Below are 144,179 nucleotides of genomic sequence, written 5' to 3'. Positions count from 1 at the left end.
TATAGCAACGTCAAACCGACCCCGCCTGCGAGCCCGTGCCTTGCGCTCCACTCTGAGATGTCCCGTCCTCAGGACAAGCCAGCGAGTCACCCTCACAGCCAGGAATCCGTCTCACATTCCCCCACCTGGGGCAGGTGCCTCGCCTACGTTTCCCATATTTCCCTGTGAATGTTTCCATCACTATCCCAGCAACTGTTATATGAGTCTTGCTTTTCTATCCAACGTGACACATTTTGCTTATTAATTGAGACGTTTAAAGCCTACTTATAATTAATATTACTAATAAGATTCGGCTTAAATTGATTACTTTGCTATTTTGTAAGTGTTTTGGTGAACACAATAGCAATCACTGCCTGAGTATACACTTTTTAAAAAAGTTTTTAAATGCTTATTTTTGCTTTTATCTACTTGAAAGACACACAGACAGAGGGGGAGGGGAAAAGAGAGGGGAGAGATTTTCCATCTGCCGGTTCACTCCCCAAATGCCCAAACTGCCAGAAATGGCCAGGTTGAAGCTAGGAGCCAGGAACTGCTGTGTGGGTGGCAGGGACCCCGGTGACTGAGCCGTATCATTAGCAGGAAGCTAGACTGGAAGGAGAAGCAGGCTTGGTTCCACGTGTTCCAGTGGGGACCCGAGCTGCACCACCACAGCTGCCTCTGCTCTTAGCTTTCTACTCGCCCCACCTGCTCTCTGCTTTTCTCTGCTTATTTTTCTACCTTCTTCTCATTTTTAAAATTTATTTTGATTTGAGAGAGAGAGAGAGACAGGAAGAGAGAGACAAGGAAAACTCCCCTCTGCCGGTTCATTCCCTAAATGCCCACAACAGAGAGGACTGGGCAGAGCAGAGGCCAAGAATTCCATCCCGGGGTCCCCTGTGGGTGGCAGGGACCTAACTTCTGAGCCATCACTACTGACACCCAGGATCTCATTAGCAGGAGGCCGGAGTCAGGAGCCGGAAGCAGCCATCAAACCCAGGCCCTCCAAAGTGTGATGCAGACATAACTGGCACCTAATTGCTAAGCCAAATGCCTGCCCAGCTTACTTCAAACTCAAATATTCTTATGATCCCATTTTCATAATGTCACTAGATTGTGAGTTTCTTGAAGTCAGTCTTTGTATCCCGTGTCTGTCAAGGAGTATATTTCAGAGCTCAGTAGATGCTTTTCTTAGTTCTGAGATGGCTCATCAAGACTACTCCAGGGCCGGCACCGTGGCTCACTAGGCTAATCCTCCGCCTTGCGGTGCTAGCACACCAGGTTCTAGTCCCGGTCGGGATGCTGGATTCTGTCCCGGTTGCCCCTCTTCCAGGCCAGCTCTCTGCTCTGGCCAGGGAGTGCAGTGCAGGATGGCCCAAGTGCTTGGGCCCTGCACCCCATGGGAGACCAGGAGAAGCACCTGGCTCCTGGCTTCAGATCAGTGCGATGCGCCGGCCATAGCACGCCGGCCATGGCAGCCATTGGAGAGTGAACCAACGGCAAAAAGGAAGACCTTTCTCTCTTTCTCTCTCTCTCTCACTGTCCACTCTGCCTGTCAAAAAAAAAAAAAAAAAAAAAAAAAAAAAGACTACACCAGGGCTAACAGAGGGTAGCATCTAACCAAAATATTAGATGCCACAAAATGATCTCTTCACCCACATGTCACACACACACACACACACACACTCACACACACACACCAAAGCATAAGAACAATCTATCCTGGTTCCGGAGCAGGCTAGGCTATCACCTAAAGGCCGTGTTTGAAAAGTCACTCTGTCATTCCTCTGTGTCCAGGATCCCTTATCCATCCAGCTGCATACTGCTAGAAAGACCACCCCAAGTGCACATCTACGAACGGGGCCTCTTTAAGCTTAGGAGTAGTGAGACTGAATGAGCTCAAGATCCCCTTAGCCTGTCTTCCCCCCACATCCCTCATCCCCCCACCAAACCCTTCCATGCCAGAGAGCCAGGAGCACCGAGGCTCACAACCTGAGAGGACGGGAGGCAGCGAGGAGGAGTGGGAAGCCTCTGTTTTGCAGGCTGGAGCAGGGTCACGTGGACACGAAAGCTATGCATGGGGGCCGACGCTGTGGCACAGTGGGTTAATGCCCTGGCCTGAAGCGCCAGCATCCCATATGGTAGCCGTTTCCAGTCCCGGCTGCTCCTCTTCCGAACCAGCTCTCTGCTATGGCCTGGGAAAGCAGTAGAAGATGGCCTAGGTCCTTGGGCCCCTGCACCCATGTGGGAGACCCGGAAAAAGCTCCTGGCTTTGGATCGGTGAAGATCCGGCCATTGCAGCCATCTGGGAAGTGAACCATCAGATGGAAGACCTCTCTCTCTCTGTCTCTACCTCTCTCTGTAACTCTGTCTTTAAAATAAATAAAAATAAATCTTAAAAAAAAAAAGAAAGAAAGCTATGCATGGCCCATGTGCATGCTGTGGAATTGGCCCATCTGCTTTAAGTTCTGTGACCTTTAATCTCTGTGACGCTGGACCGGTTATTTCACCTAAGTCTTGTTTTCAAGAGACCACATTCTGCTGGTGTAGCCTGGGGAGAAATGATGCAATATCCACTGAGCTCTCCAAAGCAGGTAGGAGGTAGCCAGCAAACAGTCGCTATCACCTACAGGACCGTAACAGGCCGATCAAAAGCAATGGCTGTGGGCAAAAGAGAAAGCCAGAAACCCACCTCTTTCATAACTGTGCCTGGAGCCTGCGTGCTGGGACGCTGGCTCAGCATTTCCGCACAGACAACCAGTTTCCCATCTCCTCCAGGGCTAGCACCAGGCCTGCCTTACACAAGGGACCGACCTCCTTCTCTGAACTTCGCTTAACTTTCTCTGCGTTTGCACCTACTCTCCAAGTAGCACCATCACATTGTTCCTTCTACAAAGGTGAAAAAGAGGGGCAAGGCCCTCACACTTTTGCTTTAGCATATTTATATACCCTCTGTGTCACATATGGTCATATACCCAGCACCTGGAATGCTTTCCCCAAACTCTTGTGAATAAGGAAAACTCGAACGGTGGAAACGCCCCTTCTGTACCTCTAGCAGGGCTGGGGAACCTATTTTCTGCCAAGGCCATTTGGATCTTTACAACATCATTCGTAGGCCATATAAAATTTTCAACTTAAAAATGAGCCTGCTATAGATGTATTGAATTTCGAGTCCCACCCGCGGTTGCCGGGGAAGGGCCAGACCAAATGATTGAGCCTTATATGGCCCACAGGCCAGCCATCCCCACCCCTGCGAGTTGCTATACGGCTCACGTGGTGGTGGTTGGAGGAGGTGAGCAAACTGATGACCTACTTTTCAATTCTGTATCAGGGGTTTTCAGACCGGTCCATGTGACAGAGCCTCCCGGACAACTTGCTGGCATCCTAGCAAGAGCTTCTGGTTCGCTCATTTCATGGAGTCTGAGAATTCGCATTTCTACCAAGTTCCCCGGTAGTACGCCTGCCGCTTTCTTTGAGAAGCACTGTTCTAAACACTACATGATGCAGCTTAAAGCAACTCAATCTCAGTTTTGATTTCAGGGAAAGAGAGGCCTGGAAAATACAATGTATACGATCTTTGAGTATTTCCCTGACGTAATTAATTCTTTTTCACAAATGAGATATATACCAGCCAAAAGCAAACAAAAAAATCTCTTTAATAACTAAGTATGGTGCCGGTGCTGTGGTATAATGGGTAAAGCCGCCACCTGCAGTACCGGCATCCCATATGGGCGCTGGTTCGAGTCCCAGCTGCTCCACTTCTGATCCAGCTCTCAGAAAGCAATAGAAGATGGCCCAAGTGCTTGGGCCCCTGCACCCATGTGGAAGACCTGGAAGAAGCTCCTGGCTCCTGGCTTTGGGTTGGGGCAGCTCCGGCTGTTGCAGCCATCTGGGGAATGAACCAGCAAATGGATGGAAGACCTCTCTCTCTCTCCTCTCTGCCTGCCTCTCTATAACTCTATAACCAGCAGATGGAAGGCCTTTCTCTCTCTCTGCCTCTGCTTCTCTGTAGCTATGCCTTTGAAATAAATTTAAAAAAAAAAGTAGTTCCAGTGAAGTTTCTCAACCTTAACTACATACTACTGTTTGGTTGTTTTTTTGTTTTTTTGTTTTTTTTGTTTTAATCAGGTACAGAGTGGTGGCATAGCACTGAAGTCAGAGCACTGATTCAAGTCCTGGCTGCTCGACTTCTTTTTTTTAATTTTAATTTATTTATTTGACAGAGTTATAGACAGTGAGAGAGAGAGAGAAAGAGAGAGAGAGAGAGAGAAAGGTCTTCCTTCTGTTGGTTCACTCCCCAAATAGCCGCTACGGCTGGTGCTGCACTGATCCAAAGCCAGGAGCCAGGTGCTTCCTCCTGGTCTCCCATGTGGGTGCAGGGCCCAGCACCTGGGACATCCTCCACTGCACTCCCGGGCCACAGCAGAGAGCTGGACTGGAAGAGGAACAACCGGGACAGAATCCGGTGCCCATGTGGGATGCCAGCGCCGCAGGCAGAGGATTAACCAAGTGAGCCATGGAGTCTGTCCCACTGGCTGCTCCACTTCTGTTCCAAATCTCTGCTAACACATTTGGGAGAGCAGTGGAAGATGGGCCCTGTACTTGGGCCCTTGCCATCCTATTGGGAGACCTGGTTAGAGTTCCAGACTCCTGGCTTTGGCCTGGTTCAGTCTTGGTCATTGTGGCCATTTGGGGAGTGAGTGGAAACTCGCTCACTCTCTAAGCCTGCCTTTCAAATAAATAAATCTATGATAGTCATTGTTGAGCAAAGAATAAAACTATAGTTGTGAATAAATTTTAAACACACAGCAATAAGTAGTGTAGGAGCAGTGGCTATGGTTCAGTTCTTACTATATGGCTAGTACCATACAAATACCGGATGTGGGTTATCTTTATAATCCTCTTGTCACTTATGAGATGGCGCAGCGATCTTCAGCTGAGGAAACTGGCCCACGCGGCATTCACATCCACGCTGCCGTCAGCTTAGTGCCTTAGATGTTTTGGGTCCCTTCTTCCTTTCCATTCGCCTCAATGCAAAATAGCAGAGGACAGAGCTATGAACGCACAGAGACTCCTCCAGGCCTTGCCGCTGTTCCCAAGGGTTTGCACCCCGCAGGGCTACGCCCACAAGCAAATGCAGGTCTTCTCCGCGGGCCCCATGCCTGTGACACCCCGTTCTTCTGTGGTATGCCTTGCTCCCGGGTCTGAGATGCGAATGACACTGGAGGGACAATGACACTGCTGGCAGAGAAGGAAGTGGACCTTTTCCTCTTTGTTCTTGAAGCCTCGCGAACCCAAACCACTGCAGAAAAAGCCAATCAGGGCCGTGAAAAGATCTCCAGATTAAAATAATGCCACTGTGTTACGCACGGAGGAACTTGAAATACACTCTGTATGGGTACTAAGCCACAGCTGACGGCAGAACTGACAGGACGTCTTATGACAATGCTCTGATAAGAACCACTGTAACAGCTCTTTCTAAAACTGCACACAGCTTTTTCTCTTTTAAGTTTTATTTTATTTTTAGCAGATAATAATTGTGCATATCTGTGGGGTACAATGTAAGGCTTAGTACCTGTTTACATGTGTAAAGATCACCAAGGTAATTAGCATACAAATCCCCTCAAACATGTATCATTTCTTTGTGGTGAGAACATCTAAAATCCTCTTTTCTGGCTATTTTGACGTATGCCTACTTGTTGTTATCTGTGTTTGTCCTACTATGTAGAACAGCAGAGTTTGCTCCTCCTGTCTAATTATGTCGTGGTATCTGTCGACCAACTTTTCCCAATCCTACCCCTCACCTTCTCAGCCACACGTAACCACTCTCAAGGATCAACTTCTTTAGACTCCACCTATGAGTGAGATCACATCCAGCAATCCTGCTATTAGGTATATATCCAGAGGAAGTGACATCAGCATGTCAAAGAGGTAGCCGCACACCCATGTTTATTGCAGCACAATCCACAACAGCCAAGATACAGAATTACCTATGAGTCCATCAACAGATGAAGGAATAAAGGAGATACAGTGTATAGTTGCAATGCAATGCTATCTAACCATTTATAAAGGGTAACATCCTGTCATTTATGACAACATGGGCGAAGGTGTAGGACTTTGAGTGGAATAAGCCAAGCACAGAAAGACAAACACTAATAGCTTTCCTTAAGGCAATGGTTTCCCTGTCACTGCCCTTGACTCTCAACACAGGAACCAAAGCGATTCTTTCTAAAAGACAGTTCATGTCTCTGCTCATAACCATCCAGCGGCTTCCATCTCTGTCTAAACAAAAGCCAAAGTTTTTTTTCATGGTCTCAGGGCCATTTAAGACAGGAGTCTCTGGGGCCAGCACTGTGGTGTAGCAAGTAAATCTTCCACCTGTAGTGCCAGTCTCCCGTGTGGGTGACTGAGAGGAAGCTCCTGGCTCCTGACTTCAGATCAGCACAGCTCCGACCATTGCAGCCATCTGGGGAGTGAACCAGCGGATGGAAGACTCTCTCTCCCTCTCTCTCTCTCTCTCTCTGCCTCTCCTTCTCTCTCTGTGTAACTCTGACTTTCAAATAAATAAATTAAAAAAAAAAAAAAAAGACTGGAGTCTCTGGGCTGGGGCTTGGGCTTGCATCCTTACCAGCTCCACAGGTAACCAGCAGATACGTGAACGTGCACACCGTCCTGCCTTATCTGACCCCGTTTCCATGGTTCCCGCCATCCAGCCCTCCCCTCTCCGTGGCACTTGCTGGCAGGAGCTGGTGCCAAGTGTCCACCTCATTGCTGTGGCCTTCATGAGACCTTGGCTCAGTCTAACTCCCGCGGGCCTTTGTTCAGTGTCACCCTTCCCAGCACCCCTACCTAACGACCTTGCATATTCTTCACCCCTCGTATTCCCTATTTTCCCTACTTTCTTTATTTTCTCCATGACAGCTATTACCATCCAATATATTTACTCATTTTGAATTGTGTTTCCAGGCCCGCACAGCTCGACTAGCAGGTTAACTGCCCCCAGGGGCAGGAATCCTTGTCCGTTTTGCTTTCTTATAGATTCCAAGAGCCTAGAAGAGTATGTCATACTTAGTAGGTGTTAAATAACTAAAAGTTGGATGAATGAATGAATGAATTTAAATGTCCTCACTTCATTTATACTAACAATTGACTAGGGAAACCCCATTTTTATGGTTAAAACAAAGGAAATCTGTCAGACCATTTGCCACCAGTTTGAAATAATGGCATCTACACTGAAAATGTTTCTTTTGGGGGGGATTTTATGCCATTTTGTTACCATCAAGCATGACCCTGCGGTTTCTACTTGCTGCAGAGGACCACACAGTAAATTGCTGTTCTTCAGAATGATCAGGGTTACCAAACTCTGGGTCTGAAAGTGATAACACACTTGCCATTCAAGGATGGCCAGATTTCACAAAATTACAATATAGCATGTAAAGTATCTCTGATTATTCAGAAAACATCAGAATTTACTGTAACCGGATCTCGTCATTAGGAGTGTTAGTCTGGCTTTCTCAGTGAGTTGCTGGTCGGATGAACGAGAAAAGACTTGGTGCTTGCCTCAAGGGTTGAGAGCTGAGTGTCTAACTGCAAAGACAAATTGCAGGAACTAAATAATTTTAAACACTTGATGAAGCAATGTATCAATGGATGTCTTTAAAATTAGTCACACTCAGACATAAGTAAGGAATGCCAGTGAGTAATCGTAGAAGTCTTCTGGAAGGAAGTGGCTGGAGACGGGACCTGGCTGAATATAGCAGTAGGAGTGTTAAGCAGATTAACTCACTAGACGGAGACACGATCTTCTGATTCCTACAACGCTCTGGGAGGGGTGAAAACTCCAGTAGATGCTTCACCTGATTGATCTAATTTTCCAGTGCCTTGGATACCATAGCTTCAACTCTGCAAGTTTTAGCCTCAGGAAACTGTCTCATAACCAGGAGTCCACGTGACCTGAACACGTCATGATTAACAGCACAATTTTGTTGTCATTGAATGCTCGATTCAATTAATGTTATAGGTGAGAAAGGGAATGGCTACAAAGTGGCAAATTTAACCACTGAGCTTATGCCAGGAACATTTCTAGAGTTTTTCCTTACTTTGAAAGAGAGACTAAAATAAAATAAATAAAAAATTTTTAATAGATGAAGTACAGCCATTAAATTATTTATGAAATACTACTAAATGGTGTTGTTCACTGTATTTCACTGGGTAAATTAATAAGATTAAAAATTATGCATGAAGAAATCCAGGGTATTTTTTATTTAGAACAAAAACATTTCCAAAGTTTCTACAAATCCATATACCTTAATTAAGCAACAATGAGCTTATTCAAAAGAGTTTTTTCATAGCCAACTATTGGCCCATTTCCTTAACATTCTTAATATTAATAAATTTCTTTGTTTTTCTTGAATACAAATATATAACCCAAGCTAATGATGACAGTTCTCGGTGGTGGGCAGGCATCTGGCACAGCCGTTAAGATGCCAGCTGGGATTCCCACATCCCCTGTCTCAGTGCCTGGGTTTGAGTCCTGGCTCTGCTCCCAGTTCCAGCTTCCTGCTAGTGAACCTCCTGGGAAGCAGGTGATGGTCTCTGCCGTCCACATGCAAGAGCTGGACTGAGTTCCTGGCTCCTGGCTTTGGTCCTGGCAGTTGTGGGCATTTGGGGAGGGAATCAGCAGATACATGATCTCTCTCTGTCAGTCCATCTCTGGCTCTGTCTCTCTGCCTTTCAAATAAATAAAAATATATAACCTTAAAAAGTTTTAACTTTTCATTGTTACTCAGTAGATGAGGAGTTAATTAAACTCATTTGGCCAGTTGAATAAATTACTTTTTCAGGTACGTTTCTTCACTACTTTCCCTGGTTGACATGTTGGCAAGTTGGGTTTCCAGCTGAGCTGTGCTTCCCATGAAAACAACCATGTGAACCCCAGGCACTGCCTACTCAGGCCAGGCCCCATGGCTGCAGGCCTTAGGTTAAAGGTCCCAATAATGACAACACAACACTGAAAACGTTGGCTTCTTCCTTTTAGTTCAGAATTAGAGTGGGAGAAGGAGAAAGCGTTGGGGTGAAATGTAAATGGAATTGTCTTTAGAAAGGCCATCGAGTATAAAATATTCTGGAAACTTTTGTTATAGGTAAGACAGTATAAATTTGTTACATGTTACTCTACCACTTCACTCAGGGTAACCAGTAATCCTCCTCCCTTAATCCTAGAGAAAAGACTGGAAGCTACAATTGAAATGTTTGTTTTGGATTCATCTCTAGTAAGCTATCATTAATTCACTTCTTTGGTGTGTTACTATTGCTTGTTTAGATGGGTTTTCTGATTTCAGTGACTCAGATTTCTGGACTCAGATGCAACCATCCTGGGTTATTGCTTGAATCTTCACACATTCCAGTAGCATTTTCCTCTGGAATACTGAGTTCAATGAATGAAAGACCAGATGTTCCAGGTATACTCAGCCTTGGTAGAAAAGGGAGTGGCTGACAGGCCCCCAGTGCCTTTTCAAATAGTAAATAAATTTGTATTTATTTCAACTCTTCAACATTATCACTGCCTACCAATAACTTTAGCATGTTCTATTAAAGAGAAGCGAGTGATCACTTTCAAAATGCTGTTGGGGCCAGCACTGTGGCACAGCGGGTCAACGCCCTGGCCTGAAGCGCTGGCATCCCATATGGGTGCCGGTTCTAGTCCTGGCTGCTCCACTTCTGATGCAGCTCTCTGCTATGGCCTGGGAAAGCAGTGGAAGATGGCCCAAGTCCTTGGGCCCCTGCACCCATGTGGGAGACCCAGAAGAAGCATCTGGCTCCTAGCTTCAGATAGGCGCAGCTCCGGCCGTTGGGGCCAATTGGGGAGTGAACCAGCAGATGGAAGATCTCTCTCTCTCTCTCTCTCTCTCTCTCTCTGCCTCTCCTCTCTCTGTGTAACTCTGACTTTCAAATAAATAAATAAATCTTAAAAAAGTATATCAATAATTTTTTAAAAATCGCTATTAGATCACTTCATAGACAATATGATGACTCCTATGACTTACTTCCATTGTCTGCTCATATAAAAAGTGATGATAGATGTGATTATTTTGCTGTAACATAATTATATAACCTTACTATATAAGATCTCAGTTAGTTCAATGCAGTATTTTAAAAAATTGTTTCAGTGGTAACAGGGCAAATAGATACTAGAGAGTTTCAAATTCTGAATAGTAAAGTTATTTTTTCTGAAAAAAAATTAGTAAAACAATTTAAATTTATAAATGAAGGGTTAAAAAACCCAAGTGTTTCTCTTTTTTTTTTAAGATGTATTTATTTATTTGAAGGTCAAAGTTACAGAGAGAGAGAAAGAGAGGCAGAGAGAGAGAGAGAGAGAGAGAGAGTCTTCCATCAGCCGGTTCACTCCCCAGTTGGCTGCAATGGCCGGAGCTGCGACGATCCAAAGCCAAGAACCAGGAGCTCCTTCCAGGTCTCCCAAGTGGGTGCAGGGGCACAAGGACTTGAGCCATTTCTACTGCTTTCTCAGGCCGTAGCAGTGAGCTGGATTGGAAGCGGAGCAGCCGGGACTTGAACCAGCGCCCATATGGGATGCCCACATGGGCACTGCAGGCAGCAGCTTTACCTACTACACCACAGCGCTGGTCCCAACCCAAGAATGTCAATATGATCCAATATCTGGTTTTTATTCAAGAGTAACGTTCCTTCTTCTCTTCTAGCTGTAATAATTTGCAAGAGCTTCCGTAGCCGTACCAGAGACTGGGGTCGCTTAACCATGTTTTCCGATATTCCTGGAGGTTGGAAGTCTGAGGCCAAGGTAGAATTTGTTTGTTCGAGGGCTGTGAAGGAGGGATCTGTTCCAGGTCTCTGTCCTGGGCTTGGAGATAGCTGCTTTCTCCCTATGTCTCCACATGGTTTTCCCTGTGCACATGCCTGTGTCTAAATTTCCCCTCCTGATAAGGACACTAGCCACACTGTAGTAGAGCCCATTCTTAGAGAGTCCCTCTCTTTAAAATTCCTTCTCCAAATAAATTCACACTCTGAGGTACTGGAGATTAAGACTTCAATTGTGGGGCCGGCACTGCGTCTTAGTGGGCTAAGCCTCTGCCTATGGCACCAACATCCCATATGGGCACCAGTTCGAGTCCTGGCTGCTCCACTTTGGATCCAGCTCTCTGCTATGGCCTGGGAAAGCAGTGGAATTTGGTCCAAGTCCTTGGCCCCCTGCACCCAAGTGGGAGACCTGGAAGAAGCTCCTGGTTCTTCGCTTTGGATTGGCCCAGCACAGCCATTGCAGCCACGTGGGGGAGTGAACCAGCAGATGGGAGTCCTTTCTGTCTCTCCCTCCCTATATCTGTAACTCTACCTCTTAAATAGATAAATAAAATATTTTTAAAAAATTAAGAAATACTCCAATTGTGAATTTGGGGGAAACACAATTCCGCATGTAACATTAGCAATATCAAGGGTTTCTAACTTTGCTTTTGATAAAGCAGTTGCATTGATTAAGGTATACCTTACTTAATTCCTAGTTTATGTATTGACTGGCATCACTTTGTAACCAATAACACATGGCATTACATTATGTTCCCAAATAAATGGATTATTTTGTGGGTGATTGTCAGTAAAACGGATGCCACAGAAAAGTATCTACGGGGCCAGGCATGGCGCCTCTTTGTGGAGATGCCAGTAGGGGCATTTGTATCCTACACTGGAGTGCCTGGATTCAGTGCCTGGTTATGGCTCCTGACTCTGGCTTCCTGCTGGTGCCGACCCCTGTAGACAGTACTGGTAACTCAAGCCAATCGGACCCTGCGAGCCACTTGAGACACCTGGACCAAGTTCTCAGCTCCCAGCTTCAGCTCAGTCCAGTCCCAGCTGTTGCACACATTTGGAGAATGGGAGGATTCTTCTCTCTTTCTTGCTCTCAAATTTTAAAAAAGAAAATTACCTCCAAACTGGAAAGGCCCTTGAAGAGTTCTGGTGCAAGTTTTGCTGATGACCAGTTTGTGACTCAACTTCTCTGAATCTTAATTTCCTCCCAGAATTGTGATGATCAAACGAGATCTTTATGGTAAGAGTGCATTGAAAATCATCAAGTGGTGTGTGCATTTGACCAGCAGTTAAGACACCATCTGGGAGCCGCACATCCTGCACTGGGGTGCCCGGGTTTCATTCTCAGCTCCACTCCAGATTTCAGCTTCCTGCTGTGAGCACCCTGGAAGACAGCGGGTGGTGACTCAAGTACTGGGGTGCCTGTCACCTCTACGGGAGACCTAGATTGACTTGGCCTGGCCCAGGTGTTGCAGGCATCTGGGATGTGAGCCAGTAGACGGGAGAGCTACCTCTCTCTCTCTCTCTCTCTCTCTCTCTCTCTCTCTGTCTCTCCCTCTCTCTCTTTCTCTTTCTTTTCAAATAAACAAATGAATTTTTAAATAGGAAAAAACAAATATGCAAATATAAGGGTGTTTAAATCTTTATAGTTTGAAAAAAAACACAGCTACAGAGAAGTACATAATCTTATTATGTAAATTAGTTTTGTTTTTCCTTTCCACATGATACTTCTGTTTTCCCTGTCATTTTACTGTAGTGTCAAAGTCTCCAGTACAAAGTGGATTTGATCATCCATCATGAGTGGATGTTATCAGGGCTCTTAAAATAGCCCCCAAGATTCTCTGGAAGAATTTGTGAAAGATCTGAATTCTTTTTGCATGAATGCTTGGAAGAGTTGCCCGTGAAGCTATGTAGACTTTTAGCTAGCTCCTTTGAAGATAATCCTTTCTTTTTTTTTTTTACTCCACATGCTTTTAAAAAATATTTATTTATTTATTATTTGAAAAGGAGAGAGAGAAAGAGAGAGAATCTTCCATCAAATAGTTCACTCCCCAAATGCCTAAAACATCCAGAGCTGAGCCAATTCAAAACTTGGAGCCTGCAACTTAATAGGAGTCTCTCACATGGGTGGCAGAGACCACTAGCAGCTGCCTCCCATTACATTAGGAGGAAGCTAGAACTGGGAATGGAGCCTGAACTTGAACCCAGGCCCTCCGATCCGGGATGTGGTCAGCCCAGGCAGCGTCTGAACCTCAGTGCCGGATGTCCACCACCCTGCACTTTCTTTGAACACTTTGTTTTTGTCATTGGTCCTCTGCTGTTCTACTATAGTGGGTCTAAGTGAGGATTTTAATAAAACTTTGCCTGTCTTGATATTTGAGGAAAGATCTGTAAACTCTGGATTGTTACCTTTCATCAGTTTAGAAAATTTTCCATCATTATGTCTTCAAATATTTTTACCCCTTTTCTCTGTTCTCTCCTCCTGGAACTCCAGTTAAACAAGGGTTGGGTCTTCCTGAAGTACCCTCTATGTTTCTAATCCTCTTTCTTCCTATTTCTTATGTTGTTCATAAGATAATATCTTCTGATCTATTTTATAGTTCACCAATTCCATCTTTAGTTGTTTCTAACCCAGTGTTAAAACTATCCACTGGGGCCCATGCTGTGGCATAGCAGGTAAAGCCGCTGCCTGCAGCGCCGGCATCCCATATCGGCTCCAGTTCTAGTCCCAGCTGCTCCACTCCTGATCCAGCTCTCTGCTATGGCCTGGTAAAGCAGAAGATGGCCCAAGTCCTTGGGCCCCTGCACCCACATGGGAGACCCAGAAGAAACTCTTGGCTCCTGGCTTCAGATCAGCCCAGCTCCGGCCATTTCAGCCATCTGGGGAGTGAACCAGCAGATGGAAGACTCTCTCTCCCTCTCTCTCTTTCTCTCTCTCTCTCACTCTCTGTCTCTATCTCTCATCTCTCTCTCTCTGCCTGCCTCTCTATAACTCTGCCCTTCAAATAAATTTTAAAAAGAACTACCCACTAAGATAAAAAAAATTTTCTTTTATATATTACTTATTTTTTTTAAAATTTATGTATTTATTTGAAAGTCTGTTACAGAGAGAAATCGAGAGACAAAAAGAGAGATCTTTCAACTGCTGTTCACCTCTAAGTTAGTTGTAATGTGGAGCACTGGCAAGCCAAGACGACCGTACCCAAGACTCAAGGCCTGAGGTTCCTAAGGAGCCATGGTTCTTCAAGCTGACTAGGGGATCTGAAAAGAGCTAAGGGTCCAGCTCATGGCTGACCACCAAGCTGACCTACTGGAATTTGCCTTTGGCCCTCTGCGTCCTCAAACCTGTCCAGATGAAGTGTTCTAACTTTCCAGGATCATAAAATGATCTCAAGGCCAGCGTGCTTTCTTGTCTTGCTTTCCTCTCGGGATTCTCATTTTTCTTCTGTGTTTTGCCAGAAAAATTCTTTATTGTCTTGTCATCTCTTCAATATTTCAAGAGACTTACAAAATATGACACATAGCCTTTGCAGTTGTTTTCAGCTGGGAGAGGGGTTGATTTGAGTACTGGAGCTCACCAGTTTTGTAAACAGGAAATTCTCACACATTATTAGTCTAGAAAATGGGTGTGTGTTTAGCAGGAAGGAGAATCAGTATGTGTTGAGCATGTGGTGTTGAGAATATTGTAGGTCCATTCTTCTCTCACATAACCCCTGTGAGAAAGCTTCGAGATAGACAGTATCTTCACTTTGAGGAGGTAAAACTGAGTCTGGTAAGGTTAAGTTGCTAGGCCATGGTCACCTGACTATGAAGTCATTGGTAGAAGTTAAAGGCCATGCACCAATGACCATTTTCACCACAGCTAGCTGTTATGTGGTATTCTATTTTTTCCTCTTTATTCTTTTTGTCTTGAAAATTTGCAAACTATCCAAAAGTTTGCAAGAATAATAGGATAAACACCCAGCTGAACTCGCTTTGATTTACCAACTGGTATAATTTCTACTCTTGCTTTCTCTGTTATTCATATTCTCTCTCTTCCTCCTTCTCCTCCTCTCCCTCCCATCTCTCCCCCTCTTGATTCTTCCTTTCCTCTACCATTTGAAGATTAGGTGCAAACATCCTGACAATTCACCCCTATTCACTTCATCATATACCTCCTAAAAATTAGGATATTCTTCAACCTCAATACAACTACCACTCTGAAGAAAGTAACTATTGATAGCATCCCATTGTCAACTCTAGAATCAAATTTTAATTCCTAATTGTCCCAACAACAACCTTTATAGCTGTTTTTTTAAATCCACAATCCAATCATAGATTTTGCAATTTATTTAATTATTATGTTTTAACTTATATTTAAAAACAAACAGTTAAGAAATTTGAAAAGATACATACAAGTAAGGATCTGGTTGAAAAGAGAAACAAGCTTCCTCATTCATGCTGAACATTTTGATTAGTGGTGCATTAAGCCTGTGATTATAAAATAAATTGAAAATATATCTCTGCAAAAAATAAATAAAAAGGTGCTGGTGCTGTGGCATAGCCAATAAAGCTGCCGCCTGCAGTGCCAGCATCCTATATGGGCGCCAGTTCGAGTCCCAGCTACTCCTCTTTCAATTCAACTCTCTGTTATGGCCTGGGAAAGCAGTAGAAGATGGTCCAAGTACTTGATCCCCTGCACCCTCATGGGAGACGTGGAAGAAGCTCCTGGCTCCAGTCTTTGGATTGGCATGGCTCCGGCCATTGCTGCAGCCCTCTGGGGAGTGAACCAGCAGATGGAAGATCTCTCTCTCTGTCCCTGCCTCTGCCTCTCTGTAACTCTGACTTTCAAATAAATAAATCTTAAAAAAAAGTGGGGGGAGGAGAAAGAGAGAGGATTGGAGGTAGAAGGGAAGAAAGTATGGTTATCTTCTTAGAAATGTATCTGTGAAATACATGAAATTTGTTCCTTTTATATTAATAAAAAATTTTAAGAACAAATGATTGAAAAAAGATTTGACAATATATATTCAGACAAATAAGGATTTGAGTGAGAAGAGAAACAATCTTTTTCATTTATGCTACATTGTTTTAATTTTTTTCAGTGAGCAAGTACAATTTATATAATTTTTAAACCATTAATAATAAAGGACCACATTTTAAAATAATTTGTGGTGTTCATGAAACAGTGATTTCTATTTTGTATTTTTCTCAGTATACTTCAGGTTCTCTATTTTTTTTAAAAAAATAGTTTTATGTGACAATGCACTGGACATAAAAATTCTGAAAAAATTATTATATTTTTCACAATATAATTATCAATTTACTCTGTTTTGTCAAAAGTCAGGGACACAAACACAAAACACCCAAAGAAGCTATTGATAGCAACACAATTAATTGAAAGAAAAAAATACAGCAATTTTAAGGAGTTACACTGATAGCAGCTCTAATGTTTTATGATAAAGTGGTTACTGTTCTAGGTATATCTGAAGATACGCATACTATTCCCTGGACAAGCATTTTCTGGGGGAAAGACATGCAGTTTTAAAATCAGGAGACATCATTTCAAATCAAGACTTCGCTGCTTTCTACACATGAAGCCCCGAGCAGTCACTTAAGCTCTTTGAGCTTCGGCTTTCAGTTCTGGGGGACTGAGTATTCACTATTTGAGGTTATTCTAAGGAAGGATATTTTACAAAGTCTAGGATACAAGAAACACAAAGACATGCTAATTTTTCTTATTTCAGATGCAAATTCCATAAAATGGTACTATATTCTCCTTCCTTACAGAACCTGAACCTGCTGGAGAATTTTGAAGACGATCTCCACGGTGGGATTAATTCCGTAACTGACTAAGAGCATGCCTTCTGCTCATGTCATGTTTGAATTCTTTTTTTTTAATTTCTATCTCTACTATCACCTTCACTTTTCACTGGGGATTTGCTTGAAGGATCTTTTTCAGGCTAAATGAATATAGGATATATTTTTATTCCTTGAATATAAAGCTATCTATTAACATATGCATATAACAGAATGCTGACAAGTACTACAGTGGAGGAGAAAAACAATGTTAAGAATCTGTCTGATTTCAGTGGAAATGTTTCAACTGTGGGTATTACATTGTTTTAAAATATTTAATTATGATTAAGACACTCCACTATACTAATTTCATTAACTTCTATTGGCCAGTTGGTCTTATCAGCTTCCATTGTAACCACAGAAAGTTAATAAACCTGATAGTGTGGTACAAACTAAGGCAAGCCTATCTTACACCAGGTTTTTCTTAGATAAGTATGAAGCTGAATAAAGCTACTTAGATTGGGTTAAGTTTCTGCTAGAAACAGATGACATCTGGATGAAGACAGAAAGCTTTTTTTTTTCTTACCACTTCTGAAGAATTTTTGCTAGAGTCTAGATATGGTTTCAGTACTCCATCCCCGAAGAGTTCATGGTAAGAAGGTGGAAACTTCATCAGATTATGAGTTTTGGAAGAAGGGCCTTTGGGAAGTGAATAGAATTAGATAAGGTCCCAGGGCCTTTGTAAGGGGGAGAGACCAGAATACCCCCCCCACACACATGCACATACACACACGTGCACACATGTATGTCCTCCTGGTCTCTCGCCATGTGATGCCCTGTATCACTCTGAGACTCTGCCAGCCTGGAGCCTTTGATCTTGGACCAGAACCGTGAGCCAAAATAAACGTCTTTTTAACTTATCCAGTCTTTGGTACTGTGTTGTTGGCAACAGAAAAAGGACTAATGCACCAAGCATTCCCACTATATAAACAGCATCTTGTATGGGACCAGGAAGACGGTAAACTGAGGACAGACTATAATCCTGGGCACTCCAGCTATGGAGATCCATTCTAAATCGTCTGTACCAGGCTAACAGTTACTCTAAGGAAAATATTTTAAAGCCTTTATTTGTATGTTTGATTCTAAAGGCCTAAAAGTTCCTATTTCCCTCCCATAAAAAGAAGAATCAAGCAGAATGATGTTTATCAACAGATACATTTTCTGAATTGGGGTGCATGGTTGACTGGACTCACACGATCGTGATTAAAGAACTCACTCTGCCCATAACTCTGTCCTTGAGCATTATTTCCTACACTGGTAAAACAAGGACAAAATAGTCCTTTTTTTAGAGATTTATTTATTTATTTGAAAGTGAGTTACACAGAGAGAAGAGAGGCAGAGAGAGAGAGAGAGAAGTGTCTTCCATCTGCTGGTTCACTCCCCAACTGTCCACAACGGCCAGAGCTGTGCTGATCTGAAGCCGGGAGCCAGAAGCTTCTTCTGGGTTTCCCACGTGGGTGCAGGGGCCCAAGCACTTGAACATCTTCTATTGCTTTCCCGGGCAATAGCAGAGAGCTGGATCGGAAGTGGAGCAGCTGGGACACAAACTGGCGCACATATGGGATGCCAGCACTGCAGGTGACGGCTTTACCCTCTATGCCACAGCACCGGCCCTGACAAAATAGTCTTTAAAAATCCCTTGTACTTTTAAAATTCTGCAGCTCTATGGGCTATTTTTAAATTCAGTGTAGGACTGAACTGACTCTTCAGGATCATTCTCTTTCTACCAATAAATTGATCTCTAAATGCAAGAAGAAATTTATTTCAACATATAAAAGACTTGAAGTTAAGCCGGTGCCGTGGCTCAATAGGCTAATCCTCCACCTTGCGGCGCCGGCACACCGGGTTCTAGTCCCAGTTGGGGCGCCGGATTCTGTCCCGGTTGCCCCTCTTCCAGGCCAGCTCTCTGCTGTGGCCAGGGAGTGCAGTGGAGGATGGCCCAGGTGCTTGGGCCCTGCACCCCATGGGAGACCAGGAAAAGCACCTGGATCCTGGCTCCTGCCATCGGATCACCGCGGTGCGCCAGCTGCAGCGGCGGCCATTGGAGGGTGAACCAACGGCAAAGGAAGACCTTTCTCTCTCTGTCTCTCTCTCTCACTGTCCACTACTCTGCCTGTCAAAAAAAAAAAAAAAAAAAAAAAAAGACTTGAAGTTATATATATATTGAAAAATCTCTCATGAACTTATACTCTGTTATGTTCCAAAAATATGCCTAAAATAGGGTTAAGAGCCAATAACTAACATTTTCCAAATGTTAGAAAATTATGATCCTATATAGGTGTGTGTAGATATACATATACCCACAAATACATAACCACATGGATTATACATATATATATATACACCTTTTAATCTGAAAAGGTATACACTAAAATGTTAACAGTGAGAAATCCTAGACCTAGAAATATCGGTGAGTTTTATCTTCATTTAGTTTATATTCCAGTTTTTCTAAAATGATATGCAATACTTGTGAAACAGAAATATTTGCTAAAACACTATGTATTTCTGTCTTGGTCCATTCTTGCTGCTAACAGAAATATCTTAGACTAAACAATTCATTTATAGATCCAGGTGCCAGCAGATTTGGGGCCTACTTTGAAGATGGTGCCTTCTTGCTGCACCCTCATTTGGCGAAGGGCATCCAGGAACAGACACCGAGTCCTCACATGGCAGAGCAGGTGGAAGGGTGAGGCAGCTCCCTGAAGCTTCTTCTGTACAGGCATTAATCCCAACCGTGGACACAGCTCGCAGGAATTAATCAGCTCTCCAAAGGCCCTAGCTGTTAATGTCACTGCAACAGGAATTAAGCTTCAATATGACCTACAGAAACCTTCTATGTCCTACAAAGACCTTCAAAATAAAAGATGGCTACTTGGTAGCACACGGGCAACTCCAGGGAGTGTAATTGACCAAGGACTTCAGTTGCAGGTCTCTGAAAATCCATCACTGTGTGCATGCCAAGGCGCAGCTCTCTAAGGGCTCTGCCCAGCTAATGGTTGAGTCTGATAGAGTTACTACAGCAGGCCCCTACCTAGGAGCTGTGAACCCTGAACTTTAACACAAGCACTGATGCTGTGGTCAAGTGGGTTAAGCCGCCACCTGCAGTGCTGGCATCTCCTGTGGGCCCCAGTTGGACTTCCAGCTGCTCCACTTCCAATGCAGGTCCCTGGTAATGTACCTGGGAAAGCAATGGAAGATGACCCAAAGTCCCTGCCCCCTGGCGCTCACATGAGAGACCCGGATGAAGCTTCTGGTTCCTGGCTTCAGCCTGGCCCACTCCTGGCCATTTCAGCCATTTGGGGAATAAACCAGAGCATGGAAGACATCTCTTTCTGTCTGTCTGTCTGTCTGTCTCTCTCTCTCTTCCTCTGCCTTTCAAATAAAGAAATAAATCTTTTTTAAAAATAAATAAATACCTCAGGCACTCCCCACCACTGAAAGCAGGCCACATGACTGTGCAAGGACTTCCAGTTCCACGGATGATGGCTCTCCCAGCTTCTCCCATTTCCTCTCTCGGGTGTCTTCCCAGTGAAATCCGTGCACGGTTAGTACTGTTTTCATGTCTGCTTCTCACAGAAACCGAAATAACACAGCCACCAAGCAGTATTGCAGTTATTAGATTTAGGTTGGACTGTATAATATTCATAAACAAATACATATTTTGTATGTATATATATATGTTGTACAAATAACAGAAAATACAGAATGGCTCTCTGGATAGAGTGATTATAAGTGATCTTTGGCTTGCCTGCATTTTCTTAAATTTTTATAATACACATGTACTATTATGTAATAAGAAAAAAATAGTGCATTTTTGCATATTACTAATTGAGTTCAGTCCATGAAAGATTTATTTGTATCTAACTTTACATTTTACTGAATTGTTTAAAGAATCACCATTCAAGCCGGCGCCGTGGCTCACTAGGCTAATCCTCTGCCTAGCGGCGCCGGCACACCGGGTTCTAGTCCCAGTTGGGGCGCCGGATTCTGTCCCGGTTGCCCCTCTTCCAGGCCAGCTCTCTGCTGTGGCCAGGGAGTGCAGTAGAGGATGGCCCAGGTGCTTGGGCCCTGCACCCCATGGGAGACCAGGAAAAGCACCTGGCTCCTGGCTCCTGCCATCGGATCAGCGCGGTGCGCCGGCCGCAGCGCGCCGGCCGCGGCGGCCATTGGAGGGTGAACCAACGGCAAAGGAAGACCTTTCTCTCTGTCTCTCTGTCTCACTGTCCACTCTGCCTGTCAAAAAAAAAAAAAAAAAGGTAAAAAGAATCACCATTCATTCATTTCTTCAAGGAAACATTTGTTACACCTATCATAGGCAGGTGCAAAGGTCAAGTTGAATCTGTTCAGTCAAGGATAATGGGCTGTCAGGGCTGAGACTCTGGACTGTGGCAAGAGCACGTGACGCCTGTTAGGAAGTGCAGGGGGGTTTGTGACAGAGCGTTTACCTCCCTCCCGTGACCAGCACAGGTAGCACTGCTCAAGGCACTTCCCACGCCAACGTTCCCATCCACCGACTGTCTCCAAATGACCCCTGAGCCAAACCAGCCCTGAACTTGAATCAGGGAGTCATTACCTAAGGTTACCTTACTTGGGGTGATGCTACCTAGTGTGGTTTCCACAAATTCTCCTCCAGGCAAAAGGAGCTCTCATTATTTTTAGAGATGCTTCTTGTTTTTGTAGTGAGCCCATTTCCCTTTTCACTGGTGGTGCAAAGTCTTGCCGACCGGTCCAGTTCCTTCTGGCTCTTTCTATGCTATCAGGAATAGATCTCTGTGAATTCGATCTGCAAGAGTCTGTTCCAGGGCGATCAACTCTTCCTGCAGCTTCAGCAGTCACCAGAGGAAGACAACAGGTCACATTCTGATGGGCAAAGCTAGTAGACACGGCAGGCAAGAGAGCAAAGTGCTTGGCCCTGATACTCCTCTTCCATTCACAAAGCAACTGACCTTACAAATAGGTAAGCCACAGCGGACTGCTCTGTGGGAGACAGCTCAGGTGTACCACGATCCGGAGCACACAGCAGCCCCCGTGATTTGGCCTAAAAGACCAGACTCGAAATGGGACTTAAAAGACTACAGCCTTTTCAAGTTTGGAAACATCACTTAAAAAAACAAAAAAAAAAAGTTGAGAACCATTTTGTCATTTTGTCTTTCTTCCTGTTCAAAGATCTTCCTGAAAGGTTAAATTATTAGCATAAGGAGGGCTGAGCTGGGGTGGGAGGGTGCATGACTAACAAAGCCCAATGTCAACTTCTGCTACATGAACCCCTAATGCTACTTGGCTCACTACACACTTAAAATGCAAATGCTGCAATAGCTTGTCATGTCAAACACAGTTCCTTTTTTCCCTGGGCAGGGTCTAAATCTCACAGGACTGGTCAGATTCAGGAACCATTAAGTACCTCCTAATCATTTCCTTATCTCCAATGTGCTGCCCGTTCTTTGCTGTTAGTAGATGAGTTGTTAGGAACTAAAAATCAGGACATTATCATGTGGAAAGAACTGAAGCTAGAAAGGGGAAAAAAATAATAGAACACGAAGTTCTTCAGTGAAATGCTGACTTTGAGTGTAATGCAGACAAAGCAGTTATTCATAAATCTGAGGTAACATTCTTTTAAATTTTATTTAAAGAAATGCTATAGTAGCTGAAACTGGAGTCCACAAGTGTTTCCATAACATGTCATTTTTTCCTCCAATCCAGATGATAGGCTTATTATTATAAAGTCCTTTAGAATCCATAAGGTTTTCCGTTTTACAATAACCAGCGCTTCAACATGTATTTTGGAAAAAAAAATGTTGAGAAAATATGAGTTTTTCTAGTAAGAAAACTGATAATTAGGTGGAGAAACATCACGCTTGTCCAATGCCTCCCCTTACCCTCACCTCCGACACAATAATCCAAGTCTGTTTTCATATTTGGAAATTTTGCTCTCAGAGAAGGAAGAGGCAGAGGGAAGGAGCTATGTTACAGATCTGTACTGAACCATCTCACTGAAAACTTACTGCCAGCCTCCTGTTGGGTTCAACTGGGCAAGAAAGTGGGGGTGAGGGTGGCGAGAAGAAACTGCAGACCCAGGGATAGGAAGGCACGGAAGCTCACACCAAGTTTATTGTCCCCATTTTGTGGTTTGCAAGTTCTTTGAGAATAAGAACTCCTTCTTCAGCTAACTGTTTGAAAATGTGGGTCTCCGCACAGCAGTAATTACATTTTTGCCTGTTTGGTTTCCAGACTCTCCTTGGGACCTGAATGAACTCACAGATTCCTTACAATAACCCCGTCGTCCTCTGAGTCTGCTCCCTCGTCTGGCCCCAAGAGCTGAGGCCGAGACACAGTTATTTTCTGTTCACGGATGGGTAGCATTGTGAGTCACTGAGCCATTCTGCTGCAAATACGATAAGCAGTAGGCCCCTGCGCAAAGATGGGGTTGAGCTGGGGGCAGTTTAGCCACCTCAGCACAGTAATGGTCGCAGAGCCAAGAGAACTTGGTATTCACATAGGCTGAGGTTCAATCAGGATGGGAGGAGAATGATAGGGATGAGGGATTCGCTCTCTGGCCTGCCATGTGTGGAAATGAGGGACGTTTCAGACACGGTTAAGGCAATGGCAACCCCAGGAAGAGGAGGAGGAAGAGGTCCCCCCTTTCTTCTGTTCTATGACACCCCCACCCCTGCAAGGAACCTGCCTCAAAGCGGCCCTCCCGGCTCTGCGTTTTTTGTGTGTCTTCTTTTTCTCCAATTCTTTGAACCATCGTGGAAATGAGGTCAGTACTCTGTGACTGTCATTTTGTTCCAAATTCTTGAAATATTTTATTATTTACAAAGGTTTCCTTACTAACTTAGGACGGGGAAAAATATGAATGCATAAAACCTGAGAATCCTAATGAGAAAAATTTCAGTTACCATGGCTGTGGTTAAACAAAGGTTATTCCCAAAGGAATTTTTTTGGGGAAAAAAAAAGTATTTATGAACCAACTTTTGAATAGCTTTATTTCATTTTTTGATCTATAAGTAATATATTCATTGCTAAAAATTCAGAAAATAGGCCGGCGCTGCGGCTCAATAGGCTAATCCTATGCCCGCAGCGCCGGCACCCCGGGTTCTAGTCCCAGTCGGGGCACCGGATTCTGTCCCAGTTGCTCCTCTTCCAGTCAAGCCCTCTGCTGTGGCCCGGGAAGGCAGTGGAGGATGGCCCAAGTCCTTGGGCCCTGCACCTGCGTGGGAGACCAGGAGGAAGCACCTGGCTCCTGGCTTCGGATCAGTGCGGTGTGCCGGCCACAGTGGCCATTGTGGGGTGAACCAATGGAAAAGGAAGACCTTTCTCTCTCTCTCTCTCTCTCTCTCTCTCTCTCTCTCACTGTCCACTCTGGCTGTCAAAAAAAAAAATTCCAGAAAATACCACCAAAAAAAGGTAAAAAGCAGAAAATAAAGATCATACCTAATGTCACCAGCCAGAGATAATCTGTGTTATGATTTTTAACCCCACTCTCCAAGTTTTTATCTATATCTACATTTTAAAATGGGATCAGAGTGGCTGTTGCTGTAGCATAGTAAGAGCTAAGCTTCCCTCTGCAGCACCAGCATCCTATACGGGCACCAGTTCGTGTCCCAGCTGCTCCACTTCTGATCCAGCTCTCTGCTATTGCCCGGGAAAGCAGTGGAAAATGCTCCAAGTGCTTGGGCCCCCGCACCCACGTGGGAGACCAGGAAGAAGCTTCTGGCTCCTGGCTTCGGATCAGTACAGCTCTGGCTGTTGCGGCCATTTGGGAAGTGAACCAGAGGATGGAAGACCTTTCTCTCTGTCTCTCCCCCTCTCTGTAACTCTAACTCTCAATTAAATAATAAAATCTTTTTTTAAAAAAATGGGATTAGAGGTTTTTTTAATACTGTCATAAAATCCACATAACTTCTTCACTTAATATAATTTTGTGACATCCAGAGCTCCACTATCTTTTCAAGCATTGCCTCATAGGCCATATTCGACATATTCTATTGTAAGTGGACTGTATAATTTAATTCACGATCTGTCAAGATGAATTATGTTTGTTCCTCTTTTAAACTATTATAAGGAATGTTGATGTAAACATCCTTGGTTTTGCGTCTTCAAATATATGTCCAATTATTTCTTCCTAGGGATGGACTCACTAGGTCAAACAGTTTGCATATTTAAAATTCCAACACAAGTTGTTAAGCAGCCTCGCAGGAAGCTTATCCCAATTATACTCCCACTCCCAGGATATGAGAATGCTTCTGTCTCCGCTATGCCAACAGCGGGGCTTGTCTTTACCAAACAAACAAATATATAAATGAATCTTTTAATTTTGTTCAAGTGAAATTTGATTATGGAGACTGAATTTGTTTTCCTATGTTTTTGATCAATAACAACATTTTTTTTCCCTTTTGCCCATCTCCTGTTGGCCTGTTGGGTTATTTTCTTCCTTCTGATTTTTTAAAACTTTTCCTATGTTAGTGTGTTAACTCTTAACCACTCAGGACTGTAGATTCCATAAGAGCCAGAACCATCTTCTTCCTTACGCTGCAACCAGACTATGATGCAATGACCATCTCAGGGCAGATACTCAAAAGATACCTGTGGAATAACTGAGTTCCTCATCCTATTTGTTGTAGCTAACATTTCCCACTTTATTGCGAGTCTTTTCATATTTTTAAAATTTTTTCCCATTCAAAAGTTTTTAAACTTCATGTTGTCAAAAAATCTATCAGTATATTCTTTTTTTAAAAAAATTATTTATTTATTTGAAAGGCAGGGGCCGGCGCTGTGGCACAGCAGGTTAACACCCTGGCCTGAAGCACCCTGGCATCCCATATGGCTGCCGGTTCGAGACCCGACTGCTCCACTTCCAATCCAGTTCTCTGCTGTGGCCTGGGAAAGCAGCAGAAGATAGTCCAAGTCCTTGGGCCCCTGCACGCATATGGGAGACCCAGAGGAAGCTCCTGGCTCCTGGCTTCAGATCAGCACAGCTCCAGCCAATGCAGCCATCTGGGGAGTGAACGAGCAGATGAAAGACCCCCCTCTCTCTCTGCCTCTCCTCTCTCTGTGTAACTCTTTCAAATAAATGAATAAATCTTAAAAAGGAAGGAAGGAAGGAAGGAAGGAAGGAAGAAAGGAAGGAAGGAAGGAAGGAAGGAAGGAAGGAAGGAAGGAAGGAAGGAAGGAAGGAAGGAAGGAAGGAAGGAAGAAAGAAAAGAAAGGCAGAGTTACAGAGAGAGAGAAAGTATTCCACCCACTAGTGGTTCACTCCCCCAGATGGCCGCAACAGCCGGAGCTGAGTCGATCCAAAACCAGGAGCCTTGAGCTTCCTCAGGGTCCCCCACAAGGGTGCAGGGGCCAAAGGGCTCGGGCCATCTTCTGCTCTCCCAGGCCATAGCAGAGAGTTGGATCAGAAGTGGAGCAGCCAGGACTCGAACGGGCACCCATGTGAGATGCCGGCACTGCAGGCAGCAGCTTTACCCACTACACCACAGTGCCAGCCCCCAAGTGTATTCTTTATGATAGATTACATTTTAACCACACGGTTCTCACATCAAGATTATAAAATAATTTTCAAATATTTTGTAACAGTTGTGTGCCAAGAACTGTTGTGAACACTTTTTCATTTAACCCTCGTAACAGGCATTTGTTCTAGTAGAATATGTCATAGCTATCTCACCCAATTATTATTAACCTTTGATTATCCCTCCCTTAAAAAAAACTGTTCTATTTATTCCTCTCAATTGATTTCATTAATTTTAATATAAAATGTGTCCACATTTTTAAAATCAGAAAGAGAACAGTGGACAAAACAATATCTTTTTCTTCCTTTTATCTCAGTTGCCACATTTTTCCTACTGTGTGTGTGTCGGTGTGTGTGTGTGATTTCTCCTTTCTTCACACAAATCCTCACACATCTTATACACACTTGTTTTGCAAATTGCTTATTTTGTTTCACTTAGTAAAATATCCAGATACACTTTAAACTCACTTTGTCAACTTTTGATTGTGATAGAGTTAAATTTACAAGCTTGAGGGCAGTTTTCATCTTCAAAATATTGAATCTTCCCACCCAAGTATTCATTAATTCTCTATTTTCTCCAGCTTTCTTTATGCCCTTCAGTCAAGTTTTAAGATTTCTTCTTATAAATTCTGTATTATTTTAAGATGTAATTTTTTTGACAGGCAGAGTGGACAGTGAGAGAAAGACAGAGAGAAAGGTCTTCCTTCCGTTGCTTCATCCCCCAAATGGCCAATACAGCCGGCGCATCGTGCTGATCCGAAGCCAGGAGCCAGGTGTTTCTCCTGGTCTCCCATGCGGGCGCAGGGCCCAAGCACTTGGGCCATCCTCCACTGCCTTTCCGGGCCACAGCAGAGAGCTTGACTGGAAGAGGAGCAACCGGGACAGAATCCGGTGCCCTGACCAGCACTAGAACCCAGTGTGCCGGCACCGCAGGCAGAGGATTAGGCTATTGAGCCGCGGTGCTGGCCAAGATGTAATTTTTTAAAAGCCAGAGTTACAGATGGAGAGAGAGAGAGAGAGCGAGCGAAAGAGAGAGCGAGCGAGAGATCTTCTATCTGTTGGTTCACTCCCCAGATAGCTGCAATGGCCAGGGCTGGGCCAGGCCAAAGCCAGGAGCCAGAAACCTCATCTGGGTCTCCTATGTGGGTAGAAGGGTCCCAGAAACCTGAGCCATCTTCCACTGTTTTTCCTAGACCATTATCAGGGATGCCAGTATCACAGGTGGTGGCTTTACATGCTACACCACAATGCCAGCCCCCAAATCCTATATTTTTCTTAAGTTTATTTCTAAACAGTTTCTCTTTTCAATCCTTACATGATAAGCTGGAAAAATGATATCTCCTTTTTTTTGCTGTTAAATTTGCTTTTACTTTATTGCCAGTGAAACTGAAAATTTAAAGATTTATTTATTTATTTATTTGAAAGGTAGAGTTACACAAAGAGAGGAGAGGCAGAGAGAGACAGAGGTCTTCCATCTGCTGGTTCACTCCCCAGTTGGTCACAATGGCTGGAGCTGTGCTGATCTGAAGCCAGGAGCCAGGAGCTTCTTCCAGGTCTCTCACGCAGGTGCAGGGGCCCAAGGACTTGGGCCATCTTCTACTGCTTTCCCAGGCCATAGCAGAGAGCTGGATTGGAAGCAGAACAGCCGGGGCTTAAACCAGTACCCATATGGGATCCTGGTACTGCAGGCAGTGGCTTTACCCACTATGCCACAGTGCTGGCCCTGGGAATGAAATATTTTTATACATTCCTTGACCGTTTATGTTCCCTCTTAGTTTTTGTTTTGTTTTGTTTTTTTGCTTTTGATAGGCAGAGTGGACAGTGAGAGAGAGAGAGACAGAGAGAAATGTCTTCCTTTTGCCGTTGGTTCACCCTCCAATGGCCGCCGCGGCCGGCGCACCGCGCTGATCCGAAGGCAGGAGCCAGGTGCTTCTCCTGGTCTCCCATGGGGTGCAGGGCCCAAGCACTTGGGCCATCCTCCACTGCACTCCCTGGCCATAGCAGAGAGCTGGCCTGGAAGAGGGGCAACCGGGACAGAATCCGGTGCCCCGACCGGGACTAGAACCTGGAGTGCTGGTGCTGCAAGGCAGAGGATTAGCCTAGTGAGCCGCGGCACCAGCCTCCCTCTTAGTTTTGACCTCTCCTCCTTATACATCTGAATGACAGCAGAAGTCTTGAGAGGTTTCCCAGGACAACTAAATAATTGCTTAACAAATGAAAAATCTAAGCCTCATTCCCATCAACAGCAGTTTCTCTGTGTAACTTCATGGTTTCTGTCAACAGGATGACAATTCGCCAACATCTAGGCTCAAGGCCACATCATCTTTGATGCTTTTTCGCCTTCACCTTCCCTCTAGTTTCTTTCATGGGCTTAAGGCGACAGAAAGGAAAATACTCTATCACAGAAAATACTCATGCTTCCGACTCTTCCTTTTCATCGGCACGAGTTTGTTCAGGTTCTCTATACTTCCGTGCAGTGACAATTGTTATGGTCTGCCCACCTCTCTCCCTTAGATAAATGAGGTAGGGATCCAGTTACATCCTGTTGCTCATAAAACTTGAATGGTATTCCACTAGCCTCCAAAATCACTTCATGTTGCTCCCTTTTTTTGTGTTGCCTCCTGCCACTATGCAACGTTTTTCCTAGAATTCAGGAATAACCAAGCTACTCAAAGGGCCCCAGACACACTCTGCTTTTCTGACTCTATGCTGTTGCTCCTGAGGTCACATACGGCTGGAACGCCCTCTGCTCTTCTCTGTCTTTTGAAATCTCATCCCTTCCTCAGGTTCAGCTGAACAGCATCTCCAAGACACCTGTTGCATGATCGCCTCCTCTCCTGGGCCCCCAGCTCTCCTGAGCTCCTCTCCTGAACTCTGTGTCTCTTCAGCTGCTCAGTTACGTTGTTATTGCCAGTAACAGTAGTTTGCGATGCTGGTTTCCACATCTCTGAAAAGTGAGAAGCCCCATGATCTCTCTACTATCCCTCTTTTCCTTAGCTTAAATTTCTGTATGTGACCACCCATCCTTACCCCTTCTTTGGTTTGCTTTTACATTTTTGTCAAAGTACAAAGTACATTTAGTAAAATGCCATAAATCACACCTGAAGTTAGTGTATGGTTCAATAAAATTTTGAGTGTATAAATCCAAACCATCATTCAGATAGAGAAGTGGAACATTTCTAGAACCCCAGTTGGGACCCTCATGACCCCTTCCAGCCAATACACCTCATCCTGTACCACTACAAAGGTAGTCAGTTTTCTGATTTCTGTATTGAAATTGATATGTACAGAATCATACCATACATATGTTTTTGTGTCTGGACTTTTTTTTCTTCCCTCAGTATGTCTAAAACATTCATCTTTTTTTTTTACTATGTTAGTAATTAATTCTTTATAAATACGTCATTCACATACCCTAAAATTCCTCATGTTTAAAACAAAATTCATATTAATATTCTATATGTGTATGATTTATCAGGAAGAATTGGTTCACACAGTTATGGAGGCTGGTAAATCCAAAATCTGCACAGTGGACTGGGAAGCAAGAGAGCCATGCTATGCAGTTCCAGCCAAAAAGCCGTTGAGCAACACCGCTTAGGATGCCCGCACCGCGTACCAGAGTGCTTGGGTCTGAGTCCCATCTCCGCTCCTGATTCCACCTTCCTGCTAATATGCACCCTCAGAGGCACCAGGTGATGGCTCAAGTGCTTGGGTCCCTGTTCCCCATGTGGGATCCTGGATTGGGTTCCTGGCTCCTGGCTGCAGGAGCTAGGGGATGGGAAATCTCTGTTTGCCCTCCCCCCCCCCCCCGTGTGTGTGTGTGTGTGTGTGTGTGTGTTTGCTCTCTCTTCTCTACTTTTCAAATAACATAAAATAAACTAATAAATTAAAATTCTAATAAAAAAAGAAAAGGAAGAAAAAGAAAGGAAGGGAGGGAGGGAGGAGGGGAGGAAGGGAGGGAGGGAGGGAGGGAAAGAAAAAAAGAAAAAGAGAGAAAGAGAGAGAGAGAAGGGAGGGAAGGAAGGAAGGAAGGAAGGAAGGACGAACCAGTGGATGGAAGACCTCTCTCTCTCTCTCTCTCTCTCTCTCTCTGCCTCTCCTCTCTCTGTGTAACTCTGACTTTCAAATAAATAAATAAATCTTTTTATATAAAAAAGAAAGGAAAAGCTACATGAAAAAGGATGTTAATAGTAACATTTATAAGACTAAAATATTTATAAGACTAAAATTATAAAATATTTGTAAGACTGAAAAAGCAAGTGCCACTTCTGAATGTATTATTGTTTTAAAAACTAGGGTACATGTCGTCTACTGAATGTAATACAGTCATTAAAAATAATTAAGATGGGGAAATCTGTACGTATAAAGATATTATGAGGAAATATATAAAATTATAATTGTCTTTGAGTGGTTGGGCAATGGGCCGTTTTTTAAATTTTCTGATTTTGTATGATAGGAATTTTATAATTAACATACATGTGATTGTGTTAGGTGGCAAAGTTAGAGGATGGTTTATGCAAGGTAACTAAGTTTGAAAAATACTCTATTTTGTTTGTTTGGCTCAGGCAGAAAATAAACAATTGGCCATGTGTGTAGGCCAAGGAGTAACTCAACAAAGAGTGAAAGATTGAAGAAACAAGAATGAGATTTACAGATACAAAATTAGTGTTAGACGGGAGGAGAAAGTTTGAGAGCCCTGATAGGCAACATGGTGAATGTAGTTAATAAGAATATATTGCGTAATAATGAAAGATAGAATCAAAAGGGAGAGAATGATCCTGCGGGGGAAGCAGAACACACAGCAGACTCATAGAATGGCAAATGCCCAAAACAGCACTCCTGCCTCAGAATCAACCCTTGGGACATTCGGATCTGACTAAAAGGTCCATGAGAGTCTCACAGGCATGGAAAGCCATGACACGGTGGCAAAAAACAATCTAAATGAAGGATCCTGGTGAACAACACCCCAGCAGAAGGATCAGGCCATCAAGGAGAGAGGTGCCTTTCTCTGAAGGGAGGAAGGAACCTCCACTGTGATATGGCCTTGACTAAACAAATTCAGAGTTGCTGAACTCAAGGGGCTTCCATAGCCTAGACAGCTCATAGCAAGAGTCTCGGGTGATTGCTGACATCATAAATAAGAGTGCCAATTGTTAAATCAACAACGGGAGTCACTGGGTACATGCTCCCCACGCAGGATCTCTGTCCTTAATATGTTTAACTATGAAACTCAAAAACAACACTACTAGTCGAACAATACCCTATACCTGGTTCGGTTGTGTGAGTGCAACCTGTTGAAATCCCTGCTTAGTACATACTAAGTTTGATCTTCAATATATGAAGGTAATTGAAAATGAAACGTGATGAAGGGCGGGATGGGAGAGGGAGTGGGTGAGGGGAGGGCCACGGGAGGGAGGGAGGTCGGGGTGGGGGAGACACAACAATACAAAAGATGCATTTTATATTCTACTTAAAACTATTGGTTGAACTCTGTAATTAATACACAATTACTTTTAGGTGTTTAATTAATGCTATAACTAGTACTCAAATAGTATTTTACACTTTGTGTTTCTGTGTGGGAGCAAAATGTGGAAATCTTTACTTAACATATGCTAAATTGATCTTCGGTATATAAAGATAATTGAAAATTAATCATGATGTGAAGGGGAAGGGGAGAGGGAGTGGGAGAGGGGAGCGTTGTGGGTGGGAGGGAAGATACGGGGGGGAGGAGGCTATTGTGGTCCATAAGCTGTACTTTGGGAATTTATGCTCATAAAAAAAAAAAAAGAATATATTGCATTCTTGAAAATGACACAGATTTTAAGTGTTCCCCTACCAAGAAAGAAGGTAAGTAGGTGAGATGATGGCTATGCTAACTAACTCAGTTAGCCACTCCACAATGTGTATATATTTTACAAAGCATATACATGATAACTCTAAGTAATTTTTATCTGTCAGTTAATAAATAGAAAAAGACAATGAGATGATGATTCTTGGATGTCCAAGATTAGCGTGTGAGAATAACATTGAGGGCACAAAAAGAGTTCAACTTTTTGGGAGAAGTGACATTTTCTGAGACAAAAATAAATAATGAAGACAAATTCTGTGTGTGTGTGTGTGTGTGTGTGTGTGTGTACAAACTGAAAGCTGCTTGTAAGACGGAAATGCAAGGGCCTGGACTAACCAAGACAACTATAAAGAAGAACAAAGTTGAAAGACTTAGCCTACCCAATTTCAAAACGTATTGTAAAGCTCAGTAATTAAGACAGTGTGGCATTGGCACCAAAGAAACATAATAGAGAATTCAGAAATAGAACTTGATTTACGACAAAGTCACTGCTGCAGTTCAGTGAGGAAAGGATAATATTTTGAACAAATGGTGCAATTGGCTACTCATATGGAAAAAAGACACTCCTACCTCGCTCCATATACAATAATTAATTCAATATGCATCATAGACTTAAATGGGAAAAAAGTTTTAAAGAGCTGATACTAATTAAAAGATATTATCAGGAAAGTAGATAGGGAAGAGAGAATTTATTTCAATACTCATACCTGGTAATGGATTCATATCCAGAATTGTAAAAAAATTTCCATAAGTCAATAAAAATCAAACAATTTCATTTTTAAAATGGCAAATAATTTTGAACAGGTACTCTACAAAGAAAATTTCCAACCGGCCAATAAATACATGGAAAACATGTTCAGCACAACTTCTTAACCAGAAAATGAAAATTAAAGTCAAAATGACACATCATATAAACACAACTAAATGGCTAAAAAGACTGATATTGCTAAGAGTCCACAAAGACAGACACAGAGCAACCTGAGCTCTCAGAGCTGTGCAGATGGCGGCCTCAATGGTTGGATCACCTTGGAAAACTCTTTGGCAATACCTACTCTATGGCCCAGCTCTCCTTGGCTGCTCACAGTGCCTGGTGGTCCAACGTGGTTCTGAAGCTTCTGTGAGGGTGTTTTCAGATGAGATTAACATTTGAAGTGATGGAACTGGAATCAAGCGGGTGGCTCTCCATAATGTGCATGGGTCTCACCTAGTCAGTTGAAGACCTAAAAAGAACAGAGACCAACCCTTCCCAAACAGGAGGAATTCTCCAGCAAATGACTTTAACTCTACCTGGTTTCTTCCTTCCGTACTTTCTTTCTAAAATATTTTATTTATTTGAGAGGTAGAGTTACAGACAGTGAGAGGGAAAGACAGGGAGAAAGGCCTTCCTTCCATTTGTTCACTCCTCAGATGGTCACAATGGCCGGAGCTGCGCCGAGCTGAAGCCAGGAGCTTCTTCCTGGTCTCCCACGTGGGTGCAAGGGCCCAAGGACTTGGGGCATCTTGTACTGCTCTCCCAGGCCACAGCAGAGAGCTGGATCAGAAGAGGAGCATCCAGGACTCAAACTGGCGCCCATATGGGATGCCAGCACCGCAGGCAGCGGCTTTATCCGCTATGCCACAGCACTGGCCACAGCTTTTCCTTTCATGACTACAGAACTTTTTGAAAGCATAGTCTCTATTTCACATGAGGTGACTTCAAAAAGTTTGTGGTGTTTTGATGCAAAAAATTAATGTGAAATCCATGCATACAAAGGAGCTACAAAAACTTCATGAAAAGCTATATATTAATAAAAGAAACTGTGAACAGATTTAAAACAATTTTTATGCCAAAATAAACTTATCTTTTAATTTCATGTTTCCATGAATTTCTTGAAGTATTCTCTTATTTCTACCTACTTATCTGCTCACTTCTTAACTAATGAAATGTGTATGTTCCTACTTGGCTAAAGCAATAATTCTCTTCAAGGTCACAGTGACCTTCCAGTTATTAATCCAATGTTTCTGTATCATCCTGAATCTCTCCATAACAAAACACTCTTAGCCTTCTTAATTTTTTTAAAAAGATTTATTTGAAAGGAGAATCAGAGAGAGGGGAAGAGAGAGAGAGAGAGAGAGAGAGAATGAATCAGAAATGTAGTATCCAGGACTCAAATCAGCACTCTAAGGTCACAGCAGCAGTGTAACCCACTGTGCCCCAATGCCAGCCCCACTGTTAACCTTCTTGAAACTCCATCTCTTGCCCTTGATTTCTGCAATGGTACATCACACAGGTTTACTTTCCTGTCTGATTATGCATTCCCTGTTCCCACCCACCTCTTCTTCCAGGCAGACCCTCACTCACCTCTCCTCTCCTTTGCCAATCTTGGGGTTTCACTTACTATGTTTCCGCAGATGACTTCCAATGTGTATCCCCAACTTCCATCTTCATTCTGAGCCCCAGCCTGTTTTCTCCTGCTGGCCATCTCCGGCTGGACATCTCTGCAGTTTCTCAAATTAAGAAGGACCACTACAACAATCATCTGCCCGCTCACAAGTTCTCTTCATACGTTCCTTAGTCATCCGGCTCAAACCCTCAGCGTCAACTTTGACTCTAGCTCTTGTTCCACCCTGTGGACCAAGAACAGACATGGGATTCATCCGTGGCCAAGGAGATCAAAAGGGAAGCCAGTCCAGGCTTAGAGGGAGCAGCTCTGGGAAACATTAGCCCTCTCTGAAGACAATCACTCTTCTTCCTCTGGATATTATGGTCTGGATTCCTACAACTACCATTCCCACCTTGCTGTTAGCCACTGAATGATGCCAACAACCATAGTAGTAGAACAGAAATGCCAAGAACCTGGTCCTTGAGGCTATTATTGAGCTTCTGAATCTTTCAAACCTAAAGTTTATTCTGCTTTGGAATTTCTGGGTTTGTAGATAGATAAAAGCCATTTAGAGTTTGTATCATGACATTGAAAACACCCTTATTGACAGACCACCTTACATCAACTCCTTCTCTCTAATTTGGGCTATTGCTACGTTATCTGGTTGTGACACCTTCACATCTGATCCATTTCATAATCTGCTGCCAGATTATCCTTTTTTAAAAACTACTTGGTTGGGGCCGGCGCTGTGGCGCAGTGGGTTGGGGCCCTGGCCTGAATCACCGGCATTCCATATGGGTGCTGGTTCTAGTCCCGGCAGCTCCTCTTCCAATCCAGCTCTCTGCTATGGCCTGGGAAAGCAGTAGAAGATGGCCCGGGTCGTTGGGCCCCTGTGCCCACATGGGAGACCCGGAGGAAGCTCCTGGCTCCTGGCTTCAGATCGGCGCAGTTCCGGCAGTTGTGGCCATCTGGGGGTGAACCAACAGATGGAAGACCTCTCTCTCTCTCTGCCTCTCCTCTCTCTGTGTAACTCTGAGTTTCAAATAAATAAAATAAATCTTAAATAAAAAAACTACTTGATTTTGTCCTAATTCCTAGAGACCAATCTAGGTTTAGCAGCTCAGCCTTTGCGATTTCATAGGTTCTCACCCTTCCCTACATGTCTTGTGTTATAGCTACACAGAGTAGAATTAAGTACTGACTCTTGCAAATGCCTCTCTCCCTTGCCTGCTTTTGTTTTCCATCTGGAATCCTCTTGCTTCATCACCACCCACCTATATCCAATCTTCTTGAAACTTTCCCTGCTATTTCCCTGGCTTCCAACCCAGGCAAAGTAACCTTTCCTCTCCTAAGTTTCTATGGCATTTACCAGTCTACCTTGCATTGATGTTATTTACATAGCATCTTCTCTACTACTGGCACAATTCCATAGAACTTTCTGGAGTTTCTTGAGCAGCTGAAATGTGAATGCCACATTCAGTGCATCTGAGGCCTGCATTTTAATTTTAACTTTAAATAGTCAGGGGTAGCTGTGGCTGCTGTATCAGCACAGTAGTAGAGGAAAAGGCTCTTGAATACAGTTGAGAGATCTTATCTTCTCCCCTCCCCCCTGTAACCACCTGCAAGGTCCAGTTTGTTTTATTCTTGTTTTCCCCACAGTCTTGTGGGTAACAGACACTGAATACTTACTGACTCAACAGAGAAATCATTTCCCAAATACATAAGTAAAGAATCCTGGCTGTGTCTGCACCCAATTCAAATAGATGAAATAAGGAAGAAATAGCTAAGTGACCAAAACTCCAATCGGTTACTGAGGAACCGATGGCAGGTTCCATGGTAAAAGGGGTCAGCTATCTATTTATCTCTCTATTCCATCACATTCCTCCTCTTAGTGAGATAAAGGAACTCCCTAAATTTTAAAGCTCTGTTTTTTTTAAACTGTTTATGAGGCCAAATTTGTGGTTCAGCTGGTTAAACCACCCCTGGGGCTCCCGCATCCCATATGAGCACAGGCCAAGTCCCCACTGCTCCACTTCTATCCCGCTCCCTGCTAACACACCTGAGAAAGCTGCGGAAGATGGCCCAAGTACATGGACTCCGGACACCCCTGTGGCAAACACAGATGGACTTCCTGCCTTTGGCCTGGTCCAGCCCCAGCCATTGCGGCCATTTGGGGAATGAAGCTGCAGACGGAAGATCTCTCTCTTTCCCCCTTGCTCTCTCTAACTCTTTCAAACAAATAAAAAATAATTATTTTGCAGTAACTTCAAACTTACCAAAAAAATTAAAAGAACTCTACAGAAAGTAAAGATTCACCAAATTAAGAACATATTTTGTAAAAAAAAAAAAAAAACAACCTCTGATTCACCTGGTTTTAAATTTTACCAATCTCCCTCTCTCTCTGTATATGTTAGACAGATGTGAGAGATGTGTATATGAGTATGCATTTAAAATATATTTTTTTCTTAACTATTTGGGAGAAAATCACACATTATGTCTGTTTACACCTTAATAATACTGTGTTTCTTAAGAACAAGGATATTCCCATACATAACATATTCTGGTAACTTGACATTGATATAATATTTTACCTAATCTATAGCGCATATTCAATTTGATCAAATATCTCAATAATGTTCTTTGCAACATTTCGCTCTTTCAGTAAGGGGTCCAGTTGAAGTTCACACACTGTATTTAGTTGTCATGTCTCTTTAATTTCCTTGACTCTTCAGTCTTCTTAGTGACATTGACTACAAGAATACAGACTACAATTTCCCTGTACTCAGGTTTGCCTGATGCTTTCTCTTGATTAGACCTAGGTGGTCCATGTGGGTGTAAGAATGCAAGATAACACATCTGTCCCCTGCTGGCTCTTAGACTCAACCTATCCACACCTCTCATATTCACAGGTATATAAAGCACCATATTTCTGTTAAAGTAAGCTTATTTCATAGTTTTCTGGGAGACAACGATTCTGCACAAAATACAGAATTCTACCGTTTCAGGGACCTGGATTGCAGCAGGGCAGGTTAAGCTGCAGCCTGCAGCAGGGCATTCCTTATGGGTGTGGCTTCCAGTCCCTGCTAATCTCTCTGGGAAAAGAGAAGAAGATGGCCTAGTCCTTGGGCCCCTGAACTCATAAAAGACCCAGTTGAAACTCCTGGCTTTGGCCTAGTGCAGCCCTGGCCATTGCAGCCATTTGGGGAGTGAAACATTAGATGAAAGATTTCTTTGTCTCTCTCTGTGTGCAACTACCTTTCAAATAAATAAGCAAATTAAAAAAAAAAAAAGAATTGTACCATTTCAAAAGCAACTTGTGCTTTAGTGGTTTCAAAGACAAGAGAAATTTACAGTAACAGATTTAATTTACCAAATATCATGTTATCGATTATTTTACCATTGAGTATGGAAATAATTCCTGAGAGAGAACTGCTGAAACGCATTGTGGTTCTGTGAATACATTAAACCTTGGGAATCTTTCTATTTTTAAAGTGCTAATTTACTTTTTCTGTGCATGATATTGCCAATGGGGAGAAATACAGAAATTCTAATATTATAAATCATAAGCATTTTTGGCTCTTAAAAGTGGTACAAGTTTTGAATTGATGTAATATTTCAGGATTTCAGGTATTTTCATAGGACAAGTAAGGAAAAAAAGTGGGGAAAGTACCTTCACTGTAGCAAAGATTTTAATTCTGAAAAGATATTAAAAAAAAAAAAAAACTACCTCGCCTCACTGTAACTTACAGCGCTCATACTGGAAGGAGAAGAATAAAAATGGTCCTTGAGAACTTTTCTCAGAGTAAGAATAGTTGCAAGGAAGAAACTGGCAGCGATATGAGCATTTTGGACAGGGACAGAAAAATGAAGTACGTTGGACACCACGAACGCACTAGAATTTTTAAGTAAGTCTTTCAGATTGTGAGAAATAACTGAGTATTCACACGCTCCCCGCCCTGCCTCCCCGCCCCAGAGGACACTTAAATACTTCTTTAAGAAGATAGAAACTGAAGTCTCATCCTCTCCCCTCAAAGCGGAATCGTCTTTGGCTCCGCTTCCAGGACTTCTAGGAAACGTGCAATTAAACTACGACCGAAACAACAAAACCCTCGCAGCCTTTCGCTCTTCTCTCCCGCATCCCCGACCACTCCGGGAGAGGCAGCGCCCGAGCGCGCGGCGCGCGTCCCGCGGCTCCCAGGACGCCTCCCGCACACCCGGGCCGGGCACGGCCGCGGCGTCCGCGCGGGTCCCTCCGGCGAGCGGGCGGCCTCCGCGCGGCCGGGCTCCCAGGGGGTGTGTCCGGCCGCAGCGCCCGGCGCCCGCCGCGGCCCGAGCCCACCTGCTCCCCGCCGCCGCCGCGGGGCCGCCCGCGCCCGCCGCCCCGCACGTCCCGCCACCCGCTTCCCGAGCGGCGAGCCGCGGCGGAGCCCCGGGCTCCAGCTCCTGTCTTCCTTCAGCCCCGAGTGCCGTCGGCTCCCCGGGGCTGGGGGGGAGCCGCACGTAGAAGCCCCTTGTTCCCCGCCCCCGGGATGAGCGGCCGGCCGGAAAAGGTGGCCCCGCTGGCCGCTTGGGCCCCGGCGTCCCCTCACGCTGCCGCGGGGCCGCCGTCCCCAGTGCAGCTCCCGCAAGCCCCGCGGGCGGAGTGCGGGCGTCGGAGAGGGGTGCGGGGCGGAGGAAGAGCATCCCCGCGCCGCCGCCGCCGCCGTCGCCGCCGCCCGGCTGAGGGAAGCCTCGTCACAGCCGCCGCCTCAGCAGGGCCGCAGATCTCGCGGTGTTTGCCGGCCGCCGCGCCGCCATATTGTGTGACAGTATTTTGATTTGGACTGGGCTGGCGGAGCCGCGGCCAGAGCGAGCGAGAGCTGGGGGGGTGGGGGGAGGGCAGCGAGCGCGAGGGGGTGGGGGCAGAGGGAGGTAGGGAGGCCGAGCGAGCCGGAGCCCGGGATCGGGGAGCGGCGACGCCGCCCAGCCGTGGTTTTTGATCTGCAGCAGCCGCCGGCGGGGCGACCCAGCCCGACCCCCTCCCCTCCCCTCCCCCTCAGCCACGAGCGGCGGCGGCGGCGGCGGCGGCGGCGGCCGGAGGGAGTTGGCGGCGGCGGCCGATCGGAGGGGGCTGAGCGGGGAGGGAGGGAGGGCTGAGGTGTCCCCCCTGCCGGGTGGAATCGGAGGCGGCGGCGGCGCTGGCGGCGGCCGGGGTGGCGGAGAAGGCAGCGGCGACGGTGGAGACGGCTGCCCTAGTGGGAGAGGCGGCGGCGGCGGCGGCGGCCGAGGAGGAGGAGGGGGAAGCGGCGGCGACGAAGGGTAAGCGGACAGCGCTGCCGGGCCTCGGCGGGATCCCCGGCTCGGCGCTCCCCTCCTTGCCCCGCACCCCCGCTGCGGCTGGAAGGGGCTCTGCCGACGCGGGAGGCCCTCGGGGGCGTCCGCGTCTCCCTCGCTCTCGCCCTGCCTCCGCCTCTGTCCTCTCCGCAGTGGCCAGGCGGGGAGGGAGGCCCCCCAAGTCCTCCAGACCGAGTGGGGGTGGGGAGCATCGGGCCGGCCGGGGCTGCGGGGCGTCCGTGGGGAGGGGGAGGGGGAGGGTCACTGGAGTCGCTGGGCGGGGAGCGCCCCCCTGGGGGGTACCTGGGGTGGGAAGGGCCCCTGCCTGCAGCCGTGCTCCCGGCCCGCCCCCGGGCATGTGTGAGTCGTGGGGCGGGGGGGGGGGAGCAGGCAGAACTCCTTTGGGGGAGTCGATGTGTGGATTAGGGGTGACTTAGGGGCGGGGGCGTTGGGGGGGGAGACAGAGGAGGGTGACTGGGGGCGAGGGGGAGAGCCGGCTTTGCTTTCCGCCGTCTCCTCGGAAGCGGGGAGCGAGCCCCGCTATCAGCCTGCGGCTTCTCGGCGTTCTCTGGAGAACTGTGGGCTTGTGTCCCTTCCACCCCAGATCCCGCGAGGGTGGCGGAGGCGGGGAGGCCGGCGGGGTCTCCCCCGCACGGCGGAGCAGGTGACAGGTGGATCTTCCTGTTGCTGATGCTGTGCGATTGTGGAGGCAGAGCTGTCTGCCAGAGTGTCAGCGACTCTGGGAGTTTGTATTTATGTGTTTGGCCGTGTTTCATTCCATATATAGTCTATTTGAGATGTTACGTGTCCATTCTTCAAGTCCGCTTAATTGTTGCGGAGAAATTCTTCAAATGCTTCTGATAAGCGGGGTTTCCAGGAGAGCTGAGGGGATTTGCAGCCAAACAGGGGATTCTCGGTCGTTCAGGAAATTCAGGTCCCCAGACCTGGGGCTGTTCCGTGCTTTTACTCGTTGGAAAGTTCTTGAACACTAAGGTCGTATTCGAGGCAACGGTCAGGCAGTAGAATTTTGCATCCATTTTGTCTGTTTTAGGTAAGTTTGTAAACTGTCAGATGCTGGGGTCAGGTTGATTCGCTTTTTGTAAAAGGGATTGGCTCTGCTGAAGCACGCTCACAAGAAGGTGTTGCTCATTATGCAGTTTCAGACTTGGCTGGGAATTTTGGTGGGCACGGAGTAGGCTTTTTGCTTTCAGTTTTTACACCACTGCTGCTCACCACAGTAGTAGTGTTGACACCTTTGCTTTACAGTCTTTGTTCACAGTGAAATCGTGATTGATTTTAAACCTTGACAGTTTGAAACTTAAAATTGTGAAACCACTTAGTTTCTAATAAAAGAAAACTTGCCTTTCATCTTCTTGTGTGCTTTGGCTGTGCACTGTAATTAAAAGGAACAGGCAAGACTTCTCAGATAAATGAGTGAGCGATAGACTAAAATAGGGCCCAGTTCAGAGAAGAAGGATCCTATAGCTTTTTAAAAAGCGTGTGTGGAATGAACATGTTGAATGATGATACTACCAATGTGTTAACAGGAAATATAACAAAAATTCCAGTGATTCAGAACTTCTGTTTGGGTTTTTCCCCCCTTAAGTCTAATACAGGGTGCTTAAGTTTTAAATCTTTAAAGAATCAAATGGAATGCTGAACATGTTCTTTAGATGAGCAAGTTATCTACTGAATATACTGTGTTGTTTAATTTTTCTCTTGGTTGCATGGAATAGCTTTTCTCCAAATGTCACTGATAAAATTCTGACAGTCAAATCCTCTTTAGTGAATTGTCTCAAAGAATGTGTGCTTTTGCAGCACTTTCAAAAGTGGGTAAAAATGATCAAGATCTCATCTGCTATGAGGGTCCCAAAGAATATATTTTAATTTAAACCAGTCACATTTGGCAGAAATAACCTCTCTCTGGCCCTCCCCTCCTCACCCCCTACCCCAACCCCCATGGTGGAAAGAAGCCTTGTCTTCAGCTAGGGATATTATAAGATTTGCATACAGTTATTAAATCCAAAGGAGTGAAGAGATTTCCCAACACTGCATAGTTAAGTAGGCACGACCCAGATCCCTAATTATGTCAGCACTGAGTAGTGCGTCTTCAGTTTTGGTAACACGTCACATTTGGGTAAATGTTTTAATGTGATCTTGTGTCTTGACAGAAATAAAAATTTATTCCACTTCTGTAATTTTCCCTGTAAGGAAAATTCTTTTCACAAAGTTTAAAAGGAACTGTAAATATGTATCTACCAACTTACTGCATTTTGAAAAATAGGTATAGTTTATGCTGTTTTGCTCTATGAGTTACATGCTAAAAGTTCTTAAAGAATGTCTGAATTTTCTAAAACAACATGGTTTTTGTGATATAAATAGATCAAAACAAAGGTTTCTTTTTATCAACATACTTTAGAAGACAGCTTTTTACCTTTTTATAAGTGCTTTGAAAAAAGTTGCTGATAATATGTAAAGTATCTGTAGTTCATAAATTAAATTATACTACAAGGTTTTAATTCCATTATATCTCAACCTGGCTGCAACAGTGGGAGTAGCACTTTTCCGTTGTTTCATTTCTGTCGTCTTGATTGGGGTCTAAGATTGGGATGATCTGAAATGGAAAGATTATGAGAAATACCACAGACAAGTGGGGGGGGCAAAACAGTACCCAGGAGGAGGAGCTGGGGCTCCGATGCTGGCAGAGGATTAGATGAGCAGTTTCAGGCAGCTTGGAATATGCAGATGTGGGTAGTGGTGGCTGCCCTGCTCAGCACAGGGACCTGGCCAAACTGCGCAAGGAGATTGGCCTGGAATCTTTTGATAAGCAAGCTCTGGAAATCAAATGTCTGTCACTTTATTTAAATCCCTTTGTATTAAGGTGCTAAGGATTTGGAGACATTGAGATGATATGGAATTTAAATATATGTGACTATCTGCACATTAGTTGTAGCTTGTATTTTGAAAATATTTAAAAGTTCTTTAACATTTTATTTCTTATGATTCTGATCCTGAATAGTCAAGGACCCTTCTTAGTCAGAAAACTAAGGAACCTGAGCAATTACTTTCCCAGAGTTACCAGGTACTGTACTTTTACATCCTCCGTAATCACGAACCTTGCCTGGGATCTGGAAAACTAAGCGGGAAGAGATTGGAGGGCAGGAGCTCTTTTCTTTGTTTTCTACAAAGTATCCCATCCCTTGGAACAGCCTGGCTAGCAGTTAGTGATACTTTACCTGCCTTCTGCGTTCTAGTTTAAAAAAAAATGCTAGAAAGATGATCACAGAACTCCTGCATTGCCCTTGGAGGTTCACTTGAGTTTTTATTAACTCATTTTACAGAATATGCTTAGTTTCTCATTTCCTAATCTTTAGAAAAGGAGTGAGCACAGTGGGAAGTATTAACTGATAACTTGCTGTTTTGGGAGAGCCAAGTCACAATTGTCACAATGTAAAATAGCTGTTGTTAATATCAGTTGAAGATCTCTGAAAATTGATTGAGGCTGTGGCCCTTTAAACTGTGTTCAAAATTTAATTTATGTAGATCCCTTATCTCCTGATAAGCTTAATAAATGAGGCTCTGCTGAATATGACTTTTGGATTTTCCTCATTCATTTTAAAAAGTAATTTACTAAACTGGTTCATGACAGTCTTATGTATTTATTCCCTATTTATTTGAGAGGCAGAGCGAGAGCGAGCAGTTCTCTCCCCCAATGCTGGTAATGGTCCTTTACCGGGGCTGACGCCTCAGTGGACAGCAGGGAACTCAGTCTAAGTCTCCCTGTGAGTGGCAAGAACCCAGCAACCATTGCTGTCTCCCAGCATCTGCAGTTGTGGGAAGCTGGAGTCAGCAGCCAAGCTGGCTGTGCACTCCCCAATCTCTGGGAGACACGGCTTATAGGAAACCCCAGGGTCCTAACTGACCTCCCAACTGCAAGGTCATACTCTGGCCCCTGCCTCATTCATTTTTTTTCCTCTCATTTTTTTTTCAAAGATTTTTTTTTCTTTTTTATTTGAAAGGCAGAGTTACAGAAAGAGAAATCTTCTATTCATTGGTTCGCTTCCCAAATGGCCACAATGGCCAGGGCTGTGCCAAACTGAAGCCAGGAGCCTGGAGTGTCTTCCAGGTCTCCCACTTGGGTGCAGAGGCCCAAGCACTTGGGCCATCTCCCGCTGCTTTGCTAGACACATTAGCAGGGAGCTGGATCTTGAACCAGAGCCTATATGGACTGCTGGCGCTACACCATAACACCGTCTCCCCTCATTCATTTGTTGATGCAGAGCTTCATTAAGAAATTCTGTTAGGTTTTGAATCATGAATTCCAGTTGAGAATTTCTATCAAGGAAGTGATATGCTGTAAAGAGACAGGAACTGTTATTTCTTGAATGCCTGCCATATGCTAACTTTCATTCATCTCCCAGATATTTATTGAGCAATTACTAGGTGCTCGAGATGCAGTAATGAACAATAGAGGAAAATTACTCTTCACATGTAGCTTGCATAGTTTAGACTGGGGGTAGTAGGAGACATAATAAATAAAACGTCTTCTGTTTGTGTGGGAGGAAAACATACTGTGAAGAAAAATCAGAAAACAGAGCAAGGAAATAAACGGTGTTTATTTTGTCTTTTTAAAAACTGCATAATGGATATTTTCATTGATTTTAAAAAATCAAAAACTGTCATACATGAATTTTTTCTTTGATTAAGAATACAGTTCATAACTTTGGAACATGATTATGCTTGTACCTGAGAGTTAAAGAATTTCAATTAATAGCAATTTCCTATTGTTAACACTTCACAGAGCTGCTTGGTGGCTGGATAGAACATTTTGGAATTTACTTTTTGGTTTGAATCCTGGTTTGGCCACTTAACGCTTTGCCACTAGATTTGGGACCAGTTACAATTTCTTTCCTTCTTTGAGCTTGTTTCTTGTGAGTAAAATGAGTTTGTCTGCAAAGTAGTTGTGAAGGTTGAATTAAACATTTTATATAAGTCACCTTATACACACAGGGATGGTAGGGGCTCAGTGAATTGCAACTTTGTTTCCTGTCTCCTTGGAGTTCTGTGAGACAGGACAGATGCTCTCCCAGCCCTGTGGGGACTTTGTTTAAGGCATTTCGTTCGCATAGCTACAGCAGTCCTCTCTGGTGGCGTAGGGTTAGTTAGGATGTAACTGTGGCCTGGTGGTTAGTGCCTGCTGGAGAGCTTGTGCATGTCCCGGAGGCACTCAGTGTGGAGGAGACGAACCTACAGTCTTATTTCCTGAGGAAGGAAGGTTGTGCCTTATCCTGTCCGAGAGCTCTGTAAGCTGGACCACAGCATTTGGGTCGGTCAGCAACAATGTTCTTTAAAGTTCCAGTTCACGTAAATACTTGTAAAATTTTAGCTCAGTGCTTGGCTCCTTCTTGTCATTAATTTTCTTCTTCATTGTGCAGGTGGGTGGTTCAAAGAATTCACAACAGATTCAGCAAAACCGAGCAAATAATGCAAATTGTGAGTTTTCTGAGGGAAGAGTGGAGTAGTCATTTAAATTATAATACTTATTTTCATTTTTGGACTGGAAAACTGGGAGACCACGCCTTGTCCTGTTTTATTCTGAGGCATCCGTAGGAGCTCAAGAAATACTGCGCGTTCACTGTTGAAGGGTTGGAAGTATGGGTTTTCTGTATGTCACAACTCTGGTTGGTAGTAAACTCCTGAGTTTGAAAGGTTAAGGACAACCAAATGAAGTCTTTTAAATGCCATTTTTTAAATCTAGCCAAAAATTTGAAAAGTATCCTAGAAATTGTAAGGAAGAAATTAGTTATTTGCAATTAGATTAATGTTCGTAAACCTGTTATAATGTGGACATTACAGTGAAAAGGTTTTAAAAGCAGAGTAGAAGATATAATTCATGCATCACTATATATGCTCTTAGCTAACTGTTAAAGGTCAAGTTTGTCTTATCTCCTTCAGGCAGTCTCAGTGAAACTGTAGGTTTGCACTGGCTTTGTGAATTAAATGGCCCAGGTGTTTCTCCATCCTTGCGCTGTGAGTTGGCACTGGTGTTTTCTTGGAGAGACCAGCCTGCCACAACTGCTCCCAACCCCCATTCACAGTAACCGTTCCTCAAGTGCTGAAATCTTAGCCCAGGTCAACTCTCTCCCCTTCTCTCTCTCTCTCTCTCTCTCTCTCTCTCTCTCTCTCTTTTTAACTTTTATTTAATGAATATAAATTTCCAAAGTACAGCTTATGGATTACAATGGCTTCCCCCCCCATAACGTCCCTCCCCTTTCCCACTCCCTCTCCCCTTCCATTCACATCAAGATTTTATTTATTTATTTGACAGAGTTACATACAGAGAGAGAGAGAGAAAGGTCCCCCTTTTGTTGATTCACTCCCCCATTGGGCGCAACGGCCAGAGCTGTGCTGATCCGAAGCCAGGAGCTTCTTCCAGGTCTCCCACATGGGTGCAGGGGGCCAAGGACCTGGGCCATCTTCCACTGCTATCCCAGGCCACAGTAGAGAGCTGGACTGGAACCGGTGGCCACATGGGATGCCCTCGCCGCAGGCGGAGTGTTAACCTAGTGTGCCATGGTGCCGGCCCCTCTCCCCTTCTCTTGCAATTGATCTTCTACCTAACAAATCATAGTTTTAGCTTTCCTAAAACTTAAAACTTAGGTTTATAGTCCTTGTCTATACTCCTGCCTTCCTACATGTTGGTTTCTTGTGATGATAAAGTAAATAGTAAGTATGTTATCACAAAAATTAAAAGGAAAAAAAAAGAAAAGGAGGAGAAAGAAAGGGAAGTATTGTTATATTCCTAAAACTGTATCCATGATATACATGAAATCTCTTCCCTTTATATAAATAAAAAAATTTTCAAAAAATTTTGAAATTCTAATACTTTTAGTCATTACAGAGAATATGTCTTGCATTTTTAAAAAATTCCCACAAAGCATGTATAAGGTAATTTATATTCAAATTTGGTATGCCACAATACTCTTTTTGAACTGTGGAGTTTCTGAACACTTTTGTACATTTTTTTTTTTTTTAGATTTTATTTATTTACTTTAGAGGCAGAGTTACAGACAGAGAGAAGGAGAAACAGAGAGAAAGAGAGAAATCTTCCATCTGCTGGTTCATCCCCCAAATGGTCTACTACAGCTGGAGCTGGGCTGATCCGAAGCCAGGAACTAGGACCTGCTTCCAGGTCACCCACAAGGGTGCAGGGGCCCAGGCACTTGGGCCATCCTCCACTTGCTTGAAAGGCCATCAGCAGGGAGCTGGATTGGAAGTGGAACAGCCAGGACTCGAACCGGTGCCCATGTAGGATGCCAGAGCTGCAAGTGGATGCTTAGCCCACTATGCCCCAGTGCCGGCCGCCACAATACTTTTAGAAATGAAATGGAAATATATACAGCTGACTATACGCTGGCGATTTTTTTGTTTGTTTGCTGGCTTTGAACAATATCAGTTCTACCACTGGGAAGAAGCATACTGCATCTGTCAGCTTGGCTGGCTTCAAAAAGGAAGTCTGATGTAGCCACAAACAGGTACAGCAGGCCAGGGCAGTATAAGGATTGGTTACTACCAATTTTTTAACTGCTTTGTTAAGGAAGATGACATTCTTATTTCACTTTAAGAAGAAACAGAAGCAGCCTAGGACCAGCACTCTAAGTATGAGTCATGAGTCACGGCAGCCAGGATAGAGTGGAGGTTGGAAAGACCCTGGAGCCTGTTGATAAGTAAATTCTTATTCCCTGGTTCAGTACTTTCATCTGATTCGTAAGTAATGTTGTTGAGTTTTAGCTTAGAGTTTTACTCTGACACTTATCTATACTAAGGAAAATTTATTTTGATCTTTGGTTTCTTAACATTCCACTTTTCAGCATCAGCCAGGTTGAGTACATCACAAGTTTGTCTCTTGCTTGTTTGTCCACCAGGTAGCCCGCAGATCCTGCTTATTTTCTCTGGTGTAGAGCCAGTGGCAGTTCGTCGAAATGATTTTTCCGTTCCTCATCAATGAGAGAAAATAACTAGTAATACAAATGAAAACCTTGCAGAGCCTTGTTCTCAGGCCAGCAAGTTTTGTTTAGGTAGAGAAATCAGCAGAAGCAGTCATTCTGATATGAACTGGGGAGATGGAGGTAGGAGGGAGTTTACCTAGTTTTAGTTCTCTTAGAAACTGAGGGAAATGGTACTTGAGATTTGGCATTGATCTTTGTGAAATTGTAAAATAAAGTCTATATAGTCTGTAAAATAAAGCCAGAAACCCAATGATGTCATTAATCATTGGGTAAATTAATTTTACTGTGTTGAGCCCCTGAGGTGTAAAAACAAAAGAGCCCCGCTTTGAGGGAGTTCCCTTGCTGCCTCTGGCCATGTGCTCCCAGGGACCATTCAGGGGCTTCAGCCAAGGCCTTTGCTTCAGGGCAGTGCATATGTAGTGACAGTCTTATCTGCATTATCTGTGTGTCTTGTTTGGATCACCTTCTATTTAGCAAATTTTAATTATTATAAACAAGTATTTTTCAAACAGAACAACATGAATTCTTGTTGTAGTTACATTAGGCCTGTAGTTTAAATATGGGAAGTAATTTCACATTTGGAACTTTGCCTTGTTAGGTTTTTCCTTCAGGGTATCTGCTTACTTCATTTTTCCTCAGCAAATGGAATAAAAAATAATTTCTGTACTGTTTAATTTACTGTAACTCTTTAGACCAAGGATAAAATAAAACACATTTTTATCACAAAATAAACATGCAGATTATTAATTCTTTGTATTTCATATCTATTCATGTGAGAAAAACCCACATTTTCCATTTGAAATCAGTCTGCACACCCACAATTTAGTTGTTTTTAAGAAAAGCATTAGAAAATTGGCATGAATCAGATTTTGAAAACACCTCAGATAATGAGGTTAAATATATTACTGTGAAATTTGTGCCACTTTATCTTTATAAATGTTCCTTGTACTACTACCATCTTAAATTACTAGCTAGCTTTTTTCAGATATATCATTAATACTCTTTCTAGTCTGCATTTCACATTTAGAAGGGTATGTGCTTTCTTCTGCTAGGTTTATTATTAGATTAACTATGATTGCTTTTTGCCTTGATTTGATTTTTTTCCTGAATTTTTTTCTTCTTGATCCATTGCATGAACTGGTATGATTGTTTTAGAGTAGTTTACCCTGCTGGTTAGTGTTCAGTGCTGCCTCGTATAAATAATTTTAGCATAATAGCATTTGTTCATTGATCATTTAGTAAACTTTAGAACTTTTCCTGATACTGTAGTAATACAGAACTTATTGCAAAAATGTAAATTTAGTTACTATAGTTTCTGTTGAAATAGTTTAAAAAATCTGATACATCTCCTTAAGAATGTTGAGAACATTCCATAGTGTATTGTGTGAAATCTTTTATCTTAGAAATAATAAATACTCTAACATATGTACAGTTGGTTTTTTTTAAAAGATTTATTTATTTATTTGAAAGGCAAAGTTACAGAGGGAGAGGGAGAAATAGAAGAGGGAGTGAGAGAAAGATCTTTCATCCCCTAGTTCATTCCCCAAATGGCTGCATTGTCCGAGACTGGCCCAGGCTGAAGCCAGACACCAAGAGCTTCATCTGGTCTCTCATATGGGTAGCAGGCTGCTTTCCCAGGCCATTCGAGGGGAGCTGGATTGGAAGTGGAGCAGCCAGGAATCGAACCAGCACCCGTAAGGGATGCTGGCGTGCAGGTAATGGTTTAACCCTTGGGCTGTAGCACATGTGAGTTTTGTGCAGTTTATAAAATGAAGTCTGTGCAGTTTGTAAAATAAAGCCAGAAACAAAAATGATGATGGACCCAGTCATTAATCATTGAGTAAATAATGTGTTGCTGTTGCAGAAAAAATTGTGAGGTACATATTTGTCTTTTTAGTCTTATTTTTACAGCCAGATAGTTTTGCTGTTAGCAAAAGTCAACATGTAGAGTGAAAGATTATTTGTGTGTATGTTCACAAAAGTTTCATTTTTGGTTTATCAAATTCCATTGTTTTTGAAACATAATACATTTTAAGATCCTTTTAGGTGGATCACATAATACCAGTAATTTTTTTAAAAGATTTATTTGTTTATTTGAAAGGCAGAGTTACAGGGAGGCAGAGAGGGTGAGAGGTCTTCTGTCCGCTGGTTCACTCCTCAGATAGCCACAACAGCCGGAGCTGAGCCAATCTGAAGCCAGGAGCCAGGAACTTCTTCCAGGTCTCTCATGCAGGTGTAGGGGCCCAAGGACTTGGGCCATCTCCACTGCTTTCCCAGGCCATAGCAGAGAGCTGGATTGGAAGCAGAGCAGCCAGGACTCAAACTAGTGCCCCTATGGGATGTCAGCGCTGTAGGCAGCGGCTTTAACCGCTACGCCACAGCACAGGCCTCAACACCAGTAATAGTTAGGTCAGCAGGTTAATTTTGCCTTTTTTGCAGTTTATCTTACCTGCAGCAAAGCTATTGAATTGTATTAAAATTTTAATTGAAGAAACATTCCTTGAAATTTAATAGTACTCCTATCAGTGACATAAAGCCCATTATGCAGACTTTTTTTTCCATATTGTTCATAGCCTATGGACTAATTTGTCTTTTTTTAATAATCATACATATTTGTGGGCTATAGTGGAACATTTCCATACATACAGTGTATAATATGTACTGATCAAATCAGGGTAATTTGACTTGTTATGGGCTAATAATCTCTGTAGGCTTTTTTTGGTGCTAAGTCATCAGTAGAAAAATAATTATAGAGAAATAGCAACATAGGCAAGAAGATTGTAGCTTTTTAAAAAAGAATTTTGAATAGATTACTTATTCGATTTTAATCCATTGAGAACAAATTATGATATAATTGGTTAATGTTTTTTAAAGATTTTATTGACTTATTTGAGAGGTAGAGTTACAGACAGTAAGAGAGAGCGAGAGAGAGAGAAAGATCTTCCATCTGCTGGTTCACTCCCCAAATGGACACAACAGCTGGAGCTGCGCTGATTCGAAGCTAGGAGCCAGGAGCTTCTTTCGATCTCCCATGCGGGTGCAGGGGCCCAAGGACTTGGACCATCTTCTACTGCTTTCCAAGGCCATAGCAGAGAGCTGGATTGGAAGAGGAGCAGCTGGGACTGGAACCAGCGCCAGTATGGGATGCCGGCACTGCAGCTGGAGGATTAACCTACTGCGCCACAGTGTCGGCCCCAGTTGGTTAATTTTTAAAAGACAATTTGTGACCTGACAAATATGCATCTACTCTTCAGAACTTAAGCAGATGTGCACAAATATTGCAGTAAAATAGTTGCTAGTATTGAAGAGAAAAATGTGCTCAAGGAAACCTCTGAGGGATCAGTGGTCAATGCAGGTTGCTGGAAATACAGTTGTGGAACACTTGCATTGAGGGGAACTCAGAGTTTACCCCAGGACTTGCATGGACCTGAACTTTATTTGACTAAAGTCCTATTTGCCACTTTATGGTGATTTTTTTTCTAGGAAATGGAAAAACAAACACGTGGAAATGTGGATTTCGATAGAAAATTCCGACTTCCACATGCGGGGATTCTGCCTCTGCATATGAAGGTGCACTGACGCAGCCTGGATGGCCTTGGCCTTGGAGAGGTGACTGGGTGGCCTGAGTGACACATCCTCACTCCCCTCGTGAACCCTGGCATACACTGAGGCTGACTCTCCAGAGGCACTGGAACAAGAAGCATGCGTTGGGGGAGGGTAACTGGCTTGTGGGAAACTGAACTGGTGATCCTCGCCCAGCCGAGCCCTGTCAGTGCTTCAACTTTTCTGAGCATCATGGGATCAAAAGAATGGGAAGAAAGCACGTGCAGTTGGTGTCCTTTTCCTTCTGAGGCACAGCTGTGCAGAGTTGCTGTCTGATGTCCTTGCACTGTGCTTCCTCACCCGGGAGTTCGGAGTTCTGCTGTGTGCCAGGGAAGGGGGTGCACAGAGAGATGAATGAGACACTGTAGTCCCTGTCCTCCAGAGACGGCTATCACGCACTGACAGATGCTGTGACACAGTGCCACACAAAACACCTCAGGGACCTGCGCGAGAGGGCGTGTGATTCCTGAGGGCTGCACAGATATGGCGGGCACATCTGCCCAGAACAGTGACAGTCTGAGTGCCTGTCAGATAGGCGAGACGGAGAGGTACTGTTTGGAGGTAGGTCATTTCAGACAGACAGACAGTGTGTGAAAAGCACAGCCGCAGGAAAGGCCCGTAGCTATGGTAGTTCCACGGTGCGACCATCCATCTGGGAGTTGATAAGGGTCGGAATTAAGACAGTGAGTGACGGGGTCATTAAGGAGGAAAGTGGGTGGTGGATGTGAGAAGGGGGTACTGAGCAGAGCAAAGCTAGGGAAGGCTCACACATGGCCTGGCTGGGCTCCTGGGTGGCAGGTGGTGGCATTCACCAATACAGAAGACATCAGAGGAGTGCCAGGTGAGCGGTTTCTGTTTGTTGGTTCTAAGGTTCCCATCGAGGGACAGAGAGGAAGGAGACATTACTTTATACGAGGGGCAGGAGGAAATGCTTTTGTGATCAGATGAATTCAAGCAGGTGCCTGAATGAAGTAAAGGGAGAGTTTTCCAGATAGGGACAATAGGAAATGCAGATTCACCTAGGTGGGAGCATGCTTGTCATCTTCCGAGGACCGGAAGGCCAGTTTTGATGGAGCTTAGTGGGGGAGGGGAAGATGGGTAGATGAGATCCAAGTGGATGTGTGCTTCTCATGTAGAGTTTTTAGCCTCTGCTAAGGACTTCAGATTTTATTCAGGAAGAGACAGGAAGCCGCTGAAGGGTTTTAAGACACAATGTAACTTGTCTTCCTCCCCTGGCTTCTTGGAATATAACTGAATGGTGTCAGTGTGTGTATAATTCTGTAGCACATATTATGAGTGTAGATTCAGGTAACCATCACCATAGGATATAGAGCTGTTTCATCATCATCAAAAAATTCTTTTGTGCCTTTCTCCAACCTTGACCTTTGCAAGTACTACTCTGCTCTCTAGCTGTGTAGATTTGCCACTTTAAGAATGTTATATAGGCCAGCGCCGCAGCTCACTAGGCTAATCCTCCACCTGTGGCGCCGATACTCCGGGTTCCAGTCCCGGTTGGGGCCGTGGTTCTGTCCCGGTTGCTCCTCTTCCAGTCCAGCTCTCTGCTGTGGCCCAGGAAGGCAGTGGAGGATGGCCCAAGTGCTTGGGCCCTGCACCCACATGGGAGACCAGGAGAAGTACCTGGCTCCTGGCTTCAGATCGGCACAGCGCCGGCCATAGCAGCCATTTGGGGGGTGAACCAACGGAAGGAAGACCTTTCTCTCTGTCTTTCTCTCTCACTGTCTAACTCTGCCTGTCAAGAAAAAAAAAAAAAAAAGAATGTTCTATAAATGAAATCACATTATAGTACCTTTTGAGATTGCCCTTTTTTTTTTAACTTGGCATAATGCCCTTAAGATCCTTCCAAGCTTTTGCGTATATCAACAGTCTTTTTCTTTTTAATGCTAAGAAATACACTGTTGTGTGGATGTGCCACAGTTTTGTTTAACTGCTCACTGATTTGAAGGACTTTAGTGGTTCCAGTTTGGGATTATGAGAACAAATCTTTGAGCAGGTTTATACAGGTTTTTATGTGAAAATGTGTTTTCATCTATGTTTGGTAAACCCTACGTGTTCAGTCGTTGAGTTGGTGAAAACTATGTGCTTAACTTTGTAGAAACTGCCATACTTTCCAAAGCAACTCTCTCATTTTACATTAACCTAGTTTTTCTGCATCTTCTCCAGCACTTGGTATTGTTCATTTTTGGTGTTTTTTTTTTTTTTTTTCATTTCGGCCAGTGTGATAGAAGTTTTTACTAGTTTTCATTTCTATAATGGCTAATGGTGTGCAGAATATTTTCATGTGCTTCTCTGCTGCTTATCCTGTGTGGTGAGTATATACATTGAGGTCTTTTCCCCTTATTCGAATTGGCTTGTTTTCTTATTGAGTTTAGAGAGTTCACATTCTGGATTCCAGTCCTTTGTTAAGTGTTTGATAAACAAATATTTTGTCCTAGTATATGGCTTATCTTTATATCATCTTAACAGGTTCTTTTGTAGAGCAAAATATTTTAATTTTTTAAAATTTGCATTTATTTGAAAGGCAGAGGGGCAGAGACAGGTCAAGATCTTCCATCTACTGGTTTGCTCCCCAAATGCGGACAACTGATTCCCAGCCCCAGATGGCCATGGCTGGGTGTGGCAGAAGCCATGAGCCCAAAACTCAATCCAGGCTTACCACATGGTCCGCAGGAAACAAGCACTTAAGCTATCGCCTAATGCTGGCCAGGGTGTGCATTAGCAGGAAGCTGGAATCAGAAGCAGAACCAGGACTGGCACCCAGGTATCCCAGGTGGTATCTTTGCCACTGTCCCAAATGCCCACCCTGTTTTAATTTTGATGAAGCTCAGTTTATGCATTTTTTCTTTTATAGGTAATGTCTGTCTTGTCAGTTCTTAGAACTCTTCAGTAAACCTTTTGTACTACAGATTATTTCCTGTTCTGAAAGTTTCCTAAAAGCTTTCTATCTTATGAGTATATAAATAGATCTAGGGTCCATTTGGATTTAAATTTGTATAAACTATGAAGTTTAGGTAGAGATTCTTTTTTTGTTGTTCCAGCATCATTTGTTAAAAAACTATCTTTCCTTCATTGCCTTGCTTTTGTACCTTTCTCAAAAATCAGATGACCTGTAATTGGCGCTGTGGCATAGCAGGTAAAGATATTGCTGGTTCGAGTTCCAGCTGCTCCACTTCTGATCCAGCTGTCTGCTATGGCCTGGGAAAGCAGTAGAAGATGGCCCAAGTCTTTGGGCCCCTGCACCCGCATGGGAGACCCAGAAGAAACTCCAGGCTCCTGGCTTTGGATAGGACCAGCTCTGGCCATTGTAGCCATTTGGGAAGTGAACCAGTAGATGGAAGACCTCTCTCTTTCTCCCTCCCTCCCTCCCTCCCTCCCTCCCTCCCTCCCTCCCTCCGCCTTTCAAATAAGTAAATCTTAAAAAAAAAACAAAAAAAAACAAAAAAAAGCCACACACACACACACACAATAAAGCCTGTTTCTGGGGTTCTGATTTCCTGAGGGATGCAAGGATATTAGAAGGAAATCTTCCTAGGAAAAGTGACAGTCTGAGTGTGGTCAGGCCAGGAGGAGAGGGACAGCTTGTTTTATTCATCTTCATGTCTGTCCTTCCACCAATACCACATTCCTTAATTACGGTAACTATTTAAATTTTAAAATCATAGTGATGATTTATTAATTTTATTCTCCTTTTTCAAAATTGTTTCAGCTATTCCATTTCCTTCCCATGTACAATTTAGAACCTTTAAAAATATGCTGCAGGGATTTTGGTAACAAATGCATTAAATCTGAGGCCGGCACTGTGGCACAGGAGGTTAAAGCCCTGTCCTGAAGCACTGGCATCCCATATGGGCGCCAGTTCTAGTCCCTGCTGCTCCTCCTGCTATGGCCTGGGAAAGCAGTAGAAGATGGCTCAAGTCCTTGAGCCCCTGCACCCACGTGAGAGACCCTGAGGGGGCTCCTGGCCACAAATCTGCACAGCTCCGGTGGTTGCAGCCATCTGGGGAGTGAACCAGTGGGTGGAAGACCTCTCTCTGTAACTCTGTCTTTCAAATAAATAAAGTAAATCTTTTTTTAAAAAAATGCATTAAATCTTGATAATTTGGGGAAAATTTTGACATTTTTATTGAGTCTTTCCATCATTAACATGGTATGTCTTTCCACTTAATGTAGTCTTTGAATTTTTTTTTAAATTAGCATGTAGTTTCCTTTTTTTTTTTTTTTAAGATTTATTTATTTATTGGAAAATCAGAGCTACAGGGAAAGAGAGAGGTCGTCCATCTGCTGGTTCACTGCCCAATTGGCCGCAATAGCCAGAGCTGGGCCGGTCCGAAGCCAGGAGCCACTTCTAGGTCTCCCACATGGGTGCAGGGGCTTGGGCCATCTTTCATTGCTTTCCCAGGCCATAGCAGAGAGCTAGATCGGAAGTGGAGCAGCCGGGTCTGAAACCAGCACCCAGATGGAACGCTGGTGCTTCAGGCCAGGGCGTTAAACCGCCAAGGCACAGAACCGGCGCAAGCATGTTGTTTTCAGTATACAAATCCTGTTCATATTTTGTTAGCTTTTTGCCTGGGTATATTTTTGAAGCATTTGTTCTTAGTATTTGATTTGGGTTTCCTGTTATTCATTTTTAGCATACAGCAGTATGGTTGATATCTGTGGGTGAACCTTGTGTCCTTAGACCTTGCTAAATTATTCTGTCAGTTATGGGAGAATTTTTGGTACATTCCGTGGGTTTTCTAATGTGACTGTGACCAGAAACAGTTTCATTACTTCCTTTCCAGTCTGTATGCCTTTTTCCCCCTTTTCTTGCCTTACTGCTGTGGCTTGTACATTCAGTACTGTGTTTAATAAGAATGGTGAGAGCGAATAGGCTTGTCTTGTTTCCTGCTGTTAGGGAGAAAGTGTTTAGTCTTTCATCATGAAATGTGTTCGTTTATAGGTATTGTTTTTCAGATTGGGAAAGTTCTCTTTCTATGCCTAGTTTGTTAAAACAGTTTTTATCATGATTGGATCTGGAATTTTTTCAAATGTGTTTTCTACATTGACTGATAAAATCATAGGGCTTTATTTCTTTAAACTGGTAACTTGGGGCCAGCCTAGTGGAGTAGCAGGTAAAGCTGCTGCCTGCGATGCCGGCATCACATATGGGCACTGATTCTAGTCCTGGCTGCTCTACTTCCGAGCCAACTCCCTGCTAATGGCCTGGGAAAAACAGGGGCCCCTACCATCCACGTGGGAGACCCAAATGAAGCTTCTGGCTCCTGGCTTTGTCCTGTCTCAGCCCTGGCTGTTGTAGCCATTTTGGGTGGTGAGCCAGCAGATGGAAGATTTCTCTCTCTCTCTCTCTCTCTGTTTTGTTTTTTTTTTTTTTTGGTTTTTTTTGTTGTTGTTGTTGTTGTTTTGTTTTTTTTTTTTTTTTTTTTTGACAGGCAGAGTTAGAGAGAGACAGAGAGAAAAGGTCTTCCTTCCATTGGTTCAGCCCCCCAGATGGCTGCTACAGCCTGCGCACTGTGCTGATCCGAAGCCAGGAGCCAGGTGCTTCCTCCTGGTCTCCCATGCGGGTGCAGGGCCCAAGAACTTGGGCCATCCTCCACTGCCCTCCTGGGCCACAACAGAGAGCTGGACTGGAAGAGGAGCAACTGGGACAGAATCCGGCGCCCCAACTGGGACTATAACCCGGGGTGCCAGCGCCGCAGGCGGAGGATTAGCCTAGAGAGCTGCGGCGCCAGCCTCTATCTCTCTCTTTCAATTAAATAGATAAAAAAATTTTTAAACAAAGGAAACTTATGGTAACTTTCCTTTTTCATTATTCTTTCTGACTGTTGTGTGGAATAGGATATGGAAATGGAGCAAAGATGTAAGGAAGACCGTATTGGAAAGTACTGCAGTGATACAGATGAGAAGTGGTAGTGGCTGGGACCAGGTGCTACCAAGAAAAGGTGAGAAGAGGTCAGATTCTGGCTATGTTCCAAACTCTGTATGGGCAGTAATTGCTGATGAATTATATTAAAGTATAAAAGAAACTTCTAGGATGACTCCCAAGATTTTTGGCCCAAACAGTTGGAAGCATGGAGTTGTTGTTGACTGAGTTGGAGAAAGCTGATTAAGGAGCAGGTTTTGACTGGACTGTGGTAACTTTGAAGTGCCTTTTAGACATATAACTGGTGATATCAAGTAGGTGATTCATTAAATATTTGAAATGGAATATAGGCACGAGATTCAAGCTAGAAATATTAATTGGGGCGTCGGCGCCGCTGCTCAACAGGCTGATCCTCCGTCTAGCGGCGCCGGCACACCGGGTTCTAGTCCCGGTCGGGGCGCCGGATTCTGTCCCGGTTGCCCCTCTTCCAGGCCAGCTCTCTGCTGTGGCCAGGGAGTGCAGTGGAGGATGGCCCAAGTGCTTGGGCCCTGCACCCCATGGGAGACCAGGAGAAGCACCTGGCTCCTGCCTTCGGATAGGTGCGGTGCGCCAGCCACAGCGCGCCAGCTGCAGCGGCCATTGGAGGGTGAACCAACGGCAAAGGAAGACCTTTCTCTCTGTCTCTCTCTCACTGTCCACTCTGCCTGTCAAAAAAAAAAAGAAAGAAATATAAATTGGGAAGTCTTGAATTGAGAGATATGTGAGAAAGTATAGTGGTTATTTGTTAAAAATTGCCTGTAACTGCTTTTTTTAATTGCTATTTAAAGATTATTTGTAAAAAGCCAGTTTCTTGTGAATGAAGAACTTTGTGAAAGTTTGTATTCATTTTTTCAACAGACTATTATGTTTCTGACATAAAATGCACCAAAATTATGTGATTGTGTGATCATTTTAAGGATGAGTATTCACTGTAATGTATAGTTAATCATACTCACTTGATAGGCAGATGGCTATAATAATCATCATCTAATTCTGTCTTACTAATTTACAGAGCTTTATCCTAAATCTTTTAAAAATGATGTAGCTTTGAATGTTGTTGAAGAGGCTTTGAGTCTAAGAGGCAGATGGCTTTCTGTGGAAACATTTCTCTTGTAAATGAAAGCAACTAGAGAGATATATGCGAAGCAAAACTTAAAAACAGGACTGCAAAATAGCTAGACCTAGAAATCGGAGAAGGGAGAAAGTGGGCCTGTTACAGAGAATTGGTAAAAAGCTACATCTGAATACCACTCGAATGTTTACTTCACGTTGACACTTTTTTTTTTTTTCCCGACAGGCAGAGTTAGACAGAGAGAGAGAGAGACAGAGAGAAAGGTCTTCCTTCCGTTGGTTCACCCCCTAAATGGCCGCTACGGCCAGTGCGCTGCGCCAATCCGAAGCCAGGAGCCAGGTGCTTCCTCCTGGTCTCCCATGCAGGTGCAGGGCCCAAGCACTTGGGCTATCCTCCACTGCACTCCCAGGCCACAGCAGAGAGCTGGACTGGAAGAGGAGCAACCGGGACAGAACCTGCGCGACAATAGGGACTAGAACTCAGGGTGCCGGCGCCGCAGGCAGAGGATTAGCCTAGTGAGCCGAGGTGCCGGCCAACACATTGACATTTTTAAAACACCAGTTATTTTCTGTTGTTACTGACCATTCGCTCTAATGATATCTTCTTACTGATAATGTGTATCTTTCTAGCACTTTGTTTTGTTTACTCCTGTTAGAGGGTTTACTCTGTTGTATTACACTTCCATTTACTTTTCACTTTCTCTCATTAAATGTAAGTTTTTACAGCATTAGTGCAACATTTGGCTTGAATTCAGTAATTATTTGTGGATGAATGATGATCAAACACAGACCACCAAATTTGAAGCTTAGTATCCTTGCCTGTTTTTTTTTTAAAAATATTTATTTATTTATTTGAAAGTCAGAATCACACAGAGAGGCAGAGGCGGTGGGGGAGGGGTCTTCCATTCGACGGTTTACTCCCCTGTTGGCCACATCGGCCAGAGCTACACTGATTCGAAGCCAGGAGCCAGAAGCTTCCTCCGGGTCTCCCACGTGGATGCAGGGGCCCAAGGACTTGAGCCATCTTCTACTGCTTTCCCAGGCCATAGCAGAGAGCTGGATTGGAAGAGGAGCAGCCGAGTATCGAACTGGCACCCATATGGGATGTCGGCGCTTCAGGCCAGGGTGTTAACCCACTGTGCCACAGCGCAGGCCCCTACTTGCTTGTTTTTTTAAATAGATGAGTTTTGAGTTTGCATAGTACAGGTTCTGGTTGAGTGTCTTTTCCAAATACTAACTTGATGTTTTCAAACAAGCCTTCTGCTCAGGCAAGGCAGCATCACTTACCAAGGTTAGTGAGGCACGTATTTTGCTACTTGCTATTGGTTCTTTTTTCCCTGCTGATAATTTCAGCAAATTTATCTAAATTTTGGCCCAGATATCTTGTATCAGAACGTACACATTTCAAAAAGGGAGACTGGGCCTCGAGTTGGAACATAGCATCATGTCTTATGGGAGATTTCACGTGTTTAAACAAGAATGCTTTCTGTGTAGTCCTCCGCATTTCCAGGCAGTTGGTAGAGATGTAGGACAGGTTCCTCTTCAATACTGGCACCTACTCCAGCATTTTCATGTACTTTTTCTTTGGAGCTTTACAAAAGACACAAATACCCTGAGAGTTACCATTCCGATGTAGATTTAAATACCAGGAAAATAGAGATTTTTTGAAGTCGTAATATTGTTTTATTTTTAGATCTATGTATGTAAGTATGTTTGTTTATAAATGTATACAGATATGCACATATACCATGTTAGTATATGAGAAATTAATACATTTCTCATAGGAAGAATGGTTTTCTCTGGTATTTTTTTTTTTTTTAAGATTCATTTATTTATTTGAAAGGCAGAGTTACAGAGAGGCAGAGGAAGAGACAGAGAGAGAGGTCTTCCATCTGCTGGTTCACTCCCCAGATGACCACAATGGCCGGAACTGTGCTGATCCAAAGCCAGGAGCCAGGAGCTTCTTCCTGGTCTCCTATCCGGGTGCAGGGGCCCAAGGACTTGAGCTATCTTCTGCTTCTTTCCCAAGCCATAGCAGAGAGCTGGATTGGAAGTGGAGCAGCTGGGACTTGAACTGGCACCCATACAGGATGCTGGCACTGCAGGCGGCAGCTTTATCTGCTATGCCACAGCACTGTCCCCCTCTGGTGTTGTTGATAATAACATAGTAAGAATGTTTAGTGCTATGTTGTAATCATCTTGGGGAATAAAAGAGAGAGGCTATATAAAACAACCCTTTCCTTAGTGGGAGAGAGAGATGTAGTCAGCTGAGTCTGATACGGAAATACCTACTTTGCATGATCATTGGGAGCATTGAGTGAGTGAGTGTGTTATAAATCATTTGGCTTAGTGCCTACACTTAATACGTGTAAGCTGTTAATAGAGTGTTCATTTTTATGAAAGTGTTACAAAATAATAAACTTAAAATGTACATAATTTCTGTTATAACTGTTTGGCTGTCTTGTCACCGTGCCTTCCTTCACTTTAACTGACTCCTCTGAGTGTTAGCACTCTTAGTTCTCAAGTCCCTTCGCTCCCCGACCTCTTTTCTGACCTTCTCCAGAATCTCAGTACAGCACACTCTACAGATCTCTTAGGGAGGAAAACGGTGTGATCTAACCTGTATTAGGAAGCTAGCGAGCGTGTTAATACTGTGAAATCTAGCTTGGAAAGTTTAAGAGTATATAGTAAGCTCTCAGGTGAGAGGTGACTGTGTCACTGTCACTAACTGGGTAGCAGATAGATACTGAACAAGAACATTGTAGTGGGAATAGGACGGTTTTGTGGCTGTAATTATGGAGACTTTACCATTGATTCTGTGCAGAGAGAAAAAGAACTGGTGATAACTGTGAGGTTTCTAGCTTCAGAGTCATGCTGTTTGTCATTAACAGAGCGATGCGCTATTGGATTGGAGGCAGTGAGTTGAGTTTTGGACAAGATGACTTTGGGTTGCTAGCATGGAAATTTTCAGGCTATTAGCTTGCTTATTCTGTCTTACCCCTTATCTTCCACTCACTCACTGATTCTACTGCTATTAATTTTAAGAACTTCCCCTTAGGAAAAGTAATTTCTATCTAATTATAATAAGCAGTAGCAATTGAGCTGTTTGGGCAGCAAGTCCTTGTTTCCTATCAGCTTTTTCATTGTTCTCTCTTGGTGCCCTCCCCACAGTGAAATAGAATAGTTTAGCACCATGATTACTTCTGTCCCACCCCACCTCTGGGATACTAGTAGATAAGGTTTTCTACTTTTATGTGAAAATATTGCAACTTGACAGAGCTCTTAGAAGAGAAACAAATTTTTTAAAATATTTATTTTATTTATTTGAAAGAGTGACAGAGAGAGAGAGAGATCTTCCACCCTTTGGTTCACTCCCCAAATGGCCACAACAGCTAAAGCTGAGCTGATCCAAAGCCAGGAGCCAGGAACCAGAAGCTGTTTCTGGATCTCCCAGGAAAGTACAGGGGCCCACGGACCTGGGCCATCGTCTGCTTTCCCAGGCACATCAGCAGGGAGCTGGATCAGAAGTGGAGCAGCCGGGACTCAAACAGGCACCCATATGGGATGCTGGCGCTTCAAGCCAGGGCTTTAACTCGCTGTACCACAGTGCCGGCCCTGAGAAACTAAATTTTGTAAAGTGTTTGCAATTAAAATATTCATTTATCAGTAAGCATAACATCTCGTTCATCTAGTATCATTAGGTAATAATTGCTCTTCATAAGATGATTGAAACTGATCTTAAAATCTATGTGTTTATAAAGTTTATATGAAGATTTAAAAATAATGTAGATATACAGATATTTATAGTTCCAAATCTACTTCTTTGTGATGTTTTATACGCCTTGCTGCCTTTTAAAATAGACTCCTCATCCCCACCTCCACCCCCCATTCTCCAGCACATGCATATTGCATACTAAACCTTTTCTAGAAAAAGGAAAATAGTTTTGTTTTACAGTGAGTCAGGAACCCCAGGTTCTAGACCAAGAACTGGCACTGAGTTGCTATGTGAGGATCGAATCCATGGATTCTAGAACAGTGCCTGGCATTTAGTAGGTACTTAGCATATATTTTTGGAATGAGTCATTGTTTCATGCCTGTTTTAGTACTCCTTCCCTGATTGATTGCTTGGAATTCCCGGCTGCCTGGGAGAGAAGCTTCTGGGTTTCTGATGTGATAGGAGTGTCGAGATTCTGTTGGAGAGGCACTGTAACCTTGATGTAGAATATCTGTTTCAGCTGCTTAGTGAAATTGTTGCCTTTCTCTTGATATATTTGCTGGTATTTGAAATTGCCAAATTATCTTCCAATACTTGATTGATTGGAGATCACTTTATTTATTTATTGAGTATATCCTCCACTTCTGTATATAGAGGAGATGCCCTGTATTTAAGCACATAGCCCATGTCCTCAGGGATCTTACAACTTCAATGAAGAGACAATGATTGGAACTACAAGAAAATAAATGTTGACTCATCTACAGCATTGACCCCCAGGTACATTCATAGTTAGAGGAATAGAGGTCTGTGAGCTAACACAGAAGAAAAAAGATTTGGGAAGGGGATAAAACTGGCTGGTTTTGAAGAAGTAATTATGATTTTGATAAGCATCAAGGTAGAGAAATGACATTGGAAGCAAAGGCAGTAGGGGAGGTAGAACATGTTGGAACACGCCTGACTAGATTCTTAAAAATGTGAGGACTGCTGGGAAATGAAAGTAGGTGAGTTTAGTAGAGGGGTTTAACTGTAGAGTATGTGACCCTGAAGAGATGTGAAGATGGAATTTATAGGGGTCCATGCATGTGGATGGGGGGTATCTTTATATTTTTATTAACTTGTTAAGTGAAATTTCACATTTCCTTCTGTTATGATTATAAGCAACAGACCGTGGTAGTTATTAATAGTGCCTGTGTCTTTATAACTAGTAGAAAATCACAGGTAATTTTCATGTCACTTTGTAACTGTGGGTATCTAGGTATACACACTTGGAATATTGTGTTTACTTAGTCATTGTGTTTCAGTATGATTGATTTCCTTGGTAATCTTTTATGTATTTAAAGTTATATTTTCAAAAATAATATTTCAGTAATATTGGCGTCCATTGTTATCCTAGGTATTATATTTTGTGCATTTAAAAACACCTTGAGAGGGAATGTGTACCTTTCTCAAGACTGCCAAATGAGGGTCTGTGACCCCCTGATGAAACCAAACTAGAGAAAGTATTGAGAACCACACTGAAAGGTTGTAGTTGAAGAGATACGCAGAAAACGAGCCTAGTATGTTATGTTCATTTGTTTTTGCTTCACTTAATAAATATGATTTAAAAAATTAAGGAGCAGGTGTTTGGCCTACCAGTTAAGATACCTGTGTCCGGGGCTAGCACCATGGCAAAGTGGACTGAGCCTCCACCTGTGACCCCGGCATCCATATAGGTGCTGGTTCTAGTCCCAGCTGCTCCTCTTCTAATCCAGCTCTCTGCTATGGCCTGGGAAAGCAGTGGAAGACGGCCAAAGTGCTTGGGCCCCTGCATCTGAGTGGGAGACCTGGAGGAGGCCCAGTTCCAGCCATTGTGGCCATTTGGGGAGTGAACCAGTAGATGGAAGACCTTTCTCTCTGTCTCCCTCTGACTGTCTGTAATTCTACCTCTCAAATAAATAAATAAAATCTTAAAAAAAAAAAAAAAAAAGATGCCTGTGTCCCTCACTGGGGTGCCCAGGTTCCATCCCCAGCTCCTACTCCTGCTTTCTGCTTCCCATCACTGCAGGTCCTAAGGAGAAGCATGCCCAGCTCCTAGTTCCAGCCCTGGCTCAGCCTCAAGCAATGTGGGCAGTTGGGGAGCGAACCAGCAGGTAGAAGCTAGCTCTCTTTTTCTCCTCTCTCTGCCTCTCAAATAAACAAAAAGAATGGGAGCTCTTACCATTCCAGATAAACTTAGCTTTAAAAATGTAATAAAAGCTCATCTGTAATTCTATAATCACTATCCCTTATATGTCTGTTTCAGTTTGAGTTCTTTTGCAACAGAGTGAAATATTTAAAGTGGTTATGTAGGAACATTTCTTAACTGTTGTACTATACCTAATAGGTTAAGTGGGAAGACCTTGGTGACAGGGAGGTAAACCATGAACCTGGTCATTTAGATGTTGGAATAGCATAATAGCAGCAGGAGTATTGTAGAATTCCAAAAGATATATGGAGAGAAAAAAGTTGTAGAACTTGGTAGTGTGAGGACTAAAATGCATGGAGTGGGAAAATGCCTGAAGTAGAGAGTATCAGGAAGAAAGTGAAGAATAGAGCACCCAACTAGGATGCTGGGAATAATGCAGGTCCAGGATGCCATCTCTCAAACCCCAGGACCCAACTACATTTTGGAATACAAAACTTCAGATTTTTGGAAAGGTAACATGTTGTGTATATTGTAAATTATGTAATTCCCCAGCAGGGTGTGAGACATTACTCTAATTAAACCCGAATATTTCTGCACTGGAATATGGAAATAGTCAAATAAGTGGTCTAAATCAAGCCTGTCAATAGCTGGTTCAAGTCAGATTTTTACCATTACCAGATGCATTTCAACATGAAACTTCATGAAAAAAAATCTTAGAACTTTTTAGATTTTAGAACTGCTGAAATACTTATGGACTGTATGGACTATCATGCCCACTTGCAGAGTTTTAGGAGTTATGTTTAGAAAAATTAATTATAGGGGGGCGGTGTTGTGGGCGGGTAAAGCTGCCGCCTGCAGTGCCAGCATCCCATATGGGTACCGGTTCAAGACCCAGCTGGTCCACTTCTGATCCAGCTCTCTGCTATGGCCTGGGAAAGCAGTAGAAGATGGCCCAAGTACTTGTGCCCCTGCACCTGCATGGGAGACCTGGAGGAAGCTCCTGGCTCCTGGCCATTGAGGCCATCTGAGGAGTGAACCAATGGATAGAAGACCTCTCTCTCTCTCTCTCTCTCTCTCTCTCTTTCTTTGCTTCTCCATCTCTCTCTGTGTAACTCTGAATTTCAAGTAAATAAAAATATTTTTAAAAATTAATTATAAAGTGGATGAGACTTGAAGGAATTGGATAGAGGTAAAGAAAAGAGTTAAGTTAACTTCAGTTTTCAGATTAAAAAGAAAATTGCTATTTCTGACAAAAATGGCAAGTTAGGAGAGAAGCTGCTTTGAGAAGGGTTCAAGTTGAAACATGAGCACAATTGAGAAAACAGACATTTTCCTTCACTTAAGATTCCCTTTCGGGGTGGGCGTTGTGGCACAGTGCATTAAGCCGTCTTCTACAACACTGGCATCCCTTGAAACGTCTCTTCCAGGGCAGCTTCCTGCTGATGCACCTGGGAAGGCAGCAGCACATGGCCCAAGTGTCTGAATCGCTGCCACCCATGTAGGAGACCTGAGTGGGTCCTGGCTTCACCCTGGCCCAACCCTGGCTGCTATGGCCAGTTGGGGAGTGAACCAACTCTGCCTTTCAAAATAAAATCTATCCTTTATTTATTATTTATTATTATTATTTATTATTATTTCAAAATTAATCTATCCTTTAAAAATAATGTTTTTTTTTTAAAGATTGCCTTTTATCTTTCACATGTTCTATATCTTAAGTAAATCAACTGAAAAGGTTAGAAGTGCTAACAGTATAAAATTTCCATTGCAAGGAGCTCTTTCTTTTCAGCAATTATGAGTAGCTGACCAAACTCTAGTGTTGAAATCTTCAAGTGTTTCTGGGTTGGGCATGGTTGGAGAGGGGTACCTACTGGAACAAAACCTGGAAAATAGAAGAGTAGAGCAAGGTGTTTGTCCACACCCAGAGGTTTCTTTTCTGTGTGATTGGATCATCGCTGTGGCCATGGTTCTATCATGTGATTGTATCTGAAAGCAGTACTGGTTCAGCTGCAGTGGTAACTGACATGCGCCAGGTACTGGTTAGGTGCTGCAAGCGGTCTGTGCTGTTTCTGCTCTGTGGACTGGATCAGGACACAACTCCAGTAGAAAGCGTTAGCATGGGTGGTAGTGCGATGTTTTTTCCCCAAACTTTGGCCCATAGAAAATTAATGCATGAGTATATAGAATAGATTTTAATTCATTGCTGTTCTGTAAGTTATTTTAATCTACCAATAAATAGATTTATACATTGATACTGTCAGAGAGAGTGAGTATCCCTTTATCTAAACTAAAATCTTTGGGACTTGAAGTGTTCCACATTTTGGATTTTTTTTTTGAATTTGGGAATATTTGCACAGACTTCTTCTTTTTTTTTTTTTTTTTACAGGCAGAGTTAGAGAGAAACAGAGAGAAAGGTCTTCCTTTTTCCGTTGGTTCACCCCCCAAGTGGCCGCTACAGCCGGCGCATTGCAGCTGGCACGCTGCACCGATCTGAAGCCAGGAGCCAGGTATTTCCTCCTGGTCTCCCATGTGGGTGCAGGGCCCAAGGACCTGGGCCATCCTCCACTGCCCTCCTGGGCCACAGCAGAGAGCTGAACTGGAAGAGGAGCAACCGGGACAAAATCCGGCGCCCCAACCGGGACTAGAACCCAGGGTCACTGTTTGAACATTCTTAATCTGAAAATCCAAAATCCAAAACATGTTTAGGGTCTTGTTGGTGCCTAGAAAGTTCTTGATTTCAGGGGCAGACATGTGGCACAGCTAGTTAAGCTGCCACATGGGACACCTCCATCCTGTATTCGAGTCCCACCTCCATGTCCAATCCAGCTTCCTGCTACTGTGGCTGGAAGCAGCATATGATGGTTCAAAGCCTTGGGTTCCTGCCACCCACATGGAAGACCCAGATAGAGTTTGTGATTCCTAGCCTGTCCCAGCCCTGACTGTTGAGCACTGGGGGAGTGAACCAGTAAGTGGGAGATCTCTCTTTCTGTCTCTCCCTCTATCTCTGTCATGTGCTTTCCCAGCATCCCCCCCCCCTCCGAATTAGTTTCAGAAATTCAGAGCATTCATATTTTGAATTTTTGGATTAGGGATGCTAAAATTATATAAGTAGACTCTCTTAGAGATAAATCTTTCTGCTATAAATATAAAGCAAAGCCTAACAAGTATTAAAATTTGTTTAAGTTATGTTCCTTATATATTAATGTATATATTTTATAATCCATAAATAATAAAGCAAATTTTGTCATTATTAGACTTCTATTCAGATTCTAATAACACATGACTAGAATTTTTTTTAAAGATTTATTTATTTATTTGAAAGAGAAGGAGAGACAAAAAAAAAGAGAGATTGTCCATCCACTGATTCACTCCCCAGATGGCCACAAAGACCAGGCTGGGCCAGGCCAAAGCCAGGAGCCAGGATTTCTTACAGGTCTCCCACATGGGTACAGGGCCCAAGCACTTGAACCATCTTCCGCTACTTTCCCAGGTGCATTAGCAGGGAGTGGGATTGGAAGTAGAGCAGCCGGGACACAAACTAGTGTCCATATGGGATGCCCGCACTGCAGGCCACAGCTTAACCTGCTGTGCCTCAACACTAGCCCCCAGAATTTTTCTATTAAATAAGGATATTGGACAAGATCTATAATATTGCTTTCAGCATCAAATTCTGTGATTGTGAATGTTGAAATTTCATCAAGTAGAATAGAAAGCTTAAATTGCAATTTAAAGGAGCTTCTCGTTAGTGAGTATAGAGGACATGCTGTGGAACAAGTGAGAAATTGGATGTCTCAACTTTGTACCTTTGTCCTTTGACAGACATTGAGAGAGACCATGCAAAGAAGGTCCTAGGAATCTAGAGAATACTAGTGTTAGAAAAGTTTTCAAAAAAGAAACTACCAATAATACCATTAGTCCAATAAAGAGAAAGAAACCCTTGACCTGAAGACAAAGGTTAGAAAGCCATGAATATGCATCTAGCCTTCATTTTGCTGCTTTTTAGAATTTTGATACTCAGCAAAAACTAATGATTAAACCTTGTAAAATGAGGGTGGTAACTGTAGCCTTTCTGAGTAGCCGTTCATGAGGATCCATTGATTTGATGAATTAGGAAGTGCCTAGTAAAACTTACCAGTATTAAGTGGACTTAAGTGATTGCAGAAAGGTAGATGAGGGTCCTGAAGAGGTTACTAGATTTGGTTATTTGAATAAAAGTATTATCAGGCAGGCGCCGCGACTCACTAGGCTAATCCTCCACCTTGTGGCGCCAGCACACCGGGTTCTAGTCCCGGTCGGGGCGCCGAATTCTGTCCTGGTTGCCCCTCTTCCAGGCTAGCTCTCTGCTGTGGCCAGGGAGTGCAGTGGAGGATGGCCCAAGTGCTTGGGCCCTGCACCCGCATGGGAGACCAGGAGAAGCACCTGGCTCCTGCCATCGGATCAGCGTGGTGCGCTGGCTGCCGCGCACCGGCCATGGCGGCCATTGGAGGGTGAACCAACGGCAAAAGGAAGACCTTTCTCTCTGTCTGTCTCTCTCACTGTCCACTCTGCCTGTCAAAAAAAAAAAAAAAAGTATTATCAAAGGAGAAATCTTGACGGTAGATGAAAATAAAATAAAGTTGGAGTCATAACTACTCAGTAGAGAAATTTGGTAAGGCATGAATGATTAGAGAGAGATGGCCAGTGTAGCAAATTTGTACATTATATTGCTGCTGTAGCTTCATAGACTACCATGTAAGCATCCCTAATCTGAAAACCCAAAATCCAAAATGCTCCAGAATCTAAAGTGTCACGGTAGCACTAAAAAAAAAATTCAGTTTGAATTTTCAGACTAGACATGCTCAACTTCTGTAAGTAAAATGTCTAAGATATAGGACAAGTCTTCAACAAAACTAAAGCAAGGTCCAGTAATCACTCTTTTTCTTTTTAAAAGATTTATTTATTTGATTTGAAAGGCAGAGTTAGAGAGAGAGAGAGAGAGAGAGAGAGAGAGATGAGACAGAGAAAGAGGTCTTCCATCCGCTGTTTCACTACCTGTGTGGCCGCAACAGCTGGGGCCGGGCTAGGTGGAAGCCAAGAGCCAGAAGCTTTATCCAGGTCTCCCATGTGGGTGCAGGGGCCCAAGCACTTGGGCCATCTTCTGCTTTTCCCAGGCCATTATCAGGGAGCTGGAACAGAAATGGAGCAGCCAGGACATGAATCGGCACCCATATAGGATGCCCAAATAATCACTTATAAAATTTGCTTGTTGGGGTATACATTTAGTCTGTCTGTTATACCTGTTGGGAATACCACATCCTGTATCTGAGTTCCTGGGTTCAAGTCCTGCCTCTGAATCCTGATTCCAGCTTCCTGCTATTGTGGATCCTGGAAGGCAGTGGTGTTAGCTCAAGTAATTGGATTTCTGCCACTGGTGTGGGAGACCTGGATTGAGTTCCTGGCTTTAGCCTTGGCATCAGCTATTACAGGCATTTGAAGTGAACCAGCACGTAGGAGCCCTCTCTCTCTTTCTCTTTGTCTCTCAGCCTGTCAAATATATAATTTTTTTTTTAATTTGCTTGTTGGTGTTTCCCAATTAGATTCGGAGTAGGTCAGGGGCAGGAATTGCAATTCATTCTCTCTGTTTTTTTCAGTACCTCCAGTTAAGTAGCAATCTTAATAACTTGGCGAATAATTCCTTTCTGGGTGATTATGAGACTTAACCAGTAAGGAAAAGCTGTATAGTATGAGAGCGTACATGGATATGGGTTTAAGTTTAGTAGGGCACATGTTCTCACGTGGCTTTCAGAAATCCACATGAAGAAAGGGCAGCCACAGATGAAAGTGGTAGCTGATGACTAAGAGATGGCTCTGTTCGCACCAGACTCAGGAGGTTTTACTGTTGAATTCTTGAAAACTTCGAGCCCCAGTTAACTATTTCAGAACATGGAAACAAAAAAGAGAAACTTCCTAGTTCCTTCACAAAGCCAGCACAGTACAATGACAAAATAGAGTACAAGAAGACTATAGACCAGTCTCACAAAAGTTGGTCCAAAAAATACTCAACAAAATCATCAAATGGAATGTGTCATTACATTAACAGACTAATGCTGTGACTGGGATTCATTCTAGAAATGTACTGATAGGTCGAGTTAATTCGTATTAGTAGGAAGAGGGGTGTTGAATACTTTGAGGGATACAAAAGCAGCAGGAGAGACCAAGAATTCTTGGCAACAGGAGAATAAATGGTAATACCTAAGATTTTATAAATCTCAGACCAGGAGCCACTAGCATTTTGTTATTAGAAATGATAAAATACTGCAATTCTTGTTTTAGTATTTCCCATTAAATTCCCATTAAAAAATCATGAATCAAAAAAGATCTGGCCCACTTCACTGTTACATAATATTGTCACAGGATTGCTGGCCAGTGTAATTAGGCCAAATAACAAAACAGGAGGCATAATTATTGAAAGGGAGGAGACAAATTCATTATTATTTGTAGCTGACATTGCATAGCTGGAAAAGTCAAGAAAATTAACTGAAAGATTACAGTGAGCAATGACATTTCTACATGAGGGCTAGTTATTAAGTAAAAATAGAAAGTAACAGTTTCTCTGTAATTTTTTTTCTTTTTTTTTTTCTTTGTTTGGTCTTTGAACTATCCATATGGGTTAGAAACAGACTGATACGTAATTTTTTTTTTTACTTTTTTTCTCTCTGAGTAATATACCAAGTTAATCTTATCTCTTCATTTTGAATATGACACTTCCATGTCAACTTTTTAAAACTAGTTTGAAATAAAGTTGTGGCAGCAAGTACATTTAGAATGGTTATAAGGAAATCTTTTTTTTTTCTTTTTTTGTTAAATTCCTTGTGGCTTGTGATACTTGCTCTATTACTTGGAAATGTCAGAGAAGGTGTAATCTGATCTTTGAGCCATATTTGGTAAATAATAATTTTGTGTGGAACTTACTGTTCTATCAGTAAGAGGAAAATTATTGCCCATATATATAGCTTTTCTTTGCCCTGAAGGCATTTCCTGACTTGAAGACCAAGTTATATCATGTGTTGATTGTTACTGTTTTTTTAAAAAAGCACTGTAATCCAGATCTATATCCTTTTAGTAAGAGATGTGTTGATAGAAGTGTTTTCTGCTCTAATTGGATGCAGAAGACTTACTTGTCTTTTTGCTTACTGCCAATTCTCTTTGTATCTTAAATGTAAATTGTTACATTTCTATTGTCACTTCTCAGAATTGAGATCTTTAAAGTGTTCACTATGTCACTATTCTGTTGATAAATTGGTCATGTCTCTTAAATGGATGCAGTTGAATTATTTAAACCTAAAGCTTGTGATACAGGTGTTGCTTAGCATTAATGAAAATAAAAACTTGAATATACTGACATGTTTAGAGAAGCAAAATGAAATGGATTTCATTCTTCAGTAATCCAGGAAAACTTGCACACCCAATATATGCAGACTGTTAGGTGCTTTATGGCTTTACCTGATCTCTGACAGTCCATTGAGGTGGGGAGTGGTAAACCCTGAAACAGGAGGGCCCTTCTGTGGAGAGTTTCCCTCAGGGCTGTGTTGAAATAGCTTTGAACCTAGGTTTCTCCCACAATTTTTCCCTACAATATGTTATCACAAAAGGAAATTTTATTTTCCACAAAAGCTATCTTTATTTTGTTGTGTTGCTAGTTAGTAGAAATGCAGGGAGAGGGGCCACCACTGTGGCACAGTAGGTTAATCCTCTGCCTGTAGCGCGTACATCCCATATGGGCACTGGTTTGAGTACCAGCTGCTCCTCTTCTAATCCGGTACAGCCTGGGAAAGTAGTAGAAAGTGGCCCAGACGTGTGTGCCCCTGTACCCGCATGGGAGACCCCAAGGAAGCTCCTGGCTCCTGGCTTTGGATCGGTACAGCTCCGATTTGGGGAGTGAACCAGTGGATGGAAGACGTTTCTTTCTGTCTCCCCCTCTCATTATCTGTAACTCTCTCTCTCTCTCAAATAAAATAAAATCTTTAAAAAGGGGAGGGGGGCAGTGCTGTGGCGTGACGTGGCAGGGCAGATAAAGCTGCCACCTGCAGTGCCAGCATCTCATATGGGTGCCAGTTCGAGTCCTGGCTGCTCCACTTCCAGTCCAGCTCTCTGCTGTGGCCTGGGAAAGCAGTAGAAGATGGCCCAAATCCTTGGGCCCCTGCCTTTATGTGGGAGACCCAGAAGAGGCTCCTGGCTTCGGATTGGCGCAGCTCCAGCTGTTGCGACCATCTGGGGAGTGAACCAATGGATGGAAGACTGACTCTCTCTCTCTCTCTCTGCCTCTTCTCTTTCTGTGTAACTCTTTCAAGTAAATAAATAAATATTTTTAAAAAATAAAAAGAAAGAAAGAAAGAAATGCAAGGAGTTAAGTTCTTTGAATCTGCCTTCGTTATTTTTTGTCGTGTTACAGTTCTTCCAGTATCTGCCACCATTTGACAAGGGCAGAGGCTATAATTTATTTTGACTGCTGTGGTATTAGTTTCTTAGAAAAACTCCTAAGGGTGCCAGCCTATCAAGCAAAAGGACATAATTTCCATGCCCCTGTAATGTAACTAGTATAGCTTTCTACCGTTTTCAACATCCTACCATTTCTGTAACCTTTGTAGTTGCAAGTTTGTTTTGGGTTTTTGTTTTTATATGAGCCGAACAGATTTTTTTTTTTTTTAATCATAAATCTATTTTGGTAATGGAAAAAAGAATTTCCAGTGTGGTTAAGAACCGCATCTCATAAACTGGTCTTTGCTTCCCTCTTTAAGAAGTACCAAGTATTTTAAAAACTTGAAATTCAGTTCATTGCTTGGATATATTTAAAGCATTTCTTAAGAAACCCTTGAGAATTGATCATAGGAAATTAGGGATGCAGTTAGAAAATGATTCGAAATATGATAGCTAAGGGAAGGGCAAAATGACCTGGAAATGAAGACTTGCAATTCTAATTTTACAAGTGAAAATGGATGTCGTTTTCTCTGTTATAGTTACTCTGTGGTCCTCTGTTGGACAATTTGTTGCTAAGAACCAGTAGAGATTACTGTTTTAATTTCTAGAAATGAGAGTCCATTATAGTTGGGTACTTTGAGAAAATGACGACTAAATAGCGTTGTCTGGTAATTTATAATTGAAAAAGCCCTTTTTCCACTTGGGAATATTTTATGTTAGAGACTTGGGGACTGCCACACTGGTGTTAGGTTGCATAATGTTATCTGGTCACGTCTCTTGTTCTGCCTACCTCTAGTTTACTCTAGTTTCTCTTCTGCTTTCAAGGCTCCAGACCCAGTTCCTGGACCTGCCCTGGAAAAGAAGGATCCAGTAGAGATGAGCTCACTGCAGTTACTTAATTAAAAATTTGTAAGCTGCACAAATGGCAATGGGCCAACCAAGAACAGCTACAGTTTGAATTTTTCTATTTCCAGGTATGCTAAAGTCCATGGCACTAGTCAAGCTTAGCCTATGTAACTGCCTTACTATGAAATCTATAATAACCAAAACTTTCTCTCAGAACTTTCATCTTCTGGCTTTAAAGTGTAGCAATATCCCTAACATCTAGGTAACGTGCAGCTAGTATTGACTTTAACATACTTTTTGCCTGAACATCTCTAATTCAACTTGTTTGCTAGTAGAAGCAAATTAATGCAGAAACATTAAAAAAAATTGAAATTCTGTTGAGTTGAGCCCTGTAAACGTACAGGAACACGTATCTTTATTGAAAAGTAAGCATTAACAGTGGCAACATTATTTTTTAGGAGGTCACATGTGTATAGGTGGTTTAGGGAATTAGATGAATGAAGCTGGTTTTCTCTCCTGAGATCACCAGCTGCTTCACACTGCTAACACCTCTACATAACGAGTTAGTATACTCTTTGGTAATTGGAAACCAGAGTGATGTTTCTGGATAAATCCGAGTAATGTACTGTAGTACTTTTTAAGAAGTTAGTTATGTTTTAAGTATAAGTAGATAGCTCACATTTCTAATTTTTTTTTTACTGGATTGCTCAGAGGAAGCCAGTTGGAATTGTCCTGGAATGTTACAGCAAAACTAAAAATGGAAGTTTCCTAATGCCCTAGATTCTGACCTGGAGGGAATGATTAGAGGGCCAAGGTCAGTTAGCTTTTCAGGACATGTATTGCTTTTATGAATTTGTATAGATTTAGAAGCAATCCATAAAAGATGACAGTATTTACTAAGTGGGTGTTTAACTATACATATCTTTTGATTTTAAACTTCCTTTCATCTAGGTTAGAGATTACCCAAATTGAAAGAAAGAATTTGTATCCCAATTACGAGTTTATAGGATGATCCTGATGTTCCTGCCTGTGCCAGCCCCTTCCTGGCATCTCCTCCCCAGTGCTAGTAATGCATACTACGTTTCACGCCAGCCAGTGTAGGCAGCATGAGGGCACTGACAGTGTGCCCCATCATTTGGTTGGTATTGAAAGAATTATGTCTCACTGAGTGTTGAATTGGGACTGGAAAAAGAGCTTCTAAAAGAATTATAACAGGACTGTTACCAATGGTAGGGGAATTGAAGGGAACTGGAAGAAAGACTTGCATATCCATATCAAGTCTTAGTATTCTGAATGGCGCTACTAGTACTGTAAAAATTTTCTACATTATTGAATGTGAATTGTGTGCAAATAACTGATAGGGATGGTAGGGATGTAGAAGTGAATGCCTTGTTTCAGTGAGCCTGCAGACAAGCGCAGTCAGGTCCCACATCCACAGGCTGAGCCAAGGAGGACAGACTGGTTCTTGTCATTATTCCCTGCACAGTACTGTGTGGCAACTGCCTGCATAGTGTTTACACTGTATTAGGCACTGTAGGTAATCTATAGTGGTCTAAAGCATGTGGGAAGAGTGTGTGGGTTACGTGCAAATACAATACCGTATTGTATAAGGGGTCTGAACACCCATGGATTTTGGTATCCTCAGGGGAGGGGGATTCTGGGAACCAAACCCCTGAGGATACAGAGGAATAAAGGTAGTATGAAAACATCCTGGCCGTCGCCATGGCTCAATAGGCTAATCCTCCGCCTGCGGCGCCGGCACTCCAGGTTCTAGTCCCGGTCCGGGCGCCGGATTCTGTCCCGGTTGCCCCTCTTCCAGTCCAGCTCTCTGCTGTGGCCCAGGAGTACAGTGGAGGATGGCCACTCCTGCATCGGAGACCAGGAGAAGCACCTGGCTCCTGGCTTCCGATCAGTGCAGCGCGCCGGCCGCAGCGGCCATTGGAGGGTGAACCAACGGCAAAAGGAAGACCTTTCTCTCTGTCTCTCTCTCACTATCCATTCTGTAAAAAAAAAAAAAAAAAAAAAAAAGAAAAGAAAGAAAGAAAAGAAAAGAAAAAAACGTCCTGATACAGATGCAAACAGTATTCTTGGGAGTACCAGAGAGAATAAATTTAGTGAATAAGATAATATTTCTCCTGAACTAGAAAGAATTCTTTAGAAAGTAGCAAAGGTATTTCTAAATTATGAGTACAAAAATATATACTCTCCTACAGAAATTATGAGCAGTTCAGGGTGCTTAAAAAATATTGGGGGGTGGAGGGGCTTGTGCTATGGGATAGTGGATTGAGCTGCCACCTGCAGAGCCAGCATCCCTTATGGGCGTTGGTTCAAGTCCCAGATGCTCCACTTCTGATCCAACTCCCTGTTAATGCTCCTGGGAGAGCAGCAGAAGATGGCCCAAGTGCCGCACCCACATGGGAGATCCTGAAGAAGCTCCTGGCTCCTCACTCCTGGCTTCGGCCTGGCCCAGCCCTGGCCCTTTTGGCTATTTGGGGAGTGGACCAGCAGATGGAAGATCTCTCTCTTTCTCTGCCTCTGCCTCTCCTTCCCTGTAACTCCACCTATCAAATAAATAAATAAATAAATCTTAAAAAAAGAAAAGAGTAGTGGGGATATAATGGGAGATTGAACAATGTCATGCATGTTTTCAAACGTCAGATAAAGGACTATGGACTTAATTTGTGGACAGTGGGAATCTATTGAAGATCTGTTAGCACTAAGGATAACATTTATTCTTCTATGGGTATTTGTCAGGCATTGTATGAAGAGTTTTACTTGTAATTTCTCATTTAATCCTCAATATAGGAATATTGTGAGAATAAGTGTTAAGCATTTATTTAGCACAAGCCTTGGCTCAAAGTGCTGAACCAGGGTGATTATGCTGTAAACTCAGGAGAGAACAATGTGTCTTAGCCATCTTTGTGTATTATAAATTTCCAAAGGGTATTGAGGGCTTCTGATGCTTAATGGTAACAGTAAACTACTTCTCTATAATCCTGTAACACTTGTAATCATTAAACTTTCTCCTTGGTAGATGAGTAGTATTTACTCAACTTGAGGACTTAAGTAATAATAGTTCACCTTGAATTGGGCTTTGGGTGAAAAAAGGGACCTGGCTTTTTTGTTTTAACCTTAGTTTATACATTAGGAGACTTAAGTTATGATTAATCATGGACCTAAACATATAAACCCATAAGCAACACGTAAATTAAAATGTAACTGTAAAGGAGTAGGCATTTAGCCCAGAAGTTAAGAGGTTCTCATCCCATAACGACATACCTGAATTTGATTCTTAACCCCTGCTTCCTGCCAGTGCAAACTCTGGAAGGCAGTGGTGATGGCTCAAATAATTAGGTCCAGCTACCCACCGGAGAGACCTGGATTGAGTTCCTGGCTCCCCGCTATGCCCCAGGCTAGATCACTGCAGGCACATTATGGACTGAAACAGCGGATAGGAGTTTCCCGTATGTGTCTCTTTGTCTCTCAAATTGATAAATAAAAATTTAAAAATAAAATATCACTGTAAATATCTTTCAGATAGTCTAACACTCATTACTGGAGCTGTTAGCTATACTTTAGTAACAGTTTCAGCATAGACAGCAAGGGCTTTGAGTCTTTTGAAAGGACCAGTAGTTGGCAAAGTCAGGTACTTTCAGATAATTGCACTCTCACTCCCCTATCCACATACCAGAATATAAGCAATGCTATATATATAATATAGAGGGAAAAATCTTTATTCTAATTATTATAAGCTTATGCTTAATTATATATAAGTGATACATATTTGGGGCCGGCACTGTGGCACAGCGGGTTAAAACCCTGGCCTGAAGCGCCGGCACCGGTTCTAGTCCTGGCTGCTCCTCTTCCCATCCAGCTCTCTGCTATGGCCTGGGAGAGCAGTACAAGATGGCCCAAGTGCTTGGGCCCCTGCACCCACGTGGGAGACCTGGAAGAAGCTCCTGGCTCCTGGCTTTGGATCGGCACAGCTCTGGACTGCTGCAGCCATCTGGGGAGTGAACCAGTGGATGGAAGACCTTTTTCTCTGTCTCTCCCTCTCACTGTCTGTAACTCTACTTCTCAAATAAATAAATAAATAAATCTTTAAAAAAATAAGTGATACATATTTATGCATAAAAATGCGTATTTAAACATAAAAGATGGCTTCATCTCCTTGGATGGGCATCCATGTGTCCTAGCTAGCCCGTCTTCAAAATAGCATGTGTCCTTTCTGAGCCTCTCCTGTGCGTGCACATCAAAATATACTTAAGGTATTTTTTTTTTTTTTTTTTTTTTTGACAGGCAGAGTGGACAGTGAGAGAGAGAGACAGAGAGAAAGGTCTTCCTTTGCCGTTGGTTCACCCTCCAATGGCCGCCGCGGCCGGCGCACCGCACTGATCCAAAGCCAGGAGTCAGGTGCTTCTCCTGGTCTCCCACGAGGGTGCAGGGCCCAAGCACTTGGGCCATCCTCCACTGCCTTCCTGGCCACAGCAGAGAGCTGGCCTGGAAGAGGGGCAACCGGGACAGAATTCGGCGCCCCGACCGGGACTAGAACCTGGTGTGCCAGCGCCGCAAGGCAGAGGATTGCCTATTGAGCCGCGACGCCAGCACTTTAATTTTCTTTTCTCCTCTTTTCCCTTTTACCTGTAAATAGTCACTTAATATACTTAGTTCCTGTTTTCTTGTAAAGGTATTCATACACAGGATAGATTATCAAAAATCGACAGGGAAAGGGGCACAGAAAGCTAACTTTGTTTCCATCTTAAAGCCCTAATGTATTGGAAAATAAAAATGAGATGTGAATTAGAAAATGTGTACAGGATAGTCAATTATATAATGTGTTTTGGTGAAGTATAACCATTCTGTCTCAGATTTATTGCACTCTCCTTGATCCTTAGAAAATGGTAGCACCCACCACAAAACCACAACACATAAATTGCCAAGTGAGGCTGACTTGCACATTCCTTTAAGAAGGACTTAGAACTGGTAAGCCCTTTAACCATAAGAAATTGGTCACATTCATGGCCTGAGGCAGTGCATTCAATGAGAATACTGGGAAGTTTTCTTTTTAAGAGGAGTTAGTGTAGATCATGGTGTTTCTTCAACTGTTAATGCTTATTGCTTTTCATTAGAAAGTGAATTATTGTAGGCTTATGAAGTTGAGTTATCAGGCTTAGGGTCACAGTCTTTGACTCCCTATGGATTTAAATAACAATCTGAAACCCATAGCATTTGGATGACAGATTTGGTATGTTCTGTTCTTTTTATCTTGCAAATAACTGTTCACCTGTATGAACTAATTAAATAACACAGCTTTTTAAAAGAACAGATTGATCGATTGATTTTGAAAGTTGGAGTTGGGTGGGAGGGGGAGAGAGAGAGAACTTCCATCCGCTGGTCACTAACCAGGTGGCAGTGGCTTTTCCTATTACGCTCCAACACCAGCCTCCTATGACTTTTATGATAAATTTTGTGCTAAATATTGATTTTATTATCTTATTTTTATCTTAAATGGTGTTAGTATTTGAATTTTATGTTTGTTATTGCATAGCTATAATTCTTGGGTTTTTATCTAGAGAAATAATTTTATATCATAGATTTTTTTTGAAAAGTGCTTTGCTGTGGTAAAATTATAGTGTCATGCTCCCAAGAAATATTCCAATAATTTGCAAAAAAAAATTGAGATTTTTTTAGGTTAAATTAATGACATTTGGGGTCTGGCGTTGTGGTACAATGATTTAAATCACTGCTTGGAACACCAGCATTCCATATTGGAGTGCTGGTTGAAGTCCCAGCTGCTCTACTTCCAATCCAGTGTCCTGCTAATGTACCTGGGAAAGCAGCAAAGGATGGCCCAAGCTCCACTGCAGCCAATATGCGAGACCTGGAAGGAGTTCCTGGCTCTGGCTTTAGCCTGGCCCAACCCAGGCTGTTGTAGCCATTTGGGGAGTGAACCAGTGGGTGAATGATCAATCTTTTTTCTCTCTCTCTCTTCTTCCCTCCTCTACTTCTCTGATGCTGTGCCTTTCAGATGAATTCTTTTTAAAAAAATTAATGACATTTGTAAATTCTTTTGAAGTTTACTAAATGTACAATGCACAGAATATTACCTAACTGGCATATGATGTGATACTTGCATAATAGCTCTGTAATGTAGGCTCTCTCTCTCTCTCTCTCTCTCTATATATATATATATAGTGACTATACTTAGATATTATAAATTTGAAATTTTTATTGAAGTCCAAAAAAGGTTTTAAAACTTGCTTAAATTTTAATTTTAAAATTATAGCATGACTCAGCTGTTCAAACTGTATAGCAATGCTTTTATTCTATCTTGAAGAATTTTTTAAAGATTTATTTATTTAATTGAAAGTTGGAGTTACACAGAGAGAAGAAGAGGCGGGGGGGCAGGGTTTTCCATCTGCTGGTTCAGTCCTCAATTGGCTTTGACGGCTGGAGCTGCGCTGATCCAAAGCCAGGAGCCAGGAGCTTCTTCTGGGTCTCCCACGTGGGTCCTGGGGCCCAAGGACTTTGGCCATCTTCTACTGCTTTCCCAAGACATAGCAGAGAGGGATTGGAAGTGCAGTAGCCGGGCCTCGAACCGATGCCCATATGGGATGCCAGCAGTGTAGGCAACAGCTTTACCCGCTATTCCACAGCGCCGGCACCTTGAAGATATTATTTAAGAATAACTTATTGCCCGGCACCGCAGCTCAATAGGCTAATCCTCCGCCTGCAGCACCGGCACCCCGGGTTCTAGTCCCAGTCGGGGCACTGGATTCTGTCCCAGTTGCCCCTCTTGCAGTCCAGCTCTCTGCTGTGGCCAGGAGTGCAGTGGAGGATGGCCCAAGTGCTTGGGCCCTGCACCCTCGTGGGAGACCAGGAGAAGCACCTGACTCCTGGCTTTGGATCAGCGCGGTGCGCTGGCCACAACGGCCATTGGAGGGTGAACCAACGGCAAAGGAAGACCTTTCTCTCTGTCTCTCTCTCTCACTGTCCACTCTGCCTGTCAAAAAAGAAAAAAAAAAGAATAACTTATTGCATTCTGTTACTGTCAGCCAATGCACAGAACAGACACAAATTATAATTAGTGCCAAGGAGCTGTCAGTATCATATTGACAACCAATAGATAAGTTGAAACATTCTACCTTCCAGTCGGGCATCCTGGGGAGATTGGTGTTAAGAGGTAAGAGAGTTGTGACATTTGATCAGTTCTGATAAATTGGGACATCTGGGTTCCTGACAACCACCTGGCTGTGCAAAATCATGAAGAAAAAACAACACAGAGCTTATGGAAAAAACAAACACTTCATCCATGAAAATGTTTTAAAAGATACAGTTAAAAGGGGCCAGCGCTGTGGCGCCATAGGTTAAAACCCTGGCCTGAAGCATCAGCATCGCATATGGGCGCCAGTTCCTGACCCGGCTGCTCCACTTCTGATCCAGCTCTCTGCTATGGCCTGGGAAAGCAGTAGAAAATGGCCCAAGTCCTTGGGCCCCTGCACCTGCTTGGGAGACCCAGAAAAAGCTCCTGGCTCCTGGTTTCAGATCGGCTCAGCTCCAGCGGTTGCAGCCATCTGGGGAGTGAACCAGCAGATGGAACACTTCTCTCTCTGTCTCTACCTCTCTCTGTAACTCTTTTCTTTCTAAATAAATAAATATCACTTTATAGTTAAGAAATACGTATTAATACAGAAATATTGTGCTTTGCCTGGAGCAAGACCTGAAATTTGCTTAGGGAAGTGAACCTGGGAAGGGTTAGAGCTTGCGAGTTACTGTGGAGCAGTTCACAGGGATTCTGAAATCAGAGAAGTCATGACACCAGACCTGACCCAGTGTGCTTCATGACAGGCAGACGGGCGAGGTGCGTTCAGGTTGACTGGAAGTTGTATGAAGCTTGTTGTAGCTGGCTGTGGCTTTCATGTTTCTTGCAAGTGATATTATGGCAAAATCTCATTTAATGCTCAAATTGTTCTCTAATGTATCAATGTGCTGGAAAATATTTACAGTTTCAAAACAGGTACTATATAGGGGTAGGGAACATCTGGCCCTTGGGCCATATAAGGCCTGTGAAATCATCTGATCTGATCCTGCCAAGGCAACCGCAGGCAGGACTCAAAGTGCAGTAAATCTATAGCAGGCTAATTTGGAAGTGGTCATTTTGTATGACCTGCAGATGATATCATAAATATCCAAATGGCCCTTGGCAAAAAAAAAAGGTTCCCTGCTCCTGTCAGAACTGACTTTTAGCCAAGAGAATGCTTGAGTTTGGGTGATAGACAGCCCCTTTTTCTAGTGGACTTACATGCTAGACACACTCTGATGTGTGTTTACAGATGGACTGCAACAGACACTCGCAGAGCAGCTGCTTGCCGTTCACTGAGGATTTGAGATACAACAGTGAATAGGCTACAGATTAGTCTGTCCAGTTTGGAACCAACATTACTTACGTAGAGAATTTGATTTGTGAGTAGGGGTTGGTTTAAGGGGTAGAATTGGACTGATGAGTGGAAGAGGCAGTCTGGCAGAATTTTTCTTTAACCTCTTCAGTAACACATTTTCATAAGATAACTTCCCAGATCCTGTCAACTCAGGATTTCATGGTTTACAGAAAAAAAATTATCACTGCTGGTGGTCATTGTGGAAACTGAAATGTAATTTTAGGTTATATGGAAATGGAAAGGTCTTCTCCTTACCTTTTTGTCCATAAGCTGAGGGAGAATCTGCAGTTGAGAAGTGAATTTTATTTGTTTCTTCCTACTATTTGGATATTCAACATGAACTGTATTTTATTCCTTGTTAAAATAAATTTGTTGCAGTAAAACTCACAGTCACATGAGAATCTGATAAAAATACAATGATATCTATATAGTTTTGTAATAATATTAGACTTCAGTGTTAATACCACTAAGCTAGCACTTAGGCACCTGGTACTGTTGGAGGTTTCAGGATGCTTTTTCAGTTTCCCAGTGAGACAAGTAGTCCCACAGCTGTGGAGAAGGCAGGCTCTGATGCTCAGAGAGCTCCTTCCATAGCCTGCAACCAGGGTAGCATGCTGCCCTGTTTGCTAATGCTTTGTTCCTTTGTAGTTTGTGCAAATTTCATGCAAGCACCAAAAAATGTACAAGGAGAAGGAGGAAGTCTGGGTCTCTCCCTGTTCAAACCACTGCTATTCTCCTTCCTCAGACATCATCATTTTGCCTCTGTCTTTCACAGTTAGCTTTGATGTGCATCCAGGATGGAAAATCACTAGTGGGTGCTAGCAAGCAAGATGCTCTACTGGGGCTAGGGAGTGACAGGGGAGGGGCGTAGATACCTTTCATTCTTAAAATAAAAATGAAATCTAAAAGCTTGTATTTTCACCTGGAATATGGTGAATATTTACTGTTAAGTTCATGTGCTAAGGAAGTAATCTAAATATGGAAATATTAAATGTACAAAAAAGGGCTTAATGTAGCTTTTAGAAAAAATATTAGATACAACCTAATTACTGGTTTATAAGAAGGAATAAAGAATAGTATATGTACTTGGTGAACTGTTATGCAGTCATTTTAAACAGTGTCTATTTTCTAATTATTCCAAAGGTATGTTTTATTTCTCTCCTTTCTGTGTCTCCGTATGAGAATACTTCAAAAAGTTTGTGGAAAGTGAAATTAAAAGAGAGGCTTATTTGGTTGCAGTAATTCTTTTGAAATCTGTGTATTGTTTTAAAATTCATTTTTCATGAACTTTTCAAAGGCTGTGTGCATGTTGTGTGGGAGAGTCTAGGGAGACAAAATATACCTTTTTGTATATTTATAGAGTATAATTTGTACTTTTATGTGTACTCTGTATGTAGAGAGAGATATATACATATATATTTTAATGAAGATGGATCACTGCAAAAACTTTTTCAAACTATATTGATACATAAAAGTTCAATTCTGCTTCTCTGCCATTTGCCTTCTCTCTCTTTTTTTTTTAAGATTTATTTATTTATTTGCAAGTCAGAGTTACACAGAGAGAGGAGAGGCAGAGAGAGAGAGAGAGAGAGAGAGAGGTCTTCCATCCGATGGTTCACTCCGCAGATGGCTGCAACGGCTGGAGCTGTGCCGATCCCCAGGATCCAGGAGCTTCTTCCGGGTCTCCGAAGCGGGTGCAGGGGCCCAAGGGCTTGGGCCATCTTCTACTGCTTTCTCAGGCCATAGCAGAGAGCTGGACAGGAAGCAGAGCAGCCAGGTCTCACACCGATGCCCATGTGGGATGCCAGCGCTTTAGGCCGGGGCGTTAACCCACTGCGCCACCGCGCTGGCCCTTCGCCTTCTCTTGATGTCTAGATAAAACTTAGTTTTCTCCACACTGTTCTTCAATGGGTATCAATTTCTTTTTAACATTCTTTTTAACATTAAAAACGCAGTTATACACCTGTAACTGATCCCAGCTTCTGCTATCCAAAATGATGTCATGCCTTAGCGTGTATGGTTATTTCTTTTGAGCACATCTTACCGAACTTATTTTATCTGTATTCCTTTCTGTTACCACACCAGTTTGTTTATTTGATCCTATAGAAAGAAGTAGGTAAGTGAGCATTTTGTAGGGCCTAATTTTGCATTTTGCAGGTCTCAAAACTTATTGATTAGGGGCCGGCCCTGTGGCTCAGCGGATTAAATCCCCAGCATGCAGCGCCGGCATCCCATAGGGGAGCCAGTTTGAGTCCCAGCTGCTCCACTTCGACCCAGCTATCTGCTAATACACCTGGAAAAGCAGTGGAAGGTGGCCCAGGTCCTTGGGACCCTGCACCCACAAGGGAGACCTGGAAAAGGCCCGTGGCTCCTGGCTCCTGGCTTCGGATCAGCTCAGCTCCGGCCATTGCAGCCATCTGGGGAGTGAACCAGCAGATCGGAGATCTCTCTCTCTCTCTCTGTCTCTTTCTCTGTCTCTCAGTAACTCTGTCTTTAAAATAAATAAAATCTTTAAAAACAAAAACCTTTATTGATCAAATAAGTACTTAGTATTTTAGGAAGCTAGATTGTGTAAAATTATGTTGTAAAATTTAATCTAAAGTTCAGAACTTCAGATAATCTTGGGATATATAACATCTTTAAGCCACCTTTCTCCCTCCCCCAATCTAAACTGCAAAAGACTGGATGTAAAACACATCATTTCCCCCTTTTCATTAAATGTTTTTAAATATAAAATATAACATTGTTGAATTATCATCAGTTGCTTTTTAAATTGTGTATGTTTTTAGTAAACCAAGAAGGTATATGATGAAAAGTAAACCTCTCTTAATTGCCTTCCCCATAGGCAGCCAGTATTACCAGTTCTTCGATATCCTCCCCGAGATACTTTGTGCATGTAAAAACCTGGGTGTGTTTAATATATGTGCCTCAACAGTACAGAGCTCTGCTCTGCACATAGAAGCAATTGTTTCTTAAGTGAATAGTATATCTTGGGAACTAATCCATATTAACACCTTGTTCTTTACAAGAAGTTTTTTAAAAATTTTGACAGAGAGAGAGAGAGAGAGATTGATCGATCTTCCATCTAGTAGTTTACTCCCCAAATGCCTGCAATAGCCAGGGCTGAACCAGGCCAAAGCCAGGAGCCAGGAACACTATCCCAGTCTTCCACATGGGTGGCAGGAACCCAAGCAGTTATGCCATCATCTGCTGCCTCCCAGGTTCATTAGCAGAAAGCTGGATTGGAATGCTGAGGTGAGACTTATCCCAGCCACTCTGAAACAGTGGGATGCAGGCATCCCAAGCAGTGGCTTAGCCCCCTGTGCCACAATGCTTACCCCCTCATTTTTTAATAGCTATATAGTAATCTATTATATGAATGAACACAGTTTATATATAGTACTGTTAACAGATATTTCGTTTGTTTTTGGTGAGTCATATTGCAAACAGTGCTGTGATAAATATATTTAATTGCCCATGTGACTGTATCTACAAACAGATTCAGTAAAGGAGAATCATGAAGTCAAAGTGTATGTGCCATTTAAAATTGATGAGATTGCTCGGTTGGCACAGACTGCACTGTCAGTGTCTGTCACTGCCTGCTTCCTTTCGCACTCACCTTTAAATAATGTATTAACATTTGCATGGCAGTGGTTGCTTGTAATAAACCAAAAGTTTCTGCCATTTCACTGCCCTGATAACACTATTTTTTGGTTTGTTTTCCTTCTCATTTTAATTTTCCCCAATGAAAATAATAATCTACTTGATAATATATTGTCTGGTTTTGCCAAAAATTGTATGCCTCTTTCCTTGTATTTTCTGAGGTTTTAAAATTTTAATGTTTATATAAGTTCCCCAAAACTTATGCTTTTTAGTTTTTTCTAGGGTTTTTGTTTTAGGATACTATACAGTGAACTTACTTGTGTATATATTATTAAATTTATATGGAATTATTTCCTAAGGATAAATTGCTAAGACAGAAAGATATCACTGCCTTTTTTTCTTAATCATTGCCCTTTTTTTAATTTTTTAATTTATTTGACAGGTAGAGTTGTAGACAGTGAGAGAGAGAGACAGAGAGAAAGGTCTTCCCTCCGTTGGTTCACTCTCCAAATGGCCACCATGGCGGGCGCTATGCCGATCCAAAGCCAGGAGCCAGGTGCTTCTTCCTGGTCTCTCATGCAGGTGCAGGGGCCCAAGCACTCAGACCATCCTCCACTGCCCTTCTGGGCCACAGCAGAGAGCTGGACTGGAAGAGGAGCAACCGGGACTAGACTAGAACCCGTTGCCTGGCCCTATCACTGCCTTTTGATTACCTTATTTACATGACAGCATTTCTCCATGGGTTTTCTACCTCAAAATGTTTATGGTTAAGTGGGAAATAGTGAACCTGCCACCGCCACTCCACATTCACAGTGCATATTAAAGTCCAGCGGTGAGCCAGCGCTGCGGCTCACTAGGCTAATCCTCCGCCTAGCGGCGCCGGTACACTGGGTTCTAGTCCTGGTCGGGGCGCCGGATTCTGTCCTGGTTGCCCCTCTTCCAGGCCAGCTCTCTGCTGTGGCCCGGGAGTGCAGTGGAGGATGGCCCAAGTCCTTCGGCCCTGCACCCCATGGGAGACCAGGAGAAGCACCTGGCTCCTGCCTTCGGATCAGCGCGGTGCGCTGGCTGCGGCGGCCATTGGAGGGTGAGCCAACGGCAAAAAGGAAGACCTTTCTCTCTGTTCTCTGTCTCTCTCTCTCACTGTCCACTCTGCCTGTGGAAAAAAAAAAAAAAGTCCAGCGGTGAAGACACCTCCTTAACACTGAGCCACAGCATCTCTGAAGCATACTGCCACTAAAATCTTGTTTTGGTAACATCTGACAGCAGCCCTTGCAAATGCATGTAGAGAAATGATTGATGACACAGTGGGATGTTTAGTTTTCAGTTTTAAGTCTTAGAACCTGTTCACATACTTCTTAATCTAATCAGTGACACTGCTCACACACTTCTTGATTTAATCATGATATGTTCTCTCGTGTCTGTGATAATTCCAGACAACTTACTTCTATGATAGATGTCATAGTTAGTTCCTCTTCACTACATAAAAATATTGGAAACTATCATCATCAGGTATTCATGGAAAACTTAGTGTGGCCTCATTGAAATAGGATATCAGATGCCACTGCTTTGCAGGTAAAGCCACCTCCTGCGTCATCAGCATCCCATATGGATGCAGGTTCAAATGCCATTTGTTCCACTTCTCATCCAGCTCCCTGCTTATGTGCCTAGGATAACCCATGGAAGATGGCCCAAGTTTTTGGGTCCTTGCACACATGTGGGACACCCAGCTGAAGCTTCCTCCTTGCTCAGCCCTGGCCATTGCAGCCATCTGGGAAGTGAACCAGCAGATGGAAGATTCTTCTCTGTCTCTGTAGTTCTGACTTTCAAATAAATCTTTAAAAAATTAAAATCTAATGACACTGTAACCAAAATTGAGGATTGATGAAGTCAAGACCCAACTTCTTGTATAGATTATGAAAATAAGCAACAGTTAAACAAGGCTGCAGAAATAAGATGATGTCATAAGCCTGTTTCAGGCTCCTCTGAGAGAATACCATCAACTGGGTAACTTGTTAACAGCCGTTTTATTTCTCAACAGTTCTGTAGGTTTAAGAAGTTCCAGATCAGAGAGCCATTCCTTTCAGTATCTGAGGACCTGCCTTCTGGTTCATAGTTGTTGTCTTCTAGCTGTGTTTTAGGTGATGGAACAGGCAGATGAGCTCTCTTAGGCCTCTATTGTAAGGGCCCTAACCCCATTCATGAGGCTTCCACCCTCACACATCACCTCCTATACCATCCCATTGCTGGCTGGGATCTCAGGTATGTCTGGGAGACAGAAACCTTCAGACTGTAGCAGGCAAGGGTGGATCTAAAGCAAAAAAGTCAGATCATAAGTAAATTCAATAAGAAAATGTTGACATCAAGCCCTGAATTGAGTATTCACTATTGGAATGTGGAATTAGGAGGTTTAGGAGCTTTTGGAGTTATTTTGAGTCTGAAATGGATTTGTTTGAGTTTGTTTTGAGTCAAATGGATTCAGTATTTTTTTTTTTTTAATTTATTTGAAAGAGTTACAGAGAGAGAGGTAGAGACAGAGAGAGAGAGATCTTCCATCCGATGGTTCACTCCCCAAATGGCTGCAATGGCCGGAGCTATGCTGATCCGAAGCCAGGAGCAAGGAGCTTCTTCCAGGTCTCCCATGTGGGTGCAGAGGCCCAAGGACCTGGGCCATCTCCTACTGCTTTCCCAGGCCATAGAAGAGAGCTGGATAGGAAGAGGAGCAGCTGGGACTAGAACAGGCGCCCATATGGGATGCTGGCGCTTCAGGCCAGGGCTTTAACCTGCTGTGCCATAGTGCCTGCCCCTGGCTTCAGTATTAAAATCTATATAACTGATTTATTACAAATAGACTTTCACTTTTTTCATAGAATTTTTTACAGTACTTTATCAAAATTTACCTGACATTTCAAAAGACCATATAGTATTTTTTAGTGTTTCTGATATGATACCTTGAATATTTCATCCATTGGTGTGTGTTACATTTGTAGCAGACTAATGGTAACAAATTTAAATATTCTTTAATTACTTTTTACTTTTTTTAAAAGATATTTATTTATTTATTTGAAAGTCAGAGTTACACAGGGAGAGAAGGAGAGGCAGAGAGAGAGAAAGAGAGATCTTCCATAGATGACTCACTGCCAAATTGGCCAATCTGGAGCCAGGAGCCTCCTCCGGGTCTCCTACGCAGGTGCAGGGGCTCAAGGACTCCGGCTATCTTCCACTGCTTTCCCATGCCATAGCAGAGAGCTGAATGGGAAGTGGAGCAGCTGGGTCTTGAACCGGCGCCCATATGGGATACTGGCACTTCAGGCCAGGGCTTTAACCCGCTCCGCCACAGCACCGGCCTCTTGGGTTGTTTTAAAGATAGACTCTATGTCATTGGTAGTCTTCTGTCTCACTGCAATGTGTGTGCACATTTTTTTTGTTTTTATTTTTCCCTTACTGAATTTAGTGTGGCTCTATGTCATTGGTAGTCTTCTGTCTCACTGCAATGTGTGTGCACATTTTTTTTGTTTTTATTTTTCCCTTACTGAATTTAGTGTGGCTCCCCCCATCCCCAACACACATATGTGTTTCAGGACATGTGTCTTCAACCGCTGTCTCTGAACCTTGCCTCTCCTTCATTGTTTCATAGCTTTCCTGCTGGAAGTCCTTCATTAGATACATGTTTTTGCTCTAATATGTTTATTTCTTTTCATACATTAATTTGCCTTATAAACTCTGTGCTCTCTGGTTGCTGTTGTGGTAACTGTCTCCCAGTTCTCCAGTCTTTCTGTTCTCAAGCCTCTTCTGCTGTTGGATTTTGCAATTTGGTGATGATATTCTAGTTTCCAGAAGTCCTCCTTGATCCTTTTGATCTGCATTTTTACTTTGTATTTTATCTTTGTGGTTTCTTTTCCTTCTTTTATCTTTGCAATCATTTTAAATACTTCTGTTTTATAGCTTCCTGCAGGTTGTTCTGTTGTCTTGCATTCTTAGATTCTAATCAGGCAGTTGGTACCTCTGATTCTTACTCATGGTGGATTATTTCTTTGTGGTTTTGTATTTTATTTATCATGAGTTAATCTTCAGCTTGACTTTGTTTTTAACTTCTAGGAATCATTTGCTGCCAGATTAAAGTATTCTTCCATAATGATTTTGCATTTGTTTTTGCCAGGAACCCCCATGGTATCATAGCCACAGACTGACTTTTATTTTTCATTTTTTTATTTTTTTAAGATTTATTTTACTTGAAAGTCACAGTTACAGAGAGAGAGAGAGAATCTTCCATCTGCTGGTTCACTCCCCAGATAGCCTCAACAGCTGGAGCTTGGCTGATCCGAAGCCAGGAGCTTCTTCCGGGTCTCCCACGTGGGTGCAGGGTCCCAAGGAGTTGGGCCATCTTCTACTACTATCCCAGGCCATGGCAGAGAGCTGGATTGGAAGTGGAACAGACAAGTCTCAAACTGGCACCCATATGGCGGCTTTACCCACTATGCCACAGTGCTGGCCCCACAGACTTTCTTTTTGAAGTGTCTTCTCTACACCGTAGTATAAATTTTCATTCCACACATGTGTATGGTGCAGGCATGTGACTTTAATTTTTTAAGGGAGACTTTTCCTTCTTGAATCCATGGTTCTTGTGACCTTCATCCGTCCTTGTGGCTTCTGTGTGGCAGTGGATAGAGGCTGGACTGCTTTGACAGCAATAAGGAAAACTTTCCAGAATCTAGGCTTTATAAAATGACCTCATTTAGATAAAGATGTCTCATGGACATAGAGTCTGTCTACCCTCCATATATCATTGAAAGCCCAGTACCAATGTGTCCAGCTCTAGTAACTAGTACTCCGCCCTCTCCTAACTCCGCCTCCTCTTCTGGGTATCACCACAGCATTTTGACTTTGCTTTGGTTACGATGGCTTTCAATTCTGGCTTTGTTCCTGGCACCAGGCCATTTTTTTTTTACGAGCTCTGCTGTGTGTTGAAGCAAATATAAGAAATTTTTCAGTAGTTCTAGTTGTTTGTAACAAGAGAGTCTGAAGTATTTCAGTACACCACCATGTCAGAGCTGAAGCCATATGTTTTTTCACCAAAGCAAGAATAAATATTCCTAAATGATATTTTGGAGTATCATTGAGATAATAATGTGTGTAAGTATTCTCCTATAATTATATTAATATGATGGAAGCACAGGTATAAATTTTTCTAAATAACCCTAGACACCTTTGATAAATTCAACTCTGGGGGCCGGCACTGTGGTGCAGCGCATTAATGCCCTGGTCTGAAGCACTGGCATCCCATATGGGCGCTGGTTCAAGTCCCGGCTGCTCCACTTCTGATCCAGCTCTCTGCTATGGCCTGGGAGAGCAATAGAAGATGGCCCAAATCCTTGGGCCCCTGCACCCACGTGGGAGACCCGGAAGAGGCTCCTGGCTTCGGATCGGCACAGCTCTGGCCATTGCAGCCAGTTGGGGAGTGGACCAGCAGATGGAAGACCTCTCTCTCTCTCTGCCTCTGCTCTCTCTGTGTAACTCTGACTTTCAATAGATCTTTAAAAAATAAATAAATAAATAAATTTGACTCTGTAAACCTGTTATATTTCATTTCCTAATCTTTTATTTAAAAATTGTGTACCAGTTTTGATAAATCAGTGCTATTGGTATATAGATATTTTGTTTGCTTTTTTGTGCATATCAGATTTTTACATCAGAAGATGAGGACCTTTTAAAGAAATTTAATAACTGGAGTTTGGCACAATTTAAATAATGCAGTAATTTCCTCTCTCCAAAAAATTTTATCAAACTGCCTCATCTTATTTGTGGGCCTTGGTAAGGGGTGAATTGTCAGGCGTGTTCACCTTTAGTCTTCTATAGATTTTTTCCTATCTTTTAAGTTGTTGCTTGGATGCTTGTTTGTTTGAACGTCTTCTCAGGCAGTTTATTTACTGTGAGGTAATATATCTCACCTAAACGTATAGCTGCAGTAGTGGTGGCTCTCCCCTCCTGCTGCCTTCCTTTTTCTCTTGTTCTCCCAGGGTTACAATTTTGAGAGCTTTTCTGTTTTGTTGGACTTGATGGGAGGTCACCTTGAGTCACATTTGATTCATATTGTACAGTTTGTTCATAAAAAACATAGTTTTCTTCTTGAATCGCTAATATGGAAAAGAACATTGGAGAGACAGTCCCTGCCTCATTAGAAATGGAGTAACTAGGCTAACAGCACTTTTAGGGGGTAGGGGGAACTAATATAAATATAGAATATTGTTTAAGCAAAAAATAGGAAGTAACTGGGCGGAGAAGCAGAGGTTGAGGGGTGTGTGTGTGTGTGTGTGTATGTGTGTTGAGACTGAATTGCAAAACTGTATTTTCTATAGTAAAAAAAAATCCATAATGTTTAAAATTGAAAATTCAAGCAACAGTTCTATCTCTCTTGTTTTTTCTTTTGAAGATGGATTTAAAACATTTTCATTCTTTTGTTTATTTGAGAGAGAGAGAGAGAGAATCTCCCATCCCCTGGTTCGCTCCCCTGCTGTCTGCACCTGCCAGGCCTGGGCCAAGTAGATGCCTGGAGTAAGGAGCTCCACCCAGACCCCTGCCCACAGGCCAGAGAGCCTGCCCCGAAAGCCAGCACTTGCTGCCTCCTGGGATACACACCAGTAGAAGACAAGTTGAGAGCAGAGCCAAGTCTCGAACCCAGGCACTCATGTGAGATGCCAGTATCTCCAGCCAAGCACCTGCTCCCTATAGTCTGCAAGAATACAGAGAACCCGCTCAGTGTTGACAAGGATTGCCTCTGCCAAGCAGGAATTAGGGGTAAAGGCAAGAGGTAAGGAAACTGCTGGTTTCCTTGATAGAGCTTTGTAGCACCTTTACATGTTTACATGTTTTCTTCTTTAGAAATAAGTTTTCAGTTTAGAATAGTGTCATGTTTCCCAAATAAAAAGTTAATTATTAAGATGCTAAAAAAAATCAGTATTTAAACATTCTGCTTACATTTTGTGGGTGGAAGGAGTGTTGACCCTTAAGGAAAAAAAAGTGGATATATAATGTGTTAGCCATAATATAACCAAGAATGTTGTACGTGTTCTGAAATTATACAACATAGTAGGTTTATCTCATGTATGTTAACATTAATGCCAACTCTGGAGATGGCTTTCAGATTTCTTTTTTTTTTTTTTTAACTTTTATTTAATGAATATAAATTTCCAAAGTACAGCTTCTGGATTACAATGGCTCCCCCCCCCCCATAACTTCCCTCCCACCCCCAACCCTCCCCTTTCCCTCTCCTTCCCCCCTTCCATTCACATCAAGATTCATTTTCAATTCTCTTTATATACAGAAGATCAGTTTAGCATATATTAAGTAAAGATTTCAACAGTTTGCACCCACATAGAAACACAAAGTGAAAAATACTGTTTGAGTACTAGTTATAGCATTAAATCACAATGTACAGCACATTAAGGACAGAGATCCTACATGAGGAGTAAGTGCACAGTGACTCCTGTTGTGGACTTAACAAATTGACACTCTTGTTTATGGCATCAGTAATCACCCTAGGCTCTTGTCATGAGTTGCCAAGGCTATGGAAGCCTTGAGTTCACCAACTCTGATCATATTTAGACAAGGTCATAGTCAAAGTGGAAGTTCTCTCCTCCCTTCAGAGAAAGGTACCTCCTTCTTTGATGACCCATTCTTTCCACTGGGATCTCACTCGCGGAGATCTTTCATTTAGGTTTTTGTTTGTTTTTTTGTTTGTTTGTTTTGCCAGAGTGTTTTGGCTTTCCATGCCTGTAATACTCTCATAGGCTTTTCAGCCAGATCCGCATGCCTTAAGGGCTGATTCTGAGGCCAGAGTGCTGTTTAGGACATCTGCCATTCTATGGGTCTGCAGTGTATCTCACTTCCCATGTTGGATCATTCTCTCCCTTTTTTATTCTATCAGTTAGTATTTGCAGACACTAGTCTTGTTTATGTGCTCCCTTTGGCTCTTAGTCCTATCATTATGATCAATTGTGAATAGAAATTGATCACTGGGACTAGTGAGATGGCATTGGTATATGCCACCTTGATGGGATTGAATTGGAATCCCCTGGTATGTTTCTAACTCTACCGTTTGAGGTAAGTCATCTTGAGCATGTCCCGAATTGCACATCTCTTCCCTCTCTTATTCCCACTCTTATATTTAACAGCGATCACTTTTCAGTTAAGTTTCAACACTTAAGAAGAATTGTGTATTGATTACAGTATTCAACCAAAAGTATGAAGTAGAACAAACAAACAAAAAAATACTAAGAGGGATAACATATTAAGTTGTTCATCAACAGTCAGGGCAAGGGCTGATCAAGTCACTGTTTCTCATAATGCTGAGTGAATTAAGCCAGTCCCAAAGGGACAAATATCATATGTTCTCCCTGATCAGCGACAACTAACTGAGCACCAAAGGGGAAACTTGTTGAAGTGAAATGGCCACTATGAGAAACAGTGACTTGATCAGCTCTTGTCCTGACTGTTGATGTACAATGTAATACTTTATCCATCTTAGTATTTTTTTTTGTTCTAGTACTATTGGTTGAACTCTGTAATTAACACACAATTATTCTTAGGTGTTTAAATTTTAACTGAAAAGTGATCCCAGTTAGGAATTTGGAAAACATTATGCTGAGTGAAATAAGCCAGTCCCAAAGGGACAAATATCATATGTTCTCCCTGATCGGTGACAACTAACTGAGCACCAAAAAGGAAACCTGTTCAAGTGAAATGAACACTATGAGAAACGGTGACTTGATCGGCTTTCTGTAGTTTGCTTGCTAGACCTTCACTTATCATTCCAGGCCAAGTTCATCAAGCAGGTCAAACTGCAGGTTTTCTCTGTGTTTTAGCTACCCAAGCCAACTGCTACCTGCTCTGCCGCCAAAAGCCATTTAAAAATGGAAAGTCACACTTGCTGTTCCTTAAAGTGCTGGACTCTGTCTTCTCCCTTCCACTTCTGTTTCTGCATCAAGTCGTTGTTGTTTGTACTTTGTTTGGTGTTTAAAGTTGTTATTCATGAAACAGTGTAATAAGAACTACTTTGTCTTTACAAGAAGTGAAACACTTGAAATAAAATTGTACATTTGAATAATTTTGTTTTTTACTTGATATTGTTTATCAGAAAAGCAGGCCAGCAAGGCTGACATTGTGGCGTAGTGGGTTAAGCTGCCGCTTGCGGTACGCAGTGCTGGCTGCAGTCCCAGCAGCTTCATTTTCAGTCCAGCTCTCTGCTGCTGTGCCTCTAAGAGCAGCAGATGCTGGCCCAAGTGCTTGGGCCCCTGCCATCTTCACGGGAGACCAGGATGGGATTCCTGGCTCCTGGCTGTGGCCTGGTCCAGCCCTGGCTGTTGAAGCCTTTCAGGGCAGAAACCAGTGGATGGAGGATCTCTGTCTCTCTCTTTCTCTCTGTAACTGCCTGTGAAATAAATAATTGTAGGAAAAGAACCCAAGAAAAGCCAGCAAGTATGGTAATAGATTTCTGTGTATGTTTTAATGATGCAGTAAGTTGCAATTTGTTCTCGTGATTTGTGCTTTTCTAATAATAAAGATATTCATCAGACTGAAGATTTATCTCTCCTTCAAATTGTGTGTAAATTAGTATGCTTTCCAAATCTAGATTATTTGAAATGTTTTGCAAACAAAGTAATATGAAAGATGCATGGTGTAAATCTTTGACTTCACCCAACAAATATCACATCTTTTGTGAGTCAACAAGAACCTGTATCCTGGAGATACAGCAGTGTGCCTCAGCATCCCTGAACTGCTGCAGGCATTTGACCTAGCAGGTGAGATGCCTGCATCCCATATCAGAGCGCCTGGCTTCCATACCTGGTTCTGCCTCTGGACTCCAGCTTCCTGCTAATGCATATCCTGGGAGGCAGCCATGACAGCTCAAGTAAGTGGGTTCTTGCCCACCTACTTTAGACCTGGATTGAGTTCCAACCGCCTAGCTTCACCTTCAGCCCAGCCTGGGATCATTGTGGGCGTGTGGGTTGTGATCTGTTTTTCTCTGCCTGTCAAATAACTAAGTAAGTAAAAACTGTTCTAAAGTCCTTGATCCTGTGAAGCTAAGTTTTGGGGATAGGTAATGAATAAAACAAATGTCAGATAATGACAAATGCTATGAAGAAAAAGCAGTATGAGGATATGCTGGTGGGAGAGCCACAGAGGTGTGGCGTTCTTTTAGGTAGATTGATTGGCAGCTGTCTTTGAGGATGTGATATTTGATCCGAGATGTTAATGAAGTAGGAGAGAAAACCATGCAGGAGCCTGAGGAGAAAGTGTTTCCGGCAGAAGGAAGTCTGAAAGCTGTAAGTTAAGACTGAGATTGGCCGAAGATCGTTAGGAATTGAAGGACAAGGAGAGTGGTGCAGATGAAGTTGAGGGGATGGCAGTTGGCCAGGGACCTGGTGAGGACAGGTTCTGAGCAGGGGAGTGATTGGCTCTGATTTACTTCTCATAAGGATCAGCCAGTGGAGAAATGACTGGGGCTGGGGCCGGGGGTGTTGCTGGAACCAAGAATGGAGGTGGGGAAAAGACCAGTTAGAGACCCTCGCGGTTATCCTCTGGGTGAAGCAGTACGGTGGTGTGAACAAGAGCAGTAGCAGGTGTGAACGAGTAGTTAGATCGAAGAGACGTTTTGTAGATCTATCTAGTCAGTAAGGCTTGGTGGGACATCAAATGCAGAAATGATGGTACCATATAGCAAAATGCAAAACTAAGAAAGCGTCGGCTTGAGTTGGGGGGAATTAGAATGCAATTTTGTAAGTTTGAAGTGAGAAGTGGGTTTTAGATGTCAAAAAGATATCAGACAACTAGTCTGGAACTCAAGAAAATATTGGGGTTGGAGATGATTTTGCCAGGCCTCAGGATAAAGCTGCTATTTGAAGCAGTGTGTGAAGTTACCAAGAGAAATGTTAGTATAGTTGAAAAGAAACCCTGGAGCTGAACTCGATTAGTCCACCAGCATTTAAATGTCCAGAAAAGGAAGTAAATCCAGCAGAGAAAACGGAGAAGCTGCCACCAGTGGGTAGAGAGAAAACCAGAAGAGTGTAAATACCAGAAAGCGAGGGAAGAAATTGTTTCAAGAATGAAGGAGTGGTTGAATGGGTCAGAACCTGCAGCGATGTCTGGTAACATGAGAACTGGCACTCACAGTGGCTTCCACGACCTGAAGCTCCAGCATGTAATTTCGGTGGGGAAACCACAGGGAAATTTAAGCAGAGAAGCGTGTTAAAGGAGATCAGGAGGGTGGACACAAAGACGCTTAAGGGTAAATAACCCTTTTGAGGAGTTTTTGCCCAAATTGAGGAAATGGGTTGGTGGTTGGAGAGGACTCAAGGGAAATTGTCTTCAGATGAGCAATTCTGTAGCATATTTATCACCTCATAAATTATTTTTAAATGTCATTTACTAATTTCCAGTATTTCTCTTTCCGCAGCAGCCCATTTATAGAATCACTGCTTTGAGTGCTGAAATTGTGTGTTGAGTTTTAGATAGAAATAATTCAGGGGAAACTACAATGCAAATGGTTTGGTTTGGCATTGATTCCTTCTGTGACATGTAATAGCTAAAGTCACAGACAAAAGAACTGAGTAAAAGTTAATCAAGTAATAATAAAAAGCTGAAAGGCTTATTATGGATGATGTCTAAGTGAGCTTTTATTCTGTTGAGGTCTCAGGAGTTATAATAAATTACACAAAAATATTTTAATATCTATTATGCTGAAGACCATTTTATAAAGTGCTAAACAGTACAAGAGACCTAATTCCTACATTTGTAGAATTTACAGACTTGTAATTTTATAAGTGTGTGTAAATTAGGTTAAAAGATAACAAATAAGAATTTTTGTAATTACAAATAAGAAATTAGTTTTAAAAAGATTGTCTTCTTGTCAAATTTATCCTAAATTAAACTTAATTTTAAATATTTTATTTAGATTTTATATATTTATATCAAAGGTCCAGGATTAAGCATGTTCACATTTGGAACATTAAGAATAAAAATAAGGTGGTAGTTCTCAACTTTGGCCACATGTTAGAATCACCTGAGGAACTTTAAAAAAATACTCCCAGGACACTCCTCACCAGTTAAAGGATTATATATATCTGGAAAATAAAGCAAAATATCACCTGTATTGGGTTCTAGATCATTAAATCTTAAAGTATGCAAAGTTATTTAAAGAACGAAGTTTTTTCAGGATCCAACTTTAAGAATTTTAAGTACAGCAAATAAGATCACATACCCCAGACTGTCCTGTGATCATTAAGGAAAAAAAAAATCAGTAAAATTATTTAATCTCTAATCTCCCCTTTTAAACGAATGAGGGAAGACAACCTTGACCTTGACAACTATCTTATTTGAAGGCCTTTTGGCCCAGCGCTTATAGAGCATACAAATATGTGGGACTTAGTATAAAAGTTTGCCAAGAAAAGTTACATTGAAAAGACTATATGGGAAGCATTATAGGCCTAAGTGATACTTTGTAGTTTACGTTAAGTGCTGGGTGCTGAAGTACATAATCCTTTGTACTGAAATTTTAAATCCATAGCGGTATTCATTCTGTAATTAGTGCTCATTAAAATCTTTTTTCTTTCTTTCACAGAAAATGCTTGGACAGAAGAGATGAGTACTGTTTCCACTAAGGCCTAGAATTGCCTGCTGTACAGATAGTCCTGATCAGGCAACATACGAATGGCCCAAGGAAGCCACCAAATTGATTTTCAGGTTTTACATGACCTGCGACAGAAGTTCCCTGAAGTGCCTGAAGTCGTTGTGTCCAGGTGCATGCTGCAGGTCAGTGCTCCGTGCTTCCTCACCTGCTCTTACAAACCTGGAAGGAAACTCTGAAGTTAACTTCTTGCTGGCATTAGTGTGCTCTGAGAAAGAGATGAGCTTTGGTGTTTGACCGTTGGGGTGGCCTTTGGCAGGATGAGGCTCCCTGTACCCCATCTGTGGATGACACCTGCTGTGTAGAGTAGATGTAAGGATCAGATCTGAATGAAGAGCATTGATGAAGGATCCATACTTACCACGAGCTTGCTTCGTTTTCCCCCTTCCTTTATTACAAGCATATATTTTGGTGATAAAAAGACTTGAATTCATGCTTTGACAGTTCCTAGTAGTAATTTAATTAGCTGCTTTGGCCTCTGCTTTCTGGCCTTCATTTACTCAGCTGTACAATGGGAATAAAAGCTCTACAGAGGACTAAATTTGATAATGCAAGTACAGCAACTAACAGGATACCTGATTCACAGTGAGTGCTCAATAAATGTTAGCAGCCAATACTAATAGGAGTCATAATAATAGAAGGCCCATAATAAATATTTGATGAACAAATCAGTATTTCAGGGACCAGTGCAGTGGCGTAGTTGGTAAAGTCTCTGCCTGTGGCACCAGCATCCCATAAGGGTGCTGGTTTGTGTCCCAGCTGTTCTTCATCCAATCCAGCTCTCTGCCTATGGCCTGGGAATGCAGTGGAAAATGGCCCAAGTGCTTGGGCCCCTGCACCCATGTTGGAGACCCAGAAGCAGCTCCCGGCTCCTAGCTTCGGATGGGCTCAGTTCCAGCCATCGTAGCCATATGGGGAGTGAACCAGCAGAGGGAAGACTTCTCTCTCTGTCTTCTCCCTCTCTGTCTATAACTCTACCTCTCAAATAAATAAATAAAAATATTTTTTAAAAAATTTAAATTTTAAAAAAATATTTCACATTTGTTGGTATAGAATGTGAAAGTTGCAGCCGAAAAAGGAAAAAAAGATAGTAAAGGTAGAATCAGAATTTAAAGAAAGTTAAAGAGGAAAGAACAGAGACAGTGGGGGGAAGATAGTCTCCCCTTATTAGCCAAGTGTCCCTTCCTAGCTTTTCAAGTAAATGAGTTTTATGGTAAAATAAAGCTATCCTGCAAATGTTTGGCAAGTCATTGAAAAACTAACAGGAAAATCCTGTGTAGACTTTTCTGAAAAATTTCATCAACTTCATATTGAAAGAACTGGCCAAAACACTTCCCCGGAGCAGTGATAGACATTTTAATGTACCTTAGCTCCAAGTAAAATATAGAGCCTTTTGTAGAATTAGTGTATCATCCAAAAGGAAGAGCTGTAATGTACTCTTGTAATATGATCTTCAGTGTGCACTAAGAAAATAGCAGAGTGGCCCAGGAAGGCAGTGGAGGATGGCCCACGTGCTTGGGCCCCTGCACCCGCGTGGAAGACCAGGAGAAAGCACCTGGCTCCTGGCTCCTGGCTTCGGTTCGGCGTAGCTCCGACCATAGCAGCTGTGGGGAGCAACTCGGACTAGACTAAGTTACTGGAATTAAGACTTATTCTATGCATCTGCTCTCCCACAATATGGCGCTGAGAAGGGAGTAACAGCTTCTACACAGCTGCCTCCAGTTCAACCAATAAACTGTAGGACCTGCTCCTGATTGCAGGAGAGCAGCGTACTCAGCGTGTGGGTAGCAGAGTTGGGATTGGTGGAAGAGGACTATAAGGGAGGAGAGAGACAACATGCATCAGGAACATCTATCTGAAGGAACACCTGTGCAGCCCCCGAGAGAGCCGGCCGGCGGTGTGCCGCTCTCCTGCGGAAGTGGGGAAAGTGGCTAGGGGGAACCGCCCTTCCACGGAGGTGGAAGGGTCGGTAGCCAACCCGGGAAGAACCAGCAGCAAACCCGGGGAGGGCCGAGCAGACAAAACAGCGCAGGGTCCTGTGTCGTTCCTCCACGAAGAGGGGGAGTGACAAGCAGCCATTTGAGGGGTGAACCAACAGGAGGAAGATCTTTCTCTCTGTCTCTCTCTCTCTCTCACTGTCTAACTCTATCTGTCAAATAATAATAAGGATGTACTTTAAAAAAAAGAAAATAGCAGAACAGTGTTATTGACAGGGCAGAGGGGATATATACACATATATGTGAATTTTCCCTATTTGCATCAAGAAATACTGGAAGGATTAAAAACAAAATTAGTAAAAGATGGTTACCAATAGTGGGCAGGAAGGAACCGCCCAGATGGGAAAAGGATTTAAGATGGTAGTTTCTCAGCACAATGCCTTTTTTTATTGTTTTGATCTGTGTAAATTACCAATCTAAAAATAAAATAATAAAGCATGTTTTTCACCTTCCTCAAAAATAGAAAATAGGTTTTAGATTTCCTTTGCATACCTATTAGTATTGCCTTCACTATGTTAATCTGCTTTTATTTAAAAACATTTCTTCACATGCTTCCCAACACCTAGTGATGACAAAAATGAAATCTGTTTTGCTTGCAAATTACCTGTGAGACAGGCTACACTTTTTTTTTTTTTTTTGAGATTTATTTATTTACTTGAAAATCAAGAGTTACACAGAGAGAGAAGGAGAGGAAGAGAAAGAGAAAGGTCTTCCATCCGCTGGTTTACTCCTCAAATGGCCACAACAGCCAGAGCTGGGCCAATCCAAAGCCAGGAGCTTCTTCAGGTCTCTCACTCAGGTGCAGGGGCCCAAGGACTTGGGCCATCTTCTGCTGCTTTCCCAGGCCATAGCAGAGAGCTGGATCAGAAAAGGAGCAGCTAGGACTCGAACCGGCACCCTATGGGATGCTGACACTCAGGCGGTGGCTTTACCCACTATGCCACAGCGCCTGCCTCTTCCACTAGACTTTGAGATCAGCCACATACTCCTTTCTACTTGCCTAATAGACGTTCAGAAAACGTAGGCTGAAGGAGTGACTGAATGAATCAATTTCAGAAGAGTGGTTGTAGGTTAGATGCTGATGATAGCTGTAATTTCTGTGTTTGCTGGGCTTTGGGAAAAAATTAAAGAGGAACTAGAAATAATGATTCAGATTTTTTTTTGGTAGCTTTGAAGAGAGTACAGATTTGTGGCTATACGTACACACACACACATACACACACATAATAATTCTATTTTAAAATAGCTAGCAGAGATTTTCCCAACACAGAGAAATGATATATGCCTGAGATGATAGATATGCCAATTACTTTGATCCGATCATTACACACTGTGCCCGATATGTGTGTGTGTGTGTATGCACAATTACTGTGTGTGTCAAACAATAGTAATAGTAATAATATTTTGGAGGAAAGAAAACATTGGTTCTCATTCTTTTAAAAACTTGTATCTTATTCTTTTTGATATTCTTGAAGGGAATCCTTTACAGCTTTCCAGCAAAAATAATCAGGGCTTTTTTGAGAAATGACTGATTCCAGGTCTGGCAGTAGAAAATATACAAGGTGAGCTTAGGCATTAGACATTAGACATTAGGAAAGAAAGACTACTGGATTCTTGTCATCTTGTATCTGTAAAGATACAGGAGTATCTTTAATTTTAGTATTGTAATACTAAAAATAAATCTTAGTCCTTGTTGGAGCTTGGTAGGGCACCAACTTTGAAAATCACTAAAAACTGGTAAAGAGAAGGAATTTCATTATCCTGCTTTTCTGGACAAAGAGTAACCTTCTAGCAGAAGAAAGCAAGTCTTTAAGGAACAATTGCTGCTAATAAATAAGAAGACATCTTTAATTTGAGAAGTCTCCAATTTCAGCATTTTTCAGCCTCTAATGAAATGACGTTTCTAAACAGTGACCATCAACAGCTGCTAAAAATCATTAGTTGGATCAAGCTGACAGTGTCAGAATCTACTGAAAATGATATATGTGCAGGTTAAATAATGTAAGGTCATATGAGTTATGGCATAGCTGGGATCAAAATATTGCTGTTTAATGGGGATATATTAAATATTGAGAGATTATAAAGGCTTAAAGGATTTTTATGAGCTCAAGAGAATTAAAGAGGACAGCTTTTAAATATGAGTGCCAAGCTTTTACAAATGAAGTGTGGAGTTAGATGTGGTAAGAATATGCATTTTAATTTGGGGATGACAGCAGAGAGAGTGAGAGAAAGATGGGGTCACTAAGTTTTGGCTGAGAGGCAAGAGGAATCTACTAGGAATGGCAATAAAGGTAACAAAATCACCTATTAGATTTGGCAAAAGTTCAGATCGAATGGTTAAGGCATAAAGAGTAGATAAAGACTGTAGTCAGTTTATTTTCTTTGAGAGAGTTGTATTATCATTTCAGAGTTGTGAGTAGAAAAAAAGGATTTTTATAGCAAGAAAAATTTGAATTGCTGCTTGCAAGGCAAGGGGAGCCAAACTTTGCTAACCTTTTCTTTTGGATTACTGTTCAAACAGTGTATATTATCATTTCTTTTTTAAAAAAAGAATTATTTTATTTATTTGGAGGGCAGAGTTAGAGACAGATGTAAAGCCAGAGAGAGAGAGAGGTCTTCCATTCCACTGGTTCACTCCCTCAAATGACTGCAATGACCAGAGCTGAGCTGATCCGAAGCCAAGAGCCAGGAGTTTCTTCCGGGTCTCCCACTCAGGTGCAGGGGCCCAAGGACTTGGGCCATCTACTACTACTTTCCCAGGCCACAGCAGAGAGGCACCATAGCGCCAGCCCTGACTATCATTTCTCTTTAAAAAAAAAAGATTTATTTATTTGAAAGTCAGAGTTACACAGAGAAAGAAGGAGAGGCAGAGAGAGAGGTCTTCTATCCTCTTGTTCACTCCCCGGTTGGCCACAACGGCCAGCCAGAGCAACATTGATCCGACGCCAGGAACTAGGAGCCTCTTCCTCGTCTCGCACGTGGGTGCAGGGGCCCAAGGACTTTGGCCATCTTCTACTGCTTTCCCAGGCCACAGCAGAGAGCTGAATTGCAAGCAGCGCAGCTGGGACTTGAACAGGCACTCATATGGGATGCCGGCACTGCAGGCAGTAGATTTACCTCCTATGCCACAGCGCTCGCTGCCCCTAGCTATCATTTCTTAACAAAACCTCAAGTACCTTAAAAAAAAAAAAAAAAAAAAGTTTTATTTGAATGACAGAGTTACAGAGAGAGGTAGAGACAGAGACAGAGAGAGAGAGAGAGAGGTCTTCAATCTGATGGTTTACTCCCCAAGTGGCTGCCGCAGCGGCTGAAGCTGAGCCAATCCAAAGCCAGGAGCCAGGAACTTCTTCCAGGTCTCCATGCGGGTGCAGGGGCCCAAGCACTTGGGCCATCTTCTGCTTTCGCAGGTACATTAGTAGGGAGCTGGATTGAAAGTGGAGCAGCTGAGACTTGAACCAGCGCCCATATGAGATGCCGGCACCACAGGCCAGGGCTTTAACCCGCCATCCTACAGCATTGGCCCCCTCAAGTACCTTTTTATCCAGTTCTTTATAATATGATTTTATCTGTTATCAAGCTGCCTATAGATGTTTTCACTTGATTACTCATATGTATAACTATTCCTTTTCTGTCACGCTCCTAATTTTCCTGTCCTCTCTGTATTCTTTCTTTTGTCTCCAGATTGCATTGTAGCCTTGTGTAATGTATTCCCATTATCAAGCAGTCTTTATTTCATGGCTTCTGATTGTCTTATCAAAAGGTTTTCTGTCTTTCATCTTTTCATCAACAGACTTACCTTCCCAAAATGCCCTTTTGCCTTCATTTTTTGTGTTTCTACATTTAGTAGCTTTCCCCATTGTTTATGGTGAAGTCCAGGCTCTAGTGTGACTTGTTTTTCACATATCCTTCATTACTTCATCTCAGTCTACTCTTGAACAGTTTGTTTCACAGTTTCCGGTACAGATCTTGAACTTGGCCAGATCTCCGATCACCTGTTTAGAACGTGCTCTTATTTCTGTCAGATTTATGTTCTTTACTCTTGCCAGTGCCTTCACCGAGAATTCAGTCTTTCCCCCACCCAAATCCCGTAGTATGTTGTGAACTGTCAGGCCGTACCCCCTCACTCACCCAGTTCCTTCGCGGTAACCTGCAATACCAACACTGTTGAACCTCCCAAGGTGTGTCTCCCTAATGGAGTTCAAGCTCTCTTCGGGGGAAGGTTCCATTTTCTATGTCCCTGAACCTTCCACATTCTGAAACCATGTGCTGTGGATATGGTAAGTGTTCAGTAAATATTTTTAAGGATGAACTGACTAGTGAATAAGTGGTTTCTTTTGAAGGTTGTTTGAAAACAGCCTTATTTTTTGGTCCCCATTTCTCTGTAATGGATTTTCACAGTGCTATCTAAAGGGCAGAGTATGAACTCAGCTCCTCTGGGGGCTCTCCTGAGGGTCTGTTCACAGATAGAAACAAATTTTGCACAAGTTAAGAGGATACACTTGAGGAATTGAGATGACTTTGGTGTGAATTTTAGAACTTTTTTAAGTTAAATGTTACAAATTAGGTTTTAAAAGAGTCACTCCTTTAAAAGAAGTTTAAGCATTGATAGAATATTTTATTCCAAGTAGTTTGAGAAATGTTAAATTATGTCATTTAAATTTTAAAAGAACATTTAATTATATACTTTGAATTATTTTGTTCAACATTAAAATTGTACTTTTAATTAAGTTACAGGTTTACTGTATTTGCATAAATCTATTTTACTACAAAGCTCCTAAACCAGAGCAGTCATTTGATTTACTTTTCACTATTATTCACACCTTTTTCATACATCAGGAGTGAGGATTTTTAATTCAATGATTTGTATAAAGAATAGTTCTCAACTATGAAGCTTCAAAATATCTGTTATAATTGTATTAACCAATCACTTGTTAATCACATAATATGTTTTTAGTGCTGAGAGTAAAGTATTATCTTCTGATTGTTAACACTGAGCTATTTTTATTTTGTTTTATAGAATAATAATAACCTGGATGCCTGCTGTGCCGTTCTCTCTCAGGAGAGTACAAGGTATCTTTATGGTGAAGGAGACTTGAATTTTTCAGATGATTCTGGAATTTCTGGTCTACGCAATCACATGACTTCCCTCAACTTGGACTTGCAGTCCCAGAACATTTACCACCATGGAAGAGAAGGAAATAGAATGAATGGAAGCAGGACTCTAACGCACAGCATTAGTGATGGACAACTTCAAGGTGGTCAGTCCAATAATGAACTGTTTCAACAGGAGCCACAAACAGCACCAGCTCAAGTTCCTCAAGGCTTTAATGTTTTTGGAATGTCCAGTACATCTGGTGCTTCAAATTCAACACCACATCTTGGATTTCACTTAGGCAGCAAAGGAGCATCTAACCTTTCTCAACAAACTCCCAGATTTAACCCCATCATGGTGACGTTAGCCCCAAATATCCAGACTGGTCGTAATACTCCTACATCTTTGCACATACATGGTGTACCTCCACCTGTACTTAACAGTCCACAGGGAAATTCTATCTATATAAGGCCTTACATTACAACTCCTAGTGGTACAACTCGACAGACACAACAGCATTCTGGCTGGGTGTCTCAGTTTAATCCCATGAACCCTCAACAAGTCTATCAGCCTTCACAGCCTGGTCCCTGGACTACTTACCCTGCATCTAACCCTCTGCCACATACCTCAGCCCAGCAATCAAGCCAGCAAGGCCACCAGACCTCCCACGTCTACATGCCCATCAGCTCACCCACTACCCCACAGCCGCCAACGATTCACTCATCTGGTAGCTCCCAGTCTTCTGCCCATAGCCAGTATAACATTCAGAATATTTCAACAGGACCTCGAAAAAACCAGATTGAAATCAAACTTGAACCACCACAAAGAAACAGTTCTTCAAAATTGCGTTCTTCTGGGCCTCGAACCTCCAGCAGTTCCTCTTCGGTCAATAGCCAGACTCTAAATAGAAACCAGCCCACTGTTTACATAGCTGCCAGTCCTCCGAACACTGATGAGGTCATATCCCGTAGTCAACCTAAGGTCTATATTTCAGCGAATGCCACCACAGGAGATGAACAGGTCCTGCGGAATCAGCCTACCCTCTTCATATCCACAAACTCTGGGGCCTCTGCCGCCTCCAGGAATGTGTCTGGGCAAGTGAGCATGGGGCCTGCCTTTATCCATCACCACCCTCCCAAAAGTCGAGCCATAGGCAGTAACTCTGCAACTTCTCCTCGAGTGGTGGTCACTCAACCCAACACAAAATACACTTTCAAAATCACAGTTTCTCCCAATAAACCCCCTGCGGTTTCGCCAGGAGTGGTGTCCCCTACCTTTGAACTTACCAATCTTCTCAACCATCCTGATCATTATGTAGAAACAGAGAATATTCAGCACCTCACGGAGCCTACGTTAGCACATGTGGATAGAATCAGTGAAGCACGGAAGTTGAGTATGGGATCTGATGATGCTGCCTACACACAAGGTAATACTAGTACTGAAGTGGGGATATTGTTGCATGCTGGGCTTTTGGGGATACATTGGATTTCACAGCAGACATGGGTGTCAGTGTTATTATTTCATCTTTTAAAATGTTGCCCCAAATAATATTATCTTAGTATTTGAGCTATCATTGTAACTTGAAGTTTTAATACAGCTACCAACTTTTCAAAATAACCTACTTTGGTTGTATTTTAGTATTATAGTACTTTTAGTATTTAGTATAGTACTTTTAGTATTATAGTACTTTCTTAATGTCTGTAATAGGTTCTTACACTGCTATTGGCTTTCTGTTTAAGATTTCTGCAAATAAAAGCACATTTTAGAGATTATTTGACTCATGACTAATGTGGTAAAATCTGCCTTCTGTGATCAGATACTTGAAGAATAAAGAATTATCTTCATTTCTCTAATATGATTTTGTTAATCTTAAGCTATATCAAAGTCTTTAATTGCTTCTTGCTCTATACTAGTCTAACTCAAAGAGAAAATTAAATCTTATTCCTAATAGTTGTGTCTTTTGGCCTGCCTTAAGTGTCGGTTACTGTAACAGTTCTTTTTATTTGGAATTGTGAATAAGAATATTAGTTTTAAATCTATTTCAATTTATTATCTTTTTCTGGAATAGCATGTAAATTATATCTATGTTTAGGTAAAGAATTTCTGCCATGTATTTAATCTTCAGTAGTACACTGTAAATTCATTCAGATAAGAAAGGTGGAGATGAAGGGGTTTTTCTTGAGTATTGGCATGAAAGTGTACAAATTAACTATGAGTCTTAGAGTAAAGGCGAATCTTTGCCATCTTTCTACCTGCAGTGAGTTTTTCCATGTGTTTACCATAGGGTGATAGGTTGAGAAATACTACACAGCCCCCTATTACCACTTGTCCTTTATAAAATTTCTTATACACTGACTTTGCTGCTTAGTTTCTAGAAGGGCTTGATTGATTAGGATTATTTTATGTTTAAACAGTTGCACACTAATGATTCTCCATCCAAGATGAGCTGTGGTGCTTTCAGATTCCATAATCACCTTTCGAGCTTTCAAACACCAAAGTGCCCAGGGCTCAGCCAAACTTGGTCATTTCTAGTCTCTGAGTGGTGAAGCCCAGGTGCTTAGCTTAGTTTCAGCCATGTCTGAGTTGTAATGTACTATGAGTTTCTTCCACTGCTGTTTAATTTCTCTTCCTCCCTCAAAGTCATCTTTGTTCTTTTCTCCTGTCAAAACAGCAGAATTCCTGTTTGAAGAGTTACTGATTCTTAAATGGAGAGCAATTTTTATGAAGATAATTTTATAAAGGGAAATTTGCAAGTAAAATACACATTCCCATTTAACTGGATATTATAAATTAACAAAGCCATTCACAGTTAACTGGAATATGAAAATAAAGTTGCATTAGTCAGCTTTGCATTACTAAGACAGAATACCTGAGGCAGATGAGCTATAAAGAAAAGAGATATATTTGGGCTCTTTTTTCTAGAGGTTCAACATCCAAGGGCCTCATCTGGCAATGGCCTTCTCACTGGCAGAATCCCAGGCAGCTCTGAGCACCACATGGCAAGAGACAGAGAGCACACGTGTCTGCCTCTGTGTGGCTGCTCTCTTCCCTGTTAACGTCCATCTGACTGTGTGCCCTTGTGCTTGGGTGTGTGCCCGCTGTTCCTTTTGGTTTACTATGGAACTGGTATTGATCAGGTTTTTTGTTTTTTCTTTTTTTTTTTTTTTTCATTTTGTTTTGTTTTTAAGATTTTAAGATTTATTTATTGACTTGAAGGCAGTACAGAGAAAGAGGTCTTCCATCTGCTTGTTCCTTCCCCAGATGGCCACAATGGCTAGGGCTGGGCCAAGCCGAAACCAGGAGCCTGGAACTCTTTATCTGGGTCTTCCATGTGGGTACAGGGGCCCAAGTACTTGGCCATCCTCCACTGCTTTCCCAGATGCATTAGTAGGGAGCTAGCTCAGAAGTGAAGCAGCCAAGACTTGAACCAGGAGCTTAACCTGCTTTGCCACAACACCAACCCCAACCAGGTTTCTGTGTCATCCGCTGACAGCAAATAGATCTAGTGTTTCGTCAACTCGGTTGAAGACAAATCGCGATGGCTCTTTGCTGAGACGCAGTCTGTCTTTCCTCTGCATGTGTGTAATGCTTTATAGTTTATATAGCACAGTCTGCAGTACTACAGTAAGACTAATCTTTTTTATTTTAAAAATTTATTTATTTATTTATTTATTTGAGAGGCAGTGTTACAGAGGGACGGAGAGATAGAGAAAGGTCTTCCATCTCTGGTTCACTCCCCAAATGGCTGCAACTGCGGGTGCTGGGCTGATCCAAAACCAGGAGCCAGGAGCTTCTTCCATGGGTTTCCCACACAGGTATAGGAGCCCAAGCACTTGGACCATCTTACACTGGTTTCCCAGGCCATTGCAAAGAGCTGGATCAGAAGTGGAGCAGCCGGGTCTTGAAGCAGCACCCATATAGGATGCCGGCACCACATGCAGAGGCTTAGCCTACTAAGCTCCAGCCCCAGCCCCAAGACTGGTCTTTAAGCAAAGATTATTTCTAAACTCCAATTTGAGTAGTGTAGGTAAGAAAGAGACAAGAAGTACCTCTGCCTTCTGCAGTGTGACTGACCTTTCTAAAACTCCTGGAACATCCACTTCAGAATAGAAAGATAAGTAGAGCCAGAGACTAGATCATAAGAAAATATTTTCAAATTTAGGCGGGAACAGACATTAAATTGGTAACTAAAATGTGTTATTCTTCTTTTTGTCTGACATTTGAAATCTAAAAATACTATAATAAAATAATTATCAAAAATGAAAACACATATTTTTAAAAGGCACATTATTGGGTGTGCCCTCTGCCATAGGGTAATCTGAAGAAAAAGAAGTCACTTAATGAACTTCTGTAGGGTCCTGCTTGTGCTGACACTGAGTCTGACGCCACTGCCTGCCCTAGAAGTGGTAACCTGGAGTTCTTAATACAACAGGAATCTGAGACAGATAAAAATCAGAGCTGAGGAAAGATGTCAGCTTCAAGCATACAGGGATGAGGAAGACTCTTAGACCTGTTAGGAGGAACACACACAGACGTGAAGATTGCTTGATGGCTCTGGTCAGGCAGCTGCGTTGTTCCTGAGTCCTGTCCCCCAACTCTGCCCAACTTCTGAAAAGTATAGAGAAGTCATTTATCAGATATTCGTGTATTCTGAGACTTCCTAGTGTGCTCCCATCTTTTTGTTGTTGTTGTTGAAGATTTATTAAATTTTTTGAAAGGCAGTTTAGAGAGAGAGAGAGAAAATCTTCCGTCTACTGGTTCACTCCCCAAATGGCTGCAATAGGCAGAGCTGGGCCAATCCAAAGCCAGGAGCCAGGAGCTTCTTCCAGATCTCAAACCTGGGTGCAGGGGCCCAAGGATCTGGACCATCTTCTAACTGCTTTCCCAGGCCATAGCAGAGAACTGGATGGGAAATGGAGCAGCCGAGACTCAAACCGATGCCTATATGGGATGCCAGCGCTGCAGGTGATGGCTTTACTGGCTGCACCACGGCATCAGCCCCTATTCTCATCTTAGTGCTGTGTCTTTTGTTAACACTGGCAACTTTTATAGATATAGAGAACAAAACGCCTTCCTCGGGCAACCCAGTTTTTCACCAAGATGGGGAAAAAAATGCCTACTTTATCTTTTGATTCTTCATTTCCTCATATATGTGAGATTATATAATATCAGTCAGCCTTCCTATCCTCATCCACACATTCAACTGTGGAGTCAACCAGATTGAAAACATGTTTTAAAACTTGGGTCTGAACTGAACATGTAGACAGTTTTTTCTTGTCCTTGTAAAGAAGCTATTTATGTAGCATGTACATGATTAGATACTGAAAGTAATCTAGAGATTATATAAAGTAACGGGAAGATACAGATATGTTACCTTGCAGATACTGTGCCCTTTTACAGAAGGGACTTGCGCATCTTTGGATTTTGGTATCTTTGGGGAATCCTGGAACCAGTCTCCCATGGATCCTGAGGGAGGACTGTATATCCATACTCTTCAGTATATCTTAGATCTGCTCCAAATATTGGAATATACAGTACACAGCTTTTTGCTTAATATCGTAAGATCTTTGCATTTCATTATGCATGCATCTATTTCATTCTTTAAATTTATATTTTCTACTTTTTTTAGATTTTTCTTGAAAGGGTTACAGAGAGAAAGAGAGACAGAAAGAGGTCTTCCATCCTCTGGGTCACTCCCTACATGGCCACAACAGCCAAAGCCAGGAGCTTCATCCAGGTCCCCTACGTGGGTAGCAAGGACCCAGACACTTGGGCCATCTTCCACTGCTTTTCCCAGGCCATTAGCAGGGAGCTGGATCAGAAGTAGAGCAGCCAGGACGTGGACTGGTGCTCATATGGGATGTCAGCGTTGCAAGCAGTGGTTTTACTTGCTACCCCACATGACCAGCCCCCGAGTTTATTTTTTTTAATTGCTAGTCATTTTAACCACTTTCTTGAGATATAGCTAACATGCCTATAGTTCACTCATTTGCAGTCTTGTCTATGAATTTTAATATATTGCAGTCCCACTGCAGCTAGAAGTAGAACACTTTGATTGCCTCAGTAAGAAACCTCATGCTCCATTAGCCCTCACACCCCTACTCTGTGACTCCCAGTGTCAGTGCTGGATAGCCTATTTTCTGTCTGTGGAGATGTCCATATTCCGCACATGTCATACAAATGAAATCCTATTCTGTGTGGTCTTCTGTGACTTTTTTTCATTTAGCACAGTTTCTCAGTTTTTTCACTTAAAAATTCATCCATGTTGCAGCAACTATTAGTATTTCATTCCTTTTCACAGACAAGCAATATACCGTTCTACAGATAGACCGTATTTTATACATTCATCAGTTGATGGGCATTTTTGTCTTTTTTCCACCTTTTGATCATTATGAATAATGCTGTTATCAATATCTGTGTGCAAGTTTTTGTGTGATAGTGTGTATTTATTTCTCTGCAGGATATACCTAGGACTGGAATTGCTGGCTCCTAGGGTAAATTATACACCTAACCACCGAGGAACTCCTCAGCCAACATTTTGCATTCCCACAAGCAGCATAGGAGGGCTTTGGTTTTTCCTCATCCTCACCAACACTTCCTATTGTCTGTGTGATTCTTCTCATGCCTGTGGCTATACAGTATTTCATTGTGGTTTGGGTCTGCATTTCCCTAATGGCTAATAATCTTGGGCATTGTTTCATGTGTTTATTGGCTGTTTGTTTATTTTGTTGGAGAAATGCCTGTTCGGATCCTTTGCTTCTGGAATTGTGTTTTTGTTATTGAGTTGTGTGAGTTCTCTGTACATTCTCACAATATGTCCCTTATGTGGTTTGCAGTTATTTTCTCCCACTCCCTGAGTTGTTTTTATTTTTTATTTTTTATTTTTTCACTCTCTTAATGGGGTCTCTAAGCATAGAAGTTTTTATTTTGCTGAAGTCCAGTTTTCCGGCGCTCAGCCCTCTGCCTCTCTGCTGAGTTGCCCACCTGGTCTGGCCAGGTGTAATCTCTCCACCCAACCATGTAAACTCGCTCCTTCCCTCCCGCCTCCAGTCTCTCAGGCTCTGTCTGGAGAGGTGTCCATCCGTCCTTACGGATGTCCCTTCCCTAATAAACCTTGCTATTTTACCTGCCCCCCCCAAAAAAGTCCAGTTTCCCTAAGTTTTCTTTTGTTGTTCATGCTTTTAGTATCGTATCCAATAATAAATCATCAAACTCAGGGTCGTGAAGATTAACCCCATGTCCTCTCTTACAAGTCGGGTAGTTGTAGCTCTTATATTTTGATCTTTCATCCATTTTGAGCGTATTTTTGTACAGTAGCAGAGGCAAGGACCCAACTTCATTCTTCTGCCTGCGGATCCCCAAGCGTCCAGCAGCGTTTGTTGAAAAGACTTTTCTTTCCCCACTGACTGAACTTGGCACTGTAGAATGTCAGTTGACCGCAATGCATGGGTTTATTTCTAGACCCTTGGTTCTTTTCCATTGATCTTGTGTGTTCTTTATTTCAGGGTCACACTGTCTTAATTGCCATTGCTTTGTAGTAAGGTTTTTAAATTGGAGCATGTGAGTTCTCTTGCTTTGTTGTTTCGCAAAATGATTATGGCTCTTTGGAATCTCTTGTACTTCATGTAAATTTTAGAATCATCTTGTAAGCTTCTACCAAGTCAGTGGAATTCTGCTAGGGATTGCATTACAATATTTTACATGTAATTGATTTTATAGAAAAATTTAAAAAGCCAATGGGGCTAGTAAGCTGCCACCTGCAATGCCACCATCCCATATGAAGCGCCAGCTCAACTCCTGGCTGCTCCATTTCCAATCCAGCTCCCTGCGAAGCACCTGCGAAGGCAATAGGTGATGGCCCAAGTACTTGGGGCCCTGCCACCCACATGGGAGACCAAGATGGAGTTCTAGGCTGCTGTCTTCCACATGGCCCAGCTCTTGCCATTGCAGTCATTTGGGAGTGAACCAGTGGATGGAAGATTGGAAGATATCTCTTATCTCTCTCTTCATCTCTCTCCCTCCCTCTACTCCCGTTGCCCTGCCTTTCAAGTAAATAAATCTTTAAAAATAAAGAAAACAGGGGCCAGCGTTGGTTAAGGCACTGCCTGCAATGCCAACATCCCATATGAGTGCCAGTTTGTGTCCTGGCTGCTCCACTTCCAGTCCAGCTCCTGCTATTGCACATGGGGAAGCAGCAGAAGATGTCTCAAGTCCTTGGGCCCCTGCACCCATGTGGGAGACCGGATAGAGGTCCAGACTCCTGGCTTCAGCCTGGCCCAGTCCCAGCCAGCGTAGCCATTTGGGGAGTGAATCAGCAGATGGACCATCTCTCTCTCTCTCTCTCTCACTCTCTCTCACTCTCACTCTCACTCTCACTCTGTAACTCTGCCTTTCAAATAAATCTTTTTAAAAAGAGAGAAAGAGAACCAGAGGGTGCATTATGAAAAGTTCCCTCACCAGAGATAACCCTTGGCTATTTACAAATAGATCATTTTGTAAAGTAATGTTTTGCTTTTTAACTTTACTTTTTTGTCTTTATCTCTGAGAGTTCCATCTAAGGACAGGCATTTGACACATCTGCTTGCCTGGGTTTGAGTCCTGGCTCTGCTAATGCACACCCTGGGAGGCAGCAGGTGACAGCTCAGGTACTGTGTCGCTTGCAGTTTGCATGGGACACCCAGATTGAGTTCCCTACTCCAGCCTGGCCCAGTGCTGGCCGTTGCAGCCATTTGGGGAGTGAACCAACAGATGGAAGATCGATTCTCTCTCTCTCTCTCTCTCTCTCTGTCTCTGTGTGTGTGTGTGTGTGTCTCTCTCTCTCTGTGTATGTCTGCCTTTCAAGTAAGTGACAGTAAATTTTTTTAATTAATGAAAATAAAATTTTAAAATTGTTTTTTAATTTTAGAAAGAAATGGCTACATCTAGTATTTTCTACCATAATATCTTACCAGTCATATCTTGATGGAATTCATTGCTATCTTGCTTTTACAAACAGTGCTACGGAGAAATCCTTGTTTATCCATATTTGTGCCTTGTCCACATATGTTGGCACAAAAGGTACTAGGAGTGAAACCGCTGTACTCAAGAATATGCCTATTTTTTATTTTGATAGACATCATTTAGACTTGGTTACGCTGCAGTAACAAACTGTATCTTCAAATCAGCAAAGGTTTCTTTCTAGTTCACACTTGTCGTCTCTTATAGATTAGCTGGTGGACTCTGGTCTTCATTGTTGTCACGCAGGTTGCCAGGGGACGGGAAGTTCCGTCTCTGCTCTGTGACAGAGGAAATACAGCAGATCCACAGTGGCTTCGGAAGCTTCTGCCTCAACCCCTGTTAATCTTTGACTAAAACGAGTCGGAGGGGATGGGAGGCACAGTTGAGACAGGAATAGTTGGTGAAGGACGCTAGTGACCGCTACAGGACACGTGGCCAGTTTCAATTTTGAGGCTCTCCCTAAAGAAATTGTACCAGTTTATACTTCTGTACTCATCAGTGAACATTTCTGGCAACATTTATATGAATGTTCTTTCTTCCTTCCTTCTCCCACCCATCACCAAGTGGGTGGTTGACAGAAAGTCGTCTTTGTCAGTCTGCTATATAAAAAATCAGCTTTGGTTTTGGATTGTTAAAAATATACATCTTTATATTTTTAGGAGCATAAATGAAATCTGCATCTTTAAATATGAATGAGGTTGAGCATCATTCTGTGTGTTCTTTTTAGAGCCAGTCATATTTCTTATTTTGGGAATTTATCTTTGTAGACTGCCTGGTCTGGGTATTTTTTTTTTTTTTTTTAGTTCGTTATCATGTATCGCTTTGACTCAGTCAACAAAAATTTTTGTCTTATAATAAATTTTTTACTTTTATGTATTCAGACTTCGGATTTTTTTCTTAAAGTTTCTGGGTTTTGTTTGTATCTTACTTAGTAAGCCTTTCCCTATTCCAAGATTTTGAAATAAAAGAGGAACAGAAATCTTGTGCTGTGTCTCCTCTTGGTTATAGTGGCATGCCTTGGAATTGTATTGAACTGGTCTCATATGCATGCCCTCAAATGCTTGATAATGAATGGTTACCATTTTTCAAATATTAACCTTTCTAAGCTGAATAAACATCCACAGTTCCTATCGTGGTTCATCCATGTATTTTCTTTTTTAAGATTTATTTTATTTATTTGAAAGTCAGAGTTACAGAGAGAGAGAGAGAGAGAGGTCTTCCATCCACCGATTCACTCCCCAGTTGGCCGCGACTGCTGGAGCTGTGCCGATCAGGAGCCAGGAGCTGCTTCTGAGTCTCCCGCGTAGGGGCAGGGGTGCAAGAACTTGGTCCATCCTCCACTGCCTTCCCAGGCCATAGCAGAGAGCTGGATCAGAGGTGGAGCAGCCGGGACTCCGAACCGGCGCCTACACGGATGCCAGCACTGCAGGCAGTTGGTTTACCCGCTACGCCACAGCACGGGGCCCCTCATCCGTGTATTTCACTGAGGCTCTCTTGGTGTCTCTAGGCCCCAGTTTCCTTTCTCTGAAATGAAAGTCTTAGTATCTAAATATAATGAAGCTGCAAATGAATGCCAACAAGTTATTATCTAAAGAAGTTCACCACTTCTGTTAAAATACTAACATTTATTGCTTATTAATACTAATATATGTAAGTACTATAAATTTCACAAAAATGATTATATGACTAAGCAACATTCCTCATAGTGTTGTTTTGAGCCCAGTTGTAGCACTGCTGAAAGATCTAATTTCAACTTGACTTCAACAGTGGCAAAACCAGGGTAGGTGTGCAGTACAGTGGTGACGGCTCTGGGAAGCCCGTATCCCGTATTGCAGTGCCCAGGTTCAAATCCCAGTACTCTGTTTCTGATCTGTCTTCCTACTAATATGCACTCTGTTAGGCAGCTCAAATATGTGGGTCCCTAACACCCATGTGGGAGACCCAGATGAGTTCCAGCCTCCTGGCTTCCATCTGGCTCAGCCAGCCATTGGGGGCATTTGAGGAGCGAATGGGCAGATGGAAGATCTTTCTCCATCTGTCAGTCAGTCTGTCCCTCTCTCTGTCTCTCTGCCTTTCATTGAAATAAAAGTGACTTTTAAGAAATCATTAAAGAATTTTTTTAACAGCCAAATGTATGAAAACAAGAGGCTTTATGCCATCTTTGATTCTTGTGTGATTCAGTCACTAAGCAAGTGACTGGTAATATAATGGTGTATAAAATAGTTGTGGTTCTTGCTGTCAGCAGAGTTTAACAGGCTAGGAAAATCTAGATTTATTTTTGTATCTGATTATTGTATTTTCTGTGCACAATGACTTTGTCACGACTTAAACATAACATTCACCTGATACACATAATGACAGGCAAAAACACATTAGAAAAAAAGTACTATTATATTTTTCAGTGGCAAAATGTCTCTTCCCTTTTTTCTGTTAAGCTTAAAATCTTTGTATCCATAAATACATGCCACATACCCGGTGGCATAAGCACTTTTTTAATAGGCACATTCCATTCTCCCATTTTTGTTTTTAAACTTCTAGAGAAATTAGACATTATTTATACTATAGAGTGCCTAAACTTATTAACGCTAACCCCATCTGGAAGTTCAAATCTGTTTTTAAAAAATTCAAATTAAAAAATTCATAACTGAGAAATTTTCTCCATTGTTCGATGGAAGCTAACAAAAGTTGGACAAAGACTAGGCTGTCTGTATAAGTTACCTAGAATGTCAGTGGCGGTGCTGTAAGAGCCCTGACACTTGATTTCACTGGTACTCGGTTATCTTAACAACCACAAGAGGGAGTTGTATGCCTAAATGACCTGTATCCATTGACACTTAATTTTGACTGAAAGAATGTCTTAAAGGTGCTGAATAATTTGTCTCGGCCATAATTCCTGTTTCTTCATCTGTTTAGGAGGACAAGATAGGTTAGTTTAGAAAACTAAACAAGTAAATGTATGATTGAGCTGTTAAATGTACCTCTTATTTCCTTGGTAGAACTAACATAAAAACACCAGCTATCTACATCAGCCACCTAAAGTCTTACTGTATTTTATAATGTATGAAATCTTGCTAAGTAAAGAATATCAAAGCTAAACATTTTAAGGAGATTTTTAAATAAATCTCAAGGTTTTTGTTTTTATCAATGTTTCTATTTCTTGGACTTATGATTAGTATTTTACTAAGCTATTCATTAAAAATCAAATGTGGTCATTATTGTATGTTTAGTATATATACATTTAGTGCCTACAATTTTCAAGACCTGAGACTAGATACTAAGTTTAGTTCAGTTTGTACCGTCAAGGAGCTTTAGGTTTAACTGAGAGATGTACTTGATAATGAAAAATCTAAAATGCTGACTTTTCCCCATTGCAAAATGAAATGAACTAGTCTAACAAAAAAAAGACCCTCTGTTGGTGAGATCATGATTTACAAATGAGTAATAACATAAAAGCTCTTGCAATAGTTTGTTTGGTTTCTGTCCCTCACACTTCACTCATGGTGTTCATTTAATGCCTGTTGAACAGGCAGTACAAAAATTAACCTTCCTAACTATCCACTCAGTGTATTTTTAACTAATAATTAAATTATCACTGCAATGAAAAAGCTCAAACAAAACTGTAGCAGTCTTTACCCATGCTTTCTTATTATGACTTAACTACTTGCATGTAATTAGATATTTTAATTTTATCTAAGTATCTATATACTTTCATACATACATTATATATGTTCAATGTGTAATACATAGTTTCTGTGTAATTACATATTTATAAAATAGAGCTTCAATATTACTTTTAACATACATTATACTATTGGTCAGCTTCAAACTTTTTTCTGCTAATTTGCTATCATCTGTAAGGCTTTCATTGATAACGTATACTACCAGCACCTTTTTCTTTCTTTTCTCTTCACCTCCCTTCCTAATTTGTTTCATCTTTATTTTTACTTATATATATATTTATAACTGATAACATTTCTATTTATCACCACATTATCATGTCCCAGAGGCCCCACTTTTTTTTTTTTAAGATCATTTTTTATTTATCTGAAAGATAGAGGAAGAAACTGAGAGATTTCCATATACTGGTTCACTCCCCAGATGGCCTCAACAACTAGGGCTGGGTGAAGCCAGGAGCCTGGAGCTTCCTCTGGGTGTCCCACCACTGGGCTCAGGGGCCCAAGCACACGAGCCATCCTCCACTGCTTTCCCAGGCACAAATGCAGGGAGTTGAATGTTAGGTGGAGCAGCCACGTCTCGAACCATCTCCCGATTGGGTTGTCAGTGTTGCAGGTGGCAGCTTTACCCACTGTGCTATGATGCTGGCCCCAAGGCCCCACTTCCTGATGCCACCACCATGTGGATTTTGTTTCAGCATATGAATTTTGAGAGCTGCACAAACTTCAAACCATAGCAGTTATGTGCTGTGCTTGGACTATTGGTTGACTGTCAAAGCTGAAACTTAATAAGTGGCATATCTAAGAGTCAGACTTGTAAGTAAACTAGGAAACCAGTGGTGTATCTGTTCTTTTGTGTACTGTCTGGTAGACTTGGAATTTTAAATCTTTTTCCATTCTCTGCGTTTGTCATATCCTTTGCACATCTCCAGGATACCATCTAAAGATTTGTTTTCCGTCTTTCCACGTGGACAGGCTGTTTGCCAGGCTTGCTTACTGCACAGCCATCATCTAGGATTTCTTTTATGCTTCTTATAAATTAGAATGACCAAGTCTCGATCTTTTTTTTTTTTTTTTTTGTAATTTTTTTTAAGATAAAGTTACAGAGAGAGATAGAGACAGAGAGAGAGGTCTTCCATCTGCTGGTTCACTCCCCAGATGGCTGCAATGGCCAGAACTGCACCCATCCAAAGCCAGGAGCCAGGAGCTTCTTCCGGGTCTCCTACGCGAGTTCAGGGGCCCAAGGACTTAGGCCATCTTCTACTGTTTTCTCAGGCCATAGCAGAGAGCTGGATTGGAAGTAGAGCAGCCAGGACTAGAACCAGTACCCATATGGGATGGGATGCCAGCGCTTCAGGCCAGGGCTTTAACCCACTGTGCCACAGCACCGGTCCCCCATTTCTTGATCTTAGCATATCTTCCTTCTTGGTTTATGCCTTCAGTTTTCTGGGACATCTCCTTATGTACTTAATAAATGTCTGGGGTAGGGAGGAATCCTCATAGATTTAGCTGGCTATAGAATCCTAAGTTGAAAATCATTTTTCCACAGAACATATCACTGAAAAGTCCCTGTCACTGAGGAAATCTGATGCCAATGTGATTGTATATGGGACGTATTTTCTTTACAGAAATATTTTATCTTTAATAGTCTGAAATTGTATATGGTATGTCTAGGTATGTGTCTTTCTTTTAATTTTTTATAAATAAATAAAAAATTTGCATTTCATTTGAAAGGCAGAGAGATAGAAGACCAAACACTAATGCTGGTTTTTTCTTCCTTTCTTTTCTTCCTGTCTGATCATCCTTGCCCTTCGTCCGGTGGAACCCCTTAGATTCAAGGGTAGTGTGGGGCAGGTGTTTGGCACAGTAGGTGGGCCAGGGCTTCTAGAGGCCCACTTCCCATGTCAGAGTGCCTGGGCTTGGGGCCTGGCTCTATTTCCAACCCAGCTTCCTGCTGATGCACACTCTGGGAGGCAGCAGGTAACTGTGCAAACACTTGCGTCCCTGGAACCCTTGTCAGTTTCCCATTTCTAAATTCAGCCTGGCCCAGTCCCACCTGTTGCAGGCATTTGGGGAATGAACCAGCAGGTGGAAGATATCTACTTCTTTGTCACTCTGCTTTTCCAATAAATAAACAAATAAATACTTTTTTTTTTAAATGCTAGCATCTCCCTTCAGCCCCAGTGAACTCACCATTTTCTCTTTCTAGAAATACTCTCAGGGCCAGCATTGTGCCATAGAGAGTTAAACCTCTGCTTGGCGATGCCGGCATCCATGTGGGTGCCAGTTTGTTCCCAGCTGCTCCACTTGCGATCCAGCTCCCTGTTAATGGCTTCTGGGAAAGCAGCAGCAGATCACCCTGCGCCCACGTGGGAGACCCAGAAGAAGCTCCTGGCTCCTGGCTTCAGACTGGCCTTCTCCAGCCATTGCAGCCATTCGGGGAGTGAACCTGTGGTGGAAACACTCTGTCTTTCTCTCTCCGCATCTCCTCTGTCTGCAACTCTGCCTTTCAAATAAATAAATCTCTTAAAAAAGAAAAAGAAAAGGAAATATTCTTGTTCAGCAATTTAACATCCTCAATCAAATGTGTATTTGTTTTTCATTGCCATACCTTTAGTGTGTTCCACATCCTACGTTTTATCAGATTTCCTTAATATTTTTCCAACCCATGTATAAAATTTTCCTTTTGTCATTGATGTCTTTCATTTTCTAGAGCTTGTTCTCTGATTCTTTTTCATTGCATTATTCTATGGGTGTAGCATTGTGTCAGTTCTCTTTTTTAAACATTTATTAATTTATTTGAAAGAGTTATCAAGAGAGGGAGAGACAGAGAGAGAGAGCATCCATTCACTGGTTCAGTCCCCAGATGGTTGCAACAGCTAGCACTGGGCCAGGCAGAAACCAGGAGCCAGGAGTCTCTTCCAAGCACCTGGGTCATCCTCCACCACTTTTCCCAGGATATCAGCAAAGATGGATCAGAAGTGGTGCGTGTGGGACCCAAACCGGCGCCCACACGGGATGCCGGCATTGCAGATGGCGCCTTTACCCACCACACCACAGCTCGGGCCCGTTCTCGAATCTCTTGATGATATTAGTTAGGACTGAAGTTCTCATCTGTCTCCTGAGGATCTCAGCTTAATCGGGATTTGGTTTTTCTCTATTTAACTACTTCTTTCACATTTCAGTTGTTCCTTGCATACGTGGTGCTGCACGTGTAGGAGTGAAATGCAGTGAGTCTGGCTGGAAGCTCTGTGTGGGAAAGCAAAACTTAGCTTTGTGCTAAGGGCAGCTCCCGAAGAACACACTCAGCACCAGGCGTTCTGGGAGCAGCGGTGGGAACTGTGTTGGGGAGGGGGAGCCCTCAGACAGATCATGCGTTGTCTTCTAACAGAGTTTAATTATTGGGTTGTATTAGTTTCATTCCTCTGTCATTTTCTTGAGATTTCAGGAGACAGCTGAATCTCTAAGTGCACTGCTTGGTGACCCATCTTTAAACAAAATGCAGTAATAGCTAGGCTTTTTAAGTCGGTATTAATCTGTGTGTAAATAAAGGGCAGGGATGGGGAAATTGTGCCTCCACTGAGTCTGCAACAGATCACTCCTCCCTCTGTGTAAGTGGGTCTTACTGTTGTACATGAACCTCGCCCATCTACACAGAGCACTGCAAAGAGTTTCTGGGAAAATGGAATTAAAAGGTAGGTTTATTTTGATGCAAAAAAATTTCCAAAGTCTGTGCATAATATCTTCATAATATATACTTTCCATGAACTGTTTACAGTTGTATTTGTGGTTGGTATGATTTTGTTTATAACAATTTCCTTACAAGTCAAAACCAACCCCCCCCCCCAAAAAAAAAAACCACTAACGTGGGTGATTTTTCCAATCTCTATTCACATTTTCCATAATAGAGGTGAAAGTATCTAGCTTTGCTGGGCCCTCATCGGATAAAAAGCCTTTCAATCTCCCCCCACTTTCTTTGAAGCCTGGGAGTGTGATTACCACGTTTCTCTCTGGCCAGTACCTAACCCTTTGTCAGCTACTGGAGGCTAATTAAACAAGGCTGTCTTCACTGCCATTGTCTTCCTGCAGGAGGAATCTGATATCGCGGTTTCATAATGGACAGGTATTGGGTAACATTGTGCGCAGTGCAAAGGTTAGAGCCGCTGAGAGGCCGCAGGTGGGGAAGAGAGCTGGGCCCGAGCTGAGTTTCCCGAGTGACTTTGAGATGTACCCTGACCCCGCTTCCGATATTCAAATTCCCAGCACTTAGGAGAAAGAATTAGTAAGAAGTAGCCATAGATTTCTCTTTCCTACTGTTTTCAGAGCTTATTTATAATGAACAAGGATACCTAGGTAATCCTGAGGACTGTACCAGCTGACTCATTTCTAAGTAATATAGACATTATAACTCTGCTCTAAATTTTTGTTTAAACTGGGAAGAAATACCTCTTAAATGAGTAATAAGGCAGTAGATTTGCAGTATTTTACTTGAGAGCTGGAGTCCTGTCATGGGCAATATCTTGCCTTTATTCCCAAAAGCAAGCCACGTCTACAGCCATTGCAGTAACTCCTTTGTGAATTACCAGGGATGTAGTATTTTATCTATTTCAGAAACATGCTGAAGAATAATTCTTTAACTTCATAAACAGTCCACAACCATGTCTTCAGCATCTTCCATCCATTCCCCTAAATCTTTGGATCAGGTTTCTACCTGATGTGAAAGGCTGACTCCTACAGTATGGACCTTCTCCACCGCTCTCAACTCTGTGGTTTGCTTTCCTTTTCTTTTCTTTTCTTTTCTTTTTTTTTTTTTTTTTTTTTTTTACAGGCAGAGTTAGACAAAGAGAGAGACAGAGAGAAAGGTCTTCCTTCCATTGGTTAACCCCCCCAAGTGGCCATTACAGTTGGCATGCTGTGCTGATCCAAAGCCAGGAGCCAGGTGCTTCCTCCTGCTCTCCCATGCAGGTGCAGGGCCCAAGGACTTGGGCCGTCCTCCACTACACTCCTGGGCCAGAGCAGAGCTGGACTGGAAGAGGAGCAACCAGGACAGAATCCGGCGCCCCAACCGGGACTAGAACCCCGGGTGCTGGTGCCACAGGTGGAGGATTAGGTAGTGAGCCGTGATGCTGGCTTTCCTATTTTAATAGAAGTATCAAGACATTGAATTGGGAGTTACTGCTGGAGCCACGTGTGACTGGGAGAATGATCCACCTGTGTCCTGCAATGTGTGTGATGCATTCACTGGAAAGCAGATTGGAATGTTCCGTTATGATTTGCCACGCAGAGTAAGAATAGTGCTCTAGCATTTTTCCCCTTTTATCGTGAAGTAAAGAACGTCTTTATCTCACAGGTTTTGCCATTAAGTGAAGTTGGTTTTTTTTTTCTGAAATGAGTATATTGGTTTTATATTTGCCTAAAACGGCAATATTAAAATTTACGTAGCTGTCTCCAACCTTGTTTTCTTTTGATTTTCAGCCATTTGACCATGACATATGTAGGTGGGGGTTTTTTTCCCCGTGTATTTGGGGATCTTTGTAATTTGCTCTTTCATTAATTCTGGAAAACTTTTGGCCATCATCACCTCCACTAGTTGTTCTGCCTTGTTTTGTCTCTCCTCCTTTGCCAATGACATAGATGCCATTTGATAATTGTCCCACAAATCTTGAGTTTGTTGGTTTTTCCACCACTTTTCCTTCAAGTTTAGTTTGAGTAACTGTCTTTCATGTTCTATTTTTTTTGAAAATTTTTATTTTATTATTTAAGGCTTATTTATTTATTTATTTATTTGAAAGTTACAGAGAGAGAGGGAAAAGGGAGAAAGGGAGAGAAAGATATGTTAGATTTGCTGGTTCACTCCCCAAATAGCTGCCAGGGCTGGGCCAGGCCGAAGCCAGGAGCCAAGAGCTTCTTCTGGGTCTGCTATGTCAGTGCAGGGCCCCAAGCACTTGGGTCATTTTCTGCTGCTTTCCCGGGCACATTAGGAGGGAGCTGGATTGGAAGTGGAGCAGCCAGGACTTGAACCAGCACCTATATGGAATGCCGGCAACCCAGGCAGTAGCTTAACCTGCTATACCACAACACTGGATCCATAAACTAGATCCTTTAACATATTGGTCATAGTTATTTTTTAAAAAGATTTATTTTATTTACCTGGAAAACAGAGTTACAGAGAGAGCTAAAGACAGAGAGATCTTCCATCTACCGGGTCACTCTCCAAATGCTTGCCGTGGCTGGGAGCTGAGCCATTCTGGAGCCAGGAGCCAGGAGCTTCTTCTTGGTCTTTCACGTGGTTGCAGGGGCCCAAGGATTTGGCCCGTCCCCCTCTGCTTTCCCAGGCTCACTAGCAGGAAGGTGGATCAGAATTGGAGCAGCCAGGACTTGAACCAGCACCCGTGTGGGATGCTGGCACTGCAGGCTGGAGCTTTAACCCGCTGCGCCACAGCGCTGGCCCCAGTCATAATTATTTTTAAATTCCCTATCAGGTAGGCCCAGTATCAGAGTCATCTTTCAGTCTGGCTCTGTTGGTTGCTTTAGCTCTTGGTGATGGGATTGAGTTGAGTTTTTCTCTTGCTTTTTTCTGTATGTCAGAATTTTTTATTGAATGCCAAACATTGTGTGTGAAGGAACTCAAGGGACTGAAGTAAGTAGTCTTTCCACCCAGAAATGGGAGATGATCTCTTTCTGTCAAGTGTTAGTGTAAGGGTTCCATTCTGGTCACTTTAGTTAGGGGCAGGACTGGGACTGTTGTGTCTTGCCTTGATGTTGCAGAACGCTTAGTTTCTCTTGCAACTGTTCAGCTTCTGCTATTGTAACCTGAAAACAGCCGTAGACAGCAAGGAAACAAATGAGCGGGCTGAATTCTGGTAACTTGGTTCACAAAAATGGCAGCAGGCCAGATCTGGCTGGTGGGCGGAGGTTGCTGATCCCTTATTTAGAATCTTGTTCTCGCCGTCCTCCCTCACCCCTTCTCTCATCCTCACCCCTACCACGGCAGTGTAGGCTCACAAGGGTAGGCACTTCTGCCTGATCTGTTCGTTGATTTCCCAGGGGCCTACAAGAGCACCCGACACACAGGAGGCCATCAGCTTATTAAAAGAACGCATGAGTAACTTGTGTTTTGAGTGTTTTCTTATAAACAGCGCATAGCTGAAGTTTTAGAACCTTGTCTACTGAGCACTTGTGTTGTAGTGGATGTGTTTAAGTAGGTTACATTTATTATGATCACCAGTGTATTTGGGATTATTCCTGGCGGTTTGTTTTGGTTTTGCTTTCTTTGCTTTATCCCTTCTTTCTCGCCATCTAGATTTAATCAAGCATTTTTAGATTTGTCCTTTTGTCTTTAATTTAGAAACTTCTCCTTCTATTTAACTTTTTTGGTAGTGATGTCTAAATGTTTCACACTTTCCAAAACCTCAGAATATACTTCACCTCTTGTCTTCACACTGCAATTCCTTATTCCGCTCTGATATTTTAGTTTCACTTTATTTAGACAATCTCTGTGCTCCTCTGTCGCCCTTGTTGTATAGTCGTCAAAAGACACCTTTAGTGATTATTTCAGCAGATATCTGGAGTTGAATTCTCACATGCATTGTGTGTAAATGCATTTATTCATCTATACTCTGATAACTTAGTTGGGTGAACAAATTATTCCATATCCTCTAGAATTTGTTAATTCTCTTCTTCACCCTTGGAACGTTGTCAGCCAGTCTCTCTTCAAATCTTACCTCTTTGTGTTTTCTCTTTTCTCCTTCTGTGATTGCTTTCTAGATGTAAAATCATGGGTCACTCTACAACAGGGACGTGCTCTGAGAGAATCATTAGGTGATTTTGTTGTGTGGACACAACAGATGTAATTACACAAACCTACATGATAGTTAGCCTGCTACACGCCTAGGCTACACAGCACAGCCTGTTGTTCTTGGCTACAAACCTCTCCTGCATTATTGTAGTGGATAGTGCAGGCGATGATAGCTCGGTGGTAAGTATTTGTGTAACTACATGTAGTAAAGGTACCGTAAAAATAACAGACAGTAAGAATTTTTCAGGTCTGTTACAGGATTGTAGGCCCACTGCTGCATGTGTATCACAGTCCATCATTGTCACTGTCTCCCTGCATTCTGGGTAATCTTAGTTCTATCTTACAGGTCATCCACATTGTCTTTGACTGTATTTAATCTGGTTTTGATTCTCAGTGGCTTTTCTTTTTTTCTAACGGGTAAGGTACCTTTCTGAATCTCTGTTTTTTCAAAGCTGACTCGAGCTGTCTTCATAGCAAGTGGATGCAAGTAGCTTCACTTCCAGTCCAGTAATCTAAAAGATGAGTCTCACAAGAACATACAGTGAATCTTATAGCTTAATAAAGTTTCCCTGGGCAGATCATTGCTTCAAGATTAATTGCTTATTCTGTTTCTTTAAAAATCTTAGGGAAGTATATTTACAAAAAATGTAATCTAGTTATTGGAAAACTTATGTGATTTCTCTAAATGGTACCATTTTTATTTTAATTTAATTAATTTAATGTTAACATTTATGTGGATTGAAATCAGTCCACTGGTTTGATTTGTTGTATACATCAAAATGGATTCAACTTGGTTCACATTCACATCTAAAAAAAATATCTTTAAACTGTTCGTGTTAGAATACCACATGCATAGAGCAGACGTACCGAACTCTGGAATAAAAGAGCGTGAATTAGAGAGCAGCGAACAGGTTAATTGACTAGACCAGAACCTTGGCGAGTAATAAGCCAAACGTAAGTAGGTTTATCCACGCCCCCTCAAACAAAGTAACATTTTCTTAAATAACTCAGTTTTCAAGTTAAAATTTTTAAATTTTAAATGCTTAAATTCAGATGACTTATTTTAATGTAGCCTTGGGATTCGTGGCAAAGTGTTGTTTGTCACAAAAATATTCTTTTGTTTTCCCAAGTCTGCTTAGAGGGGAACTGACTAAAGTGGATGCACCCTCATGTTTACTGATCTGTATTACAGCTCTTTTGGTACACCAGAAGGCCAGAATGGAACGGCTTCAAAGAGAACTTGAGATTCAAAAGAAAAAGCTGGATAAACTAAAATCGGAGGTCAATGAAATGGAAAATAATCTAACTCGAAGGCGCCTGAAAAGATCAAATTCCATATCCCAGATACCTTCCGTAAGTCTCTATGCAACTCTCGTTATCTCCGTGCCTGAACCTGAGAGCAGGCCGTCGGCCACAGCGTAAAGGCTTGGTCCAGTTTTCTGCAAATGCCCTTCATTCACACTTGTGTTTCTGTCCTCGCTTTGCCCTGCCAGACTCCACCCTCTGTTAACTAATAACGTGAAAACTCAATGTATATCTTTCTTCCGTGGAATTATTTTTCAGCTCGAAGAAATGCAGCAGTTGAGAAGTTGTAATAGACAGCTCCAGATTGACATTGACTGCTTAACCAAAGAAATTGATCTTTTTCAAGCCCGAGGTAAAGTTCAGTGCCTACTCAGCTGCAATTCATTGACTTAATCTACCCCTCTTCTCCCATGGCTGAAAACAGACTTGTCAGGCATAAGCTGACTGTCTCAGAACATCTGGCTTTGGAGCCAGATGACAGTGAGGAACCACTGGATTTTTACTGCTCTGTATCACATCCCCCCCACCCCCAGTGGTACACTTCATTGAGGAATACCTTAATACATTTCTATCCTTCCATTCCACTTCACTCCTGTGTTAAAGGAAGACACTGATTCATATGTGTGGCTGCAGTGTCAGAGGTCTTGCTTTTATGTATGTGGACTGTTACATTCATGCAGAGTAAAATACACATATTCATAGAACTTTGTCCTGTTCCCCTTTCTTCCTTTACCATTCAAGAACTATAATTTTAGAACCTAATTAAAAAGCACCACCACTCAATGGCACTATCTTAATGGGTAGAAAAGAAAATTGAAACATGGTTTATACATTCTTAGGACAATGGTATCTTTTTAAATTTCTTCTTGTAATAAAAGTGTTTACATTTGATTCAGCCCTTGTGTAGAACTACGAAGAATTTTATCTTTTAAATTCTGAAGTTGAGGAAATAATAGAAATGGATAAAATGGAAAAGACGGGAAAGGGAAGTCGACCAAAAGGATGAAAATCCTTAATCACACTTTAGACTTTCCCAGACTCCACTAGACTGGGAGATGAACAGTTTTATTCTTTTTGTGAATATCGGTAAACTGCTGTCTTGAAACAGTCCATAGGAAAACGCTGTTGTTTAACGTTGGAGAGAAAAAGTACTGGTGTAGAAACAACAATCGTTGCACTTACTTCTGTGTGCGTGTGAAATCAAAACCGCTGTGTTCTGTCAGTGCAAGGTTTTATACTTGCTTTGGGCCAGGCCATTGAGTTGCTCACCTCTATGTTTGACAATTGAAAATATGTAATTGTTAAAATTTTAAATGAGTTTAACTTGTCACCTAAAACAGGGATCTACCTCTTAGTCTTTTAATGTCCTACTAGCATTAATTTGACTTTTTCCCCAATTTACCACTTACCTCTTGTTTATGAAATTTAATGTATTTTGAAATCTGTTTAAATCTTGCATTAATTTGAGATTAGAGGTGCAAAATAAATGGAAAGCATTTCTTCAGTTTATACTTGTGGCTTTTTTTTTTTTAAAGAAAATGCTTGCTTTAAAAAATAAAAATTAAGTATCTTTGAGCTGTAAACATTATTTATTTTTATATATTTCAGGACCACATTTTAACCCCAGCGCTATTCATAACTTTTATGACAATATTGGATTTGTAGGTCCTGTGCCACCAAAACCCAAAGGTTAGTGTATCCATTAAGTGTGAAAATGTTTATATTTTGAAAAACAAGATCTTCAAACTTGGATGACTTCATTAAGAAAGTGTTTATTTTCATTAGATGCTGGGAATTGGGGAGGATACAAAAATGTGGTGTGTTTAGGCTTTTTTTTTTTTTTTTAAGAGTATGATCTTTGTAATCGCTACATGCTCCCAAAATAGCATTCTTGGTTTAAAACAAGAAGAAAAAAATCATACAGGTAAACTGTCATCTTTAAAATTTTAAACAAATGATAAGGAAGACACCTTAGGGAAGTTTATTTCTTATGAATGTGCCACGTGTTGTTTTTTAAACTTATGCATAATTCTAACTAATCAAAATATCCAAAATTCCAAATGAATGGTATCAAAAATTATTACCTGCTGTCATTTTACATTGATACTCACAGAATATTACACACCAAACTTAAAACATGTCAAAATATGTCTGTGTATTTTGATCCAGGCATTAAAATAGGCATAGAAATGGAAACAAGTACATAAATCTCACTAGTGAATAATATATAATAATATATAGACATAGTAATATATAGACATACATGTATATAGATTAAAATAAAATAACACTGTAATTATGGTACATAATTTACTTTTAACCCTAATATAAGAATAATTTGTTAATGGATATACAATATAAAAATAAGCAAATTGAAGTTGTTATCAATGTAGAAGAGTATAACTAAAAGACATGCAAATCTCAAGCTAACCACAAAGAAAAAAGACAAAATAAATCACTTTCTTAAAAACGTCTCGGGGCCAGCACTGTGACACAGTAGGTTAATCCTCGGCCTGCAGCACTGGCATCCCATATGGATGCTGGTTCCACTTTCTGCTGCTCCTCTTCTGATCCAGCTCTCTGCTGTGGCCTGGGAAAGCAATGGAAAATGGCCCAAGTGCTTGGAACCTTGCACCCATGTGGGAGACCCGGAAGAAGCTCCTGGTTCCTGGCCTCGGATGGGCCCAGCTGGGCCCAGCTCCAGCCGTTGCAACCATTTGGGGAGTGAACCAGCAGATGGAAAGTTCCCTATCACTGTCTGTAACTCTACCTCTCAAATAAATAAATAAAATCTTTAAAAAAAAAAAAAAAAACTGTCAAGTAACAGAAAACTACAATAAGGAAATTATGAAAAAAGCACTTCCAAATAGGCAGAAAACAACAAAATGGCAGTAGTCTTCATTTATCAGTTATTACCAGAAATGAAAATGCAACAAACTCACCAATAAAAACATAGACTGGATGAGTGGATTAAAGAAGCAGGATCCACAGCTCTCTGCTATATCCTGGGAAAGCAGTAGAAGATGGCCCAGGTTCTTGGGCCCCTGCATCCACATGGGTGACCCGGAAGAAGATCCTGTCTCCTGACTTTTGGATTGGCCCAGCCCCGGCTGTTGCGGATGAAAGATCGATCTCTCTGCCTCTCTGTAGCTCTGCTTCCAGATAAATAAATCTTTTATAAAAAAAAGGGGGGGGGGCAGGATCCATCAATACATTATGTACAAGTGATCCTTTTTCAGTTTGAAGGCACACATAGACTGAAAGTGCAGAGATGGAAAAGATTGTGTGTGTGTCTGTGTATGTTTTTAAAGATTTCTTTATTTATTTGATAGAGTTATGAGGGGAGGGATGGATCTTCCATCTGCTGGTTCACTCCCCAGATGTCCACAATGGCCAGGGCTGGGCCAGGCCAGAGCCAGGAGCGCCAACCAGGTCTCCCACATGGTTGGGACTTAGGCCATCCTCCACTGCTTTCTCAGGTGCATTAGCAGGGAGCTGGATCAGAAGTGGAGCAGCCGGAACATGAACCGACACCCAGTTGGGATGCTGGCATCACAGGCAGTGGCTTTACCTGCTTACACCACAACACTGGCCCCAAAAAGATATTTCTTGCAAATGCTAATTAAAAGAAGTCATGAGGGACTCTATTTATATCAGGCAAAAGAGATTTTTTTAAGCCTAAAGCTATCTCTAGAGACAATACCAACAAGACATAACAATTATAAATCCCCCCAACATCAGCACAGAAAGATGTGAAGCGGATATTGACAGATCTGAAGACAGAAGTTGGTAGCACTGTAGTGATTGTAGGAAACTTCAGTGCCCCCGTTACAACAATAGGTCCAGGCAGAAAACCAGTAAAGAAACAGCCGACCGGAACGGCCCGTAGTCCTAGCACACACAGCAGAGTGCACATGCTTCTCAAGCACTCACAGAATGTTCTCTAGGATGGATCATAATAGTTAGGAAAAAAGCCTTATTAGCAAAGTCTAAAAGAATGATCCTTTCCCACCACAGTGGATTGAAACTAGAAATAATTAGTGGCAAGAAAACCAAAACATTCATGGCAACTAAACATACTCTCGAACAACCATTGATTTTCAGGAAATCAAAGGGGAATTTTAAAAATATCTCCAGAAAAATAAAGACACAACATGCCAAAAACCCTTAGAATAAGCAGTTCTAAGAGGTAAGCTTGTAGAGATAAATGTAGTCAAACAGACTAAGCCCAAGTTAGCAGAACAAAGAAAATAATAAAGATTAGAACAAAATAGTAAAATTTTAAAAACAATAGAAAAGTAAGAGTTGGTCTTTTGAAAGTGTAAGCAAAACAGACAAAGCCTTAGATAAATTAAGAAAAAAGAAGTAAGGTGGGCATTGTGGCTCAGCAGGCTTAGGCAGCTGCGGGGGATGGCTGCACCCCGTATCAGGGGTGCCAGTTCAAGTCCAGGTACTCTGCTCTTCTGATCCCACTCTGCCAGTGTACCAGGTAGCGAGCAGGTGGTTGGGTCCCTACCACCCACAGGAAACCCAGATGAACAAGATAGCTGCAAGCCATCTATTTCCTAAGAAGACGTACAGATGGTCAGTGAGTATATGAAAAGGTGCTCAGCTTCACCAGTCTTCAGGGAAATGCAAATCAAAACCACAATGAAATATCACCTTACAAACCTATTAGAATGGCTGTTATCAGAAACAGGATAAACACGTGTTGGTGATGAAACAAGGAAATGGGAACCTTGTACACCGTTGGTAGAAATGTAAACTGGTTAGAGTCATTATGGAAAACTCTGTGGAGGTTCCCCCCAAAATTAAAAAGCTGACGATACAGCAGTTCTGTCTGCTTCAGGGTGCATATCAAAAGGAAATAAAATCAGTATGGAGAAGATACCTGCACTCTCTTGTTCATTGCAGCATTATTCACAACTGACAGATTATGGAAGCATCCTAAAGATTCGTTGACAGGTGACTGTATAAAGGAAATGTGAACATGTGAGAGAGATACACACAATACACAGTAAAAGAATATTCAGCTTTTAAAAAGAAGGAAATCGTGTGATAACGTGGATAAACTTGGAAGACATTATGCTAAGTGAAATAAGCCACAGAAAGACAAACACTGTGCAATCTTGTCTATAGGTAGAATCTAAAAATGTCAAACCTAGAGTAGAATGGTGATTGATTACCAGAGCCTGAGAGTGCCAGGACATGGGAGCTGTCTGTCCAGGGACTCAGAGTTGCGTGATGCAGAAGTAAGTCTGGGCCGGCATCCCATGTGGCGCCGGGTCTAGTCCCAGCTGCTCCTCTTCTGATCCAGCTCTCTGCTGTGGGCTGGGAGAGCAGTGGTGGATGGCCCAAGTCCTTGGGCGCCTGCACCCGCGTGGGAGACCCAGAATAAGCTCCTGGCTCCTGGCCTCAGATCGGCTCTGCTCTGGCCATTGTGGCCATTTGGGGAGTGAACCAGCGGATGGAAGACCTCTCCCTTTGTCTCTCCCTCTCACTGTCTGCAATTTTACCTCTCAAGTAAATAAATAAAATTAAAAAAAAAAAGAAATAAGTTCTGGTGACTGTAGTTAATATTTTATTATATACACTGCTTAAAATTTGCTACTGCTAGATCTTAAGTGTTCTCACCATACATGTAAAAGATACGGACTCACATGAGGTGCTGAAGGTGTTAGTTGTCTTCATTGTGGTAAATACAGTGCGTATGTGTATCAAGTTGTACAGCTTAAATCTGTACATACCTCACTGTCAGCAGTATCTCAGTAAAACCAGCAGACAAGCAGCATGGACAAACAAAAAATGCTACAGCACACATCCTAGTACACTAAGTCACCCAAGAGAGGAGGATCCAGTGGGCGGCGGTGGAGCTCTGTCAGCCCACTAACATGACACCACACGTGCTCAGTTCTTGTATGCTCACGTTTCTTATATGTATGTTTGTATTTTCAAAGGACTTTAGGAAGAAAAACATTTCTTATTTATATTCTTCCTTCATAGTAAACATGAAGGCTTAAGAAGTAGAACGACTAGGAATTATCAGTAGAAAAGTACACATCTTTATTGAGACTGGACTTCTCAGACACCCTCTAAGATGTATAGTTACTGTCACTAAGAGACTACATAACACAGAGGAGGAAACTGGGGAGGCTGCAGAATACAAAATTGAAGTATTTCGTGAATCAAGCGGTTTGTACCTCATATGCTCACATAATGCCAGGAAACCGTGTTGAATGGGGCTTTCGAACAGGAGGCAGCAAACTGCTATGTGGGCTGAATCTAGCCCACCATCTGTTTTTATCAGTAAAATTTTTGGAGCAAGAAATGGCAACAAGAAAGAACAAGGGCTAGTGGTGTGGTGTAGCGGTTTACGCGCGCCAGCATCCCATGTGGGCACCAGTTCGAGACCCAGCTACTCCACTTCCAATACAGCTCCCTGCTAGTGGCCTAGGAAAGCAATAGAGGATGACCCAAGTGCTTGGGCCCTTGCACCCACATAGGAGACCCAGAAGAAGCTCCTGGCTTCAGACTGGCCCAGCCCTGACCCTTGCAGCCAATAAAGCAGCAGATAGAAGATCTTTCTGTTTCCCTCTCTCCTCTCTCCCTAACTCTGCCTTTCAAATAAATAAAAAATAAATCTTTAAAAGCACTATCAAAAAAATATTAAACTTACAAGAGTAATTCCAAAATTTCGTGGAAAAGGAAATTAAAAGATAAGTTTATTTTGGTGCGGAAAAATTTGAAATCCATGCATAGGGAGGTGTTCAGAAAGTTCACAGAAATAGGTTTTATGAAAAGTGGATTTCCATTTTTGTTTGCCAAAATAAATTTTTTTAACTTCTAAATGTTATTTGAAAGGGAGACTGCTAGAGATCCCATGTGCTGGTAAAATTCCTACACGCCCCCAACAGCCAGGGCTGCGCCTGAGAGCCAGAAACTCAATCCAGGTCGCCCGCGTGGGTGGCAGGGACCCGCCTGCTGCTTCTCAGCGTGTGCAGTTGACAGGAAGCTGAGGTGGGAGCAGAACTGGGACTTGAATCCCAGTTTTCCAACACGGGGTGGATGTAAGATCCCAAGTAGCATCCGAACTGCTACAGCAGATGCCTGTCCTGAAGTTACCTTCCAGTTCCATGTTTCTACCGACGTTTGCAGTTCCCTCGTAGTTAGCTGTCGTATAAAGAATAGTATTTACAGAGGAACAGAAGTGAGGTGAAGGCGTTTGGCACAGTGAGTACTCCAGCACTGGATACCATTTACATCTAGTCTAATAAAGGAATAGAGGAAACTGCAATAAGCAGAGACTCCTTAAAGTAAGCAAGTGGGTATTTCAGACTGAATGAGTTTCCTTCATAGACTGCTTTTGCTATCTTGGAGAAACGAATTTTTCTTAGGAAGAGGCCTGCTTTTTTTCAACATAATCCGTTACTTAGGCCTTGGAGGAGTGTGGGAGGTGGAGCATAGATAGAATCGGAGAGTTCTGGACAGTCGCTCCTGCAGGACGAGTCCGTGAGAGCTCATTTTACTGTTCGGTCTGCTTTTGTGTATTTGAAACTTTCCGTGATAAAAAGTCAGAAAAAAGAAAAATCCATTACTCAAAAGCTTTTTCAACAAAACAGAAGTTCGTGTGTTGGCTGTTTGGAGAGAAGTGAGGAATCTTTCTTTTTTTCATAATGCTGAAATAAGGAGACATTAATTCATGTTGTATAGAGGTTTATTTAGTTCTTGAAGTCAGTTCTGCTCCACAATACAGAGACTTTTTTTTTAGCAGCCAAAATTAAATGTGGAAATCACATGTTCTCTTTTGCAGTCGTCTTCTGTTTTCCAGTTCTTACTGTTTTTAGTTCCCAAATAGCCTCTAATAAAAAATGTTCATAATGCTAAGTACCAAATGAGATTATGCAGATGTAAGAATTGCAGATTGTTCATGCAGAAAACATTCTGTAGAGTCCTTGTTGACTGCTTAGGCATTATATTACTTAAATCATGAAGAAGTGGCAGGCTTTTGGCAGAGTGGTAAAGATACCACTTGGGACTCATCCATCCCATATTGGAGTGCTGTACCCCCACTCCAGATTTCTACTGTGCACCCTGGGAGGCAGCCAGCGGGGGCTCAAGCAGTTGGGTTCCTGCCACCCATGTGGGAGGCTCACATGAGTTCCTGGCTTCTAGCTCCAGCATGCCCAGCCTAACTGTTAGTGTGTATCTGAGGAGTGAACCAGTGGATGGGAGATCTCCCCCATCTCTGCATAGACAGATAAAAGGAAATTATAATAAGATGCTGGCTTCTTCATGGTCTCCCTAAAATTTAACCTTTGCAGTTAAACAGAGAGACAAAATTTTACTAAAAACATGGCCTAAGAACAAAAATCTAGTAAGATGTAGCCCCAGGTTAAAAGTCACTCTATTAAATATTTCCCTGCTGTGAAATAATTTTAGGTGGTAAAAAGTCACACTTTGTGGACACTATTTCTTTTAATGTGTGTCAGGACATACTAATATTGTCAGACTCTTGATATTCAAATGTTTTTACTTAGGGTAAGACTTACTGGTTTTAAAAGTATTCAGTTTGAGAAAAAACCATATAATTAATACTGTCGTGTTGTTCATGCATGTGACAAAAATTGGGACAATGGAAAACCAATTCCTAAAGTTGAAGCTTTGTGGTAAAATATCTTAAGGGCCATCAGTAAATGAGGTACTGTTTTAATGGGTACAGAGTACCAAAATAGCAATTATTTTTAATTTGGTATAACAAAACTTCACTTTCTGTGTTTTCATCTATTATGTACAATCATTTCTCTTGAAATAGAAAAAAAAATGTAATTACCAACTCAGTGGAGTCGGTAGCGTTTGTGCATTATTAATTTACATTGTTTTTAAGGAGTTTTGAGTCTTCAGAGCATAGAGACACCCAACAATGTGTGCTCCTTTTTCTTTGCACCCCCTAAAATCTCTGGGAGTACAGTTTCAAATCCATTATGAGATTCGAATTTCAAGTTTACAAGCATCATTCCATACACCAGACGAGAGCTGAGGAAGACAATTCTTCCCGCGAGATGCCTCTGTCCTTTGAAGCACTCCTGACACCGGCCCTCCCGGGGAAGGAGGCTGGGCGGGCCGAGGGCTGTGGTCTGTCCGGGGGCACAGAGGGAGGCATCAGGAGGAAGGACGGAGCCGGGGCAGACCCGTCCTCGCCTCGCCCGTTCCCAGGCTGCCTTATCTTCTGCCAAATGAAATGCGGGCGGGAAATAAGCAGGAAGTGAAGTGATAAAATGCGTTCACTGATCGACGTTTCCAGTGTCTTGATAAGTAAAGATGAGGGGCGCTCGGCCTGCTTCCTTCCCCGCGTCGTTCAGAGCTTAGGTTTCCAGCAGGTTCAGAGCCCTGGTGAGACACACGTGAGCCACCTCTCGGGCGCCGTGGGTGTCGGTGTCGCTCTCCAGGACCAGCCCCTTCACGGCCCTGAGCGACCCTGGGAGTCCTTGCCCGCAGTCGGATCCCTCCTGCCTACTGAAGTTTGGGAAAGCGATGTGTCTCCCGCCTGGGGGAGGTGCGGGGCCGCCGCCCCCGGCGCAGGAGGGCCCGCTCCAGCCCGAAGCCCCCTCCACTGACACCCGCCTCGTGCTGTTGCCAGGAGTCTTCAGGCTTGGTGATCTTTGACTTCTAAAATATTTTTTTTTTTTTTTGCTTCCTTGCAGATCAAAGGTCCACCATCAAAACACCAAAGACTCAAGACACCGACGATGATGAGGGGGCTCAGTGGAATTGTACTGCCTGTACCTTTCTGAACCACCCCGCCTTAATCCGCTGTGAACAGTGTGAGATGCCGCGGCATTTCTGAGCCAGAAGGCCCGTCTCCTCTCGCAAACCGCATCTGAAGGTCAAGCAACGAGGGCGTCCCCGGGGCCGAGTTTCACTGCTTCCTAGGATTTTGCAGAGTGAAGGTGTGGAGGGCCGGCCCGCAGAGTTCCCGATACCTCAGCGTGGCGCCCGGGCAGGTGGAAGCCGGCGCGGGGGCGCGGGGACGGCGGCCTGCGGGAGGACTCGGCTGCCCGCCGCCCGGCGCCGCGCGGACGGTGCTCACCGTGAATGCCCAGCGGGCCTCGCACCCGGTTCCCCTCCTGTCACTACAGAGTTCTGGCAAGAGGAGGGCGCGCAGCGGCCGCTTGTGTCCCGCGTCACCTGGAAGCCCTCAGTGAAACACTACGCACGCACGCACGCGAAGAGAAGGAGCAAGGGCTCGCTACTGGTCTCCTTGCTGCCGCACAGTGCCCACGGGAGGGGAGGAACTTCACGCATCTGTGGTACTCTCGCTCGTCTCCGTCTTCCCTGAAACCATCTCTGTGAAGCCAGCGTCCAGGGTCTCGGATGGGAAGGAGAGCACGCATTGTCTAGAAACGCGCAGTGAAACCCCAGCTTGTCCTACTGTACACATCTCTCAAGTCTGCGCTAAGGGACTGCCTTATTATTTTCTTATATTTCTATATGTATAGTGTAATAGCCTTTTGTTAACTAATCTTCTTTTTTCCTTTTAGTGATTAAGCACGCTCATGTCCCTTTTTAAGCCTCCCCTGAGAGAAGCAATGCCGTAAAATAAAAAAGCATTAATGAAATGAAATGATGCACGAAGTAACTGCTCTGCTTCCTCTGTGCCCGGCCCTCGCCCTGGCCCTCGCCCGGGCCCTGGGGAGAGGTGGTGCTGCCCTGTGAGGACGCGCAGGTGCTGCCCGGTGCACTGCATCTGTGTCTGGCACAGCGCACGCTGACTGTCGCAGCGGGTGACACAACCGTGTTTGGTCTTCCATGGGGAAGCGGAAAACAAAAAGGTATTTTTAACCCACTGACAGCTTGTCTCGTCTGCCTGGTGTCCCACAGAACCTTCGCGGGAGCGTGTTCCCGGGGAAGGACAGGCTTCCCAAGCAGCAACAGCAGCAGTGCCAACAGCCCGTTCTTTTTGGAGAGAAGTTTAAATGCTTTACTGTTCGGGGCAGTCTGTCTCCAAACCTGACTTGGTGGTAGGATCATGTGTATTTATGAAACAAGGCTAAGTCATATTTAGGACAACTGAAGAAAAGCTGGAAAAAAAAAAAAAGAAAAACAAGCAAACTTGAACGCTGAAGCAACCTCAAGCATCTCTTTTATTTTGATGATCTATTTTTGTAAGGAAAGTAAATATTCAGATGACCAGGAATGTATGTAACTACAGGAAATCAAGACAAATAACAGCATGCATTCAAAAAGACAGAATTCAGGAATTATCCATCAGTGCTTAGAATGGGGCTAACGGAAGTGCTGAGATCTAGCAAAGGTTAGAAGATGATGTAGACCGTCACCCACTGTAAATGTTTGCAAACGGCTACATGTTAAGTCCACAGGAGTATTTCAGAACTCTGTGAACGTCAGAGCCTTGGCCTTGGCCTTGAGGCTTTGCATTTTGTAGGTGGGAAGAGACGTGACAATCCTAGTTCATTAGACCATAGACCCAGAGCCTTACCATTTGATGCATTTTGTTTTAAAAATAGGCCTTGTTTCTCAGCTTCATCTGCAGTTCTATGTGAAGATTGATAAATCAGTTTTTACTTGTTTTATTAATAAAACGTAATTTGGATATCTTGAGTTGATGGTTTTGTGATTTAGCTGGGTAAACTATCTTTGTAACAGATAAGTTATTTATAAAAATTAAAAAACTTATATTCTAATGTGGATTTTGTGACTGGTTTTTAAAAGTTGGGCTGGAAGATGATTTGTGCTCCAGGTGAACATTCGCTCATGAGCTGAAATCCGGGAAAACGCGTTCCCTGGAGTCTTCTCGCGCCCTGCTTGGCGTCCAGCCGCGTCCGTCGGCTCCCCTGAGCTCCGTTGAGCAGGGGAAGGGCAGCCGTGCCTCACCAGAGCCGAGGGATGCGCTGGGCTGCTTGTTGTGTTTCTTGATGGCTGAAAATGCACCCCATTGTGGTGGCGTCTTGGGTCCTGCAGCCTCAAGCACTATCTAGTTCCTGTTCTCTGTGCCTGTGATGTGTACCTGCTAGGGGTGGGGGTGCTTCTCTTGTTCCATATTCACAGATTTCAAAAAGTTACAGTGCGGGTTTCCTGAGCATGGTAGCACAGCCGACCTCACTGTGACCTGACTGGAGGGAGGCCTCCCTGAGTTGCCTTTTAAGGGAAGGAGATACCTGGTGCTAAGGAATTTGCAGCCTGGACGTGGTGGTGGGCTGGAGACACCTTTGGGAATGAGGGCATTAAAGCGTGATTGCAGGTCTGAGGACGACACATCAGAAGATGGACAGGCTTCTGTGCATTTCTCGCCACCAGCTCTCCTCGGGTGCTAACATTTAAAGGAGTGGAAGGCAGGAATTGGTAGTTGATACAAACTGCAGTTCTCGGAAAACTGTCACGTTAAAATGTTGGCTTGTTTCTGTTGCATCCAGTGCATTCTACAGATACACACGCTGTAAGCTAAGTTTGTGAAAATTTATTTTTCTTTTACAGTCTCCTTTTACTTTTTTAAACGACCAACCTGAACCAGTCTACTAATATTAATTAATTTTATGTTGGAGCATCAAACTTGTGCAGCAAAACACAGCCACAGATAGTCCGAAACTATATTAGCTACGAACTATAAACTTGGGTTCTCATCAAAGCACCTATGGGTAGCAAAACTAGTTAACATTTCGTCAGCTTCCTCCATCTTGATTTAATGCTGATGAGAAAAGGCAGGTAAGCAGTGGTAGGTCTAGGAGGTGACCGGCATGAGATGCAATATCATATGGGACCTTCAGGAATTCAAGTTGGCTGTATTGCCCTGGAAAACACTGTTAATCCCGCCGGGAGCAAAGACCACTGGAGACTGGTGATCTGCATGCTGGGGGTTCGCCCTGTTTCCCCTGCAGTGCCACACAGTCCTACCCTGCTGAGTGAACAGATTGCCGAAGCTACAATTTGACACCCAGGACTCACAGCTTTGTATTCATTAATTGAGGGTGGCTCCCTAACCCATGGTGTGCAGCAGGTTGGTGTGGTTTTGCGTTGAGTAGGTTAAACCCTCCTCAGAGGTGTTGTGAGGGTTCATGTGAAACTGAGCCAACCCCTTCCCTCAATGGGAATGACATGCTTCCCTCGACAGTATCAATTCACAGGTAAGTTTGCTATTTGTCTGACTTGGGCTAGGGACACCTCAGTGGTTCAGAGTTTGGTATTTGAATCAGATTAATTGTTCCCTCTTTCAATGTCAAAGATTGGTCGCTTTGCAGAGCTTATAAAACTGTCAAAGGCTGACATGAAGATCGAGTGTTTGTATTTCTGTTGCATGTCCAGCTATCTAAAGACTGTGTTTTATGATGGGTGATAGCAAATGATCTCCAGGGAAATAAACACGATGTGACGGACGTATTCCCGCGTGCAGATATGCAGATTCGCTGACCTGAGGTTCACATCACACTAGTGCCTCGTTGCAGGCCCGCTAGTCCTCTTTCTCTCTTTTCTGAGGACGGCATCCCCCCCCCAGCTACATAACAAAAACTCCTTACAACTTGATGCTCTTCATTCCAAAAGTGTTGGCAGTGATGCTGGCAGCACAGTCCACAGATAACCTCACCATGCACAGCTTTCCAGAGAAGGAGAAGGAAAACCCCCACTCCCACTCCCACCTGGAGCTGCTGGGCAGGCTGTGGGCGCGTTCTCACTGTGGTCTCACTGATGGCCCTACCTCCGGGTTCTTGAGCCTCCCTTGCACACTGTGCTGGGTTACGCACAGCCTCCTGTCCCGGGATCTTCTGGGTTCCCGTTGCTCTCTGGGCTGACTCGGTAAGGCAGCCTGCTCTCTGGACCGTAGCTGCTGCTTCAGGGACTTCCTCTACTGCAGCAGAATCCTCTGTAACAACTCAGTCTGAATTCTTCCCTTCGTAGCCGGTGCACCTCCCCACCAGTGTACTCTGGTTCATCTCATTTTCCCTACGTATGTGCTTAGCTTTTATTAAAGAGGATCAGGTCAAGGTGAAGATCAGGAAGCCTTTGCAGACTGCACCTTCTCCTGGAACTTGGGTTGTGTGTCTGTCGCTCATCGCTACTCTGAACCCTCCAGTTAAATGTACCCTGACAAAGTGAGTGTCGTACCCCCGCAGAAAGCACCCTGAATGCATGCATCAGGAATTGTTGACACTGATAATGATTAAGGTCATTTCTAACATTTATTCAAGTTAACCAGTGGGTTGCTGCCGTTTTGAACTTTGTATGAGTTTTCCCATAGGACTGATAATACAAATGACAGCTTTCCAGGCCAGAGCACTCATTAGCTGCAGTGCTGTTTGCGGTAGTGAAATACGGCCTGGCCCTACTGGGATGCAGACGCAGTCAAGTTAGCTGCGAGAGAATGCTCTCATTGTCTTCTGTGTGGTGCTGGGGGAGGCGGGGGAGGGGAGACCTTCGTGGATATCTAGACACTCAGAAACTGGCCCTTGAAATTCCAGCTCCTGGTTCTATTACTTCAGATTTCCCGTCAAAGTTTACAAATGGGCTTTTCTTGCATACAGGTGTTTGGGTGACTTCTTGTCCTTAGACAAAGCAGAGAGTGATGGGGGGGGGTTGTATTTTTCTGAAGAAAACTAAGGAAGAAGAAAATAGAATGCAAAGTGGGCAGCAACCCACCCACCCCCCTTTCCCAGGAAAGGTGGAAAGACAGGTTTGGGGCTAAAGATTTGCCTGCGGCGAGCAGGGAGGGACTGTGTGTGTCTGGAAATTGGGTGCACAGAACCAGGACACTGCCTGTGTAATGAGTGACATGAAACAAGCCTGTGGTTTATGACCTGAGTTGGCTGAAGTCTTAATTACTGCCTTTGCAGTTTTTAATAGAAGCCTTTCACATGTCCTTTTGCTGAAGTGCCAGATTCTTTCCGTAACAGAACAGCATGTACACCTTAAACACTAATTTGCTAATCCAGCCAGCCGAGCTCTGCTAAGCTAACAACTAAGCAATGCGCACGGTCTTGTGCCAGTGAGCGATGGCAGGTGATTTTTTTTATTTTGCTATGATTATGAAGGATCTGAAAATGTAATGACATCTATCAAATGGCAAAAACACCCAGCAACGTTTTTTAATGAGCTGGCCACAGTATCACTGTCGTTAACAACCTCAACCTTTTCTTTTCTTCCATTCACTATCATTAATATGCTCCAGGTTAATACTGGCTTCAGGTTACAAGAAATGATGACTCCCCAAGTCCTAAAACAAGTTAGAAAAGTGGTCCCTGAAACCCTGGCATTTCCCCTGAGCGTGGCTGTGTTTGGCCGTAACACACTTGCTGCTGGTGCAAGGCCTTTGCTTTGTCAGCATTCTGAGTCCATGAGCGCAAGGATTTGCTAAGTCTCGTGGACGACTTTGAGTAGGCATGACACCGGGAGTCTAAGAGGAGGGACTCACCTTCCTTCTCAAGGCTGCTTATAACATTTTAGCTTTCGCTAGGCAATCGGCTGGCTACCTCCATTCTTTCCTCGCATGATCTATCGTGCATTTCTTTGCTTAGGGTCCATCTTCCTCTACCTCTATGATGGGGCATAGGTCCTTTGGCGTCAGATTCATTCGCATGTCATGTGCTCTGGATCCTGTTGGGGGCGTGTTGGAGCTGTGCTGCCCCAGTGCTGGTCCGCGAGTACCGCATCCTACCTCTGCTTTCACGGGGTTCCATCCCGTCACCCCTTCAGGGTTTGCTTTGGCTCTATTTTTATTTTTAATCCACTGGTGCTTTGTCGTTATTGACTTTACAGTGTTTGTAAGAATTAGTTTTTTTTTCTAATGTTTCAGATTAACCTCAATGTCCACAGTCCATCCTAAGTTAATCCTTGTCTAGCTGTCCGAGCACTTTCTCGCCAGGCTCCTAGGTTACTCGCAAGAGTCATGTGGCCCAGGGACGAGCGGTGGTTCAGTCCTGGGTGAGTGTCAGAGCAGCTCTACCTCCGAGCGGGTCTGCGCTTCAGGTGCAGTGTGTCCAGACCACGTTTTCCAGGCTTGACCGTGCGAATGTCAAGTACAAGTAGCAACCGCAAGTTCCACTTAGCTGTGCTCTCCCGATCCGACTGCCCTAGCAAGCTTTGCTTCTGCAGCCACGAACCGAGCGCCGTGTCGTTTTCTCCATAGGATTTCTCCTAACACGTGCCTCCTGCATAAGGCCCTGTTCTAAATGCTTTACAAAGCCTCGGGGATGACATTGCAAGGCGACTCGCCGAGGCCACACAGGCCAGCGGGGTGAGCAGCCTGGCTCTCACAGGTGGCTGAGTTTCTTCCTGCGTCTTCCAAGACACCTGTAGTTAGTGACCGAGCTGTCGACTTCAGCATCACCTTTCCGCTTCAGGAGAAATGTCACGTTTCCACTTCGCTGCTTTCCTCGTGGGCTGGTACCCAGGAACAGGCTCTCTGACTTTGTCCACTCCTGGATGGATGCCCTGCTCGACCTTGGGCCTGGCGCATGGTGGGGAGCTAGACAATGAATGTTAAGTTAACTACAAATTTGGTGACAATCTGACTCTGCTTTTCTGTGATTTTTTTTTCCCCAGATACTTCTCAACCTCACGTTCCTCGCAGGTGCCAGGGGATGTGTTTGATAGCAAGGGAGACAGCACACGTCCACCATTATTATTGGTAAATTCCATACAATTGGTGGGTTTGCCCCTGGCTGAAAAATGCCCACAGTGCTTTCTCATAGTCATTCATGGACACGCACAGAGCAGTGGCCAGTTCGAGTCCCCTGATGCTCATGTTGCCAGCTGAGGCCACTTGAATTGGAAACTGGTATCCCTATGGTCCAAGGGGGTCGAGTGTTTTGCACTCGTACTGGTGATTTTGGGGTTTAAAATGTACCCAGGCACAGAGCCGAGGCGCTGGCTATGGTTCCCAAGCCCACGAAGGCTGCGTGGGAGGAGGAAGGTGTGTGTCAGAGGCGCTTCGTCTAGGCATGAGCTCTAGTTCTGTTGACTCTTCACCTCCATATTCGTTAATCAGCAAGAGATGAAAGTGTCTACAAGCGGAAACTTAGCAAGGTCGTATTTTGGGGTTGATGAAAATGTAACCAGAGTTTTGGGCAAACCTAACCCTGCAGCTGCCCCGGGAGCGAGTCCGGGTTCTGTATTCATGCATTTGGCGT

General features: G+C 42.8%; 2 protein-coding genes across 5 annotated transcripts; one reads left to right on the top strand and one right to left on the bottom strand.

Moving 5' to 3' along the window:
• Window positions 1-27,500: 27,500 nt before the first annotated feature.
• LOC149126424 (uncharacterized) lies at window positions 27,501-40,832 on the bottom strand. Its single transcript, XM_089332406.1, has 5 exons — window positions 40,816-40,832; window positions 36,429-39,908; window positions 34,385-34,613; window positions 33,059-33,226; window positions 27,501-27,783 (listed from the first exon to the last, which is right to left on the bottom strand). The coding sequence occupies exons 1-2, from the start codon at window positions 40,830-40,832 to the stop codon at window positions 39,104-39,106; spliced, it is 822 nt and encodes a 273-aa protein (XP_089188532.1). The 3' UTR covers window positions 27,501-27,783; window positions 33,059-33,226; window positions 34,385-34,613; window positions 36,429-39,103.
• On the top strand, window positions 39,231-138,746 carry TAB2 (TGF-beta activated kinase 1 (MAP3K7) binding protein 2). 4 transcript variants are annotated; one of them, XM_089333644.1, is made up of 9 exons: window positions 39,289-39,667; window positions 73,441-73,589; window positions 91,972-92,307; window positions 98,116-98,306; window positions 105,196-106,696; window positions 126,932-127,092; window positions 127,303-127,396; window positions 128,653-128,733; window positions 136,746-138,746. In XM_089333644.1, the coding sequence occupies exons 4-9, from the start codon at window positions 98,205-98,207 to the stop codon at window positions 136,886-136,888; spliced, it is 2,082 nt and encodes a 693-aa protein (XP_089189770.1). In that variant the 5' UTR covers window positions 39,289-39,667; window positions 73,441-73,589; window positions 91,972-92,307; window positions 98,116-98,204; the 3' UTR covers window positions 136,889-138,746. The 4 variants fall into 4 exon arrangements, with proteins under 4 accessions (XP_051692774.1, XP_051692775.1, XP_089189770.1 ...); XM_051836813.3 differs by lacking the exon at window positions 91,972-92,307 and adding an exon at window positions 57,148-57,251; XM_051836815.3 differs by lacking the exon at window positions 91,972-92,307 and having other exon boundaries at window positions 39,273-39,667.
• Window positions 138,747-144,179: the final 5,433 nt, after the last annotated feature.

Source organism: Oryctolagus cuniculus, chromosome 5 (genome assembly GCF_051225735.1).
Source record: "Oryctolagus cuniculus isolate XC-2025 breed Fujian yellow rabbit chromosome 5, ASM5122573v1, whole genome shotgun sequence".
Lineage (NCBI taxonomy): Eukaryota > Metazoa > Chordata > Mammalia > Lagomorpha > Leporidae > Oryctolagus > Oryctolagus cuniculus.
The sequence above is the reverse complement of the archived record's forward strand: the minus strand, read 5'-3'. Positions and strand labels throughout refer to the sequence as shown.

Bases quoted from the DNA above. Each gene is read 5' to 3' on its own strand.
- TAB2 (XM_051836814.3), top strand. From the start codon at position 98,205: ATGGCCCAAGGAAGCCACCAAATTGATTTTCAGGTTTTACATGACCTG. The intron at 106,697-126,931 runs GTAATACTAGTA...TCTGTATTACAG, and splicing joins TGATGCTGCCTACACACAAG to CTCTTTTGGTACACCAGAAG. The intron at 127,093-127,302 runs GTAAGTCTCTAT...ATTATTTTTCAG, and splicing joins CCATATCCCAGATACCTTCC to CTCGAAGAAATGCAGCAGTT.